Source organism: Pollachius pollachius (genome assembly GCF_949987615.1).
Source record: "Pollachius pollachius genome assembly, chromosome: 3".
Taxonomy (NCBI): domain Eukaryota; kingdom Metazoa; phylum Chordata; class Actinopteri; order Gadiformes; family Gadidae; genus Pollachius; species Pollachius pollachius.
Window position 1 is genome coordinate 26,035,151 of NC_136936.1, and position 135,764 is coordinate 26,170,914.

General features: G+C 45.0%; 6 protein-coding genes and 1 long non-coding RNA gene across 7 annotated transcripts; 5 read left to right on the forward strand and 2 right to left on the reverse strand.

Moving 5' to 3' along the window:
• Positions 1 to 24,056: 24,056 nt before the first annotated feature.
• dhrs13b.2 (dehydrogenase/reductase (SDR family) member 13b.2) lies at positions 24,057 to 30,907 on the reverse strand. Its single transcript, XM_079733079.1, has 8 exons — positions 30,744 to 30,907; positions 30,473 to 30,649; positions 28,957 to 29,232; positions 28,145 to 28,477; positions 25,101 to 25,451; positions 24,700 to 24,792; positions 24,581 to 24,600; positions 24,057 to 24,387 (listed from the first exon to the last, which is right to left on the reverse strand). The coding sequence occupies exons 1-8, from the start codon at positions 30,787 to 30,789 to the stop codon at positions 24,373 to 24,375; spliced, it is 1,311 nt and encodes a 436-aa protein (XP_079589205.1). The 5' UTR covers positions 30,790 to 30,907; the 3' UTR covers positions 24,057 to 24,372.
• Positions 30,908 to 31,048: 141 nt separating this feature from the next.
• Positions 31,049 to 37,873, forward strand: gemin4 (gem (nuclear organelle) associated protein 4). Its single transcript, XM_079733288.1, has 6 exons — positions 31,049 to 31,226; positions 31,665 to 33,731; positions 34,014 to 34,167; positions 35,517 to 35,787; positions 36,665 to 37,399; positions 37,578 to 37,873. Exons 1-6 carry the CDS (start codon positions 31,217 to 31,219, stop codon positions 37,797 to 37,799), a joined length of 3,459 nt encoding a protein of 1,152 aa, XP_079589414.1. The 5' UTR covers positions 31,049 to 31,216; the 3' UTR covers positions 37,800 to 37,873.
• A 295-nt stretch (positions 37,874 to 38,168) lies between these two features.
• On the reverse strand, positions 38,169 to 40,414 carry LOC307073947 (TLC domain-containing protein 3A-like). Its single transcript, XM_079733908.1, has 5 exons — positions 40,190 to 40,414; positions 40,015 to 40,098; positions 38,945 to 39,164; positions 38,712 to 38,807; positions 38,169 to 38,609 (listed from the first exon to the last, which is right to left on the reverse strand). Exons 1-5 carry the CDS (start codon positions 40,309 to 40,311, stop codon positions 38,331 to 38,333), a joined length of 801 nt encoding a protein of 266 aa, XP_079590034.1. The 5' UTR covers positions 40,312 to 40,414; the 3' UTR covers positions 38,169 to 38,330.
• An 11,168-nt stretch (positions 40,415 to 51,582) lies between these two features.
• Positions 51,583 to 55,735, forward strand: LOC307073334 (uncharacterized protein). Its single transcript, XM_079733084.1, has 8 exons — positions 51,583 to 51,700; positions 51,822 to 51,935; positions 52,473 to 52,544; positions 54,576 to 54,688; positions 54,795 to 54,867; positions 55,082 to 55,207; positions 55,299 to 55,467; positions 55,552 to 55,735. Exons 1-8 carry the CDS (start codon positions 51,674 to 51,676, stop codon positions 55,575 to 55,577), a joined length of 720 nt encoding a protein of 239 aa, XP_079589210.1. The 5' UTR covers positions 51,583 to 51,673; the 3' UTR covers positions 55,578 to 55,735.
• A 416-nt stretch (positions 55,736 to 56,151) lies between these two features.
• Positions 56,152 to 58,338, forward strand: LOC307072190. The gene is made up of 4 exons (XR_013811666.1): positions 56,152 to 56,412; positions 56,552 to 56,721; positions 57,009 to 57,181; positions 57,939 to 58,338. It is a non-coding gene; the product is annotated as an uncharacterized lncRNA (long non-coding RNA).
• A 16,990-nt stretch (positions 58,339 to 75,328) lies between these two features.
• Positions 75,329 to 111,993, forward strand: smtnl (smoothelin, like). The gene is made up of 9 exons (XM_079733388.1): positions 75,329 to 76,064; positions 99,859 to 99,940; positions 100,193 to 100,420; positions 100,539 to 100,601; positions 100,727 to 100,787; positions 101,101 to 101,229; positions 101,567 to 101,690; positions 110,535 to 110,686; positions 111,682 to 111,993. The coding sequence occupies exons 1-9, from the start codon at positions 75,336 to 75,338 to the stop codon at positions 111,806 to 111,808; spliced, it is 1,695 nt and encodes a 564-aa protein (XP_079589514.1). The 5' UTR covers positions 75,329 to 75,335; the 3' UTR covers positions 111,809 to 111,993.
• Positions 111,994 to 114,900: 2,907 nt separating this feature from the next.
• On the forward strand, positions 114,901 to 116,231 carry sebox (SEBOX homeobox; the record flags this gene model as incomplete). The annotated part of the gene is made up of 3 exons (XM_079733754.1): positions 114,901 to 115,053; positions 115,431 to 115,718; positions 115,902 to 116,231. The coding sequence occupies exons 1-3, from the start codon at positions 114,904 to 114,906 to the stop codon at positions 116,229 to 116,231; spliced, it is 768 nt and encodes a 255-aa protein (XP_079589880.1). The 5' UTR covers positions 114,901 to 114,903.
• Positions 116,232 to 135,764: the final 19,533 nt, after the last annotated feature.

A 135,764-nucleotide genomic window follows, 5' to 3' on the forward strand; every position in this document is an offset into this window, starting at 1 on the left:
CCAGTGTTAGTGTTTTATGACGTCAACAGACCCACCGCTGTCTCAGCTGATGCAAGCAGCTATGGGCTCGGTGGCGTGCTGTTGCAGCTCCATGGACAAAACTGGAAACCAGTCGCATACTGCTCAAGGAGGCTGACAGACGCAGAGACCAGATACGCGCAGATTGAGAAAGAGTGCCTGGCGAGTGTCTGGGCCTGTGAACGGTTTGAAAAATACCTCTACGGCCTGGAGAGTTTTGAACTTGTGACAGACCACAAGCCCCTGGTCCCACTAATGAACAGTAAAGACTTAGACAACGTTCCATTAAGGTGCCAGAGACTTCTTATGCGGCTCATGCGCTTTAAGCCAGTGGCTGCGTATGCGCCGGGGAAGACCCTTGTTGTGGCAGACACACTGTCACGGAGCCCTCTGAGCAACGCGGAGGACGGGAGAGACACACACTCTGAGGTTGAGTGCTACATTGCAGCAGTCATGGACAGCGTGCCAGCTACCCCACAGAAGATGAACAACATCAGAGCAGCTACTGCAGCTGATGAGAAGCTGCAGACAGTGATCAGGTACATTGGGTCCGGCTGACCAGAACACGCATGCCAAGTACCAAGTAACATACGTGAGTACTTCTCTATGAGAGATGAACTTTCAGAGTATGGCGGGATGGTCGTGAGAGGAAGCCGCATCGTGATACCAGGGACGCTGAGGGCAGACATCCTTGAGAGAATACACGACGGACATCAAGGGCTCTCAAAGTGTCGGGACAGGGCAAACGCCGCTGTCTGGTGGCCCGGCATCTCCTCACAACTGAAACACAAGGTGTTGTCATGTCAGTCCTGCTGTGAGTTGAGAAGAGCACAGCAGAAGGAGCCGTTGATCTCTACCCCGCTCCCCGACAGACCATGGCAGCGCATAGCTCTGGACCTATGTGAACATAATAAACAGAACTACTTAATCATCTCAGACTACTACTCGAGATACATCGAGATATTGCACATGAAAACAACAACAAGTGCTCATGTCTCTCTGAAGCTGAAAGCTATATGCGCCCGCTACGGCATTCCAGATGTGGTCGTCAGCGACAACGGGCCGCAGTTCACAAGCACAGAGTTTCGAGACCTCGCCCGTGAGCTTGACTTTGAACACGTCACCTCAAGCCCACACAACGCACAAGGCAACGGTCATGCAGAGAGGGCGGTGCAGACCGCAAAGCGAATATTGAAACAGAACGACCCTCTCATCGCACTCATGTGCTACAGGTCAACACCATGCAGCACAACTGGAGCCAGCCCAGCTGAACTACTAATGGGCCGGAAGATTCGAACGACACTGCCTACCCTCGAGAGAAACCTGCAGCCCTCATGGCCCGACGGGCAGCGCATCAGGCAGAAGGACGAGGCAGAGAAGAAGAAGCAAGCCTTCTACTACAACAGACGCCATGGGGCCAGACCCCTACCCCCACTTCAGCCTGGTGGTAACGTCCTCACCAAGCTGGACCACCAGATATCCTGGACAGCTCCTGCAGTTGTGACCGCTGAGAGTGTCACGCCACGCTCTTACATCATCCAGACGCAGCAGGGGGCAAGACTCAGGCGCAACCGGCGCCACCTGCAGGGGATGCCTGCTCCACAGCCGCCTGGAGGCAAAGCACCTGTCTTACCTGTTTGCACGGACAATCCGGACATCAATCGACAGCAGGGGGACTCCAGTGTCAGCATGCATGCTGGTGCTGAAAATCTGTCACAGACCAGGTCTGGACGGATCTCTAAGCCAGTCATCAGACTGGACTTGTGAGTTAACATGTCCTCGCACTCATGGCCTTTGGGGGGGAAGAAGGGAAAAGAGTTCCAGGCGTGGTAACCTTTAAACCACATAAAAGAGTTCCAGGTGGTAAAGCCACATAAAAAGAAAAAGAGTTCCATAGAATGTTATAAACTGATGTGTCTTAATATCAAAAGAGTTCAGTAATGCAAACTGTTATCTTATAGTGAAAAGTAATTTAATAATAGTTTGATAATCTAAAGGTTTATTGAATATAAGTACTACAGAAGACAGACGGGGGTTGAATGTCGTTTATTGATATTTAATGAAGAATGACATTGTTTACATTTCACAAGATGTTTAATGTGGTCCTGCTTATTGCTACAGAATAGCATTGTTCTTTACAGAATGTTTATCTGTTTACTTTATTGAGGAAAGTAGAACTAAAAAGGGGAGATGTCAGAGTATTAGTGTTTACGGTACTCTGCTTTACGGCTGTCGTAACGTAGCTGTTGATGTTTACTCTAGTGGGTGTTACGGCAGTGGGGGGGGGGCTTTTCACGTGAGTCTTCACATGTATGCTGTGGACATGAACCCGAGAGCTCCTGGATAAAGTCAGAAGTAACAACTTACCTGTGTCTGGACATTCCGTGTTTTATTACACCCTATATAGTGCACTATATTATGAACACTATATAGGGAATAGTAAGTGAGTGAATAGGGAACGATTTCGAACACAGCACGTATTCGCTGTGAAGACGCACTGTGTCTGTTTTTTCTGTTACTTTTTTCTGGTTTGTTTTTTTCTCACGTCGCGCCCCCCCCCCGAAGAACTCTGGTACCCCCCAGGGCAGGCGCGCCTCAGTTTGAAAACCACTGCATACGCCATTCTAGGGCCGGATTGTGGCCTTCTTGGCTTTCCATACCTCAAATCCCCCGTTCGTCACAGCCAGTGTTGCCAACTTAGCAATTTTGTCGCTATATTTAGCGACTTTTCAGACCCCTTTGGCGACCTTTTTTCAAAACAGCGACAAGCGACAGGTCTAGCTCATTTTTCTGCTGTTATTGGTGACTTTTGACGACTTTCTGAGGAGAAAGCACGTATCGCACTTCACAACGAACAGCGGGTGCCTGCGCGGCCCCTCCCCCGTCTCAAAGCACTTACAGGCAGCCCAGTCCTCGCGCAGCAGTCCCTCCCAGCTGCTCTGTTAGCAGGAGCTAACAGGAGACGTTCACGCCTCGGCATCCGGGCTGCAAATGAATCCGCGTGCCGGGCGGCCAGCAAGCCGCCGCCAACTGATCCCGCCCCCTGACGTACAGTCAGGGCGGGAGAATGTAATATTTTCATAGGACTGGTATACTCTCATTTATAGTACAATTTTGAGTGGGTTAAAGATGATGTTTGTGTAGCTGAATAGGAAAAAATATTAATGAAAAGCCAAAAAGTGTTTGTTCACAGTATTTGTATTTATTCAATACATTGTGGTGTTCAAAAAGTGACCACTGAGATTAATCTTTTAAAGCGCGAGTGCCACAAAGCATAACATCTGTGGACTTAAATGTAAAAAACAATTAACAGGTAACATACATTAAAAAAAAGCTTTTAAAAAAAGCCTCAATATCCTTTTATGTAAACAACAAAATAGATTGTAAAAAAAATACATTCAACTGCTCAAAAAGTATAGCATTTCTAAAGTGCTTCAGTCTTTTGGGGACTTGTCTTCAGTGTCTTTGTGTGTGCAGCAGACCTGTTTAGGCAACTCCACATTCACCCTCTGTAGCAGCTCAGGATCAACTCATTCATTGCCCCTGGGCCTTTTTATATCCTGCAGAGAATGGTAGAAATAACAACATAGCAACAATATAGTTATCAACCTTCCAAAATCTGTATTGTTTTCAACCCAATAAATATTTCATGTAGCCCATCAGTGAAATCACAAGATTAGTGTACTCACCAAAATAGTTGATAGTCTATCTGCAATACTTCTGTTCTTTCCTGGCTGCATCCAAGAGTTTTTTGTTTCCAGTGGACTTCTTGTACATCTCTGTGCAGGGATAAGTGAAATTGACACACACTTGCAGCTCAGCCTTGACACTGTCCACATCCAGACGATTCCTTTAATTTCTCCATGCAGTTGTCATCATTGAAAAGACACGTTCTGTGTGTGCATTGTTGCATGGGATGGAGAAAATATAGGCGCTGACCATCCTGAGATTCACAAGTGGTACATCTGCTTTGGAGAACAGTTTCAAATATCGTTCCTCACTGTGGCAACCTTCCATTTCTGGTGAACTGAAGGAACCTTCCACCATGGCATATTCCTCATACAGTCCATCCATATCAATGTCCAGATTCTAGGGCTGGACAGCAGCACTGTAGTCTTCAAATGGCACAGCAGTTGTGAGGCCAAGCTTGGCCACTTTGCTATGAAAGCTTGTGTCAGAGAAGTCATATCTTTCAATGATGTATTTCTTTGTTCTGTCATAAAAAAGCAGAAAATCGGCCTCACATTTTTTTGACTGGCAAGGGGGCAGCTGTTTCAGTTTGGTGTTGACAGTAAACCCAAAGAACCTGTCCTTCATCCTTCTTTCCAGCTTTCGTTTTAGTTCAGTCATTACCTTAAACACCGATGTAATGCCGAAGGATTTTGCCTCAAGTGCTTTGATCGTGTCGGAGAACACCTTAAGAACATGGCTGAGAAACAGAAAATATGTCTCTGACACCTCATTTCTTTCCTCTCCAAAACATCTCCACACAATTCTGGCACATTCCCCCTCACCCTCACTCTGGAAGTAGCCAGTCAGGGCCTTCCAATATTTCCAGATTCTGTCAATGGATGGCAGCAGGGACAACCACCTGGTGATAACATGCCGCAGCAGGTTGCATTCCTCCACCTCCACAAACTCACAGAATTCCTTAAATTGTGCTGTTCTGCTTCTGATATGCCGAAATGGCTGTAAACCTTCAGCACAGCATTTTCCACATCAACATCAAGACTGTTTGCTGCATATCTGGTTGCATTATGCAGAATATGGGCCAAACAGTTTGCAGGGAGCACATCTTTTTGGCTCAGTTTCAGTTTCTGATACACACTGTTATGTTTGCCATAATTGACACCAGTGTTGCCAACTCTTCAGTAAGGAAAGTAGCTATTGGCTCTCCTAAAAGTCGCTAGAAGTCGCTAGATGACGTCATCGCCTAATTTGCATAACGAGAAGTAAAAAATAAATACAAATTAACTTCTCAGTTGATTTTTTTTTTTTTTTGAATGTCACAATTCCAACCCTCCTCCTTTATCCGGGCTTGGGACCGGCAAAAGTGACCAAAAAAGGACACTGTGGCGGAGTTACTTAGGTGTTTTTTTTTGTTAGTTAGTTAGTTATATTTATATTATTTTTTTCCATTTTTGTTTTAATTAAGTTTGGTTTGGTTTTTAACTTTATGGTCCACTTAGGAGCCTAAAAAGTCACAGTAAAACATTAACATTTTTAAACATATTTTTTTTTGTATACAATATACATTAACAATCTAAATGACCCACTCTTGCAGAGTTAGTCCTTCTAAAGTTTTTTTTAATTGTTTTTATTTTAATATTATGTTTTTATTCTTTTATTTTATTTTAATGCCAGTGTCAATTTGACACTGGCATTAAAGAGTGGGTGCATTTAGATTGTTAATGTATATGCGATGACGTCATCTAGCGACTTCTAGCGACTTTTAGGAGAGCCAATAGCTACTTTCCTTACTGAAGAGTTGGCAACACTGGTCACAGCGCGGGCTTGGTTCACTGGAGAAGGCGGGGCTGCGTGCGGAGTCTAGACCTCTTTAGAATGATTTGCATTAGGCTATTGCATACTCCCGAATGTTTTATTTTTTTTTATTAATGAAGACACCCGCACGCAATAATGAGTTCACGTCTGAGTGTAGACTACAAACGCGATTAACTATGGTCAGGGGTGTTCGTTACTGTCTAGACACGGTCCAATAAATAGTGAACTCCATCACAGCCTCACCGAAGCGACTACAGTGCTTAATGCAAACAATCGCAACAAAAAACGCCTGCAGAAATTCTCCGACACCCGCTGGTCTTGATGATTCATGTCTACAGTAGCCTATGTCTTCTGTCATTGATCAATATGAGGACATTTTAACCACGATGGTTGAATTAAAATCAGATGGAGACAGCAAGTGCTGCTCGAAAGCGACCTCCCACACAAGAGCAATGGAATCATTAGATTTTATTATATGCCTTGTGACGTGGCGTTTGATCGGTACATTTCGGCTGCGCATGTATTTTTGGAATTTTAAATTGCTGCAATAAATTATGCTGTTGTTGACTTCTAAAATGTCTCTATCTTGGCTGTTTAAATCTAACAGTAGTTTATGAGTAATGTATCAGCGGTAACCACTGTTTTTGTTTGCGAAATTGCGCCAGCTGGGCATTCTGTGGTATTGGCCTTATTCGGCCAATTTGGCCCGTGAGGGGTACACAAACCCGGAAGTCGGAGTCCAACGCATAAGATCCATGGAAGATTCGGCAGCACAAGTGATGGAACCTCAAGTGTGGACCACCAGTCTTTCCTGTCTGCGTGAATTAAACATACAAAATGTGGAGCAATGGGCCAGTACCGAGTGCAACATCCCTCGGGCTGTGTTACTCAAGGGATACAGTAACTGGATCGAAGGTTTTATCCACGACATTGTAGCTAAGAATGGACGCTACAGCCTTTTCTCATAGCTTGTTATGCTAGAAGTAGTTAGCTGTGATATGGGGTTGTTGACTGTCTGTACTATGTTCGATTTTATTTAACACTGAACATGTATTTAATCCACAAGTGAATAGGAGCCCAACACAAATATTTGTGAGGGCTAGGTCTTTTCCTTCTGTGCGGAAAAATGAGGCACCTTACATCAAACAGGTATCAGGTGCTAAGTGGACAAACTGCTCAGTTCGCAGAGCGGTGCCACAGTTAAACCAGCTTGCTAAAAGTTCATTATGAGTTCATATCAACAATGTACCTTTCCCTGTCTGACCGAAAATAACATATTGATTGTATCTCATTAATATATTATCTGTAGCTGATGTAATATCACATAAGCCTCATTGATATCTACTCTAATATTATCTTGTTTCAAATGAGCAAAGCAAGACAGGACTAGGTGCATGTTGCTACTGTTGTTGACAATGATAGTATAATGACAGTATAACGATCAGGTAAGTGAGGGTAAGGTAAGCATTAACATTCATGTTAAGATAAGAGTTGCTCTGTTCTTGGAGCAGTGTATCCAGGGTTGAGGAAGGTTCTTCAAAATGTAATTAGCTTACAAATCATTTGTCTGTTTTAAATTGACATAAGATGGAATGTCATAACTTAAAATAACACATATCAACCTCTAAAATCCATACTGGTCAATCTTAATGAGCTTTTCCACAACCCTGACTTTTTTGTACAATGAGTGTCCAAGATATTAGGTCTTTTTCAAGTTGTGTTAGCACGTATCACAGCTGTAAACAACCTACCACTACCAGCAGCTGTAATATTTTCATGGCAGAACATTGAAATGCCAGATGTACCTAATTCACTGCACTCAGTGTATGTTTGTGTGTGTATATATATATATATATGTATATGTGTGTGTGTGTTATTTATTTGTTAATAGCAACTCTGAAGTGTCAAGTGTCTAAAGTTTGATTATCTTTTCAGGTAGAGCTGTCACTTGAGCAGCCATTCATAAGGGAGACGCAGTGCAACTGCAAAGCTGGCTTGGGACAATGCAATCATCTAATCGGGCTGCTCTACACTCTCGCTCACTTCGCCAAGATGGGCTACACATCTGTTCCCCTAACTACTAGCAAGACGTCACTGCCTCAAGCCTGGCGCGTTCCATCAAGGGCCCTGGGTGTCAGTCCAAGAACGGTGAGCTCTTTGAGTGTTTCAAAGCTAAAACCACCGGTGACCAACGCACCCCCGCCAAAGAGGCAACAATCGTCTGAAGGGGTAATATCAAAGCTCTACTGTCCTTTGCCACTCCCGCTTCCATCAAATGCCTTTGCAGAGAGCCTACACCGAGGAGAACAGAAAACAGCCTGCTGCTCTTGACTCTACCGACTTTGGAGACCTTCCAAAGGGATCTGTGCTTACATACCATGCAACACAGTCTTCCAGTGCTGATGATCATCACCTCTTTCCCTTACCATCACAGCCAAGCTCATTTTACACTGTCCTGGATGACACTGAGGCGTGCTACTATGGTGGCCTGGTGGTCACTCAGGCTGTTGCAATACAGCTGGAAATTGAGACAAGGGAACAGAGCCATAGCAAGACCTGGCATAAAGTCCGAGCCAACCGTTTTACCTCCTCTTCCTTCAAGAGGATTTGTTCAAGGGTGGCAAACTTTAATGTATTAGCTGCCAATTTGAAAAAGAAATCAGTGCAGACTAAGGTGATGAAGAGAGGTTTGGAGCTGGAGCCTGTTGCTGCAGCCGAATATCAAGACCTCACTGGCTATGAGATCTTCGCCTGTGGGTTTGTCATCAACCACCGCGCCCCACACCTAGGTGCCTCACCGGACCGAAAACTGATTGACCCCAGTGCCTCACCAACGCACGGCCTCCTGGAGATCAAGTGCCCCAACAAAGGCAGCATGAGAGATTGCAAGTACATGCGTTGCAAGGCTGATGGTAGTCTTAGCCTGAAGACCACACACAAATATTATCAAGTGATGGGGCAGATGGGCATCACTGGGTTGAAGTGGTGTGACTTTTTTGTGAAGTGCAGTGATGACCATCACTTGGCAGGGGCACTTCCAACCAAAGGAGTGGGAGAACATGAAATGTAAATTGGACACATTCTCTTTCTCTCACTTTCTGCCTGCTTTGTGTAACAAAATAATTTAATACATCACTGATAATTTGTTTATGTTTAGTTTTATTAATGTTTTAAAATGTTTTTTTTAAAACATTAATGTTTTTTTTCCTAATGTAAATCCTAATGTTCTGACCTGTACCGGTTCCTTTTCCATACTTCTATGTACAAAGTTACCTTTACAAACCTAGACCAGTGTGCCAATCAATGCTTTTGGAATGTTTTCTGATGTTCTGGTTCCTTTTCCATGCTTACAGTATACAAGCAGGCCATTTTACTCTATTCCGCCGTACCAACTTCTATGTACAAAGTTACCTTTACAAACCTAGACCAGTGTGCCTATCAATGTTTTTGGAATGTTTTCTGATGTTCCGACCTGTTCTGGTTCCTGTTTATTAAGTTATAAAGTTATGAAGGACATCATCCATGTGTAATACAATTGTACTTTATTCTTTAGATAGACATCCAGTAGCTTATACATACACGTAAAAAAAAAACTCACAGGTATATAAAAGTAAAGAGCATGTGAAATGATTACAAAGTCTGACAGGGACTGATCTTGTGATACATTGACGATGATAAGGTGCTGTGGTAACAATACAAGTTCACATTGTATTGATTCGTAAAGATGAACAATAATGATGGTTAAGGATTTGAATAGATTCATAAAGATGAACAATAATGATGGTTAAGGATTTGAATAGATTCATAAAGAACAATAATGATGCCTAAGGTTTTTTACAGATTCGTAAAGATGAACACTTTCTATTCAAGGTTTGAATACATTTGTGGATATTAAGATTACAGTTGTAGAGATGTACATAACATTGGTAGATATTTACATTACAATTTTAAAAGAGAGGACCTTGGAAATTAGTTAAAAGGGCACAGACGGCCCACAGTTGGTTAACAGAGCCCACTAGTGTCATGGGTAAGACTATCAAAAATATGGTACTCTTTAATCTGCCTAATAGCACGTTCTACATGAATTCGCAGTCTTGCTATCGCTCGAGTCTTTCAAACCTCTGCAGTGAAGTGTCCACTTGGGCCTAAAAAGGGAGGGATTAAAAGGGAGACTTGTCTTTCAGAGAGAAGGTCCTTGATGAGAAAGCCTTTATCAGCTATTACCATATCTCCTTCAAGCAAAGAAAGGATACCTGATTTTTTGGTAATTTCTTTGTCAAATATTGAACCTGTATACTGTCACTGACAAAAGTCACTTCACCTGAGGGGGCAATGCCTATTAGGCCCTTAAATGTGGTGTTACCTTTGTAGTGTGAGTAAATTGCTGAATTAAGGACCTTGGAGCTAGGTTTCTGTACATGAATTTCTGTGCAATCCAATATAACTAGTAGCCGGGACCGTGCATTTAAAACAAGCTGGCATAAGTTCATCCACAGTTTTCCTTAAAGGCCACATTTGAAGTGATCCCAACATAAAATACAGAAAGTTGACCCAGGTCACACAGATCCTGCTTACTGTTGACTGATATATGGAATCGGGTTGCAAGGTCCTGCTCAGGAAATCCCTGCCTCAACCTACAAAGGAGAAGAAAAAACTGGTCCATAGTGGACAGGCATTAAAGCCTTGACGAATTACCTCCCCACTAGTATGTTTAAGTCGCTGAGCCTGACTCCATCCCACCATATTTTCTGCACTAGGTTGCAGGGCCATAAACACAGCTTTAAATGTAGCATAATCCGGGAACCCTGTACAAAATGATAACTGTTTATCATCACCTTGAAAATTTGAAACCCCAAAAAGCTGTTGTTGAAGCTCTGCAATTAAAATTTCTTGATCAGCGATGGTCTTGCAGGCTTCCTCAAGTTGACCTTGAAGTGAGGGAGGCAGTGCAGCATATTCGTGGTCTGGGTGCGGAGGGGGCGTCTCTTCACTGGAAGCATAAGAGAAACATATTGATGGACACATTAGGTCTTTTACAAGGATACTCATGCTCAATGCATGTAACCAATTACACATTTTACTGACTCAACACATTCACACCATGATCCGTGGAAACATTGCTGGAAATCATCAGAGAAATACTGTCACTACACAGTCAATAAATGCATTACGAACTAGTAACTTAACTCATCTTAATACTACCTTGCAGTTCTAACAACACTCCTCCTCTCTGGTCTGAAAGAACTCCATGGAAACACAGTTGGCACAGCTCCCTGTTTCAGCTTTATGGGGTCAGAACAGTTTCATTAATAATGAATGCACAGAGAAGGATTCACAAATGTCTTTTGTGATTTATATATAAATGACTCTTCTCACAAATACATTTCAATGCACACAAAAATGGATATCGGTATGTATAAATGTAAAATAAATCCATAAACAAAAATAAGTTTCACAAACACATTTCTGATCCACACACAAATGTGTCTTGTTTTAAATAAATGTAATATAAATCCATAAAAATATTAATAAAAAAAATATTTGCAATTTTCAGAAAAAATGTATTTGGATGTTGTTACATTTATATACAAACTGTTAAACTTGAGATAACAAGACGCTTTTCATTTGTGAACTTGTTTGCATTTGTGTGTGAACTGGTCTGTATTTATATGTGGATTTTTGAGACTCTCCTGACGTGGCTGGATTCACAAATGCATTTTTTTCAACAAGGAACTCTCTGTAGCCAATCAGATGCCTCCCTCGTTTTCAGCTAATCACATGACTGCAGTCCCGACCTCTGAAGAATAAGTCCAGCCTCCGAGCCTCCCGGTTCCCTCGGTCAAATGTCTATGGGAAATAACGGGTTTTTTGAATGATCGTACATAACAATCTCTAGGTGGCGAAGAAGTAAAAGCTGCGTCACGTTTTGAACTACACACTTTTTCCATCGAGTTTCGACTGGGTTTGGGATTGTCGGTGACGTTAAAGTAGTAAACGGCACCGACAATCTAAAATCCCAGTCACTGCAGTCATGTGATTGGCTGAAAACGAGGGAGGCATCTGATTGGCTACAAATAGTTCCTTGTTGGAAAAAATGCATTTGTGAATCCAGCCACGTCAGGAGAGTCTCAAAAATACACAAATAAATACAGACCAGTTCACACACAAATGACAACAAGTTCACAAATGAAAAGTGGCTTGTAAATTCAAGTTTAACAGCTTGTATATAAATGTAACAACATCCAAATACATTTTGATGAAAATTGCAAATAGTTTTTAATTCATATATTTATGGATTTATATTACATTCAATTAAAACAAGACACATTTGTGTGTGGATCAGAAATGTGTTTGTGAAACTTTTTTTTTTTGTTTATGGATTTATTTGACATTTATACATACCGATATCCATGTGTGTGTGCATTGAAATGTATTTGTGAGAAGAGAGTAATTTACATATAAATCACAAAATACATTTGTGAATCCTTCTCAGTGCATTCATTATTAATGAGACTGTTCTGACCCCATACAGCTTGGTGATGCCTGTCTTGGTTTTTACAAGGCAGTCTGGGAGGAAATGCTCCGAGCACACTTGTGTATGTGTTTATCTGCATCAGCAAATAAAACATAATCATATAAACATTATTACATGTTTAATTTTATACATGTACATTTCAACAACTGCGCACTCTGCCTTAATCTATCTACTAAAACGAGCAAGTTCTTGCTAGCCTGGCTAACTGCTAGCGATACCACCCACCCCGGCTACCATCTCTTCAACCTGTTGCCCTCTGGCAGGCGCTTCAGGTCCATATATGCCAAAACAAAGACTCAGGAACAGCTTATTTCCCAAAGCTGTCACCATACTGAACTCAGATCTGCACTGATGTTTGTTGTCTGTTTGTGGTCTTTACTGTGTATTTAAGTTTTACAGTGTATTTAAATTTTTATTATATATTTATTTATTCTTATAATATATTGCTTTTTTACTATGTGTGCACTTTAAAGGAGCTGCTCATTGCATTTAGTTGTACTTTGTATAATGACAATATCTATATTGTCTTTCTATATATTTTTTTCTTTTCTGTACGGTGACCGGCTTACAGCACCAGACATATCATAAAACGTACCTTAACATGACGACCAGGATCTCTTTTGATTTTAATAATTCATTCTCGACGTAGTCCCAGATCTTTGGGGAAACGGTGAAAAGTTTGTCCTCAGTTAGATTTCTTCCTGTGTGATGAAGTGCATTGGGGAACCCAGCAGTGAGGAGCCATTGCATCGCGTCGTGAAAACTCCCGGAAGTGGTAGGTGTACCCCTCAGGCTCCTACTTCCGTTCGAGGTGAATAAGGCGAATTGGGTGTGCTTGAATAAAACACATCCAATACATGGAATGTCCGCTGGTGACGCTACCAATGCTCTTACTTTCCTGAGTACTGTTGGGAAAAACGGTCTGGCTAGTTACTGGACCAGATGAAATGAGACGGAGAGGTAATAAAGTCTATCGGCACGAGGACCTTGGATTTATTAAGTAAAGTGGCAACGGTTATACAGAGTCATAAGCGTGAGAAATCGAATATGTCTAAGTCCCTAATCAGCGCTGATGGTTCGTCCGGAGCTTCGCCTCCGTGGAAGGTCTGCTTCGGAAGAAGGTGAAGAGTCTCAGAGTGATACAGTCTTATGCTGTATCTCCTCGTGATGAGGTGTGTGCGTTTGAGATGTGTGTGGTTCTGTGTGTTTTTACTTGACCTTGGTTCCCAGGCACTAGTGTATGCATGTATATCTTCTTGTGTTCCTCCTTACGGGGGAGAGCTTCAGAGCATCACCCGTTGTGGTCCTCCCGTCCTTGAGGATGACTGGTGCATTGTCTGAGTGTCTACCATCTGCCGGGAGGAGATATGGGGCCCTGGCTCTGGCCCTGACCTGACTATATTCTCATGTATGTGTTATGTGTTAAAAGTTGACTATATTATAAGGTGACTGCCATGTGATGTGCTCATTAAGCTAGGGTAGGAGTTAGCTATATTTATAATGTACATGTGATGTGCTCAGCAGGTTATTTTGCCCCAACATATCCCCCTCAAGTCGTCGCAAGACGACTTTTACTCATTAGGGGTACGAGGGATAGGACTCCAGCGCGGGACTACCATCATAACATTAGTAAACAATAACAATATAAATGCAACAATCACACAAATACACTAACGATCACAGGAAAGAAATGTAACCACGAAACGTGTCCCTAAATAATAGCGAAGATATGAGGCAGATAGCGAATGGCAATCCCCCTCAACCCATCCCCAGAGGACCACACACTAAGGATGTGAGGAGGAGTTGACTGGTCGTGTTACAACAAGCAATCACACGCATGGGGCATCCAGGGTAGGCCCGGGGCACGGGAACAACTGAAACCATGGAATAGTCCTGAGCGTCATCATGGGCAGGTGGTCGCAACGCGCCACCTGAGCATTAGACCCTTTTATTCAACTGCGCTCAGGACCTCGTCTGATAAACGGGCAATCAAGGCCCCTGGAATCTCGCCCGTGTGAATCCCCGAGCTCCATCTAGTGGGACAGCGATATAAACAACAACATTTACGTTCCCGGCGTCGGTTGCGTAGACGCGGGCATAGATATGGGAGCGGCTAAAAACAGTGAAGCGTACAGAAGCGAATACAGCCAGGGGTGCCCTCAAGCCGTAAGGGAGCGGGCCGCAGCCCCTGGTCCCGGAACGCAGATCCCTGGTCCGGGCGTCGTGGGTGCTTCAGGTGGGAGGGGGGTGATGCCGTTGGCGGGGACGGGAATGGGGCAGCCCACCTGGAGAGGTTACTAGCACGTCACAGGCGGGGGGGGGGAAGAGGGAAGGGGTGTTGCGGTGGGGTGTCAGCCGACGGTGATGGAAACAGGACGCCGGGGCCGTGCATCTGGAGAGGCCACTCGCACTCACGGGTAGATGTCCGGCCCGGCGGGGACACAGTCGTCGGCGGGGGCTGGGAGTGTCTCTTCGGAGGCGTAGGTTGGGAGTGTGTAGGGGAGCTCGTCCTCAAAGTCAGAGGCTGCAGGGCGAGGGAGGGTCCCTTGGAGGTCTGGTCGTGCTCGGAGTTCCGACAGGATGCGAGGCGCGCAGTTGTGGGGGGTGCCGTCTGTGTCTGCGGGATACTCTCCGGTCATATTTACTCCTTTTGTTGAGTAGCTCACCGAGGGATCTGTCAGGGCCTCGGTCAACCGGATCTGGGTAATGGCAGCCGACAGGGTGAAGAGTGAGCTCTCCACTGCAGCTTTGACTCCGTGAGTGGTGTGCACTACCGTGGGGTTGTTCATGGTGAGGAACTGTGTCTTCCGTAGGGCGATGGCGATGGCCATGAGATGTCTGGCACAGTGAGGGAGTCCTAGGCCCGGAGTGGGTAGGGCCGAGCTGTGATAGTGGAGGATCCTTCGGGTGCCGGGCTTTGCCTGCCAGAGGGTGGCCGCTACATTTCCGTTCCTCTGTGTGACGTCCAGATGGAAGGGGGCCGTATAGTCGGGGGCTTGGAGGGCGGCGGCTGAGTGGAGGGCCTGTTTCAGCTGATGGAAGGCGGTGTCTTTTCCTGAGTCCCACTCCAGCGGGGCCCGTAGGTTTCGGGCCCCGGCTGTGGTGACCATCTGGCGGAGTTCGGACGTTCGCTCTGTGAATTCCGGGAGGTACTGGCGGCTGTAGTTGCACAGGCCCAGGAAGGCCAACATTTGGCGAACCGTGGCGGGTTTTGGGTAATTCAGGATGGTTTCTCGGGTATCCTGGGTCATGTCTCTGGTATCTTCTCCGATCAGCCTCCCCAGGAATTTCACCCTGGGCCGGACAGCCTGTAGTTTGGGCCGCTTGACCTTGTACCCTGCTTTCCCTAGGGTTTCGAGCAGGGTCTTGGTAGCATCCACACAGGTTTGTCTGGTAGGCGCGGCGAGCAGGATGTCGTCTACATATTGAACCATAACCACTCCGTCGGGAAGTTCAGTGTCCTTGAGGTCCTTCCGCACGCAGTCGTTGAATATGGTGGGGGTCGATCGGTACCCCTGTGGCATTCGGGTGTAGGTGAGTTTTTCTCCCCTCCAGGTAAAAGAGAAGATGTCTTGTGAGTCTTTGTTCAGGGGGATGCAGAAGAAGGCGTTGGCCAGGTCTATTGCAGAGAACCAGAGGTGGTCGGGGTTAACCACGTGGAGCGCCACCTGCGGGTTTGGCACCCTCTCGGGGGGTCCTTCCGTGGCGTCGTTTATTAGGCGGAGATCATGGGCCATCCTCCAAGTGAGTCCGTCCGCCTTCTTCACTGGGAGAATCGGGGTGTTCCAAAGGGACTGAGAGGGCCGGAGCACTCCTACCTCTTTGAGTCCCTGTATGGTGGCAGTGATCCCTGCTTCTGCCTCGGGTCTGACCTTGTATTGGGGCTGATGAATCTGGGTTTGATCGGGTTTGAGAGGTATTTGGATGTTGTGTTGGGGGGTAAACCCCATGTCGTAGGCGCCGGTGGCCCAGAGATTCTGAGGGAGTCCGTCTAGCATGATTTTTACGTCGGGGTCTTCGGCTTCCAGGGGGCTGGGGGTGTCGACCTCCTCAGGGGCGAGCGATCGGTCGCACTCCACTCGTTCTGCCACCCCCCAGGAGGCCGTTTGGGGGAAGGAGACCCGGATCAAGCCTTTGTCAGGGGCTAGGTGAATGTGTGGGTTGTCGGTGGGGGCCCACTCTCGTACTTGAGTCGCTCGGCAGACCATGGGCCCCAGCTTCATAGCCGTGTGGTGCTTGGCTACTGCCAGGGTCACGTGTGGTCGGGACTCGGGTTTGAGGCGGTACCAATATTCTTGATCCGGGGTGAGAAGGGTGAGGGCCGCCACCCCCTCAGGTCCGATGAACATTGTTTCGTAGAGGCACTTCTGGCCGGTTCCCTCCATGGTGCGTCTCCATTGTTCGTCGTAGCTTTCGTCTGGGTCTCGAAGGACATTGAGGGTCGTGTGGAGGGGGTCGTGCGGTGGGTAGAAGTCCCCCTGTTGATGGATCCAGGGGGCCCACTCTCGGTATGTTTCTTCTAGGGGCTTGAGTCCGTCCGGGGTAGTCATGTTCCGGATCCAATATACGTCTGACGGGGGGCTTCGGGGCGGGGGTTCATGCACCAGCATCATCTGGAGCGGTTGGTCGGCTTCTGTCGTCATTGTAGTCCCTTCGGGGGAACAGCTGATGAGGCAGTTGATTTTGCTCAGGATGTCTCTACCCATGAGGTTGGTGGGACACTTGGGGGCATATAGGAGGGAGTGGTTGTACGGAGGTGGGCGGCAAGGGGGTGGTGAAGGGGTTGGTCTTTTCTATTCCCGAGAACCCCATGGTAGTCAGGGTTCGAGTGGAGAGGGGCGGGATTTCATGGTTCAGGTCCCCGATGGTGGATACTGTGGCTCCGGTGTCGACCATGAAACGAATTGGTGTTTGGTTTACGAGTCCGTCCACCATTGGGGCTCCCGTTCCCAGGTTCACCACCTGGGTCCCTCTCGAGGCTCTCGGGTCCCGTCAATATTGACCGTTGTATCCCGGGTCCTCCCAGAGAGGGTACATCGGGGTCCCGGGGTTTGAGGAATGTGTCGGTCCATTTCCAGGGTTACCGTGGGTCGGGCCGGGTTGCTGCTGATGATTCTGTTGGTGGTGTTGCATCGCTGGCCGTCCCGTTTGGGGGCACTCCTTCGCCCAGTGTCCCATGAGCCCACAAATGAAGCAGGGATAGGACCGGGGGTTTGTGTTTGGGGTCCGGCCTCTTCCTCTCCATTTGAATCCGCCTCTTTGTTTGGACTGTTGGTTCTGGTACATCCCGGGTCCCGTCTGTGTTGCTGGGTTCGAGGGTGGGTGTGTGGGGTATGGATACGATGGGTACGGGTACGGGTACGGGTACGGCGGGGGCTGGGGCCCCCATGCTTGAGCGGGAGGGGCTTGCATCTGGGTCGGAGGGGGTCCGCTGGGCTGTACCAAGGGGTTGGGGGCAGGCAGCGGGGCCGGAGGCGTGGCCACTTCGAGGGGCATGATCTCGGAGGCGTGGTCTTTGTTGGACTCCTTCTTGTCCCGGTTGTGTTCCTGGGTTGCTTTCTTCACGTCCATGCGCAAGAGTCGTTTCTTCAGGTCGCGGTCTTCTTTGACGTCCTCGTCCTCCCGTTCTTGCTCCAGGTTCACGTGGTGTGTAATGGCCTCCTCCCAGTCCATGGCGTTCATTCTTCCGAGTCCAATCACTGTTTTGAGGCCTTCGCGGGTCTTGGTGCAGAGACCCGTCTCAACCGCGATCCGGAACATGGCCTAGGTGGCGGCGGAGGCTCCTGGTCGGGTTCCGAATCCGTCTTTCCATCGTTCAGTGGCTCTCGTGAGGTATTCGCCCGCTGATTCACTGGGTTTTCTTTTCAGGCCGGTCATGCATGCTGCTGAGTTCTGAGGGGGGTATAGGCCCCTCAGGGCCTCCCACCATATGGGGCGGAAGGGGTCGAAAGGGGAGTCGTCCGGCTCTCTGGTGGTTCTGGCTGCGGTTTCCACGTCGTTGACTGCCCGGGGTCCTTCTCCTCTCATGAGGACCGCTCGGATGTCCCCCATGGTGAGCCGGTCAGCTGTGGTCAGTCGCTCGAGGTTTCTGATCCACTTGCCCGCCCCCTGTTTGATCGGGGGAAGGTCTTCCACTAGTCCCTTGAGGTCGCGGTGGGTCCAGGGAACGTACATCGCTCGTCCTGCAGGGGTGTCCATTAGCGGGAACATCAGTCCTGGACCCTCATCCAGGTCGCGGTTCGTCCGGCGGTTGAGGGCTTGGCTCCGTTGTGTCGGGGGGCCAGCTTGTGGAGTGCTGGTGATGGGCAGGGTCGCGATCGGGGTTGCGGTACTTCGGGCTTGTGATCTGCCCGGGCCAATTGTCCTGTGGATTGCGCCTCTTCCCCACCTCTGATCTCTGCCTTCGCTCCTTTCCCGCAGCTGTCGAGACAGGAGATGGACTTCTGTCTCGATGCCGAGGGACATTCTTTCCAGCGCTTCTTCTTTCCATCTCGTTCCCACTGGGTCCCACTCCACGGTGTCTGCGTCTTCTTCACCTCTTTGGTCTCTTTCCTCGTGTCTTCCGTGTCTCCCCTGGGGAATCCCGGAGTGTCTTCTCATTTCTGTTGTTGCTACTGTCACTTCCGTTTCTTCTTCTTTAGACGATAGGTTGATCAGGAAGGAGGCCAAGTCCAATGTGTTGGCGCCAGGTACGCCGATCCGCGTACGCATCCTTTCTGCTTCCGGTTGGGCTTCCCCTGGTGTTGGTGGCCTGGTTTCGGGGGCCTGGGCTTGGCTGTAGCTGGAGGAGGGGGGTGTCCAGTTCTCGGTGCTGGATGGTTCTTGCCCCAATGGCCCGGCCCTTCCTGGTATCATCGGGCATGGGGAGGGAGCTGTTGTCAGCTTCGGGCTTTCCTTGCTTTGTGGGTGGTTTGTCCTTGTGAAGTGGACCCCTTCTTTGGCTCGTTCCGGTTCCGGGGGGGGGGGGGTCTTTGCCAGGTCACCGTGACCGGGGACTGAGATGTGGCGTGGGTTATTTCGATAACTGGGCACATGAAATGGGGGGACCCGGGAACCTGGAAGTCGGTCGGGGCATAGGGGAGGGAGTGGTTGTACGGAGGTGGGCGGGCCTGCTCATCGGCCTTCGGTAGGGAGGGATAAGGTGAAGCTGTCAGGCTCGGTTGGGTAGGGGTTACTTGGTCCGTTAGGAAGGGATTCCTGGAGGAGGGGGCTGGTTTTAGGGTGTGGGGCGGGAGGCAAGAGGCCAATGCTTTTAATACTAAGATTCTCTTTTGTCTTTTCCGGTCTTGGGTTTCGAGTGCATCCTTTCGTCCCGTCTTGGCTCCTGCATTGTCGCGACGGACTTTTGCCCGCTCATACTGGCTGCCAATGTACGCGTGTATGGCGGCCCGGCCGGTGTGGTCGAGGGGTCCCATTCGGATCACGCCCTCTTTCTGCCAGGTTTTAATGTAGACATCACATCGGTTCTCCCATTTCTTCCGGTCTTGGCCTTTCAATATTTTTCCCGGTTCAGCGTTGAGGCACAACCAGCCCAGCGCTTTGGTCCGTTGCTCGTCCGACATGGTGGGTGTGTTCGCCGTTCCTTAGCAGCCTGGTGTGGGGGTGGTCGGGGTCGTGGACGCCTTTGCACTGGAGGCCGGGTGCGGGGAGGTTTGTCTTTTTATCTTTATTATTCACCGGGATAATTCTTCTAGCAGGGGGTGATCGAGAGTCGGGGTTGGATTGGTATTGATGTTGTCCAGTGGGGGGCGCTGTAGTTGGGGAAGGGTAGAGTTGGAGTTGTCCAGTGGGGGGCGCTGTGGCTTGGGAAGGGTAAGGTTGGAGTGGTCCAGTAGGGGGCGCGGTAGTTGGGGAAGGGTAGAGTTGGAGTTGTCCAGTGGGGGGGCGCTGTGGCTTGGGAAGGGTAAGGTTGGAGTGTTCCAGTAGGGGGCAGTCTAGTTGGGGAAGGGTAAGGTTTGAGTGGTCCAGCAGGGGGCAGTCTAGTTGGGGAAGGGTAAGGTTGGAGTGGTCCAGCAGGGGGCGCTGTAGTTGGGGAAGGGTAGAGTTGGAGTTGTCCAGTGGGGGGCACGGTGGTTGGGGAAGGGTAAGGTTGGAGTGGTCCGGTAGGGGGGCGCGGTGGTTGGGGAAGGGTAAGGTTGGAGTGTTCCGGCAGGGGGCAGTCTAGTTGGGGAAGGGTAAGGTTTGAGTGGTCCAGCAGGGGGCGGTCTAGTTGGGGAAGGGTAAGGTTTGAGTGGTCCAGCAGGGGGCGGTCTAGTTGGGGAAGGGTAAGGTTGGAGTGGTCCAGTGGGGGGCCAGTGGGGGGCGCGGTGGTTGGGGAAGGGTCAGGTTGGAGTTGTCCAGTGGGGGGCGCTGTGGCTGGGGAAGGGTAAGGTTGGAGTGGTCCGGCAGGGGGCGCTGTAGTTGGGGAAGGGTAAGGTTGGAGTGGTCCAGTAGGGGGCAGTCTAGTTGGGGAAGGGTAAGGTTGGAGTGGTCCGGCAGGGGGCGCTGTAGTTGGGGAAGGGTAAGGTTGGAGTGGTCCGGTGGGGGGCGCTGTGGCTTGGGAAGGGTAAGGTTGGAGTGTTCCGGCAGGGGGCAGTCTAGTTGGGGAAGGGTAAGGTTGGAGTTGTCCAGTGGGGGGCGCTGTGGTTGGGGAAGGGTAAGAGTTGGAGTGGTCCAGCAGGGGGCGCTGTAGTTGGGGAAGGGTAGAGTTGGAGTTGTCCAGTGGGGGGCACGGTGGTTGGGGAAGGGTAAGAGTTGGAGTGGTCCAGTAGGGGGCACGGTGGTTGGGGAAGGGTAAAGTTGGAGTGGTCCAGCAGGGGGCAGTCTAGTTGGGGAAGGGCAAGGTTGGAGTTGTCCAGTGGGGGGCGCTGTGGTTGGGGAAGGGTAAAGTTGGAGTGGTCCAGTGGGGGGCAGTCTAGTTGGGGAAGGGCAAGGTTGGAGTGGTAGGGGGCGCTATGGCTGGGGAAGGGTAAGGTTGGAGTGGCTAAACTTTTGGCGGAGGGGGAGGTGTGGCTTCGGACTGAGCGAGAGAACTCAAAAAATGGCGGCCCTGATGCTATAACTCTGTGTGGCCTGTCTAACACACAAGAGCGGATGAGAGACTAGGGGGTAACTTTTGTCACTCTTGGAGGAGGAGAACGAGAAAAAGGAGGAAAAAACAGGGGGGAGGGAAGCAAAAAACAACAACAGGGCCTATAGACGTTATTCAATACATCCAGATATTCTTTATAGCCAATAATCGTTATCTATCTTTATTGATTAATCTGCGTCAATCAGACTAAACCGTCAACCAACGCGGCAAAGAGATGTTGTTTAGTATTGTGGTTTATCTATGCGACAGGTCCGGCAGTAATTCAAAGAAACACAGTAAAAGAGATATCATTTATCCTTGTCAACTTGTCTAGGTCTAGTTTTAACGGTTCAAACAGTAAATTGAAGCGACACAGTAAAAAAGGTTATTTATCATTGTCAATTTATCTATTTCCGCTGGTTACGCCATAGAGCAACGCAATACGTCAGAGAGACATTTATTCATTATTATCAATCTATCTATTCCTACATTTACCCGTTTTAACGGACAAAGATAGAGCGGATCACGCATACACACCCACTGATTCACTCACAGATTATCACGCATACACACCCACTGATTCACTCACAGATTCCCTCTTTCTCGCAGACGCACCCAGAAACATATCGACAGACTTCTCATTCTGTGTCCCGCACCCACAATCATCAGACACAGCAGAATAGCGTTAAGCATAGCAAAGCAAGCAAGCGTTGCACACATATTTCCATATTTTAGCCGGCCCAAAAATACGCTCGCTCTCTTTCTTTCTCTCTCTCTGGGCCTCTTACACACACACACACACACACAGCCACTCCGTCTCTCTCTCTCTTATTCTCGCGCATACACACACTGCCTCTCGTTCACTCGCGCATACACACGCTGTTTCCTTTGCAAAGGGACTTTAACCCTGATAAAGGACTCTAAACTTCTCACCACATAGAATTATTTAATACACAGATTATTCCATCTGGGTTCCGAACCCGGCCCAAGCATCCCTCTGAGTCCACTCAATGGCTCAGGCATATATTCCATCTGGGTTCCGAACCCGGCCCAGGCATCCCTCTGAGTCCACTCAATGGCTCAGGCATATATTCCATCTGGGTTCCGAACCCGGCCCAGGCATCCCTCTGAGTCCACTCAATGGCTCAGGCATATATTCCATCTGGGTTCCGAACCCGGCCCAGGCATCCCTCTGAGTCCACTCAATGGCTCAGGCATATATTCCATCTGGGTTCCGAACCCGGCCCAGGCATCCCTCTGAGTCCACTCAATGGCTCAGGCATTAATTCCATCTGGGTTCCGAACCCGGCCCAGGCATCCCTCTGAGTCCACTCAATGGCTCAGGCATTAATTCCATCTGGGTTCCGAACCCGGCCCAGGCATCCCTCTGAGTCCACTCAATGGCTCAGGCATGTATTATTTTGGCCATCGGTAGTCTTGTATCACTGACCGATTCTTATAGGCCCTATGGTCTCGAGGGTATTCTTTCACCATGCAACGAGCCGATATTCGATGTGTCACGCATTCGGGGTCAATCGGGTTTTACGGGGAAATGCTGGGGTGCAGTCCTATTAGTCCCCACGAGATATCCCGTAGCGAACCGTTCTCACAGTCTCATCTCCTAATGTGGTTCCTATATAACTATGCAGAGTTTGGATTCTAGGCCCCTCAGGGCCTAACAGGTTCTGCCTACCTTTTGTTGGGCGATCGCGAGGTGAGACTGCAGGAATCGGTCCGGTTCTCCGGGGTCCCGAGGCCGTGCCGCTCTCCGTCTCTCGTTTCCCAGTTGCGGTCCAATTCAGAAAAAATCACGTCGGGGTCACCAATTTGTTGGGAAAAACGGTCTGGCTAGTTACTGGACCAGATGAAATGAGACGGAGAGGTAATAAAGTCTATCGGCACGAGGACCTTGGATTTATTAAGTAAAGTGGCAACGGTTATACAGAGTCATAAGCGTGAGAAATCGAATATGTCTAAGTCCCTAATCAGCGCTGATGGTTCGTCCGGAGCTTCGCCTCCGTGGAAGGTCTGCTTCGGAAGAAGGTGAAGAGTCTCAGAGTGATACAGTCTTATGCTGTATCTCCTCGTGATGAGGTGTGTGCGTTTGAGATGTGTGTGGTTCTGTGTGTTTTTACTTGACCTTGGTTCCCAGGCACTAGTGTATGCATGTATATCTTCTTGTGTTCCTCCTTACGGGGGAGAGCTTCAGAGCATCACCCGTTGTGGTCCTCCCGTCCTTGAGGATGACTGGTGCATTGTCTGAGTGTCTACCATCTGCCGGGAGGAGATATGGGGCCCTGGCTCTGGCCCTGACCTGACTATATTCTCATGTATGTGTTATGTGTTAAAAGTTGACTATATTATAAGGTGACTGCCATGTGATGTGCTCATTAAGCTAGGGTAGGAGTTAGCTATATTTATAATGTACATGTGATGTGCTCAGCAGGTTATTTTGCCCCAACAGTACCCCTGGAGTCCTCGTTAACTACGAGCGTTTTCACGACGTTCGTTACCAACGATGCTTTCGGGAAACGGTGTGAAAACTGTACGATGCTCGTACGACGCACTTCACGATCCACTTAGGCTAACGATGCTTTCGGGAAACGGGGCCCTGGTGTCTCTTGTGTTTTCCCTCTCCCTTGTGTCTCTGCGTATCTCTTGTGTCTCTAACCCTAAAAAATAATATCTAATAATATAGGATAATATTAGACCTTTAAAGAAACTCTGTTGCGTAGGGTTGGTGGATCTATTCTTTGTTGCAGAATAGATCCATTATTAGATGATTGCTCTTGGTTTATCAAGCATGTGATTGAAACACATTTTCAAACATAAATTGTACAAATTATATTCATAACGACAATCCAAAAATATTAAATATAACAAATTCATTGTCATTTTGAGAATAAACATAACATATCACCATCAGGTAAAAGACACCTTTTTGTCAACTTTTTATTGAGAAAACTTCCTACAGTCACACAATTGTCTCTCTCTGACATCTACCAACCCCCAAATAACACACATACACAAAGTAAGCTTATGTGTTCATGGAGAACAAACAATCATCAACCCCCTGAGTAGTATTGATCCAAATAAAGTTGCATTGTACCTGAGAGAGCGTGTTCTCTTATCTACCACCCCTGACCCCATCCCAATCCCAACCCCCCAGCCCAAGAGGACCCCTCTCAGCCAGGGGTCCCCATGCAGGGGGCCTATGTAGACCAGGCACACAGAGAGGGATTCTCTGAGGGGTGCTTTCAAACAGTCAATAGGGTTTGCTCTGCAGAGGAACCACACACACACACACACACACACACACACACACACACACACACACACACACACACACACACACACACACACACACACACACACACACACACAAAACATCAGTGTCGTTACATTGAAGACATGGTTTCTAATCTATAATCAATCTGGGAACCTGTAGCCTGAAATGTTTTGCATAATCGTACCTTCCTCGACTCTTGACGGGCTAAGACAAGATGATGAGAAGAAGAAGATGATGATGATTACTCTCCCGTATCAAAAATATGGTCTGGTACAGAGTTTGTATATCAAGCCTCAGACTGACCTGTGTACAAGTAGCGTAGCATTCTGAATATGAATATCAGAAATATGACCAACGTTGAGCCAACTGCCAGGTAGAACCTCCAACTGGTTGGCTCTGGTAGAGAATATTGGCAACATATTATTGAATATTGTCAATGTTGTCATCATTCAACCTCATTATTTAAGTGTTTCCATAATAATTTCCATCAGTATGTCATAAGTTGCATATCCCTATTACCTCTTTGTGGTAAAAAAACAACATAATACAGTGAGTGATAGTGAAAAGGATGTTCATTTATACTCACTGTGGACCAGCAGGGTGAAGCCCCCCTAATACACCCACCGTGGACCAGCCGGGAGAAGCCCTGACCCCTAATACACTCACCGTGGACCAGCAGGGTGAAGCCCCCCTAACACACTCACCGTGGACCAGCAGGGTGAAGCCTATGCGGACAGGGGTCCTGAGGGAGCGGTGCATCACCCTGCAGGTGAAGCGCCGCCCTGTGTCCAGGAGCGCAGCCCGGTAGTAGAAGAAGGCTGAGAGAGTGAAGGTGCCCTCGCGGTTGTGCCTATGGCTGGAGAGCAGGACGTTGTTGAGCTTGGTGGGCAGTGGGGCCCCAGCCCTGTAGCCTGCCGGTTCCCCGGGGGGCTCCTGGTACCACTCCATCTCCACGTCCAGAGGGTAGTAGCCCTCCGCCTCACACACCACCTTCTGCTCTGCGCCGGCCTGCAGGGCCAGCTCCGGGCCCACGTTTAGAGACACGCTGGGGGGTTCTGGGGAGGAGGGGGGAAGGTCACTGCTCTGCTTGAAGGGTTGTGAGAGACCATCGGGGGAAACCTCCATCAGAGAGCCAGAGGGGACCCACAACCTCGAACCGTTAAAGATATATAATTACATTTTTTATGTGTATTATACTTACCGAAAAAAATATGACGGCAAGGCTTTTTACGAATGAATTCTATTACTTGTTAATCATGTAATAGATAAAATAATGATTACAGGGGAACTAATACTTCCTGAGGAGACAGAGGCATTTCATGTTGGAGACCAAAATATAAAAGAAACACTTGATGGGTAACTGCGTTCACACCAAACGCGACGGGGCGACAAGATCCCATACAAAGTGAACGTAGGGACGCGTATCTGTGACTAGTTTTGATTTGTCGCGCCGTAGCGGATCGTGAGGAAAGATCAGATGAATATGATCATTTATGTTTCGGCCTGGAATTGCTGATAAAACCTTTAAGAAATATATAAAAACACATTGTCGCGCCGTCCATTTCTGCCACCTAGTGGGGGCCATTCTCCATTAATCTCCAGCACTCTACACAACAGCCGTCAATCCTCCAACAGCACATGGTATTTCACCCCGATTCTCCAGACAATCACTAGATCATTGTTTAACACGTAACAGTAAGTACCGCATCCCTGGCCCTTCCTAGTGTCTGGATTGTTAAGTCCTTGTGTTCCGTCACTCACCATAACAATCTCCTCCCTGTGTACAGTGTTGCAAGCCGATCCCTCTCTGTCCGACTACGTCCTGTTACTGAGCCCTCGCCTGTCTGACTACCATCCTGTCTTCAAGCCCCCCTGTTTTTGGTAATCATCTCATCCAATGGAAAGTCAGCAAGATAATGTTATGTTACTACTGTGTTGATAAGGTTTATTGGACTACGTTACCCATGAGGCTTAGCGCCGGTTGGAGGGAAATAGCATACGCGAGCGCTATGAGCGTGTACAGTTGTTGGACTGCTTATGCAATAAAACATGGCTAGGAACTAAATATGCTGCTGCGCCCGGTTTGTCATATATAAGGAACAAACGTAACAACTACTAACGCTAATGACATAACGTGACTTAACGTAACACGGATAAAACTTGAATACATTAAATCGTCGGCAAACATGATTTCTGCCTAACTCACGAGTCACGACAGATCGATTATGACTGGCAATGCTGGAAGAAAACAACTCCCATAATCCCACCTTCATCACTTCATCATCAAACTACGTCTTTTGTTATTGTTTTGATTGAGCGACCCCTAGAAATAAATATTATGGGGCAATTGCTCTGTCGCTAGCTTCGCCACTTTTTAGAGTTTAACACGGTTTTAAACTCAATAAGTCACGTGACCTCTTAAACGCCATTGTTGTGTCATATGTCCTTGTGGTTTAACCTGCAGCTGCGTTTTACCTTAATCTCAGTTGCTGTGTCTTCAGAGAAATTCACATCAGACACTAGCGGGCGTATTTTGTGCGCGTTAGTCTAATCTCGAAACTGACGTGGTTTTAGAGGAGACTAAACCAGTTTGCAGGATGAAACAAGGCTCCATCATAACCGACACTAACACACAGAATTAGTTTTATGAATTATTATTAATAGGTATGATACATTTACACTTATTACAGCAGAAAGGCCTTTTGCACTTTGCACAAGCAGTGATATTTCACGGCTCACGGGGCCCAGGTCTTGGTCGTGCTGCTCAGCAATAGCTTTACGCGCTTCTACTTTCAAGCGCTTCCATAGATTTTTTAAATGTGCAGGGCTGCTCGGTCTTCTGCTGGGAAATCTACAGTTGAATGTGTTTGACAGATTATCCCAAACAACCTTTCTTCGGAGCGTGATGGAGGTGTCTTTCCTTGGATTTTCCACCGTGTCCAAAACACCTCGAATGCAGTGCAGCAAATAGGCCTATATAGTTTTTGCTCCTCGTTGTAGTTCTCTATCCGCGACATGTTCATCGACATGATCCTAACTCTCCTCCGAGAATCGAAAGGCGTGACATTACCCTAATTACTCGCATAGGCCTATTAGTTCGTCTTCAATTAATTAAGTAATCACATTTGCACACACACCAAGAGAAAACAATGACAAGTAATTGATTGACGTAGGTGAGGGCGGATTCCAGACTCAGATTTCCACAAAAAGTAGCCTAGACTATTTCATAATATATGTCAACATTATTAGCGTTTTTATTTATTATAGTTTTATTATATTAAAGTTCACTTTACATTCCCATTAAGTTTTTGTTGGTAATTATAGCACAAAATGCATCCACCATTAAGTTAAGACTGCATCTGCTGGGGTATACTAGAAATCAGAGTACTTCCGGTTTCCAAGCAGTTTAAACCGAGTCAGCTAGGAATCAGCTGATCCTGTACGAGTCGTTACACAGCAATCACGTTCAACCTCGTGCGCAGCTGCGTGTTAAACTCCAAAACCTCCGTTTTAAGGAGTACGGTTTCAAAGCGCAGCAATGCTAACTGACAGAGCAATTGGCCCTCTAGCTTTAACCAGTATTAAATGCATTGTTCGGCTGATTAGACTCTGGAGCTTTCTTCCATCTTCTCATTTATCCAATTCCTAAACAGTTTTATTGTTCAACACCCCTATCCTTAACTCAATGTAGACGTGCAGCACCAGGTCAAGGTTTGCACCACCTCCCCGTCCCTTGTCCTTAACTCACCAAAGACGTGCAGTGCCAGGTCGAGGCTGGCGTCCAGCTGCCCCACGGACACGGAGCAGACGTACTTCCCCTCGCTGGAGATCTTGACGAAGGGGATGGACAGGGTGGCGTCCCCTGTAGACAACAGCCCCTTTTGACTGACCCCCGACCCCCGGGTCACCCCTGAGTGGCTGTCGTGGCTGTACAGCTCCACCCAATCTCCTTTGATCTGCGCGCGCCACCCCACTTTGAACTTGGGCCCCTTGTGGTCCACGGCGAACTGACATTGGAGCTTCTGCTGGGACCGCAGCCCTACCTTCAACGCTACGGAGCCTGTGTGCAGCACCATGGAGGCTGGGTGGATGAAAACACACAGACAGGATAGGACAAGGATAGGCCTAGAGACAAAAAAAAGGCCCATTCATAGGCTCTCAAGACAGGAGGGTTTGCTGCTCCAGCCGACATGTCTGTGCTTCGGTGGCCATATTTTGAGTAGCTATAACAAGAAATCCAGAATCCTAGACATTTCAACCAATATCAACACAGTGTTAAAGTATGCATTACAATCGCCTGCCACTGTAAAGTTTCCAAGGGAGACATATTTACATGAACTTTGTGGTAATTGGGTGAAATGTCCTGAAAACCGGTTACTGAAAACATTGCAACCTTAAGTACATACCTTATTTTATCGTGAAGCCTGCTTAAGAGATGAGCCCATTCATATCTAATATGTTTTTTACGATCTAAGAGTTCTGACCTTACTTGTGGTCGTGTGTTTTTGTATTGATATTTGTCGTACCAAGGAGGTCAACATGGCTGAGGCTGGTGTTTACCTGAGGCTGTGATCAACTCTCTGTCCCCGACAGGAGGAAAGCTGTCATAATCCTCCATTGATGAGGGGGGCTGGCTTGGTGTGTGTCTGAGGTAGCCTGTGAAGGTGAAGGAGTCCTCTGGATGTTTGATGGTGCAGGTGAACCAGAGGTCATAAGGCATGGCCCCCTTGCTGGGCCAGAGCCTCTGGATCCCCCTCATGCTGTACCTGCGGATCTCACACTCCAGGTGGTCTGGGCTGCCCCCCACTATGTAGGAGCGCAGGTCCACCCTGGAGGCTACCGAAGAGAGGACGTTTTAAACTGGTTTAGAGTGGATCAAGGATAGTTGAGCAACCAACTCTTCTAACATTCATAATGACGTTTATGGCTTGAGATCCCTACCCAGGGGCGGACTGGCCATCGGGAGGTTTGGGAGATTTCCCGAGCGGCCGGACGGTTTCAGGCCGAGCCGGCCGGCTGCATTTGTCCTTTTTTTATTATTATTTTTTTAAGAAAATAAAAAAATATGAAAGCGACTTGGGCTGGCCTGCTGGATATTTGCAAACAGTGCGAAACGATAACCTCAATTTAGAAGTGGTATCACTTTTACACATAGTGTATCGGGGCAAAGCGAGCGGCCGAACGGCCCTCCCAAATCAGACTGCTCCGCGTTCTGTCAAATCTGATTGGCTCAGCCTGACACACGGCCCGGGTCACTCACTTCCCGTTAACCTCCCTCTGAAGTCACAGAAAAATACGAAAACGTTGAAAAGGAACAGGACACAGCAGCATGACAGGTGCACTAGTGGGCATGTTTGGCAATATAATAATGGCTTAAACTCCTAAACTCATTAATATTAGCCTTACATTAAATGTATTTTATTTCTTTGTCTTTCATTTAATTATTTTCTTTGTATTTAAAGGGTAACTGTTCCTCCTAAATGATTAAAAAAACATAAATTAAGAGAATATCCACTATTCCCTTTAATGTAGTGGCCTGCTAAATTAGAATTATTTGTTACTTGTCATTTTCATGCAAATGTAGCTCTACCGTCAACACAGGCAGATTCAGGGTCCAGCAAAGGGGAAACTGAGCAAGCAGTACATCGAGATGAGGGATTTCATTGTATTGATTTGTATTTTCTTCCACCCTCAACAACCCCCCAAGAAAGGTATGTGTATCTATGAAACCAATGACGGTATAAACAGAAGGTGGCTCACATGCTGTAAGAAAGACAACTCTCTGTTCTGCTCAGTATGTTTTGCCTGTGCAAAGCCATCTGCACTATCTGGAACCTTTTCACCCTTGCTTTACCGAGGGTTGCTTATTTGCATGTGATACTCACACAATTCTAACCACACGCACATTCCAACATTGACATGTACTTGCAATGCAGAAATCCACGGTTGAGGGCTACTTTCTATTATTTTACACAGTGGCAAAATTCTACACATGCTATTCTCGCGGTCTCAAGAAAGGCCTCTCCATCCGAAAGTCCTGGGACAGATTTTTGTCCCAGTCCACCCCTGTCCCTACCAGTAATCAAGAAGGTGATTGTGTGGGGGTTGACAGGTGGACCGCCTGCTGGACCGAACTGCAGAAGAGCGTCTCTGGGGTGGAGCTCCGTCTCGCGGTGACCCTCCTTGTTAAGGAACACGCGCTCATCGATGAATGTACAAGCGAGCCACGGGACCTGCTCCTCAGAACAGATCACTAAGGAGAAACAAACACACTCAGAAGTTAAGATCAAACGCACATTGTATATCTTAAAAATACAAACAGAAACACAACGAAATGAAACACTTACCTCCGAACAAATACATGCAAATAAATAGTTTTAGAAATACACCCATGTTAGTTCATCGATGTTTTACTCCTATATTCAGGCAAAGCGTCGTAAGCCTCGTAAGACCCTCCAGATATTCAAGTTCAAGTCTGAAGCGTTAGGAGACTTTGACTCCTGAGTTTTCACTTTCGTTTAATCGGAACGCCCATGAGGGCTGTCTCGCGTAGGGTGGCGCTGTAACATCGCGAGAGTACATCAGACAGACACGGCTCGGGACGAACACTCGTTGGCTGTGAGATACGGAAGTACTTATCATATATAAAACGCGTGCTTTCCGAACTCCACCATGGCTCTGAGTTTATCGGAGCCGCACGGTGGTAATATGAATTTAATAAAGTATACATTTTAGACGAACGAAAGCTAGAATAGGTGGTATTACCGTTGTGGACATTTAATATATCCTTAATTCTATCCGTCTAACAATCAGATTAAATATGGACAAAGGTAAGGTGAAAGTTATTAATTAAATGGTTTTAGTTTATGGATGTGATGTTGAAACTGTCTTCGACTGTGTGTGTGTGTTTGTGTGTGTGTGTGTGTGTGTGTGTGTGTTTGCGTGTGTGTGTGTGTGATATTATCTGAGACGGGAGAAAGGGTTTTTATTACCCTTAGCAACAGATGTGTCTTATTTCCTTTGGCCATTACTTATTATTTGTAAAACTCGTACCCCTTGGTCCATTTTTTGAAAATCAACAGATATGGCCATAGCATATAAGCAGCCAATGCAATCGGCTTTTTTATATCGACCAAATGGTCTGTTTCAGACGTTAGACAGCAGTAATATACAGTGGAATGGACGATTCAAAGCCGTGATAGAAAACCTTCAGCCGGGATCTTGAAGCATGCATCAAAATGTAATAGCCACTTTTCCCAACTTTTCAGAGGCGGCGATTCTTCAAGGAGGCTTTGTCTCAGCCAATAAGTTGTGCCATCCCTCGTCGCTTCGTTCCGTTCAAAAGGGAGACTGGAAGCGTGTGAGACAGCCCATCCTAGATGCTGTTGATGAACTCTGCAAACAAGTTGAATGCAATGTTGGTCTGACCTCGAGTGCCATCCACTGCAAGACAAACATAGTGACCGTTCTGTGGTGCAAACTGCTGTGCAATGAAAGGAGAGAGGACGTGGAAACCGCCTGGAGGGAGAACCTATTTTTCGCTTTACAAAGTGGCCTCCCCGAGATTAATCGAGTCGTGCTGTTGGAGCTGGTGAAGGAGAGAGCAGCTGCCGGTATATACGGGCAGCTTCTCCTCCGTCTACCCGACCCTCAGATCTGCTCCGAGCTGAGCTTGCTGGCAGATCATGTGGTCTGCAGCCCAACCTCCGAGGGTGACATCGGCCTCCTCCTGGACGTGTGGTGGGAGCTGTGGAGGGGAGGGGTCCGGGGCGAGGATGGAGGGATGGGTATCCCGGAGGACGTCTTTGCCAATGAGTTTGCACGTCTCACTTCCAAGCCGTCCCTTGAAAACGGTGGCGTGTCACATCAAGCCGCCAAGAGGTTCAAATTGGACCCTTCTTTCCCTTTAGAACCTCTGCCTTCACTACCAGTTTTGCGGTCCTCACCCCCTTTAGACATCCTTTACATGCTACTTCACACGCTTTGGCACGTAAGAGACTGTATAGCCACTGCGGACCTCAGCCAGCAAGCCCTTGTAGTCGCCCTTGATGCCATCTACACCTCGTTTCTACTCGACCGAGTGGTCATTCTCACCACAGAGGAAAAAATGCACTTCCTGACAAAGGTGGTCAGCCTCAAGGAGAAAGAAGATAAAAAGTGGAGCCTGACGCTTCTCAGAGAGGCCCAGCTTGACCTTCGCACTTGCAGCAAGCCGGCCAAGTTTCGACCCAATATCACAACACTGCCCCGTGCTCTTCGGATCATCACTGAGCTGACGCAGTGTTGGCTGCAGAAGGGTCTTCTGAAAGTGTCTGACAGCGCCGATCCCAGTAACTCTGCCTTCAGACTACAACAGAGCCTCCAGAGAGGCCTTCTGGCACTGGAAAATGGCACCCTGTACCAGTCAATGAGCGGAGCAGAAGACCAACAGACGCTGAAAGACTTAGTAACTTTAATTAGAGGTGTACAGGATGAGTTTTCTACCTCTCCTGCCGTTCACTGCAGCCCAGAGGCGTGCGCCAGGCTCACCATGACCATCATTGACCACCGCCTGGAGGAGCACTTGGACTTTGCTGCCCTATTTGCCAGGGAGACCAGTTGGGCTACTAGTGGCAGCGAGTGGACAGACTGCCTGGAAAGGAACCAGGCCGTGTTCTGTAAAAAGGACACTGTGTTTGCACTTGCCACCATGCTGATAAGCATATGCAGCAGGGAAACTGTGGACGTGAGCCATTGTAAAAAAATGTCCAAAATCATTGCCAATATTTTCTTGGAGCTCCCGCTGGGGGACAAGAACCAGGCGCTGGCCTGCATGGTGAGGCTGTCCAGCAGGGGGCTCTTTGGGGGACAGCCGCCTCCAGCCTTGGTGCTAGGCTTCGACCAGGAACTCAACATGGCCTTCAACTGCATCATCCAGGGAGGGGACTCGGCGGGCACCAAAGCTGGCTCTCCTGACAACCTGAGCACGGCCACGTCCCTTGTAGCGCGGGTGGCGTTCCAGAACCCAGAGGCAACGCTGCGGAGCTGCTGCAGTGCAGCCATCTTCAACAAGGGAGCATTCAACCTCATGGCCAAGATCCTGTTGCAGCTGCCCGGTCTGAGGGGAGGGGGTGTCACAGAGGGGAGTCTACTCTGCTGCTGCCTGCGGGAGGCCATTGGGAACAAAGCGTTGCTGGCGAACGAGCAACATCAGTTTGTGAGGTTTCTGGCGCTGCTGATGCAGCCGATCCCAGAGGATGACTGTGGGGTCGAGGGACGCCACGGGGGGGGTTGCTTTCTCTCCCCCGCAGATGTTGTTAAGACCTTCGTCCTGCCCCACATCTTTTCTCATAACAGTAGGATTGCTTTATCGTTATACTAATTTCTCTTACTTTAAATTGTTTTACAAAGCAACATAAAAAGACCAGACCTAAATGGGTGCTTGATACATACATGCATTGTTATTTTACCCTGCACCAATTGGAGGTAATTGAATTAATGTGAATCTCAATGATTAGGCTGTCTTAATCATTGAATAAGATACACTGAGGTTGATTACTCACAGCGTAGCATCCTAGCAAGTGTGAATCAAGTAAGGGTATTTGAACGATGAATAATAACTATCTTCTTTCCTCCAGGCTGCCCCATAAGTGTGGAGCTGGCTGTGCAGATACTCCACAGTGCACTGTGTGTGGAGGTCAAGGAGCCCCCTTCCTCTGCTCACTGGATGCTGCTGTGTTCTCCATTCCCACTACTTTACGTTCTGGCACAGCATCTCAACCAAGCATTCAGGTCTGCTGTTACCATGCTGCTCTATTGAGTAATATTACTATCTGGACCTAGAAATACTACTTATATAGATTTCCTCTTTCCTTTTTACAAAGTGTTTGACTTTATTTATTTATCATGATTCAGCTATTGTAATCCCACTGAGTTTCCTTTCCTGTTTTTTCTTTACTTGACTACCTCAATTAATCTAACGGCGCACTCACACTTAGCAAAGTTTCCTTGTACCGTACTCAAGTACCATCCCCCCCCCCCCCCCCCACTGTGCCGCTGGCCTGTGCTCACACTAGGCAATCTCAACTGGGCCTGAAGGCGCGTTCACCGTCCTGTTGATACGTCATCGCCAAGCGTCCGCTGCTTAGTAGAACAACAATGGAGAACAACACAGAGAACACAATTGGCACTTTACTGACTTTGTTGCTTATTTGGAACCGTTCTATTGTGATATAGGCCTCTCTCGCTGAGTGTTTTTACACTGCCAAATATGGCGTTTTATGCACGGCTTTTTCGCGGCACGGTCCGCGCATTTAGACTGCCCAAGGTAAATTGCCTGCTTGAGCTAGCACCCCAATTTACCCTCCCGGACCCTGCACAAATTGGTGGTTTATTGGGTTTCATTCTGTTGTAAATGCGACGGCTCCGCGGTTCCGGGGGGGGCTTGGTTAGAGGTGTTGCTGCACCATCTCCACAGAGACAACGCAGCAATATGATCACGAGCAGTTCTAACAGGAGAGAAAGTAAAATCCGCGAGCTGCTGATCTTGTGAGAGAAGGTGATGCAGTCATATTAAACAAAGACGTTGAAAGATGGTGCGATCTACAACATAAAGAATATGTTGGCGTTTTTGCACTTGTAAATAGTTAATCGCGTTTGTAGCCTACACTCAGATGTGAACTTATTCTTGCATGCTGGTCTTCATTCATAAAAAAATAAAATAATTCGGAAGTATGCAATTATTCTAAAGAGGTCTAGACTCCGTGCGCAGCCCGCCTTCTCCTGTTAACCAAGAAAGCCTGCGCCGTGACGAACAGGGGATTTTTGATTTAACACTCTCTCTCGCACCAACGTGAACCGCTTGCCGCCATGTTTATTGTTTAATGGGGTTGAAGGGTCACTATTGGACTATTCGTCTATTCGTGTGGACTTGTTGGCTCATTAGCATCTGTACCGTGGCCTGAGCACACCTCTCCAAAGTGTACTCAGGCCACGGAATTGAACTGTACTTGAGTACGGATGGTGAGCTCACACTAGCCAAACAATCTAGACTTTAGGGGGAAAACGTACTTGAGTACGGTACAGATGGCCTAGTGTAAATGCGCCCTAATATAATCTATGTAATGTCATCTTTATGCTAGATGTTGGGAGCCTCCAGCAGGGGGCACCACCTCACCTTTGTCATCAGACACCAAGGAGCTGCTGGTGTGGGTTCTGGGCACTCTGGGACAGGCAGTGGGCCGAGTGGTAGCGTCTGAACCGTCCACCTGGTCCAGGGCCCTGTCTTGGCTGTACAGCAAGGTGGAGGAGTTGGACTGGACCGTACGCTTCCACTTCAAGCCTGTCTGGGGAGAGCACTTCAAAAATGAAGTTCCCTCGTCTCTGCTAGCGGTTTGTGATCTTGCCGACCAGGTAACAATTTTACCTGAATGTCCGTACCGTAAAACTTCAATTAATAGGCCAGGCTTTTATTTGTTTGAATCACTGAACTCAACCGGCTTATATTTGAGACCGGAGTCTATATGAAACAGGCCTTTTATTCCATTTCGGTCCACTGATGGTCCAATTCTTTTTGGTCCACTGATGCCATCTATTGGCGTAAGTTGGTAATGCTCGGAAATACGTCTGTCTGATGTTGTCATGCAACCCTGGCAAGGCGCTGGGGGTAGAGGGCAGAACACTCGCCCTAGAATCTTCTTCTTGTTCTTGATTTACGGCGGTTGCCATCCAGTTTATTGGTATAGAAAAAACAGAATGGGTGTTGTGATGTTGAAGGTTACCATATGAATGAGACGAGCGGACAACTGTTTATCTGTACTGATACTTTATCTCCGGGATAGCAATGCATGTCAGACTCCTTCATGTACATACGTCATGACCAATACCATATACGGCAGTGTCGCAAACACTACAGATGTCTAATGGAGACCAGCGTTTATTTGTCAAACGTGAAGCCACACCCGGCCAGTAAAACAGAATCAGCGTTTAATTGGGACTCTGCTTTTAATTGAAGTTGATTTATTTTTTAGAGTGAAGGATCACGGTTAGCACCATCTCTGAAACACTGCGCCAGTGGTCAGACTGTTGTTTTGCGACTACTGTAACCCAACTAACAACAATGTAAGCCATTTACAAACTATACCATGTTTGGCACTGCTCTACGGCATGTCCCGTTCGAACTTCAACATTCACGTTCACAATCCCTAATTTTTGTATTTTATTTTCTTCAAGTGTCATGTTAATCTCACTGTGCAGTTACATTCATTGTTACCTGTATTATCCTCTCCAGGAGTGGTCGGGTTTGGATCTGCCCAAGTACGGCCAGGGTTCAGGTCTCTTGGCCTGGTTGGAGTGCTGCTGCGTATCTGACTCCCTGCGGTCCACAATGCTCTCCCACCTCTGCGTGGACCGCCGTCAGCCCGACCACGTCAACATGTTTAGCAAGGGCATGCTGGTGGCCCTGGCCCAGACGCTGCCCTGGTGCTCACTTTCTGAGTGGCGGCGTCTGCTAGGGGCCCTGGGGGAGCTGCTGGACTCGGGTCTCCTCCAAACACCATACTCCCTTGAGTATGTAGACTACCTGCCCCTGCTGGACCTGCGCTGCTTCTCCAGCCAGCTGCGCCTCTCTGTTCTGCTGCTGCGTGCCTTGCAGTTCCTCTGTGGCTCCAGCTGTGATGGCTGGCTGCCGGTCCAGGGATGGGCGCACGTGGGGAGGCTGTACGCCTACGCCATCAGGCAAACACTGGAGGTGCTCAGGACCAAGCTGGGTCTCTCGTCTTCATCAGTCAGCTCGGCTGACCCGACCTCCGGCTCACCCAATCCTCCCAAGAACAAGCCTAGGACCCAGTCCGGAGAGGTTCAACAATGGAAAGAGGCGGCTCCTGAGAAGTCCTCTTCCAGCCTCCATCCAAAGTCTACCAAGTCCCCTGCCATGATCGACTCTGCAGAGGGAATAGTGGGAGATCTAAGTGCTGAGGTTCTCTTTGTACTCGGCCAACTCTTTTGTCATGTCCAACATGTCCAGGTATGAAATACTAGGACACCCTAATGTGCTCACGAATTACTCACGAAGAATTGTAGGGCCATAAGCCTAGGTTTGTCTTGGGGGGAAAATGCAACTTGCACAAATAATATACAGATGTATAGCCGAGATTGCAGTGTTTGTGAAGAGATAATCTAATACTTTTGTTTTCCTTCATGAGGTGATGATGCCTGGCGGACAGTGCGAGGCGTTGTTCCTGTGCGCACTAGAGACCCTGAGCATGTATGAGAGCGTCATGGCCTCCTACCCTGAGAGCAGCTCTCACCTGGAGAGCGCCAACACAAGACACTTCTTCACCACCATCACAGACAACCTGGAGAGTCTGGAGATGAAGGCGGTACTGCAGCAGAAAATAGCCAAGCTCTTGTCTTCTATGGCTTGAAAAAAAAGCCATGCTCTGCTCTTCCTTTGTGTCAAATACTGCCCTCAGTGTTTTACTTTCATTGCAAGACTTTTATGAAATATAAATAAAAAGGTTACATCAAAAAATATCTGGCCATGGTTTCATGCTACACTGGGATTGTGTTAAGGATTTACCCACCAGGGTAAAGCTAATATTTCGAAGCATCACTTCACTATCATCTATCCGTAATGTGGTTCTTCAATTTCTTACCACTTGACTGCATTGCCCATTTAGAATAAGGAAAGAGACATCTCATCTCTAAGCTTTGGACTTTGTTTAAGACACAAACATGTTGACAAGCAGAATACAATTATACTTTAATTTATTAGGAAAGATTTAAATTCCCCATAAAACCACATGCATTACAAAACAAACTTAATATAAGGACACAATTTGCTAAGATCCTGTCCGATTTTGAAGTTATAAATTCATATTGTTCCTCATGGCACGTTCACAATGGGTTTAGTGTCTCTGGGGACAAAACCATCAATTGAACTACCATTCAAAGTTTCACTCTTGTTTTGGCCCCTGGGCTTTAACCTTCCTCCGGTAGAGTCTGTGTGCCTTCTTCACCAGCAATATGAACCAGTAGACCTGGGGGGCCATGATAGAAAGGTTGCCCACGTTGCAGTGCAATGGCAGGTGGAAGGGAACACTGTGTAGGGGGATGTCAAACTGTTGACCGTACTTCCAGTACATGTAAGGGAAGAGCAGTATTCGGCAGGTGAAGAAACTGCAGAGAACCATGACCCCATTGACCCAGTGGAGCTTGCTGTTCTCCAAGCCCAACTAGAAATAAGCAAGTGTAAACCATTAGTGAGATTAGGAATTGGTTAGTACATAAGAAAGTAAAAAGTTAACAGTATGTTTTGTTGGACACAACCACTTTACCTGAATGAGAATCTTCCCCAGTGAAACAAAGGGAGTGCTGAACTCTGCCATCCAAAAACAAGCTATAAAGAAGTCTCCAAGGTCTCTTCTGAAGAACTGATAGACACACACAGACGGTTCAGCCAGTTCAAATATTGATCCATCTATCTATCTACGGTTCTATGCATCTAGTACATGAAGCATTTTACAGTTTGAGTTTCAAAATTGAGGGGGTTCAATGAAGTCTTGAATACCAGAACAATGGGCATGAAAACAAGAAGTAGGGCCATGTGATGGAAGACCAGCAGTCGCTCCTTCGAGAGGAACGCCTTCACCGTCTGTAGAGAGTGGTTCTGGTGGGCAGTACTGTTGTTTATCAGTCTCTGCTGGTGGTAGTGGCTCAGGTACATGGCGTAGAGGTCATAGGCCATGTAGGGGGCCCCAAAGAGCACAAAGCTGTTCACCAGCCAGTGTCTGCGATACAATGATACAAAGCCAGTTTGTGTGAGTAGGCAGGCAAATGTGATGGAAAAATCCATATGTTGCTTTTAATCCACTTAAGCTGTTTCTATTTTTTGTTTTGTCTAGCTACCCTACCTTATCTCAGTGTCATAAATATTAACCTTTGACCCTGGGGTAAACCTAGCCTGGCCGCGCCCGCCTAAGTACTTCCGCTCAATTTAAATTTCCCTTCAGTACAACGTCTGGGTCTGCGGTATATTAGTAGGTTTTCTCCGTCCAAATTGTGTGCGTCCAATCAGCAAACAGGAAGTGGCTGAGAACAATGACGTTAAAGTCAGCTCTCGTTGACGGACATCTTCACGCACGGTGTCTGGGTTGTTTACAGCCTGCGCGCAACCTGATTCCCGGCCAAACGTTAGCGATTGGTTATGGCAGATCCAGAGTGGCACTGGGCAGATCCAATAGTTTTAAACTTCAACAGACACCCGCCTTCAAGTGAGTTAACGTTAGTCAATTGAGTGGGTCCAGAGACCGGTCTCAAGGGAGAAGGCATCCCCTTATGCATTCTTCTGCTTGATGAGAACACAGGCCACACTGTCTTGGGTAAACATAACCTGATTTGATTATTTACATCTACATTGTGGGGAGGATGTGAAACAGTTTAAATAGCTCTGCCTAACTGTATTCTCGACATGATGGATACAAACATTAAAATAATTGTAACTATTGAGTGCTTGTCCTAGATCTGTCCTAGACGAAATATCTCTTAAAGAAATTGCCACGACACATATTATATTGCATTGGGGATCCACATTGTGCTTCGATTTGTGCAGTACGCAGTTTCATTAGTGTAAACTCCTACCGGTCAGTCATTACATCCCTGCAGGTGTTTACCACCAGGATTCCAGACACAGTGGCCAACGACGCATGGACGGAGGAGACCAATCTGGAGCCAAAATGGGACGTTAACATACGATTCACCTTACTTTCATGTTAACTCAATTTAACATTTTAGAAGGTCACTTTTTAACCATTACCTTTCGCTAACAACCACCACATCCGCATCACTCCAGTGTGTAAAGGTGGACTTCAGCACTTTCCTAAAGCCGTAGAACAGACCTGGGAAGAACACCATCCCACACGCTAAAATAGAAAGCATTTTCTGAATGTGCGGACACACTTGGCAGAACAAAATAAAACCAAATATATGTACAGTCGAGTTGAGTATTATCAGGGTATTAGTTATAGGAGCAACCGCGAGAAGTCTCGTGAGACTAGCGTGATCTCGCGTGTGTGGGCGGCAGTAGCTCAGGAGCAGAGTGGCGACCCTAGATATATATCATGGACATATTATAGAATGGACACCGGATTCCAAAATGGCGCCCATTCATTCCTATGTAAACTGCTCAATGGCGCAGGGCAGAGTGATAGATATAACATAGTGGCGACACTTCCATTGGACTCCGTTGTAGCTGTTTTTGCCACCTACTTCGGGGTATGGAGCCTCGCATAGTTCCAAAACATCCTTTTATGGCGTCGGAGATCATTCATTTCCAATGCTGGCCGTCGAGTAACTTCTGAGGTAAGTGCATTAAATAGCAACTTCTTTTGAATTCTCAACTGTCTATATTGAATCAGAGGCCCTTTATGATGCATATACTGTTTGTATATGCACAGCGTAATTATATATATTTGTATCTTTGTAGACGACAGATTGCCTGCTAGTTTGTTAGCTCGGCTTCGCCATCTGTGAAGGTATCTCCAGGGGTAAATTGATTAAATTGCTACCTCTTTTGAATTGTCAACTTTATATTATATCAGAGGGCCTTTATGATGCATATACTGATCTTTATTTGTATGTGCACAGCGTAATTATATATATTTTCATCTTGGTAGACGACCGATTTTCAGTCATTGCCTGCTAGTCAGCTCGATTTCGCCAGCTGTGAAGGTATCACTGCACCAGAAGTTAAGTAGTGAATCTCTGAAAACTTTTATTTAGTTAGTAATTGATGTAGGATTGCTAGGATCAATAAGGTTGATTAACGACGGGCTTAATCTGCTGAACCTGATGGTGTTAGCTACGGTGTTGGAGTACTGTGTGTCTGATGCTATAGCTAGTAGAAATAAGCTTGCATACCCTTGAATAGGCTGTTGGATTACATATATGAATACAAATTATTCCACAGAAAAAAAATAAGCCATAATGACGAGCTTTCAAATGTTATTACACAGACAATAGTGTCATTCCATTCTATTTTTTTTTAATAATGTAAGCTTCTGTCCACCCCTTCCCCAACTTGGCAGCAATTTGGCCATGTGTGGGGAAACTCATTGACCTACAGGCTATTCAAGGTCTTGTCTGATTATTTTCACTCTCCTGCAGGTGGTGGCTGCTGGTGCCTGCTGCTGGTGCTTGTGGCGGCGGCTGCGGTGGATGCTGCTGATGGTGGATGCTGATGGCGGTGGCTGCTGCTGCTGGTGGCTTGAGCTGGCTGGTGCCGGCAAACACTGCTGATGCAGGTCGCTGCTGCTTGAGGAGATGGCTGCTTGAGCTGGCTGCAGGTGGCGAAGGATGGTGGTGTCGACTTCTGCTGCTAGTGGTGGCGGCTTGTGCTGGCGACGGCTGTTGGTGTTGGCGACTGCTGGTGGCTGGTGGTTGCAGGGCGGCGACGGCTGCAATTGTTGTCCTTTTCGACCTGATGCCCTTTGCTATCCTCAACCTCAGCCTGATGTATGTGAAGTATTTTCTTTGTTTATGAATAACTTATAATATTCCTCCGTTCCTTCACCTTGTTCTTGTTTTACAAGTAAGATATACACGCACACCTGTTTACACATTTGTTGTTCTTGTTCTACACATGACTCCCTGGCTCTACTTTGCTGTTCTTGTTCACACTTACTGTATGTTTGCTTCGTTGTTCTTAGTCATACTTGTTCCCACTTGTTCTTGGTTCCAAAAAACTCTGATATATGATATATGTGGAGAGGATTTCTAAACTCAGCATCTCAAACACTGGGTCCAGCTTTACATGGTGCATTCTCCTTTGCAGCGTGCAGATGTTAGGCAGTGGAATCTGCATTTGCTGGAGGGTTTTATAACCAGTGGTCCATTTTACTTGTATTGCTTTTTTAATTGTCTCCTTTCCTCATGGTATTCCTCTCTTGTTAACACTTATATATACATACACAATATTCATCCCTGTTCCTTCACTTTGTTCTTGTTTTTCAAGTTGGATACACACATTCTTGTCTCACCCATTGTTTAATTAAAAAAATTCTATTTCATTCTTCCAAGTGTAATGATTTGTTATTCTTTAATATATTTGATACTTTGTGTATGGCTTAGTCTTAAAAGTATGGTTGTGTGGTCAGCTCCTGCCTCATCAGAAGTTGCATGGAAACTAGATGCTAAATGGACTGTTGCTACTCTGCTTTCTCAATCACACTCTGACCACGGGTAAGTGAATCGGAATTAGGCTACAAGGAAATACAATAGTCCAGTTGTGCAAAAATGAACATCTTGAATCGTCTTTAATTTAAGAGATGTAAGGTAAATTAAGGTTAAGCCACTAAAGTCAGTAGCCTAGTGCTACCAATGCCAACACGAAAGTGAAGCTTTCCCTCAAACTTAAAAACGTATCTAAGTAGCTTTAAGTTGTCACCCTACCACTCCAAATGTAAAACTGACATTTACAAATATGCAACAATAGTCAGAAAAGTACTTGGGTATGTGTTTTTTTAATTTATATTTACCATTCAATATTGTAATCGCGGCTGTCAGTCCCATAGAAGAACATGGGAGCGCGGCGTGTTTTGGAACTATACAGGCTTACATGAACCACGTGACCAACCTGCCGGCGAGATCAGAGTGTCGCAACTCTTCTCTTTTTATGACCCTGGCGCAGAGCAACATCGAGGAGAGATATGCTTCCGCATCACGTGAGCCTAGCCACGCCCTAGTTCATGACGTACCGGATGCAGGAATATTCTTGTTTTTTAGCATTGTAGCATCATAAGCGAGAGGTCTGAGCGATCGCAGTCGCATTGTTTACCGACCATGGAAGTATAAGTTAACTTCATAAATATGAAAGATTGCTCCATATAACATAATACCAACAACATAGTAAATGTATGTTGGCCTAGAACACTATACAGTTCAATGTTATTGCTTACTATTACTACTATTGCCAACTATTTACGAAAAATGCAAACAATAATTTATATACAAATAAATGGTTACATATCGATCAGCAACGAGGTTGGAGTAGCCTACCCACATAAATATTTGTAATAGGCCTACACTAACATTGTTAACTGTCATACATAGCTAAACAAGCAAATGAAAAATTAAATACTAACACAACTGAAATGTTTATTAGGCTATTAATATTATAAAAAAGACACCGTAATGCACCCGTTCTTTGTCTTTGGATGTTTTGAATAAATGGATCAATACATGTTGAATCGCAAGCAGAGGAACGTGAGTCATTGAGCAGCAGCTGAACCAGTCTAAAAATCCCTTTATCACTAAAACACTTTTGGTGAAAAGTCACCACAGCGCCTAAAAACCATCAACGTCATTCATGTTAAGTAAAAGGAAAAACCTCGGACACGAGAAGTTAACGGAGCCGTGCACTAGGCCCTCTCGAATGCCGGGCCGAAACAACATTTGTTTCACTACGACTTTCAGCTGCCCATCCCTCCTTCTCCAGCAAAAAATAATAACATAAATCGGCTAATAAAAGGTGGCTGCAGTTCACTGCAGAACTGCAGGTGGCTTGAGGTGGCGTTTTGAAAAGAGAAAACTTACATTTTTTTAGTACATGGCATGAAGATAATTATGAGCTTTTGATTGATATCCAGTTCTTTTTTGCGGAGACACATTCCTGTTCCCCACTTGTATTAGAATGAATGGAGATATCTACCGTATTTCCCGCACTATAACGCGCACCGGATTATAAGGCGCACCTTCAATGAATGACCTATTTTAGAACTTTTTTCATAAATAGGGCGCACCGGATTATAAGGCGCATAGCATTGAAGATACTGCAGTCAAACGTTTGACTGGGGATGCGTTATGCATCCACTAGATGGAGCTGTGCTAATTGTATAGCTCGTCACGCGCAACGCAACTGTGAGGACGAGTTGCTGCATTTAGCAGATATAAAACTGGAACCTTTATGACAAAAAAGTAAAACACAATTACGCAGTTCCAAACCTTAGATTTTTTAAATATCTTGCAAACGTGAATGATACAAAGTAGAGCATCGCACCCTCGAATCTTGTAGTGTGGCCAGTCTTCCGCCTGATTTCCTGGCTCTGTGATCGTATAGTGTGACCTTCCGTGAGTAAGCGCAGTAAAATGCTGTGTGCACTTATTACGATAGCCGTAATGCTGCAAGCGGTGTGGCTTTATCGTAGTCGTAGTGAAACATTTTATTATTATTATTAAATTGTTTTTATTGGTTTTTCATACTGAAACATTTTGACAGAGCGCCGTTTACAACCAGTATGGATCAACCAATTAACCAATTGATCCATATATAAGGCGCTCCGGATTATAAGGCGCACTGTCGTTTTTTGAGAAAATTACCGGCTTTTAAGTGCGCCTTATAGTGCGGAAAATACAGTACTTCTGGGTCCCTTGAATCGAGGGACCCGTCCACAGCCCGCTTAAACAGCTGCAATACCAGGCTTGGCCGCTGAGCACTGGTGGATTGAGGAAGTATGCACGGTTCCTGGGGAACACTAGATATGCCACGCCCCTCTCAGCCGCGGCACACGGAGCTGCCATCTTGTGTGGGTCTTGAGTAGATACTCTCAGACTGTCAGACAGCCATAGATATGTGTTCATAGCTCTCATTTCTCAACAAAAAAAACAATGCCAGTTCATTGTGCTGCTTTCGGGTGTGTACACCGTCGTTCAGTACACACCAGACCAGAGGGAATAACTTTCCACAGGTGAGATACATTTTTTAAGTAAATGTTTTAGTCATCATTAGCTAGCTTACATTGTGGAGAACTACGGTGAAAGTGAATCGTTCGCGCTAGTTGTTATATCCTTACTTCTTCACATAAACACGGACAACGACGTTGCGTTAACTGTTTATTAAGCCACCATGGCACGTGAACAATGGTAACAACCGAGAGGGACTTCCCGCCAGAATATTACCCAGAATACCCCGGTGCTTCATAACTACGGAATCATAGTGAGCCCAAAATACACAACATCTCCTCCCCTCTTACAAAAAACATACTTTTGTGAAACAACCATAAATTATATAACATTGCAGATGTCTAACACATCAACCATTAAACAGTTATGAAGAACGTAAAATTTACAATACAGGTCAGCATTTTCTTCATAGCTACCTAGGGGCGAGGGTGAACTACCTCAGTCCCCTGACCGTACCCACGGGGATTATTCTGCCCCAGCAACTTGGGTCAGTCACTAACTAAATCTCCATGCGAGCAGGAGGCCGTCGCTCTCTGGTAGGGTATCTATTCTCCGAAGACACATTAATCTCTTGGTCTTCCAAAGGTGAGCTTGATGCAGGTGCTAATGTAAAGGGCGGTCTCTCAGCGTGTGCTGAGAGACCGCGGGGGGTGATGAACCGGTGTTGTGACAGGTGCATCTGGAAAATTCCCCAGTATCGGCACCGCCGGCACTGACGGAGTCTGCAGGACTTGATCAACGTGTCTTCTCCAAACACTATCAGCTGTCTGGACCGTGTAAGACACCGGACCAGTTTGTGCAATAACAGTGGCGGGAATCCATTTAGGTTTGCCACGGTAGTTCCTTACCAGCACAGATTCTCCTGCGGTGAAAACTCTTTCTTTGCCCTTCTGTTCTCTGTACCCAACCTGTTTCTCTTGTTGACTTTGGACAACGTCCTTCACCGATGAGGGTTTTAAGAGGTCAAAGGTGGTGCGCAGGTCTCTCTTTAGCATTAGGCTAGCAGGAGATGTCTTGGTGGTTGCATGTGCACTGTTAGGTCAGCAGGAAGATATGCAGTCTCTGATGTAGTGTTCCTTGTCCCTGTGATGATTTCAAAGCATGCTTCATGGTCTGAACGAACCTTTCAGCGAGACCATTCGTTGCGGGGTGGTAAGGAGCTGACTTAATGTGTTGAACTCCATTAGCTTGTAGGAACCCGGCCATTTCCTGTGAGACAAATTGGGGTCCATTGTCAGAGACGAGCTGTGCAGGAGATCCAAATCGACTAAACATTTCCCCCAACTTCTCAATAGTCTTCTCTGCTGTGGTTGATCTCATGATAGCCACCTCCGGCCATTTACTTTGTGCATCAACAGCGATAAGAAACATTCTGTCCTCAAATGGTCCCGCAAAATCAATATGCACACGCTACCATGGTCCTTGTGGAAACTCCCAGGGGTGAAGAGGTGCGGGGGGAGGGTTGTTTATGACTTTTTGGCATGATGAACAGCTTTTGCCAAGCTCCTCAATTTGGCTATCCATCTTAGGCCACCAAAAGTAGCTTATTGCTATTTCTTTCATACGTGCTATTCCACTGTGTCCCGAATGTAGCTGTTGCAGCACTTTTGTGCGAAGGAATGACGACCCTCCTCCCCCACATCAAACACCCAGACTGGACTGACAGCTCCAACCTCCTTCCGAGGAAAGGTTTCAAGTTTGCGTCATCACCAGCAGGACGACCCTTGACAATGATGTCCATCACAGCAGACAACTCCGGGTCATTTCGTGTCTCCTTCTTAACCTGTACAGCTGAAACATGTGCTTTTTCTACCTCCCTAAAGTAGAATATGTCCACTGTGTTAGACTCCGGCTTCGTGACAGGCAGTGGCAGCCTAGATAAACCATCCGCATTGCAGTGGGAGTCTGCCTTCCGATATTTGATGTCATATGTATGTGCTGACAACAACAAAGCCCACCGCTGCAGTTGGGAAGCGGCGAGCGATGGTATACCTGTGTGTGGACCAAGGATGGTTGTGAGGGGTCTGTGGTCAGTTAGGAGTGCAAACCGTCTCCCATATAGGTACTGATGAAACTTCCGAACTCCGAACACAATGCTCAGTGCCTCCCGTTCTAGCTGAGCATAATTAGACTCTGCCTTGTTTAATGTCCTTGATGCAAAAGCAATTGGCTTTTCCTCACCACTTGGTAAAACATGAGAAAGGAGAGCCCCTACTCCGTATGGGGAGGCGTCACAGGCGAGCTGAAGCTGAAGTGATGGGTTAAAGTGAGTCAGGACCTTGGACGACGTCAGCACCATTTTAGCCTTTTCAAAAGCCTCCTGACAGCCAGCCGTCCACTTCCAATTTTTATCTTGGCGTAGCAGTTCGTGCAGCGGTCGTAGCAGTGAAGATAAATTGGGGATGAAGCGCCCGTAGTAGTTCAACAGTCCTAAGAAGGATCGTAGCTGGCTGACGTTCTGGGGCGGAGGTGCATCCACGACTGCTGCTACCTTGGATGGTGCAGTGTGTAGCCCATCTGCATTAATTACATGCCCCAGATATTCCACTGATGGTCGGAAGAAGTCACATTTCTCCTTACGGACTCTCAAGCCGTAGTCCTTCAGTCTTTGGAGGGTAGCGTCCAAGTTGCGCAGATGTTCATCATCACTAGTTCCGGTGCACAAGATATCGTCGAGGTAGCACTGTACCCCTGGCAATCCACTGAGGATCTGATCCATCGCCCGTTGAAAGAGTGCTGGGGCTGAGGAGATGCCAAAAGGCAGTCTGCAGTATCTAAAAAGTCCCTTATGTGTGTTGATGGTCAACATTTCACGTGACTGTTCTTCCACATGCATTTGTAGGTAAGCCTGACTGAGATCTATCTTGCTGAATTTTTTACCCCCACTCAGCCCAGAAAACAAGTCATCAATTAGGGGAAGGGGATATTGTTCTGCTAGTAAAACAGGATTAAGCGTTACTTTAAAGTCTCCACAGGTCCGAATTCCCCCGTCTTTTTTGGTACTGGAACGATGGGCGTGGCCCATTCACTGATCGTCACAGGCTCCAAAACGCCATTCTTGACTAGGGCATCCAGGTCCGCTTCCACCTTGGTTCGGATTGCATATGGCACTGGTCTAGCTTTCATGAACACAGGCTTAGAATCAGCTTTGACATGTAACTTCAAAGTTATATCCTTCATGCTGCCTAATTCGTGACGGAAAACCTCTGCGTTTTTCTCCAGTATCTCCTGTAGGGGAGTGAGACTGTGTGACAGCTTCCTTACCACCTGCCAGTCAAGACGAATTTCACGTAGCCACGCACGTCCCATTATAGCAGGATGATTCCCCTTGGTCACATAGACTGGGAGCTTTTGTGTTTGTCCATTGTGGATTACAGTCACATCTGTCATCCCTTCCATGTGCACTCGGTGTCCGGTATATGCTTTATACCGGACAGTGTCTGATAGCCGCAGTGGAAGGTGCCTTATGTATTTCTTGTACAGTTTGTGCGACAGTAATGATGCTTTAGAACCTGTGTCTATCTGCATTTTTACTGAGTGCCCTTCCAACTGTGGCTCAGCCCAGTAGCCATCTGAGCTCCTATCCACACTCATTATCCGCACAGTATTTACTTCTTCTGAAGAGGAATCACTCCTCTCATTTTTATGCTGGACTGTGCGCACATGTCTTTTCTGTTTGTATTTGACATTATCTCTTTTGTTCTCTATCTTTGAGCTTGTGCCTGTGCTTGTATTACTTCTGCATGCCTGTTCTACGTGGCCCTTTTTTCCACATTTATGACAGTCCAACTCTTTAGCCCAGCATGTCGCTGAAAGGTGTCCAGATTTACCACAGCGAAAACATGGCCCTTGTATGTATGTTTTATCACTGACGAGTTGGTGTACTCTTCCTGTAGCATTTAGTTGTTGGGCTTCCTTTGATGCCATTTCCATTGTCACACTAACATTTATGGCTCTTTCCAGCGTCAATGTTCTTTCTGTGAGCAATCTCTTCTGTGCTGCTTCATTTCTCAGTCCACATACCAGCCTGTCCCTTAGTGTGTCATTTAACACATCCCCAAACTCACAGTGTTCAGCCAACTTGCGTAGGGCTGCCATAAACATAGTGACAGACTCACCCTCTTCCTGGCCACGTTTTTGAAATCTGACTCTTTCTGCAATTACCAGGGGTTTGGGTGAAAGGTGGTTTGTCAGTATATCCACTATTTCCTCGTATGTTTTACTGCCTGGCTTTACTGGTTGTAGCAAATCTCGCAGCAGGTTAAACGTTTTTGGTCCCATTATACTCATAAAAGTGGCCACCAGTTTCTCATCTGTTATTCCATTAGCCACGGCAAAGTAGCCAAAACGCTCTGTATATGAGCTCCATTGCTCAATGCTCTCATCAAAGGTGCCGATTGAGCCAATAATTGCAGCCATTTTAAGCCCCTTGCTATAAGTGCTGCTTCCCCCTCAAATAAAACTCACGATGTCATCGATTGTCCGTTCTTCCCTCCAGCTGACTTGTCCGGAGCACACCCCGCACGCTGAAGTCGGCAGTCATGCGAATCAGCGGGAAACAGAAAACTCAGAAAACTCCACTTCTAGTAGACAACACGCGCCGGTTCAGACATCCTCATCGCCAGTTTTGTTATATCCTTACTTCTTCACATAAACACGGACAACGACGTTGCGTTAACTGTTTATTAAGCCACCACGGCACGTGAACAGTGGTAACAACCGAGAGGGACTTCCCTCCAGAATATTACCCAGAATACCCCGGTGCTTCGTAACTACGGAATCATAGTGAGCCCAAAATACACAACACTAGTAACACTGTATCGCTGGTTAAACGTCTGCTTACTTTATTATTTACACAATTCAGTAACTTAGTAACTTAAGTTTGGTAACCTTTATTCCAATTTAACTATGTATGGTTTAGGGGTGTGAACGTTACAATGTGAATTGATTTGCTCCCCCTTAACTCTAGCTTGAGTTTAAATTTAAATTGGTTTTGGTAAATGCCATCACCTAAATGGTAACTTCTCTTGCCTTTTTTCTTATTCCTTAAGGTTTCCCAAAGCTGGTGACCAGCGAAGAAAATGGGAAGTCACTCTTAAAAGAGAGGGCTTTGCTGCCAGTGACGATACCATGCTCTGCAGTAAACATTTTAAGCCAGAGTATTTTGACCGGACTGGTCAAACTGTCAGGATCAGACTTGGTGTTGTCCCATCCATCTTTGCCTTCCCCGCTCATCTTCTAAAAGTAGGTATACTATTTAGGCTTTCTTGTATGTCAGTGAAACCTTTGCAGACACACATAGCACCACACTACAAACAACCACACACCACAGTTTAATACACTCCATTTATTTACAACATGCTAGATAATTCACACATACATTTGTTTGTCAACTACCCTTCTTCCTGTCCGTCCGGCAAACTGGTCCATGGGGAACGCGTGCTGCATGGGAACCAGGGCTTTATTTTCTGTTCCGGGACAGTTCATTTGGTTTGCTAATGGCGGGGGTAGTGAGGTAGCGGTTGTACTTCTGAGTGTCGTTATGGTTGGTGTGATTTATTTATCAAAGACTCTGTGTCTTTGACTGTGTGTGTGTGTGTGTGTGTGTGTGTGTGTGTGTTTGTGTGTGTGTGTGTGTGTGTGTGTGAGTATATTTGTATGCAGCGTTTGATGAACATATAGTGTTGGGGCTATTATTCTTTGGTGTTTGATTGACCATGTTATATTGATGTGTCACCTATCCCAGTGGTTTCTCCCAATCGGCCCTGATTGGTAGGCCTATTTAATGGAGAGACATGGTGAGGGAAAGGGTCGGGCATTTGATATGCAACAGCTTGCCGAGAGGCTGTATTCTTTTGTGTGACTTTTTGTACTTTTTGGCACTGTAAATAAACCGGCACCATTTTTTGCAACCTTCAACTCTCTGAGCCGACTCCTGCTTTTGACCAACTGACTCCTTTGTTGCGTCCCGTCCCACATGTGAGTTGGGGGTTCAATACCTCTGTTTCACAGTGACATTATTAATTGTTCATAAAATAATCAAAACTTGATAAAGCTCTACTTACAAATAAATCTGTTCAAATGTAAGGTTTTTTTAATTGTATTTTGCTTTGATGTCTGCCTATGACAAGATTGTTCACATTTCAGGGTTAAACATTTCCCAGTTGAATTCAACTCCAAAAGTATTATTTTAACATGTGTTGGGGTAATTTAATAGAGTAGTAATAAATACTTTTACATACAATGGGGAGTTTTCGAGCTAACAGAAGTAACACTTGGAGTTAGATAAGACAGCAGGTGTTTTTTCCTCCCTTTTACTAGGACCACACCTATGCTCTGTCCAGTTGCCCTTTTGCCCTAAAGGAGGGGTACATTAAGGCAAGGGACAATGTAATCAGACTGCAGAGGGAAAAGAGGAAAACAAGGAAGCGTGAACTGAGGGCAAAGAGTTTTTCGCAGCCTGTCCTGTGATGTGTGCCGTGCCAGCCTGGTGACAGATGCTGTAGCTGTCTCATTTGACCAGAGCTACCATCTACTGGAACTTCGGAATAACGGTGGGCTGATGATTCCTTCAAAAGGAACTGTGAAGGTCAGTAAAAACATCCATCAGCTCCTCTGTATACAGCATGCTGCCCAACCATGACCAACAGCCCAACCCATCCTCTCATACACGGTCTCAGCTTTAACATTTTCTAATTCTCTTTTTGAAGGTGGAGAGGAACATTCAGAGCTTTATGGGGATGCACAACTCATGTGTTAGTGTTGGCAGTTGTGGCTTGCACATCCTCCTCAATGCCATGAAGGCAGGATTCACAACATGGCAGGTAGACAAGCTGTTGCGAGCTATGCACTACATCTTCCACAATGTTCCTGCCCATAGAGAAGATTACAACAGCACCACAGGATCTTCTACCTTTCCCCGACCTTTCTGTGGCCATAGATGGGTGGAAAATGTCCCTGTGGCTGAGAGAGCTGTCGACATTTGGCCCATGCTTTTAACATACATTGATGCAGTTCAGAAGAAAAAGTTGACAAACCCCAACACAGCCTCATATGATAACATCTTGGCAGCGTGGGATGATGAGTTAATAATTCCAAAACTCCAGTTCTTCTTGTCAGTGGCACGAAGCTTCCACCCATTCCTGACCAAATATCAGACCGATGAGCCTGTGCTGCCTTTTTTGGTTAAAGATCTGAAAGAAGAGTTACTGTCTTCATTTAAATGTGATTGAACTGTATCAGTTGACAGGTGTGGCTGGATAACTAACAGTTTTTCTTGTACTTTTAAATGTTTACTGCGACGGTTTGTGAAAAGGGAACTTTTACAGGGCCAAAGCTCACTGCAAATTGTCACAATTCAGGTGTCTGAGGCGAAGAACTGGGTCTGTCTTAAAAATGTGGACATCGGCCTGGGTGCTGAATCTGCCATCAAGGTAATTACTGTGCAAATTTTTTCAATATCATGCCGGCACAAATAAAGAGTTACCTCTAACTGTTAGGGTAGAAAGTTTATGAGTAACAATGGGCATTAATTAACCGCCTCTGTGGTAAGCAATATAGCTGTCGTAATTGTGTGGTTGGTAATGGTTACCTTCCAAACTTTAGTTGTCTTCACCACCAGGCCTTGGTACTGTGGCTTAAACTGAACCACAGCCATGAGGATATACCAAACCTCTTACTCTGGTTAAATTGTTATAATTGTTTTAAAGGGGACATATTATGAAAACAGCACTTTTCCTGGGATTTTGGGTGTTGTTGTGGGTATATGGTGCTCCCACACGCATACAAACTTTGAAAAAAGTCTGTACATGATTTTTTGAGTGAGATACAGCTAGGCTCCGGGAGTACAATCCCTTTCTCTGGCGCCTAGCTAACCCCGCCGGAGCTGTCGCCGATGCTTCGGCGGAAGTCGGGAGGAGGAGACATGGAGTAGAAAGGGTTTGTTACTCCCGGAGCTGAGCTGCCGGACTGCCGCCGAGTTTCCCCAGCCGGAGCTGCTCGTCCGCCGGAGCTGCTCGTCCGCCAGAGCTGCCACCTAGCTTCGGCGCCAGTTCAGCTCCTGGAGTACACCGCCGGACTGCGGCCGGACCGCTTCGACGGCGGCCGGACTGCAGTCCGTCAGCTCCGGCGCGGGTAGCTCGGAGGCAGTCCGGCAGCTCAGCTCCCGGAGTACAACACCTTTCTTCTCCGTGTCGCGATTCATGGACTTATGAGAGTTAATGCCAAAGGTCCTTCCCCCCCAATTCTTCTCAACCATAGCCGAGATATCCCCCACTACGAGTCTTTACTTGTGGAAGTACCAGAGACGTCAGATACAGTCTTTATTATTCATCATCCGAGGCGCACATAGCATTTGGCCGTGATATTAGATATATTATATAAATACCTGAAGGGCCTAACAAAAAGGGCCTTACAAAAAGAGAGTATATAATATTATATACTCTCTTAACAAAAAGAGTATATAATATTATTAGTATATTATATTATATAGATATAGAGCTCCAGGAGTCAGCAAACAGCAACAATCCCTTCTCCTCCATGCTGTGGTTCAGTCTGACAGCTAATTGGTCAATGGGCAGCAGCTTATTTGCATCAACGCTACAGACACCAGAAACAGCGCATTCTAAAGGGCCTGAAACAGAGGGGAATAGCGGTAGACAATATGTTTTTTCCTAAAAGCTATTTCCAGCAAACAGCTTCAAAAACATGTTTTCTGGAACTCAAATACTATGTTTATGTTTAAAACACCATAATATGTCTCCTTCAAATGTGGAACTTCTCAATTTCATTTGCATTATGCATCCTGAACTCATCCTGAACTTATACTCGCATATCCCATCAATCCCCCTGCCAACAGGGCTATGCGAGATGAAATGGGCAATGTCGGAAAGGTGTTAAATTAACTTTTAAATCGTATTTAATTACTACACTTTGATAACATATTTAATGCTGGTCTCTCGACTTTATCCTTGCACTGTTGGACTTATTTGCACTACCACCATGGCATAGCTTGGCTAATTGCTAGACCAAGCTCAACTGTAGCATGTGCAAAAGCTGCAGGGCGAAATCGAATCGCCGGAAGATTGGGCCGGGGGTTACACGAAGGGAAAACGCAGATATTTCCACGGAGTTTGGCCTCTAATTTACACGAAAACGCCTTTTTTCTTAATCACAAAACTATTCTTTCGACACGTTACTCACAGGTGGCTAAAGAAAATGTGGTTTCAGATCAGTTCCATATTAAAATGATTGCACACCGAAGTTCACTATGCACTTTGTAGTGATGAGGGGCAAATATAAAGTTGTTTTTGTCTTTTTCTAATATGAATTATACTGTGTGATGTCTGAGCAGTTACATTCCCTAGGCGAATAGTTTTTGTACTGGTGTATTTTTTCTAATGTATTTTGTTTCCACTAAGAGTGTTTTGTTGAAGAAATCATTTGGATTTTCTGTGTACTACCAGGTGGCATCCACATCCTCTGCCATATCTATGGATCCATTCCCACCACTCTCAATTGCTCCAGTACAAGATGAGACCGCCCCTTTGGCTGAGAGTACCCAAGCTCAAAGTGTCGGGTAACAAATTTTGACATTATAGAATCTATTTTAAGTATTTGTTCAATGTGTATTGTGTACTATTTGATGGTGATTTGTGAGAAATGACAATTTTGATCTTTTAAAGGCTCTTCAAGAATGGCGAGCAATACGTACCCAGCAAGACCAGGAATGAAAATGTGTTGGTGGATCAGGAGAAGGTAATGTTTCGAAGTTATTATTTTGTATGTTTTACATGATCTTACAGAATGCATAAATACTTTTAACGTGGTTCTAATGGGAGAGGAAGAAACTAGCCTATCAGGCCTGTGAGGAAAGGTGTCAAAAGGTTTGTATTTGTAATATTAGTTTGATGAATGAACTAGCCAAAGATTAATTTGAATTTTCTTTTTAATGAGAGCAATAACATTTCAGGCTATTGAAGCAAGACGTCGGCGTCTATCTGCATGTGAGGTACCCTCTGATGGGGTGTTGATCAAATTTAAATATCCAGATGGACACAGCAACATGAGGAAATTCAGCTTGTCTGAGCCACTTCAGGTGATGTGTGTTTCAGCTTGAGAAAATATCAAGTGTCTTCGCAGTGGGTTGTAAAACGTCACTGGTGTAACACTGTTTCACATCTTTTTAGACCTTGTTTGACTTTGTGGGACAAGGTGATGGTGCCAGTGAAATCTTTGTGGTACAAGAAGCCACATCATCAAGATCAATTGAGAGCAGTTCCGCCGGGTCAATAATCGATCATGGCATAAAACCATCCTCAACTCTACGTACTTTGGTTTTCAAATCAGCATGTACAGGTAAATATATATTGTATTTCCTGTCTCAAACGAAAAAAGATTGTGTTTTGTGCAAGCTCATGTATTGTGCATGTTTGTCTTCAGGAAATTCTCTCAGGTCAACAAAATGATGGAGCTCATGCCCTAAACCATACATCTCCTGGTCAGTCGTCACTGTCTGAGCCCTTCACCCAGCAAAGTCTCTGTGCCCTCTCTCAAGTCTCCCTGTGCCCTCCACCCACTCACTGCTGTCTGAGCCCTCTCTCCAGCCTCTGCCATCCGAGAACTCTATCCAGCCGTCGCTCCCTCTGATCTCACCACCGCAAGAAATCCTGACTGACATCACTCCCTCCTTCACCTGCCCAGGAACCAATCATTCATCCTGATGAACAAGAGGAGAGTTTCACAAAATCAGTCTCCTGTATCAACACATCACCTTGGAAGACCTGTGGATGAGTATGTTTTTCTCATTAACTTGACTTTGTTTTTGGTGTATGCAAATATTACATTTTCTATAGCATATAAAGGACTAGCACTAAACCAAATTCAGTGTGATGCTTATATCCTGTAACATTTAATCAGGTGGTTAAAACTGTTGGTACATAAATATGGTACATATTTGGCATATGAATAAAATGTATGAACTTCTTTGGTTGCAGGATTGATCTACAGACCATATTGAAAAAACCGGTCAGCAAAGTAGATGACCGCCTCCAACAAGCAACCAAATAAATGTGTGCTGGGACAATGTTTTACAATGTAGCCTGCGGGCGTTTAAACGGAAGTCCTTCGACCCTGAAGCAAAACTGGATGTTGTCTTTGTGGATGAAGATGACAATGGTGAAGGGGCAGTTGATGAAGGCGGCCCGACCAGAGAGCACCTAAGGCTGTTGATGAGGGCCGTCCACCAATCAAACATCTTTGATGGACATGAGAAAGACCGGCAGTTGCGTCTTGATACTCAAGGTAAGGAAGCCCAAATTCTTAGGGCTGTCTTCATTCAACTGGCAGAATTCTAGAAATGTATACACGGAAACCCATTTAAAAATTATTGCACTCCCTTATTTCTCCTGTCTTGATTTATTGTGTTTTGTTTTCATTTTAGCTTTACAGAGTAAACTGTACACCTGGGTGGGGAAAATGATAGCTGTGTGCTCATTCATGGAGAAGTTGGTCCACATTTCTTCTCAAAGGCTTTTCCGGCAAATCTGTGGAATGGAAACGGTCACGGTCGATGAAGTTGGCGACCATACTTTTAGGGAGCAGTTGATGAAAGTAAGCAGGAGAAAGGTGTTATACATTGAATGTACAGTCTACTGTGACACAGCCCTCCAGTTGCTTTCTATTAACTTTCTATTTATGAAGCGCTTCCTTTCATACTCTACAACTATTGACACCTAATTTATATGGGGAACTCTTTCTCAGTCCTTATAAGCCAATTTTGGATTGCAGACTCCTGCACATTTTAATTATCCTTGTCTTTATGTGCCACTCACTATCTTTCATTCTGTCTTTTTTTTATTGTCTTTCTTTCTATTCGTCTTTCTGTCTTTTCTTTTTAGATACAGGATGCAACAACAGTCAGAGAGGCAAACGACGCAATTACAGAGGCAGCAGATAGTCTCAGCATTATAGGTGCCTTGAGACATTTGTCAGGCCTGGAAGGGAAGGACTCCCATGTCTAGTCAGCTGCTGACTTCTTTGTCAACGGCAGATTGGCAACTGCCCTGGACCAGTAAGTAATTGCCTCACTTATCTGTATGAAAAATTAAACTGTCAATAGCCCAGGACAACTCACACTAGTCACATGTTTTCATTGGTTTGCTGATGGGTTAAAAACCCTTGGATAACTCAAAGAGATGAGGGCGAATCCGGCAGTGTTCTTCCATTTCTTTGTCAATGAGGAAATTCCCCTTCAGGCGAAGGACCTGCACAAGTTATTTGTTCCTGACTTCTCAGTGCAGGGCAGCAACCGGCGAAACCGAGAAAATACAACAATCTGCTTCTGGCGTGACTGGTTGATTGACATAGAAGGTATACTCACCTGTTCAGAGTTCATCTCGACTCTGCATAGAAACCAATGCACAGCCACCATTGAATGTTGTACCTCCTGGCACTTGTACATTGCACTTATTCAAGCTACTTAATTGTGTAGCATCTACAGTAGCTGCTATCGCTGCTTTACACGGGGAATGGGTTAGCCTAGCGATTGTAATACTTGCACTTGGTTCTATGAACGTCTTTACTGTACCGACAGCGATATATTGTTTCACTTCTTATGACAAATGTACTTATTGTAACAAATGCACTTAATGTAAGTCGTTTTGGATAAAAGCGTCTGCTAAATGTAAATGTAAATACTAGTTATTCTACCAGTTACAATGTTGTATGTGAAAACATTTTATTTATTTTAAATGAACTTTTCTCCAATTCCATCAAGGTGTGAAAGGCATCACTTAATCACTGTTTCTCACCACTTTCTTGTGTTACAGAAGGAGAATGCAGTCCAGTCACCCTTGAGAGGGTTTTGGAATTTTCGTTTGGAGCCTCTAAAGTCCTTCCACTGGGATTTCCACACCCTCCTCAAACACAGTTCATTCATGAAGAGAACCGAATCTTCCCTGAAGCAAACACGTGTATTGTTATACTACGCCTGCCGCTGCACTCTTCTTATGAATGTTTTAAACATATGATGGCAGGAATATTGCAAGCGCCGACTTTTGGTCTTGCATAATGTTACCATGTTTTTTGAATTTAACTGCTGTCTTAGAGTAGTCTTTAAGATTTGCATGCTCTCTCACACTCATACGCTCTCACACACTCATACACTCTTACTCATACACTCACTCATGCATACTCTCACATAGGGAAACGTTGGTTGATTCTGAATTGCAGGCTATCTTGTTTGATGTTTAATGCTACTGCATGACCTGCCTTCAATTGCACGTCTAGTTCAAAGTTTCAGTTAACTTAAATTCATTTTGTCGTTTTTTGCTTTTATGTTTAATTGCATTTATTTAAAATGTGTTTCATTTTGAAAATATATTTTATTCAGGTTTTACATTTTTTTTATTTAGCTCTAGTGTTGCTTTGAATACTTTCAATATTTTGGCAAGACGAGTTACTGAATAAAACACTTTTTTTTCCGAATAGTGTTGAATCTCATACTCCCCTCCACTAGTTGGCGGACACCAACAAGAGTCTGACTGCAGACCTCCACTGTCGGGCACCTCCACCCATGGACTTATAAACCTCCACCCCGGATCCATGCTCCCCCATTCGTTTCATATGCTCGAAAAATGTGAATATTGTGCAAAACTTAATTTATAGTAATTCAGCTTAAAAGGTGAAACTAATAGACTCATTACATGCAAAGTGAGATATTTCAAGCCTTTGTTATAATTTTGATTACGGTTTACAGCTTGTGAAAACCCATTACATGAAATCAAAGATTTTCAATACAGAAATGTCGGCCCTCTAGAAAGTATCATACATATGTACTTGCTGTGGGCCCCTTTTGCATTAATTCCTGCTTCAATGCGGCGTGGCAGGAATGCTATCAAAATTATTTCATCACTGACTGAAACTTGACATGGTCTTCAAGCAACTTGGATGGTGTGCCTCTCCACTCGTCCTCTAGACTGAGACCTTGAACATTTCCTTTGGATCAGTGATGATTTGAGGTAGGTCATCTACTACTGTTGATCCACTGTTATCGAGTCCAAAGTCACCACACAGCCGTCTACCAGAAGATTTTAGAGCACGTCATGCTTCTGTCTGCTGACAAGCTTTATGGAGATGACAATTTCCTTTTCCAGCAAGACTTGGCACCTGGCCACAGTGCCAGAAACCACGAGTAAGGCAATAGTATAGCTTACCTCTACTGGCCTACTCAAACGTACCGCAGGGAAATGGCCTCCTGCCGCTGCGCACGGCAGGAGGCCACGAGCACAAGACAGCTGGCCGCCCCACTGGCTTTTTTTCCAATGGGAAATTATAAATTATAGGCTATAGCATGACCATGGTTTTTTTTTTAAATATTGCTAGCAAGAAATATGAACAATATCCGGCACCTCTCACGTTGGGACCGCAACCTATTTCATTGGATCAGGCCAATTCGGCACCTCATGTGTCACTATGAAAATATTAATCAAATGTGTCTAATATTTAATACCTGTGTATTTAATCTTAATACCCCATTGAAATTTGCCTATTTAAGATGCATTTAAAATTGGATTTCGGAGGAGTGAGAAAGAGAGACACAGCGGAGTGTAGGAATTTTGCGTACGTCATTTGTGCTGCTGTGTTTTCATATGCGGTTTGAATCATGAGCGGCAAGGAGTAAACTGATAAAATGTCAAAAAGACGATCAAATTTGTTCAAACCAGCCGGTCAGTTCGATCACATTAGAGCAGCCTTTTATACAGTCTGCGCGTCGGCTGCAACGCAACACTATTAAGCTCACCAGTCTCGTCTTTTTCTTTTATTCGCCAGACGCGCCCGTCTCTGCTAAAATAGAGAAATAATCTGTTGACCCTTATTTTACATAGATAAGCCTACGAGCGGTAGCCCGTAGGGCGAGAGAGAGAGAGAGAGAGAGCAAGCCAGGGTCAGTATGGAGCATTCACAGTGGATATTTGAATCCGGCACCCCGACAACCCATATGTTGAAGTCTTTTACATTCTGAAGTATGACAGTATCATAGCGTGACTAGAGCTATGCTTAAAATCATTCTGGTATACTGCTGTATTGACCACCACAGACGCGGTTCGCGTTCGCGGCCTGTGCGCTATGACGCACGGGACCCCTGGGGCACTCTCCTAATCAGACGAGCACAAGTCGATCTGGTGGCGGTCGCTGAATGGGATGGTTTGCCTTTAGTAGTGGCAGAGATGATGCAGAGTCCCGGCTTTATCTGACCGTTTTCTGTATTATATTAGGCATTGGGATTGGGATTTAGTAACGGCCTTATTCGGGCCTGTTGATACAGTCAAGTTAAAATATCTATCCCTGAAAATGGCATTATAAAGAGCCCTATAAAGGCTCCTCCATCTGACGCATTCTACCTGCTAGGCAGAATGCGTCAGATGGACCTGCTGATGGACCTCCAAATCGTGTGATGCGTCCGATCAGCTGCGTTTTTGGGGATAAAATAAGAGCGAAGACTATTTTATCCCAAAAAATATATAATAATAATAAATTAATAGTAATAATAAAAATTATTATTATTATCACACCGTTGGTCTCCCACCATATGCTCTGTCATCAGCACAAATGAGCACCTAAAAGTTAAAATCCACCATCCCCCCCGGCTTTTTTTTTACAACTCGACCACTGGATTTGGGATATGTTTTATATGGTAACGAGTCAATAGGTAGATTGACGAACACAGAGATTGTGACATCCGTCAGCAACACGCAAGCTCTGTGTTCGTCAATCTACTTGTGTAGATTTACGAGTCTTAAAATCAAAATGGCGTCGACGGGTGATCTACTGATGGTATTGTGTGTATAAAATGTCATTTTTAATAAACAATCTGTACACTTACAAAGTTCTCAATGCCTCGTTTTATATGTTAAGACTTATACTACCAAAGAAATGTTGGGCTACTTTTAGCCTTTTAAGTGGTTTAAAAAAAAAAGAAGCTATAAATGTGGTTTAAGACTTATACTACCAAAGAAATGTTGGGCTACTTTTAAAATAGTTTAAAATAGCGATTTAGTTTTTACCATAACCAGTGCCCCCATCGTTCCAAGTTTATAGCTTTTTGATAGAATCGGCTAAAAACAGCCAACTGAAGAAAGCATCTATATGCGGTTTTTGTGCTCCAAAACGAACGTTTCAACTCGTTATCATACAAAACATATCCCAAATCCATTTTACACCGGAATTACCCTTTAATACGCTATGTCCAATTTCATGCACTTTTAAATATTTTCTATGTTGAAGTCTTACAAGTGCTCATTGCCTCTGTAAAGTATTTGGTTACTTATAATAAAAGACGTCCACACATGAGTCCAAGTTAAATCAACGTCTTTACTTTCGGTCCGCCCGCGCATGCCCCCCGTTCCGTCACGACGTATCCGGGTACGTCATTTACATATGATCATACAATTCTATTACATCTTCCCCTTGAGATTCTTACGATCTTAACACTGAAATTATCAACATTGGCTAGGAACATCACTTAAGGCTTATTAAAGTACTATTCTGTTAATTCTATTATCAAACCAGGAAAATGTGTACGGCCTTCTGGAACTCAATGTAAAACCAACCAATACATTCCGACACGGTATGATAGACATTTCTGGAACTCTTTTCAAATTAAAGATGAAACACTTTTCATTGTTTGAACTCAATGCAATATTACCAATCTCGTGTATCACAGTGCACAGTATGATAGACATTACTGGAACTCTTTTCCTTTTTCCAAGTGTCCAGATGACACGACCGCTCACAGGTCCAGTCTCTGAACTGGTCTACTGACCCTGCCTGACCTGGTCTGAGTCAGGCCATCAGCAACTGCGCCCGTGCTGGTGTCAACCATTGTAGTGCTTCTCCCTGGGTCACTGGACGGCTGCTCTGGTTGAGGCCCCAGTGTACCTGATGGTGTAGATCTCACGCTGGGCACCACCTGAAGATGGCGACGGTTGCGGCGAAGTCTGGCTCCCTGCTCCGTCTCCACAAGGTAGGATCTCGGTGTGACGCTCTCGCCAGTCACCACAGCTGGAGTGACCCAGGACTTTTGATGGTCCAGTCTGGTGAGGACGTGGTCCCCTGCCCTTAGTGTTGGAAGGTTCTTCACTCCGTGGCGTTGGTTGTAGTAGTAGGTTTGTTTCCTCTTCTCTGATGCGTCCTTGGCTGCAATACTCTGCTTGTTAGGCCGTCTGGGTTGTAGGTTGCGGTCAAGGGTAGGCAGAGTGGTTCGAATCTTGCGGCCCATTAAGAGTTCTGCTGGGCTTACCCCAGTGCTGCTGCACGGAGTAGATCTGTAGCACATAAGTGCCAGGAGAGGGTCCTTTTGTCTCAGGATCCCTTTTGCTATTTGCACCGCTCTTTCGGCGTGCCCGTTGCCTTGAGGATGGTGTGGGCTCGATGTGATGTGTGTGAAGTCTAATTCACGGGCCAGTTGCTTGAACTCCTCACTAGAAAACTGTGGGCCATTGTCACTGACCACTTCGTCTGCCACCCCATAGCGGGCAAAAGTAGCTTTCAGTTTTGTGACTACTTGGACGGTAGTGGTGGTGGGTATATGGAGAATCTCAATAAACCGTGAATAGTAGTCAGAGATAACTAAATAGTTCTGTTTGTTGTACTCACATAAGTCCATGCCGATTCTTTTCCATGGCCTGTCCGGGAGCGGTGTGGAAATCAAAGGCTCTTTGGACTGAGCTCTTCTTTGTTCCTGACAAGGCTGGCAGGCTAGAACTTTCTGCTTGATGTGAGCTGATATACCCGGCCACCAGACGGCAGAGTTAGCTCTGTCTCGGCATTTAGTCAGTCCCTGATGACCATCATGGATACGTTCTAACACATCTGCTCTCAATGTCTCTGGGATTACTATCCTATTGCCTCTAATCACCAGGCCCTGGTGAACTGACAGCTCGTTTCTCATGGGGAAGAACTCTCTAACCGTTGGGTGTGTCTTACCTACGTGATCAGGCCACCCGGACTGTATGTATCTGGCCACAGCTTGTAGTGTGTCATCAACAACTGTGGCAGCTCTGATACTGTCCATTCTCCCCTCTGTAGCCGGCATGTTGTTGATGATGGATGCTACGTAGCACTCCACATCAACATTGGTGTCGCCTCCATCCTGCACATCTCCTACTGGGCTCCTGGACAACGCGTCTGCCGTGACGAGGGTTTTCCCTGGTACATATTCCGCTGTAGGGTTGAACCTCATCAGCCGCATCAGGAGCCTCTGGCAGCGGATGGGGACAGTATCTAGGTCTTTGGAGTTCATTAGCGGGACTAACGGTTTGTGATCTGTGATCAGCCTGAACCCCTCTAGGCCATGTAAGTATTTCCCAAACCGCTCACAGGTCCAGACGCTCGCCAGGCACTCTTTTTCTATCTGAGCGTACCTGGTTTCCGCCCCACTCAGACGCCGTGAACAATAGGCTACAGGTTTCCAGCCCTCACTGTGCAGTTGCATCAGCACGCCCCCTATTCCATAGCTGCTGGCATCTGCAGAGACAGCAGTGGGTTTGTTGACATCATAAAACGCCAGAGTGGGTGGGGTTGTAAGAAGTTCTTTGATGGATTGGAATGCTGACTGCTGTACTGGGCCCCATGTCCACGCGGATTTGGACTTCAGTAATTCGTACATGGGCTGCCCCACAGCAGCTAGGTTCGGGATGTATTTACCTAAATAATTCACCATCCCGAGGACTCTCTTCAGCTCGTGGACATTAGTGGGTGGAGTCAGGTCGTTTATAGCGGAGACCTTGGCTGGGTCAGGACGTGTGCCATCTGCGTCTATCACGTGACCCAAAAAATTTAGTCTTCGCTGTCTCAAGGCACACTTTTCTTCATTTAGCTTCAGCCCAGCTGTCTCCAGGCGCTCCATGACCTGCCGTAGACGTTCGTCGTGCTGGGCCATATCTTTTCCATGCACTATGATGTCGTCCATGTAAACAGCGTTCCCTGGTAGGCCTTCCAGCGTTTCCTCCATCTTTCTCTGAAAATTTTCGGGTGCGCTAGATATCCCAAATGGGAGTCGTTTGAAACAGTACCTGGCAAATGGTGTGATAAAGGTTGTCAGTCTCTGACTAGCCTTGTTTAGCGGTATCTGCCAGAACCCTGCTGCCGCGTCTAATGAGGAGAACACCGTGGACCCACTCAGCTCAGTGATCTCATCTGTTGTCGGCAAAACAAACCTCTCTCTCTTAACGGCCTTGTTTAATTTTCGTAGGTCAACGCAGATCCGCACCTGTCCTGATTTCTTGGGAGCGGGCACCATGGGAGCACACCACTCCGTGGGCTCCGTCACCTTTTCTATGACGCCTTTGGTCTCCATTCTGTCCAGCTCCAGCTTGACAGACTTCATGAGGGGAATGGGGACTCTGCGGGCAGTGTGGACAGCATAGGGTTGGGCATCCTCCTGGAGCACTATTTGCACCGGCTGTGTTTTTAGCAGGCCGAACTCTCCTCCGGCGCCACGGACCTCACAAATTCTCTTCACGAGCCCCATTGTCTGTGCCACTTCTCTGCTAAGCAGGTTGCTCACACTCTCTCCTCCAACAACGTAGACTCTGAATGAGTACTTTTTGTCCTTGTGCCACACGTTTGCTGTGAATTGGCCAATACAGTTCAATCGCCCACCTGGACTACACAGCATGGCTTTTGCTGGGTGTAGTTTAGTCGCTTGGCTGAGACTCTTGAAAGTCTCTTCACTCATAATGCACACATCCGCTCCAGTGGCTATTTTGAAACTAACTGGCGTGTGGCAGATATTCAACTTTACTGTCCATTGCCCGCCACTGCTAGAGGATGTGCATTTTACTGAGCCTAGAAAGTAAGCTGCATTTTCTTCATGCTCGCTGACTTCATCCACTGCCATTTTACTTTTGCACATTCTTCCCCAGTGCCCAATCTTCTTGCACTTGTTGCATGCGGACTTAATTGCAGGACAATGTTCTTGAATCTTGTGCGTCATTTTCCCACATCTGTTACATGTCTTTCCCCGTTCGCTGCGTCTGTTTTGTTGGTCCGTTTCGTTATACCTCCGTTCGTCCATTTTGAATTTGCTAAAGCCCCGCGCGACCTCCTCTACAGCACATGCAGCGGCCTCGCCTTGCTGGCTAACCTGAGCTCCCACTTCCTCCTGTTGACGAGCCTCCTGAACTGTCATCTCTAACGTGAGATTTGAGATAAGCTGCAGTTTTCGGGAGAGTTCTTTGTCCCTGATACCCACCACAATTCGGTCCCTAATGTTCTCTTCACGAGTAACTCCGAATTCGCAATGCTCAGAAAGTTCATAAAGGGCGCGAATAAAAATCTCCACCCTCTCCCCTGCACGCTGCACACGTTGGTAAAAGCAAGCCCTCTCTTGGATGACATTCCGTTTCGGTATAAAGTAAGCATCAAATTTGCCCATTACTACATCAAAATCCTCTCCGTCATCTTCCTCAACAAAACGGAATGACCCGAATATATTCTCTGCTTCCCCGCCTAAGGCGTAGATAAGGGTGCTGACCTGTACCCCTCCGTCCTCTTGATCCAGCTTCGTAGCCGTTCTGTACCGCATGAAGCGTTTCTTCCAATCGCTCCATTCTGCAGGCCTCTCGAAGCAGAAACTGTCCGGCGGATTAAACTTCGGCATCGTCGGCTCGGACCACTTCTGACACCATGTAAAGTATTTGGTTACTTATAATAAAAGACGTCCACACATGAGTCCAAGTTAAATCAACGTCTTTACTTTCGGTCCGCCCGCGCATGCCCCCCGTTCCGTCACGACGTATCCGGGTACGTCATTTACATATGATCATACAATTCTATTACAGCCTCTGTGGCACTTTTTGTTCTCTTCACTGTGGTCATCCCCACTTGCTGCACTCTAAATAAAGTGGTCAGTGCTACAGTGCGGGCCTATAATTGAACAAATCCTTTAAATCAGCCTCCCAATAGCAGAAAGCCTAATAGAGACATAAGAACCATAAGAATAAATGGCTTCTAGGCAGAATAGATACATTCTCACACAAAAATTGACTTTTGATCAAAACTCAGATTAACAAAAGAAGACTTTATCACTTTAGATCAGGGGTTTTCAAAGTATGAGAGAGTGAGCCCCCCCTCAGAGAACAAATTTCAGCTGAGCCCCCCCGCCAATTTTTTTTTCTAAATCCCTGTGTTTTGAAGATCTTTTAATTATTTTACACATTTTAAACATTTGATCACATTTTAAACATCTCTGATCATATTTTTTTGAAACATTTTAAACATTTTTGAAACATTCTAAACATCTTTGTGCGTTTTTAAACACATTTTAACATCTTTATCTAAGCATGTTTTTGCTTAACGTTTTTGAAATACATTTGAACATCTTAATCTGTAAACTGCCAGTTAAGCCTCCTTTTTAGCTCACCTCAACTTTAGTGGGAGCAATGAATTTCCGGAGCTGTGTTCGAAATCGTTCCCCATCACGGATATAGTGCACTATATAGGGTGCTCACCATTTTGTAGTGGTGTTCGAATTCTCAGTGGTAAATTTCACAGGCTATAAAGTAGACTTAAAATACCCAAAATTTGAGTGAACATACAATGTTCCCTACGTGTTACTCCCGTATACCACAGTGCAATGCAGTCTGTGTTTTTCCGGAGGAGAAGAAGCTGAATAATAACGAAAACGTGTACATTTAATGATGGAGTCTCCGGCTTTCGTTTAGAAATGTCAACAATTTATTTGGGATTCAACATAGAAAATATAATCAAGGAATGATCAAGGAAATGTAACATTCAACATCAATACAACCTCCAGCTATCCTCGTGGGTGCCCGGTTTGTTTACATGATGTGGGCGCATCTGTCTGCGTCACACAAATACCCGGCGCATTTACTGACGCAAAAGACGTTTAGAAATGTTCAGCGTAGTGTCCGAATTCTCGTTTGTTCGTTCCCTATATAGTGCACTATATCATAAACACTATATAGGGAATAGTGAGTGAGTGAATAGGGAACGATTTCGAACACAGCGCGTCTTCGCTGTGAAGACGCACTGTGTTTTTTCTGTTACTTTTTCTGTTTTTTTTTTCTCACGTCGCGCCCCCCCTGAAGAACTCTGGCGCCCCCCAGGGGAGGCGCGTCTCACAGTTTGAAAACCACTGCTTTAGATCAAGCGTGTGCAATAATATACATGTGTTCCGTTTGTTTTGATGACGATGCATGACCATGCATGATGCCAGCCTCTTGGGCACCTGTGGGCAGGACATGCAAATTGGTTTGACATCAAATATATATTGTTCAATATATATTGTACAATGTTGACCAATCACAATGGGAGGAGTAAAACAACTATACAGCCCATCCCCCTACACAGAGTAGCCTAAATACAGACAAGGTAAACAAAGAGTCAGGCTGGTTGTGTCGGAGCTTGTCAACCAACAATAGGCCTACAATATGGCAAATATGACAAAACAACAGAAGAACACTTGTTGCTACAGCCAATGTCTTGACTGGCACCCACAAATCTATCGCACCCGGCATTAGCTACGTCCTGGATAATATATGCAACCAATAAAATGTTGTCTCTGGGCTTGGAATTGGACTATACCTGATCAGTTTGCAAAATACTGACAATTGCGGTACAGCAAGCCTGATATTTTATCTTCAGATCAGAAATGTGTTGGATTGCATTGTGCACAGATGTCTGTTGTTGCTGAGTGAGGATGAGTTGAGGTGGCTCTACCCTTACAGCTCGGAACTCTTCCTCATCAAGTGTAGGCAGTGTTTGAATTCCGTACTGCGCTAGGATGGCCTCAATGTTTTGGTCGCTGTAGGGATTTTCCCCAAACACATTGTTGACAGCTGTGCTGTCTGTGGCAATATTTCTGAGCATGCCCTCTTTCCAGAGTTGAGTTGGTGTGCGATTATTTTCTGTTCTTAACGGATGGAGGTTCCAGGCCAGTCTAAACTGCTCCAGTCTTTTTTGAATCTCCGGAAGATAAACAATATGCAGTGATAGTCTGTGGACATCATTATCTGGGTTTAGAACCTCTGAATCCTCTAAGGAGTAGAACATAAGGTAAAAGCGCTGCAACACATGCAAAAATAAATCACGCCAAAGGCTTTCAATTCTCTGATTGTGAACTGATCGTCCGGTTATGAAACCTCTGTGTTCAAGCCCTTGAACTAGATGCTTCAATGAAGCCACAAGGATGTTTTCACCACCATGGTCAGATCTTACTCTTGATGGTAGGGTGTAGAGTGTGATGGAAAATCCACATGTTGTATTGTTTTCTTTTGTCTATCTATGAACTTAAGTTTTGTTACTATTTTGTGTGATATATACTGTGGGGCAAAAAAGTATTTAGTCAGCCACCAATTGTGCAAGTTCTCCCACTTAAAAAGACGAGAGAGGCCTGTAATTTTCATCATAGGTAAACCTCAGCTATGAGAGACAAAATGAAAAAAAAATCCAGAAAATCACATTGTCTGAATTTTTAAGAATGTATTTGAAAATTATGGTGGAAAATAAGTATTTGGTCACCTACAAAACCAGCAAGATTTCTGGCTGTCACAGACCTGTAACTTCTTCTTTAAGAGGCTCCTCTGTCCTCCACTCGTTTCCTGTATTAATGGAACCTGTTTGAACTCCTTATCAGTATAAAAGACACCTGTCCACAACCTCAAACAGTCACACTCCAAACTCCACTATGGCCAAGACCAAAGAGCTGTCAAAGGACACCAGAAACACAATTGTAGACCTGCACCAGGCTGGGAAGTCTGAATCTGCAATAGGTTAGCAGCTTGGTGTGAAGAAATCAACTGTGGGAGCAATTATTAGGAAATGGAATACATACATGACCACTGATAATCTCCCTCGATCTGGGGCTCCAAGCAAGATCTCACCCTGTGGGGTCAAAATGATCACAAGAACGGTGAACAAAAATCCCAGAACCACACGGGGGGACCTAGTGAATGACCTCCAGAGAGCTGGGACCAAAGTAACAAAGGCTACCATCACTAACACACTATGCCGCCAGGGACTCAAATCCTGCAGTGCCAGACGTGTCCCCCTGCTAAAGCCAGTGCATGTCCGGGCCCGTTTGAAGTTTGCTAGAGAGCATTTGGATGATCCAGAACAGGATTGGGAGAATGTCATATGGTCAGATGAAACCAAAATAGAACTTTTTGGTAAAAACTCAACTCGTCGTGTTTGGAGGAGAAATAATGCTGAGTTGCATCCAAAGAACACCCTACCTACAGTGAAGCATGGGGGTGGAAACATCATGCTTTGGGGCTGTTTTTCTGCCAAGGGACCAGGACGTCTGATCCGTGTGACGGAAAGAATGAATGGGGCCATGTATCGTGAGATTTTGAGTGAAAACCTCCTTCCATCAGCAAGGGCACTGAAGATGAAACATGGCTGGGTCTTTCAGCATGACACTGACCCCAAACACACCGCCCGGGCAACGAAGGAGTGGCTTCGTAAGAAGCATTTCAAGGTCCTGGAGTGGCCTAGACAGTCTCCAGATCTCAGCCCCATAGAAAATCTTTGGAGGGAGTTGAAAGTCTGTGTTGCCCAGCGAAGGCCCAAAAACATCACTGCTCTAGAGGAGATCTGCATGGAGGAATGGGCCAAAATACCAGCAGCAGTGTGTGAAGACCTTGTAAAGACTTACAGAAAACGTTTGACCTCTGTCATTGCCAACAAAGGGCATGTAACAAAGTATTGAGATGACCTTTTTGTCATTGACCAAATACTTATTTTCCACCATAATTTGCAAATAAATTCTTTAAAAATCAGACAATGTGATTTTCTAGATTTTTTTTTTCATTTTGTCTCTCATAGCTGAGGTATACCTATGATGAAAATTACAGGCCTCTCATCTTTTTAAGTGGGAGAACTTGCACAATTGGTGGCTGACTAAATACTTTTTTGCCCCACTGTATGTGTATGTGTGTGACTAATTTTCAGTAAATAGTTCAAACGTATTTCTCTTGGATATTGTGTATGTCATTGGGTATTTTGATACTGATGTGTTGATAGAAAGTATTGGTTTACAAGTTTACAGTAGTCTCATTTAAAGGATACTGATTTATATAATATTTAATTTGTTGTTTATTACACTGGTAATGTGACTAGCTATTTAACAAGGTTAAAATAGTGAGGTTCATGTAAAAGTTTAATTTAATTTAAGAAATTTTAATATATTTAGTGAATTACTATTAGTGCATTAACTAACCTTAGAGAGAGATATTTCTCGCCATCAGAAGAATTCGGGAGCGCACTCCACACTAAAAGCTAGACACGCTTGGGGGCGCCACACGCATTAATTGGGGTCCTTGTCAATGCCGCCAGCTTGCTTATGGCTTCTGTATGGAAACGAGATTTTTCATGCTCCTGAAACTTTTCACCTGCCACCCGCCAATTGCCAAACCCTCCTTTAATGAAGTGGCCAGCATTAATTATCCCGTCTGCCCTGACAAGCTTTTTCTCTATTGCAGTGCAGCACACGAAGCATAACGCGGTGTCGGTTTCCCTCACGTAGTGTAGCCACGTCCACTGGCCAAACCAACCAACCTTAAATGACCGGCTAAAGTCCTCACTTGCCGATCGCCTGGCTGGGAAGTGAAACTCCTTTGGCTGGCAGGGCTCTTCACCAACAGAATAACTAGTTGTTGCGACTGCCGGCAGTTGCACGTTAGCCAAAGCCAAGATATAAGGATCGACCGGAGGGGGGTTAGCATCATTGTTGCCGGCGCAGTCGATATTAGGCTCGACCGGAGGGCGGGGGCTAGCAATAGCACCATTGTTGCCGGCGCCAAATAAAATGAAATGATAATATGATAAATATCATAAAAAGGGTGGATGACAATAAATTAATGAAAAATCATGTTGTATGATAAAATTATACTCTGAAAAAAAAAAAGTATTGATTTGTTCAGAAAACTTTCTCACTTGCAGTTACAGCCAGGGGCTGGGGGGGGGGGGGGGGGGTGCTGCAGCACCCTAAGCACCCCCACTTCCCGCGTCCCTGCCGTCTGAAAATGCTGTCGCGGATGAAAAGCAGCCTACCAGCGCGGCCGTCGCTCATGGCCATTACCGAGCGCCGGCCCTGGCGTTTCCCAACCCGCCGAAACTGCATGGCAGACGGCATTTAAGAGCCTTCGGTCCAATCTTTGCATGGTAAAAACACATGCCTGAAGACTGCTAGGGGTCAGAAGACTGCTGCCGACGAGAAGTGGTGGCAGTGATAAGCATGGAGTCGTCCAGTGTCACAGGAGCGATGTGCGCGGGAAAAAACGCGGGCACATGGGCTCTCACTTGGGAAGGCAGCTGACGAAGGAAAAGCTGAACGAAAAGACAATCGGGTTCATGTTCAACCATGAGATCCAGCATATGGTCCATGAGCTCAGACGGTTTGCTGTCACAGAGTCCTTGAAGTGAGAAAAGCCTGCTGGCTCTCTCAGCGTCCGACAGTTCAAACGTCTTCAACAGGTGGGCTTTGAGTGCCGTAAACTTCTCCCTTGCCGGACGATTTTTAAGGAGGCTCACCACTCTGGATGCTGTTGAATTTCCGAGAGCTGACACAACGTAATAGTACTTTGTTGTATCAGTGGTGATCTCCCGCAACGCAAACTGCGCTTCGGTCTGGGCGAACCATGCCAACGCCGATGATTCCCAGAATTCGGGGAGTTTGAGAGTTACAGCGTTCGCGGTCATGGTCGTGTCGCGTCTCTGGATACGTCCAGCAGACTTACGTCAGAATCACCAGTGTGGAAATTGCATTAAATGGAAATAGACAATTTCTCACGTTCAGCACACAAATGCGTGACTCGTTTATTTCATAACAGGAAGTCAAAACGCGCTGCAAGTAAAACGAATCTCGCATGGGGCTTTATGTCATGAGACGTTCCTAACATTTAAAGGGACAGCGATCCCTGAACAACCAAGACAGTAAACGATATGCCTACAACAGTGTATAGAACAACACTTAACAACATAGGATAATTCACTACAGGATAATGTGTATGTCTGGTCTGTCTGGGCCAAGTTGTTTGATTTCTAACTTCTCTTCCCATTTTAACCTCTCAAATGTTTTTTTTAACAGAAACTCAATACTGTTAATCACAGGTGCAACACCACTCGCCATGTCTGCATCTGACATAGAAACGACAAAAGATAGACTAAAGTTGTACTTGATGACATCGTGACCGAAATACACTTCTTCTATCTGAAATATATTCTAAATAAACTTCAAAAAAGATCAGTGAAGTACACTTTCAAGAAATATACTGAAATCATACTCCAAATGTTACAGGGGTTGTGTACTTATTTTCAGTATATCAAAGTTGAGCTTGATGACATCCTCACTGAAATACACTACCTGAAATATATTCTAAATAAACTTTGAAAAATATCAGTTTAGTATACTTTTAAGATGTATACTGAAACCACACTTTAAGTACATTAGTGTTGGTATATTTATTTCAAGCACACTTAAATTGAACTTAAATAGATCTCAGAAGAAGTATACTTTTCCAAAAGTCTGCCTAAAATATACTTGACATGAGGTATATTTCTGAAAAATGTACTTGGAATGAATTGTGTACTTTGGAAATATATTTTTAATACACCTCAGTGCACTTCATTTTCACCAATGCTCACTCGCGGTGAAACAATGTTTTCACACGATCAAATACTCATCAATCCTAAAAGTTATGGGCTTGTACACGATGTCTGTGTCAAGAAAATATGTGTTTGCTGTACGGTGTTTGCAGATGCATTGATTGAAGTACAACTTATTACCGCTGTATCAGCTGTTCTTTCCCAAACAATTTAACCAATGTTATCATTTATCCTAAAACAAGATGGGATATAGCCTACTTTGCTCAAGTTTATTATTGTTTATACACAATCCATATCATCATCATAATATCTATATTCATAATATTATATACATCATAAAACTAACCTCAGGCAAATCGTTTCCATGTTTGTGCGGGTTTGTATCGGGTGAAAACTAGCAACAATACATACGTTGATGTAGAAAGTCAATTGCACTCGGTGCAAGATAGGCCCCAGTGTGTCCTTATCACCGGTCGAGATACCCCTGAGGGCCTCACGCTCTCTCAACCACAATAAGATAGAGCTTAAGCTGTGGAGAATGGAAAGAGAGAGAGGCAGGGGGAGAGAGAGGGAGAGAGAGAGATAGCAGTGTTGGGGGCGGATTGAAGGAAAGTAAAGGGGGAAAATGAATGTTTTCTTGTGCTGAGACAACATGGCTGAAAAAACAAAGACAAGAGAGAGAGAGAGAGAGAGAGAGAGAGAGAGAGAGAGAGAGAGAGAGAGAGAGAGAGAGAGAGAAGAGAGTCTCAGTTACTGAGTGGCCAGCTGTAGTACAGATTGGTGTGTCCATCTGTGTCTGTACATTGCAAAAATAATTAACTGAGTGAGGAAAAACAAATAGATGTATAGGTTACAGATAAAACAGAGTGGGCAAAAACATTTTGTCCTGATATATTATTGATAACCTGGGCAATTCATTGGTCTGATGAAATGAAAGTAAGCGAGAGAGACACAGAGAGAGAGAGAGCAAGCAAGAGCGAGAGTCACCCTGCTTTAACAGAGCTTGGATAGCAAGAGCGAGTGTCACCCTGCTGTAACAGAGCTTGGGGTGGGCGTGGCTGACTGACATACCTACAGTTTAGTCGTAGTAAAAGAGAGAGAACAGCTGGGGGAGGTGAAGAGAATGGCTGCATAAACAACTCCTCCTTACAACACTTTGGAGAGCCCCCACCCCCTCCAGCTCCAGGCCTCTTCTTCTTCCTCTCTCTCTCTCCTCCTCCTCCTCCTCCTCATGTTGCTCCTCCCGCTCCTCATCTGTCTCCTCCCCCTCTCCCTCTCTCCGCCTGTCCAGAAAGAGGAGGAGGAGATATTGACTTCAGAGTGGAAGGAAAAGTTCAAACCAGATAGCTGGCTGTACAGAATAGAGCAGAGCTCATACACACACACACACACGCACGCACGCACGCACGCACGCACGCACGCACGCACGCACGCACGCACACACACACACACACACACACACACACACACACACACACTCTCTCTCTCACACACAACCTCTCACACACACTTGCGAGAAGGAAACCTGGGGAGTTCTACAGAGCCGGGTAGGAATTATTGCATGGGTGCGTGTGTAAAAACACACACACACACACACACACACACACACACACACACGCACACAGGCATCCATGCACGCATGCATGCTCACATAAACACATACACTTAAACAAACAAATTCACTCTTTCCCACATATTTAGACAAACATAGACATGCATGGACAAACACAGGCACACACACACACACACACACAAACACACACACACACAAAATCTAACACAGACAAACACACACGCACACACATACAAACCCACACCGACAAACACACAGACAAGCACACACACACACACACACACATATGTATCATCACAAATTTGGCCCATACATTCATAGACAGTGAGGCATGGGAGTGTGCATTTGGCAGCTGTGTGACGCAGTTCAGATGACCTCACCTCCCATTTGTTTTATGGCACCTCAAAGCCAAGCTGGCCTCAAACACATATTCTGTCTTTCCTCTCTCCCACTCGCTCCTTGGATTCACTTCCCTCAGCAATGCTGTTGTTAAATGTTGCTCAGCTTCGATGCCTTCAATCTGCTTGTGTGTTTTGTAAATGCAGTTTTTAGCGGTTTGTTGAATCCATTTCTGAACGATTATCAGGATGTTTGTTTTAGATCCCGCTATCTGGAGAAAAGCACAAACTAATCAAGTATTTTCTAACTGATTTTCCTGATCATTTTTTGGTTTGTTTATCCTTGGTAACAGGACTCTACCGAGGACTCTACTTGGACTATGTGTTGAGATATGTCAAGACTGATTGGTATTTGCAAGCCACAAGCCACATACTTCCACCTGAGGGGAGAGCTAGATAAAGAGGGAGATAGAGAGAGAGTGAGAGAGAGAGATAAAGGAGCTGTGCCTAGAAAGCGAAGACTTGCCTCTTTCCTGTCCCTCTGAATCATCGCGGAGCCGACAGCTGCCTTAAAAGGAAAGGAGAACGAGAGAAACCTCTGACCCCCCCCCCCCCCCCCCTGCTGCTCCTCTACCACAAGGGCCCCGGACCTCTCACCTGTACAAGGAGCCCCAGCAGGGCCCATGCCTAGGGTCCTGGTCTCTGTCGTTGCTGCGCCACCAGCAGCCATGGAGGACGTGGGAACAGCCCTCCACCTCTCCACGCCTCCTCCTCCCCCTGCCCCGGAGGCCGGGGAGACAGTGTGCGCCGCGCTGGCCCGCTACGAGGACACCCTGCGGGGCGCCATCCGTGAGATCCACGGGGACGTGAGGGCCTTCAAGCTTGACGTAGAGCAGCGTCTTGAGGAGGCGGCGGGCGCCCCGCTGGGCCGGGCAGTGGCCCAGCTCCAGCAGGAGAACCAGCAGCTGCGGGCCCAGCTGGACGCCCTCGCACGACAGGTGGAGCTGCTGTCTGGGATGACGTATGAGCATCAAGGTGTCTCCAACACCACCTCCGCCTGGTCCGACATCTACACCAACATCAGCCATTACAGCAACAACACTGGTAACCCCAGCCTGAACCACCACAACCATAGGAGTCATCACGGTGACATTGGGCTGGACCCCCACCAGGAGGTAACAGAGGCGGTCCACAGGAAGGGTCAGGTCCAGTTCCCATTCCAGGGCAGCATGTGTCCCCGGGGCCCGACCGGCTCCCTGCCACCTGGCTCCTCGTCATACCCAGAGCCCGTCTGCCCCCCACCGGGCCCCAGAGTGACCTCCATGGGGACCAGTGCTCCGGGCATCGGCGACTGCCCTGGTACGGCTCGCTTCTCCAGCAGGGCCACCTTCGCCCTGTCCAGCAAGGCCAATGTAAGTGTTGTCCATCATCTGTTGACAGGTTTGAGCCTGTGCACTAGAACTGTGGATGTATCTGAGCAGAAAATGTTCACGGAACTAGAGTAATCACATTTTGATCACATCTGTTTGTCGATTCATAAAAAACACATGAAGTGTTACATAATAAATATATATAATGCACACAAACAGGTTCCACGGAGGGGGCAAAATGTAGCTGATAGTGCTTTCTTTATTTGTGGTGTGGCCGGGTCTTTGTGTTGTGATGTGCTCGGTTGTGTTTTGCTGTGGTGTGGTGTGGAATGTGTGGTTAAAAAGCCCAAGTCAGCCTTTTGGAACACTTCTTTGTCACACACATGAAATAGATCCAATCAGCTTTGTGTTCCTGGTGTCTGTATAGATAAGTGGTTGGGTGTTGTTTTCTGGTATATTCCTTATTTTAGGTAGCATGTAGGTAGCAGCCATACATGTGTAGCACTCCAGGAGATTGTGTTGCCTGTAAGGCTCAGGAGACTTTATCCTCGTGTGTTCAGGCCATGGTGAGGAAAGCACAAGATCTTCAGTCCACTCTTATTCTTTAAAAAAATGTTACATCACACATAAACACACAGCCAGGGCTAGAGGGATCAGATGATGATGATGATCTACATCATTCAGCTTTTCTGACCAACTCGTCTGTGATGTCAAAAGATGAAATTCTTCATCTTTTTGATGAAGTTTTTTTTTTTAAAGTACAATGGTAAATATTTACACGTTGAAGAGAATTGGAATCAGCTGAGCACAATCTGAATAAATGTCTTGAATTTCTATATTTTTCGGGTGTTTGTGTGTGGGTCTTTGTGTGAGTATGTTCTGTGTGTACGAGTAAGGCCCTGTCCACACCTACGAAAACAATCTTTTCCCCCGTTTTCCTTGGCAGCGTGGCAGGAATTTCTCCTTAATGTTGGAGTTATTGCAAAGACGCATCTAGCTGTAGAAACACTGTAGTACATATTCTAGGCCTATATGTGGCGCTGTTTCTGCAACAGAACTCCACCAAAAAGAAAAGCAGAGGAGGCAGAGCATGATCATCAAGCCTGCGTGCTGTATGCAAAGATACGGTCGATGATGAAGAAACCGAAGAACAACAACAGCAGTTGTTAAACATTGCAGAAAATACTTTTTAGCGTACAGTTAGTAATTATATTTACCAAAGGGCTGTATTTAAAGCTACAAAAATAATACAAATAGAATCAAACAAAACAAATTAGACGGAAATCTAACGTTGCCCACCTGGTGGGTGGGGCGATGACGTCATTGTTTGTGTAGCTGGGGTTCTCATGAATCTAAAACGAAAACGCAGGGGGCGGGGGCATTTTTCACTTTTTCACCCTGGAACCTGGGTGAGAAGGGTGCGTTTCTATGCACTGAAAACTCTGTGTCCTTCTGGTCATGCTCTGACTCTGTTGCCCTCAGTCTACTTCTCTCAAACCTGCAAGACTTCCGCGTTTTTACACAAAGATCTTAGCTGTGTGAACAGGGTCTCTGTGTGTGCATCTAAGTGTGTGTGTGTGTGTGTGTGTGTTTGTGTGTGTGTATGTGTGTGTGTGTGTGTGTTTGTGTGTGTGTGTTTTTGTGTGTGCGGGCATGTCTCTGCCTGTGCATGTTAGCGTGTGTGTGTATTTGTGTGTATGTGTGTGTGTTTGTGTAAGTTTGTGTGCGTGTGTGTGTGTGTGTCGTTGTTTGTGTGTGTGTGTCAGTGCATGTGTGTGTGTGTGTGTGTGTGTTTGTGTGTGTGTGTGTGTGTTTGTGTGCATGCAGCCAGAGTCTATCCTTAAACCGGCTTCAGCTTCTGCTCCTGATGAAAGGAGAGAAGAGACAGTGGTTTGACTGGCATCAGCTAAGCTGAGTAGATAGGAGAAGCTATAAACATGACAGATTCCTTCTTTCTTTCTGATGTGTAATTGTTGCACCTCAAGGCTTTGTCGTCCTCAGACTCACATGTTTTTACTTGATGCCTCATCCTGCCGTCCCCATCGTCCCCACTGTCTGTTTGTGTGCAGCAGCAAATGTCCATCAACGCCTTTCAATGTAGGAGAAGAAGATGACGTTGAGCTTGCCGTAATTGTCTATAGTGTGTTTGTGTGTGTGTGTGTGTGTGTGTGTATGTCTGTTTATATACATGCTTGTGTGTGGGTGGAAATGTAGATTTGCGTGCTTCTGTATGACTAGTCTGCATGTAAGAGAGCCAGCTGTGTTACCGCTGAGCAACCTCTCAGCAAAGAGAGTTAAATAAGATTAGGAGTTGAACAACATCAACAAGGTCCCTAAACAATTCCTCCTCTTCTTATTTCTTAACCTCATTATTCATGAACACTGGAAGCACACATACACACACACACTGAAACACCCATCCTGGTCTCACAGGAATCCGTGAAATGACCACGGACGCTTAACTCAAAATCTGTGGAATCCTCACGGAAACACGCCAATTTCCGTGATATGGCCACGGATTTTGCTCCAATGCAAGTCTCTCAATTTAGCAATTCATGCCGTTTTTTTTTTCACGTTTAGTTGTAGCCCTGGATCCGTTAATCCCTCAACACTGTGTTAGTTAGGAGACAGAGCAGTGGGTTGATTTATCCTCTCATGCAGCGCAAGCTTCACATGTTGCATCACTCAAGATAATTTTTGTCTTGAGGAAATCGTTCTGTCCTTCTTTCTCTCTGACCCTCTTCAAACCAATACTCCACTGTGTCATAGTTGATCAAAACATCTCAATGTCAATGCTCGATCCATACATGTTGACTTATTGTTGTTGTTGGTTCATGGGGTTATTACTCCAAGGGTTTGTTGAGGCAAAATGTCCTGTTTTTCTAAGAATCGATTCTCTCAGAGAAAATGTATTATGATTCCTGTTGAATTCATTAAAGTATTTGAGTTGTTTTAACCACAGCGAGCTACAATAGTGATAGATATTGATAGTGGTGCATTGTTTGTGATTGTGATATTTTGTGATATCGCTCTTGTTGGGTATTTGCAACACAGCGTTACATTATGATGACTAGATATTGTATATATCCTGCAGATATACACACATAGAGTTCACTCATTCATATTCAGTTTCATAGTCTTTTGTGTGAAATTGGGAATTGATAATGAGATCAAGGTGGACTACAAAAGGTGAAACCATAGCCCTTTGCTCTCATTACCACAATGTGTGTCTTTTATTCCATATTATATGTTATACAGGCCAGTACTGCATAACATAATCTCTGTTTGCCCTTTCAATATGTCTTCATTGTGAACTCATAGTGGGGTTTCCTGTATGCTATAGATTTGACCTTGCTGACCAGAATATAAAATGTTATATGTTGACTGCATAGCTAGAGTTGAATCTAACAGAACAAACAAAAAACAGTCATGTCTATGTTGTCATGATGCATCATTATCTGCTCTGCAAAAAGGAAGGGAACAGGGGAGTCTGCAGTCATCCTCCATATAACTCTGGGAGCTCTGCCTCTGACATTTAACTCACTGTTTCCATGACTCGCTCTACTGAGGTCATTCACCTGTTTTGAGGAGAAAAAAAATGAAGGGAAGAGTGTGCAACATCTGGCCCTGTTGGGCCCTAGTAAAGATATTGTGTGTGTGTGTGTGTGTGTGTGTGTGTGTGTGTGTGTGTGTGTGTATGTTTGTGTGTATGTGCGTGCGTTTCTGTATTTTTGTGTGTGTGTGGAGGTATGCAGCCACTCCCTGTGCTACCCCTGGTTGGCTCTCCTAATAACTTCCAGACAATAGGCTGGGTTCCGGTCATCATCTCCCTGGAAACAGGTTAATAACTCAGGCGGGCTCACAGGGTGAGCTCATCCCTGCTGGAGGGACTTTTATTCTAACAGGGTAGCCCGACCACTACTATCCTGTCAGAATAAAAGTCTCTCCAGCAGGGGTAAAAACCGGAGTCCCATTCTGAGCCAAGTCAGGCTTTTGGAACATGCCTACCTTGATCTGATTCAGGTCTTTGGAAGTAAAACTAACTCCTCCACAATAACACTCACTCCTCCACAGAGTGTGACCACCAGGCCCCTGCTGAGAATGGGTTAGAGCAGAAATATGTAGTGTCTCAAGTTATTAACTTAAGGAACAAAAGCTCCCTCTCTGGTCCCAGTGGGGAATCGTGGGCCTAAACGCCCAGCGGTCAAACACGCTGTCTGGGAGGCAGCGCGTAAGACAAGCTCTCCCCAACAGTTCGTACTCTTGTTCTTATCGGGGGGAGAGATGAACCGATCGTGGTAACCCTTTCTTTTACAGTCCCCTAATTACTAGGTATTTACCCGGTAAATATATGGTAAATCATTGTGTATTACTGGGTAATTAACACTGGTAAAAATAAGGTAAATACAGAGTAATTACCCCGTAAATATATGGTAAATCATAGTGTATTACTAGGTAATTACCACTGGTAATAAGAAGGTATACAGAGGAATTACAGCTGACGTACTAAATAAAACCTCCACTATTACCCATCAACTCAACTAAGTACCGTGTAGTTGTAACTGTTTTAGGTTGGTAATAACTCAGATATTATTGTTTACTTCCTAGGAATTTAGGCCACCAATTCTTAGAAACACCTATCGATTCAAGTTACACTTGTAGTTATTCAAGGTTTATGTTGGTAACAGCACAGGTTTAATGATGTACTATCTAGAAATTAGCATAGCACTTTAAATTACTTTTTCTTACATAGTTATTATTAATAGCTACACCCATTTAGAAAGGGTTTATTAGATTTACCTTAGAAACTATGGAATTACTTACCTGGTAACAACCTCCGCAGGAACAGTTTTCCTCTAGTGTCATGGTACATCTTCTTAAATACTGGGTACGAAGTTTGTTTCCATGGTGTTACCACGTTATTACCATATAATTTGTGATAGATACATTCCAGTCCATGCAGTAAACTGGAACTTATACCATATACGTTCTTTCACGTTACTAAGTAAAACATGACAATTTACCAAGTAAGCTGAAACTGTACCGTAAAAGGAACCCTCGTTTGTTTCCATGGTATTACCAGGTTCTTACCATATAATTTGCAATCGATTATTTCCTTTTCCATGCAATCGACACAAACTTGTACCATGTATGTTCTGCAACGTTACTAAGTAAAACATGACAATTTACCCAGTAGGTAAGCTGAAACTGTACTGTAAAAGGAAGCCTTGTTTGTTTCCATGGTATTACCAGGTTCTTACCATATAATTTGCAATAGATTATTCCATTTTCCATGCAATCAACACAAACTTGTACCATGTTCTACAACGTTACTTAGTAAAACATGACAATTTACCAAGTGTGCAAGCTGAAACTGTACTGTAAAAGGAAGCCTTGTTTGTTTCCATGGTATTACCAGGTTCTTTCCATATAATTTGCAATAGATTATTCCCTTTTCCGTGCAATTAACACAAACTTGTACCATGTATGTTCTGCAACGTTAATAAGTAAAACATGACAATTTACCAAGTTAGTAAGCTGAAACTGTACTGGAAAAGGAAGCCTCAATTGTTTCCATGGTATTACCAGGTTCTTACCATATAATTTGGAATAGATTATTCCCTTTTCCATTCAGTAAACTGGAACTTGTACCATGTACGTTCTGCAACATTACTAAGTAAAACATGACAATTTACCCAGTAAGTAAGCCGAAACTGTACTGTAAAAGGAAGCCTTGTTTGATTCCATGGTATTACCAGGTTCTTCCCATATAATTTGTAATAGATTATTCCCTTTTTCATGCAATCAACCAAAACTTGTACCATGTTCTGCAACATTACCAAGTAAAACATGACAATTTACCCACTAATGAGCTGAAACTGTACTGTAGAAGGAAGCCTTGTTTGTTTCCATGGTATTACTAGGCTCTAACCATATAAGTTGTAACTGGTTATTCCCTTTTCCATGGAATCAATACAAACTCGTACCATATATGTTCTGCAAAATCGTTCACTAGTAGTTAAGCACTTTAATTTTAGTTATAAAACCCCAAACCACTGTTGAAATCAAAGGCTTATCTTTCAAACAATGCATATCTCACAAACAGGCGAACAACAAAATCGGACAAAAAACTGAAAAAAATCGGACAAAAAAAAAGAGACTTCCACATCAACTCAATTTAAATGTTACTGATGGTGTTTTGAGAAACACATGACAGTGTTATGGCAAGTGACCAAAATGCAGACTGCTTCAACCTCTACAATTTGAATAAGTGGCGAATGCCATGCAGCAATCTGCCAACGGTTAGCACTTTAGCATCGAGCTAGCGGAGCTTCTGTCATTCAAACAAATCGGACATGTTGTTTAAAACCTATAACACCCAACTTATTAAAATATCCGGATTTAATCGGGCTCTCTCCCATAAATACAGTTAATAGGACAGTAAGGACATGCTCTGTTAGCCCCGGTTAGCGCGATGCTAAAGAGCAGCTCTACGAGACGCATCTCGCATTCGAGACGCCGAGATTGTTTATTGGTCTTTGGCATGTGCCACCGCGACCACATTCAGGAACGGTAACTACCGTTCCCAACAATGGTATATGACACCAGCAAGCCCCGCCTCCTCCCTATAATTTCACGACAAGTATTGCCGTAAATGTAAAGCTATATATATTTGGTCTTTATTGACACTATATCACAACATAACGCCTTAAATAAAGAGATTTATACGTTTCTCTTGTCCGTTCTGTTGTTAGGATATGTGCGATCTGTTTGTTGTTACTTTTGAAATTAGATGGTTTTGAAAACAGCCGGACTTGCTCCGGTGACGATAGTTAGCCTAGCCACCTAATCATTCGCATAACTGCATATAACGCTCACAGAGCAACAGGCGACCTTCATTATACTCGTCTGAAACAGAGGAAGCATGTCTCTGAAATAGAATGCTCTTAGTCTAGCCACAGTCTTTACACGGAAAGCTTCATCATATGACACCTGAGGCCACCGCCGTATGTCATCCACCCACTCGGTGGAGTTCATTAAAGGGTAATTCCGGTGTAAAATGGATTTGGGATATGTTTTGCATGATAACGAGTTGAAAAGTTCGTTTTGGAGCACAAAAACCGCGTATAGACGCATTCTTCAGTTGGCTGTTTTTAGCAGATTCTATCAAAACGCTTTAAACTTGGAACGATGGGGGCACTGGTTATGGTAAAAACTAAATCGCTATTTTAAACCACTTAAAGACTAAAAGTAGCTTGACACTTCTTTGGTAGTATAATAAGGGTCTTAACAAATAAAACGAGGCATTGAGAACTTTGTTAGTGTACAGATTGTCTATTAAAAAATACATTTTATACACACAATACCATCAGTAGGTCACCCGTCTACGCCATTTTGTTTTTCTGACTTGATAGGTAGATTGATGAACACAGAGATTATGACATCCGTTAGCAACACGCAAGCTCTGTGTTCGTCAATCTACTTATCGAGTCTGAAAAACAAAATGGCGTCGACGGGTGACCATAACCAGTGCGCCCATCGTTACTGGGCGCACTGGTTCAAGTTTATAGCGTTTTGATAGAATCGGCTAAAAACAGCCAACTGAAGAATGCGTCTATATGCGTTTTTTGTGCTCCAAAACAAACGTTTCAACTCGTTATTATACAAAACATATCCCAAATCCATTTTACACCGGAATTACCCTTTAACCTCGGGTGGCGAAGTACAATCCCTCCATCCGAACTTTTGACATGTTTTTTGTCTACCCACGTTAGCCTCTCCATCTTAATTCGCCGGGTATTTCAATGTAGCTATCTAGCCGTAGCTAGCCGACCGGAAGTTTCAACACAAAGCGGAAGGCATAACATTTAAAAAGGGGCGTGGCGGAATGAGGTGAATAGGCCAACCGTTTTTCCGCTGGCATGCCACGCATGTAAAATGGCAATTACCAGTTTATACTGGCACCCACCGTTTTTCCACTGGCATGCCGCTCATATAAAATGGTAAGAACGAGTTCATACTGGCACCTACCGTTTTTCCACTGGCATGCCACTCATGTAAAATGGTAATTACCAGTTTATACTGGCATTTACCGTTTTTCCACTGGCATGCCACTCATATACAATGGTATTTACCAGTTCATACTGGCACCTACCGTTTTTCCACTGGCATGCCACTCATGTCCTGTGGTATTTGCCAGTTCATACTGGCACCTACCGTTTTACACTGGCATGCCACTCATGTAAAATGATAAGTACTAGGGATGTGCATTTCTGGCAAAAATACTATTCAATATTCGCTGAGAAGTATTAATAGAAGTAATAATATTCGAAAATCGTTCAATCAAGAACCCCCCACGCGCGCACGCACCTCGGATACACGCACACACAATTCCACAGGGAGAGGCTTTTATGATTTGTATGAAATCAATCTGTTTATTTCAACAACTGCGCCATCAACATCAAAATTATTTCAACATGGGCTTAGGCAGATAGGTCTACATGCGACAGACAACAGATATCTATTTATTTATTTATTTTACTGAACACAGCCTGCATGACGGTGAATTAGACACGTCTTTAGCATATGGAAACTATGGCCAAAAAAATAACTTCACACGGTGTGTCTTTTTACAATGTATTTGTTACCAGCATTCGTAGGGTTGATCAGCAGAGAAATAGTCCGCCAAAGCATGGACAAAGACGTTGACGTCGCTTAGCAACCGAGGACGCTGAGGGATTATCAGTCTACTTCACTCCCCGCTCTATGCGCATGTCATGTGCAGAAAGAGGCGAGAGCGACAAGTGCCGCAATCACGTCTTGTGCGGTTGGTTGCACAAACCGTTTTAATAAGACTAACAAAACGCGGAAGTTTTACAGGATACCATCAACTCGCATCCCATTTAAGGCAAACAGGAGACGTTTTCGTTTACAATCTATCAGATTAAGCGATTGGAACGAGCAGATGATTAAAAATGCAAAAATCTGCAGCGATCACTTCATATCAGGTAAGCCTTAGCTAACAAGCTAATCAGTACCGTTGGTTTTATAATAAAGACAATTATTGAGTCCTACACATACAGTATATAACAATGTTAATAATGAACGATTGTAAGCAATAGAGTAATCGTTCAAATTGGAGTAGAACTAGCTTGAAAGCAAATGTAACTTGGTTCAGTGTTGCTGAGTTGCGTTGCTAACCTTTTGTAACTGCTGTAACTGTTTCTAAATGATGTAGGCTTCCACATACTAGGCCAGTGACATCTAGCCAACCATGGGGTTTTATCATTTCCGTAAGTCACTGGAATATACTTTTTTTTTAATTGATCCATTTATTCAACAGATCCAAAGACAAAGAACGGGTGCATTACGGTATCATGGTCAAAAACTGTTTGCTCATCCAGCCTCACAATCACCTCCACCTGTGCTGATGAGCTCTAATAACATATTGTGGGGTCCATATGGCATTTGCGCTACCCAGTGTGGAAACCACAAAACACACATACCATTGAAATAGCTGTAACAGGCACGGACGTATTGATTACCTGAATGTTGTTTACTACGTCATTTTTATAATATTATTAATAGTCTAATATAGACGTTTCAGTTGTGTTAGTATTGCGTAGGCCTACATACGTTTACTGTTGGTGGTGTTGTATGTGGAGCAATCTTGCATATTTATGAAGTTCCAAGATCAATAAAGTTCTATCTCTTTTTATTTGAACTACCTGTATGTCCTCTTGATTATTATATTATGGTGTGTACCTTGGTTATCAGCTATCATAAAATGGTGTCCAAATGGCTGCATGTGTAAGAAATAGGATTTGAACCAAAAGTTACAGTAAAAAAGCTACTGAAAAAAAAAAAAAAAGAAGCTCTCTCAGACCATTAGACCTATTGCTTATGATGCTAAACATGCTAGAAAACCTTCTTTAATATGTCCATGTAGAAACCCAGCAGAAAACGAGAATATTTCTACATCCGGCGGCACGTCATGCACTCTTCTTTAATAGGTCCATGCATGCACTAGGGCGTGGTTTCAGACCTCCGTGATGCGGAAGCAAATCTCTCGACGTTACCCTGCGCCATTGAGTTTTCATAGGAATGAATGGGATGCCATTTTTTAGTCCCTGTCCTTTCTTTAACATGTCCATGGTTTCTTTGGCTGACTATTTCTCTGCTGATCAACACTACGAATGGTGGTAACAAATACATTGTAAAAAGACACACCGTGTTATTTTTTTGGCCATAGTTTCCATATGCTAAAGACGTGTCTAGTTCGCCGTCATGCAGGCTGTGTTCAGTAAAATAAATAAATAAATAGCAATCTTTTCGGCGCATGTAGACCTATCTGCCTAAGCCCACGTTGAATTAATTTTGATGTTGTAGCGCAGTTGTTGAAATAAACAGATTGATTTCATACAAATCATAACAGCCTCTCCCTGTGTCATTGTCTGCGTGTATCCGAGGTGCGTGCGTGCGTGGGGGGTTCTTGATTTTCGAATATTATTCGAATACTTCTCAGCGAATATTGAATAGTATTTTTGCCAGAAATGCACATCCCTAGTACTTACCATTTTACATGAGTGGCATGCCAGTGGAAAACGGTAGGTGCCAGTATGAACTGGCAAATACCACAGGACATGAGTGGCATGCCAGTGGAAAAACGGTAGGTGCCAGTATGAACTGGTAATTACCATTTTACATGAGTGGCATGCCAGTGGAAAACGGTAGGTGCCAGTATGAACTGGTAATTACCATTTTACATGAGTGGCATGCCAGTGGAAAACGGTAGGTGCCAGTATGAACTGGTAATTACCATTTTACATGAGTGGCATGCAGTGTTGCCAACTCTTCAGTAAGGAAAGTAGCTATTGGCTATCCTAAAAGTCGCTAGATGACGTCATCGCCTAATTTGCATAACCAGAAGTAAAAAACAAATACAAATTAACTTCTCTGTTGATTTTTTTTTTTTGAATGTCACAATTCCAACCCTCCTCCTTTATCCGGGCTTGGGACCGGCAAAAGTGACCAAAAAGGGACACTGGCGGAGTTACTTAGGTTGTTCTTTTTTGTTCGTTTTATATATTTATATTATTTTTTTCCATTTTTGTTTTAATTAAGTTTGGTTTGGTTTTTAACATTATGGTCCACTTAGGAGCCTAACAAGTCACAGTAAAACATTAACATTTTTAAACATATTTTTTTTTTATACAATATACATTAACAATCTAAATGGACCCACTCTTGCAGAGTTAGTCCTTCTAAAGTTTTTTTTTAATTGTTTTTATTTAAATATTATGTTTTTATTATTTTATTTTATTTTAATGCCAGTGTCAATTATGGCAAACATAACAGTGTGTATCAGAAGCTGAATCTGAGCCAAAAAGATGTGCTCCCTGCAAACTGTTTGGCCCATATTCTGCATAATGCAATCAGATATGCAGCAAGCAGCCTTGATGTTGATGTGGAAAATGCTGTGCTGAAGGTTTACAGCCATTTCAGCATATCAGCAAGCAGAACAGAACAATTTAAGGAATTCTGTGAGTTTGTGGAGATGGAGGAATGCAACCTGCTGCGCCATGTTGTCACTAGGTGGTTGTCCCTGCTGCCATCCATTGACAGAGTCCTGAAATATTGGAAGGCCCTGACCAGCTACTTCCAGAGTGAGGCTGAGGGGGGATGTGTCAGAATTGTGTGGAGATGTTTTGGAGAGGAAAGAAATGAGGTGTCAAGAGACATATTTTCTGTTTCTCAGCCATGTTCTTAAGGTGTTCTCCTACACGATCGAAGCACTTGAGGCAAAATCCTTCAGCATTACATCAGTGTTTAAGGTAATGACTGAACTAAAACAAAAGCTGGAAAGAAGGATGAAGGACAGGTTCTTTGGGTTTACTGTCAACACCAAACTGAAGCAGCTGCCCCCTTGCCAGTCAAAAAAATGTGAGGCCGATTTTCTGCTTTTTTATGAAAGAACAAAGAAATACATCAGTGAAAGATATGACTTCTCTGACACAACTGCACAACTGCTATGCCATTTGAAGACTACAGTGCTGCTGTCCAGGCCTAGAATCTGGACATTGATATGGATGTACTGTATGTGGAATATGCCATGGTGGAAGGTTCCTTCAGTTCTCCAGAAATGGAAGGTTGCCACAGTGAGGAACGATATTTGAAACTGTTCTCCAAAGCAGATGTACTACTTGTGAATCTCAGGAAGGTCAGCGCCTATATTTTCTCCATCCCATGCAACAATGCACACACAGAACGTGTCTTTTCAATGATGACAACTGCATAGAGAAATGAGAGGAATCGTCTGAATGTGGACAGTGTCAAGGCTGAGCTGCAAGTGTGTGTCAATTTCACTTATCCCTGCACAGAGATGTACAAGAAGTTCACTGGAAACAAAAAAATCTTGGATGCAGCCAGGAAAGAACAGAAGAATTGCAGATAGACAATCAACTATTTTGGTGAGTACACTAACCTTATGATTTCACTGATGGGCTACATGAAATATTTATATTTATTGGGTTGAAAACAATTCAGATTTTGGAAGGTTGATAACTATATTGCTACTATGTTGTTATTTGTACCAGTCTCTGCAGGATATAAAAAAGCCCAGGGGCAATGGAGGCTTGGAAGCCATGATGCCAGCCATGTTGATCCTGAGCTGCTACAGAGGGTGAATGTGGAGTTGCCTAAAGACAGGTCTGCTGCACACACACAGACACTGAAGACAAGTCCCCAAAAGACTGAAGCACTTTAGAAATGCTATACTTTTTGAGCAGTTGAATGTATTTTTTTTTACAGTCTCTTTTGTTGTTTACATAAAAGGTTATCGAGGCTTTTTTAAAAAGCATTTTTTTATTATGTATGTTACCTATTAATTGTATTTTACATTTAAGTCCACAGATGCTATGCTTTGTGGCACTCTGCGCTATAAAAGTTTAATCTCAGTGGTCACTTTTTGAACACCACACTGTATTAAATAAATACAAATACTGTGAATAAACACTTTTTGGCTTTTCATTAATAATTTTTCCTATTCAGCTACACAAACATCATCTTTAAACCACTCCAAATTGTACTATAAATGAGAGTATACCAGAGTCCTATGAAAATATTACATTCTCCCGCCCTGACTGTACGTCAGGGGGCGGCATCAGTCGGCGGCGGCTTGCTGGCCGGGACGCGGATTCATGCAGCCCGGATGCCGAGGCGTGAAAGTCTCCTGTTAGCTCCTGCTAATAGAGCATCTGGGAGGGACTGCTGCGCGAGGACTGGGCTTTGAGACGGGGGAGGGGCCGCGCAGGCACCCGCTGCTCGTTGTGAAGAGGTAATAGCGATGCGTGCTTTCTCCTCAAAAAGTCGCCAAAAGTCACCAATAACAGCAGAAAAAGGAGCTAGATCTACCGCTTGTCGCTGTTTTGAAAAAAGGTCGCCAAAGGGGTCTGAAAAGTCGCTAAATATAGCGACTTAGCGACTCAGGTATTAAATATAGCGACTCAGATATTTGCCGGATATTCGGTTTTGGTTTACCACGCAATCGGATTCATCAACACAAGTGCACTACATTACGGGCTTAGTATGTTAGGGACAGTTTAGGACACCGTATCGTGAAAAATCACAAAGACATGTTGCTATCAATGTCTGTGCAACAATGTAATTTATGTTCTGGCTGCTACCTGTTTTAGGGACCGTCTACAAATTACACTCACAGACTGGTGGCAGAGACGTTACCATGGAATGGTTTCAGGAAATAAATCATATAAAATAAAAATACATTTTGTCATTCTGATAGTTGTAGTAGTTGCCAATGGTGGGCTGCTACTTACTACAGGTAACACTTTGCTGATATATTGCATTACATTTACATTTACATTTAGGGCATTTAGCAGACACTTTTATCCAAAGCGACTTACAATAAGTGCATTTGTTACAATAAGTACATTTTTTCATAAGAAGTGAAACAATATATCGCTGTCGGTACAGTAAAGATGGTCATAGAATCAAGTGCAAGTATTACAATCACTAGGCTAACCCATTCCCTGTGTAAAGCAAAGATAGCAGCTACTGTAGATGCTACACAATTAAGTACCTTGAATAAGTGCAATGTACAAGTGCCAGGACGTACAACATTCAATGGTGGCTGTGCATTGGTTTCTATGCAGAGTCGAGGTGAACTCTGAACAGGTGAGTTTTGAGTCTTTTGCGGAAGCTGGTGAGCGACTCTGCGATCCTGACATCGGTAGGGAGCTCGTTCCACCACTGAGGTCCCAAAACAGAGAAAAGTTGTGACTTCGCTGATCGACCTTTGCTTGCTCTTAGCGATGGCGGTACCAGACGTCCAGCTGAGGTAGTTGAGCGGAGGGATCGAGCTGGGGTGTGTGGCTTTACTAATGCTTGGAGGTAGGCAGGGGCAGTTCCATCGACTGCCTTGTATGCCAGTACCATCATATTGAATCTGATGCGAGCTATTACAGGGAGCCAGTGGAGGTCTCGGAAGAGGGGGGTTACATGTGAGAACTTTGGTAGGTTGAACATGAGGCGCGCTGCCGCATTCTGGATGCGCTGCAAGGGTTTAATCGCAGAGGCAGGGAGTCCAGCCAGGAGCGAGTTGCAGTAGTCGAGGCGGGAGATGACCAGTGATTGGAATAGAAGCTGAGGCGCTTCCCTTGTGAGGAAGGGCCGGATCCTGCGGATGTTGTAAAGTGCAAATCTGGAGGATCGGGCCACCGCAGTGATGTTTGTGGTGCAGCATTATTGTTAAACAGGATGCAATTTGTAGTGATATGCGTAGGAACCTGTAAGGAGGTTGGGGAAGGTTTAGGGGTGAACACCGGAAATGAAAACAAGCTTGTAATAAAGTACCCAAGGCTACACCGGCAGCACGAGTGTCTCCGTCTATTAAACCTGCACAGTATATCATAGATCCTGTTACATGGTGTCAGAAGTGCTGAATCCCAAATTGGCAAATAAAAACGGACTTCTGTGCAGTGTAAATGCTGTCGGGGATAAGCTAGGCTAAGCTAACAGTTAGAAACTAGCAGAGCGGAGAGCCAGCGAGACGGTGGAGACGGTGTCGTGCGAGCCTGCAAACGGAGAAATGGAGTCCCTGTTCTCAATAAGCCCACCGGATAACTTTGACTTCTCAGACTTCCGTAATTGGCCCAACTGGATTCGCCATTTTGAACGGTTCCGGATCGCAGCAGGACTGAATGAAAAGGACGAAGAATATCAAGTGAATTCTCTGGTTTACACCATGAGTGAGAAAGCAGATGACATTTTGTGCACACTGGGTTTAAGTGGAGCAGACCAGAAGAAATACATCGTGGTAAGAAATGCTTTTGAAAAATACTTCATTTGCAAACACAATGTAATATACGAACGGGCTCGGTTTAACAAACGATGCCAAGAGCCGGGGGAAACGGCTGAATCTTTCATCTCTGCAGTTTATAAACTAGCAGAACACTGTCAATATGGCACACTACAGGAAGAAATGATTCGGGACAGATTAGTGGTAGGCTTAAGACACAATGGACTGTCAGAGAAGCTGCAGATGGACAGTGAACTAACACTGGCAAAAACTGTCCTAAAAATCAAACAACATGAAGAAATAAAAAAACAGCAACCAACTGTACGTGACACAACTAACAATGACCAGAGAGAAGCAAACGTTGACATGGTGAAATTCAAATCAAACTTTCACAGACAAAGTCAGACAGGAAAAAACACATACAGCAAGACTCAAAAGGAGTTTAGAAAAGGAGAGAAGAGCTGTGGCCGGTGTGGAAAAACACCTGCACATTCCCTAAATAACTGTGCTGCTCGGGAGGCAGAGTGCAGAAAATGCCATAAGAAAGGCCATTATGCAGTTGTATGCAGATCAGGCAGAGTGGAGGCAATTCATGAGCCAGAAGTGGAAGCTGTTTTCCTGGGAGAAGTGTCGGCAGGTGAGAAGCAATCATGGAAAAAAACGCTGATGTTAAATGGGCAACAAACCACCTTTAAGCTGGACACTGGTGCGGAGGTGACAGCCATTTCACCTACAGTCTACTCAGAAAAACAGCATGGCATACTAACAAGAGCGACGATGCCACTATGTGGACCTAGCAACAACCCACTTAAAGTGAGAGGTCAGTTTAATGGCACAATAACATTCAAAGACCGGACCACAACTCAACCTGTTTATGTAATTGACAGGTTGGCCACACCGCTGCTTGGCCTTCCAGCAATCAAAGTACTGCAGTTACTGCGACCAGTTGACTGCGTTCAGGAGTTGTCAGCAGACTTCAAGAGCCAGTACCCCAACGTTTTTACAGGCTTGGGACGCTTGCAAGGGGAGTACAAAATTAAGCTGAAGAAGGACGCCAAGCCTTATGCTTTGTCACTGCCACGTCAGGTACCACTACCATTGGTGGCCAAAGTTAAAGAGGAACTCCAAAGAATGGAGAAAATGGGAGTAATTGCACCTATCGACGAGCCCACAGATTGTTGCGCAGGAATGGTGGTGGCACCAAAGCCCAACGAAAAAATCAGAATCTGTGTTGATGTAACCCACCTAAATGAGTACATCTGCCGTGAGAGACTCATCCTGCCTGCTGTTGATGAAACCTTGGCGAAGCTTTCAGGTGCAACAGTGTTCACAAAACTCGATGCTACTGCAGGATTCTGGCAGGTGCCCCTGCACCCAGACTCAGCTCTGCTGACCACATTCATCACACCTTTTGGAAGGTACTGTTTCCACAGATTGCCATTTGGAATCTCATCGGCACCGGAGCACTTCCAAAAGCGGCTGACACAGATGCTGGCAGGACTGGAAGGGACCGTCTGTCATGCAGATGACATTTTTGTCTTTGGGACGGCTCGTGAACAACACAACCACAGGCTGCACCAAGTGTTGAGGCGACTCCAAAAGGAGGGGTTGACGCTCAACAACGATAAATGCAAGTTTGCTGTGGAGCGGGTCACTTTCCTGGGTCACGTCATCAGCGCACAGAGCATCGAAGCAGACCCAGGTAAAATCAAGGCAATCACAGAAATGCCCACACCTAAAGATGTTGCTGATGTCAGGAGATTTTTGGGCATGGTTAACTATGTGGGGAAGTTTTCACCACGTATCGCTGAGCTCACACAGCCAATAAGAGAACTGCTGAAAGCAGACAATGACTGGGCCTGGGGGAGCGTGCAGCAGCGGGCATTCGAGGAGCTGCGTCGAGAACTGAGCTCACCCGCTGTCCTAGCACAGTACTGCCCGAACAGAGACACAAAAGTTGCAGCAGATGCTTCCTCATTTGGGCTCGGAGGGGTTCTGTCTCAGAAGCAACCGTCAGGGGACTGGCGTCCAGTTGCCTTCATCTCACGCAGCATGACAGAGGCAGAGCGTAGATACGCCCAGATTGAAAAAGAGGCGCTGGCGTTGACATGGGCGTGTGAGCGCTTTCAGTCTTATCTAGTGGGGATGGACTTTCTCATACAGACAGATTACAAACCCCTCATCTCCCTACTGAGCAGCAGAGGCCTTGATGATTTGCCCCCACGCGTTCTGAAATTCAGACTGCGACTACTCCGCTTCACATACAGAATTGAACACGTGCCGGGGAAAAATCTTGTCACAGCAGACGCACTTTCCAGGACTCTAATCCAAGCCGCGCCTACAGAGGAGGAAAAGCAGCTGGAGACAGATGTCAGGTTGTACATCAACAACATAGTGGAACACTTACCTGCATCAGAGGGGAGACTGGTTCAGATCAGAGCCGCACAGGACACAGATGATGTCTGCAAAAGACTCAAAAACATGGTGCAGACAGGATGGCCAAACAGAAAGGCTCTCCCACCAGAACTTCAACAGTACTGGCAGTATCGCCAGGATCTGCTAGTAGCAGACGGACTGCTAATGAAGGGCGAAAGACTCGTCATCCCAGTTGCTATGCAAGAGGAGATGCTCGACAAAATTCATGAAGGTCACCAGGGCATGACAAAATGCATCGCCAGAGCACGGCAGTCTGTATGGTGGCCAGGTCTGACCAAAAACATAAAGCAAAAAGTGGAAAACTGTGTAATCTGTGCAAAAGAAGTTCACAATGCACCAGAACCCCTGCTGACGACGCCATTACCTACTAGACCATGGCAGCGCGTTGCAGCAGATCTTTTTCAGTGGAAGAGCGCAATGTACCTTGTGGTAATCGACTACTTCTCACGCTACATTGAAGTAGCCAACCTCACTTCCACCACCACAGGCCATGTAAAGGAGAAGTTGAAGGCCATATTCGCACGCCATGGAGTCCCGGAGACTGTCGTCACAGACAACGGCCCCCAATTCTCAGCAACTGAGTTCACGGACTTCGCCAAAGAATATGACTTCAGCCATGTGACCAGCAGCCCCCGTTATCCGCAGAGCAACGGGGAAGCTGAAAGAGCTGTGCGGACAGTGAAGTCTCTCCTGGGGAAGGGAGAGGATCCACACAAGGCCCTCATGGCTTACAGGGCTACCCCATTGTCACATGGATCATCCCCAGCACAGCTGTTGATGGGTCGGCATATCAGAACACCTGTGCCCATTAGCCAGGACAAACTACAGCCTAAGTGGCCTGACCTCCAGGCTTTCAAAAAGAAGGATCAAGACATGAAGGAGAAGCAAACCTTCTGGTTCAATAAAAGACACTATGCAAAAGAAAGACAAGACCTCAGACCAGGACAAAGACTCTGGGTGAGAAACACAAGCCAGTCTGGAACTGTCAGTGGCCCAGCTCCAACACCAAGATCTTACAACGTTGACCTACCCTCTGGAAGTCTACGAAGAAACAGACTCCACATCAGGGTCATTCCAGAGACTCCTACCGTGACAAGATCAGGGCGGGTCATAAGAAACCCAACTAGGATGGACTTGTAATCACCAGTCTTATACAGTTAGGGAGCGTGGTTACACAGGGTAGAATAATCCCTGCACGGCTCCGGGGTATCAGGTAGTCCACCCTGGCCCCTAGACAGAATGATGGTAATAATAATTATATGTTCTGTGTTCTTGGTTTTGGTTAAAGGAGATACCACTTCACACAAGTGGGTTTGTCTCAGGTTTATAGTGTCGAAGATAAATGTTATACTGGAGAGTAGGTTTATTGTTAATTAAGAGTATGTTTATTAATTGTTAATACTCAAAGAAAGCAAAAGAAATACTGGTACTTCACTAAAAGGGGGAGATGTAGTGATATGCGTAGGAACCTGTAAGGAGGTTGGGGAAGGTTTAGGGGTGAACACCGGAAATGAAAACAAGCTTGTAATAAAGTACCCAAGGCTACACCGGCAGCACGAGTGTCTCCGTCTATTAAACCTGCACAGTATATCATAGATCCTGTTACACAATTAATCTTTTCAAATATAGTTGAGTAGATTTTTGTCGAATAATATACTATTAACTGCATTCTGATTAAATATAATGCAATATATTTGTGTGATTTATTTCCTGAAACAATTCCATGGTAACGTCATTGCCACCAGTCTGTGAGCGTAATTTGCAGATGGCCCTAAACCAGGTAGCAGCCAGAACGCATGGAGCCAGTATCCTGCCATAGTTCAACCCTGAAAAAAAAGTTTCAAAGGCTTGTAAGTCTGGGTTTGAAAACTCAACACCTTGTAAAAAAGGTTGTAAAAAAAAAAAAAAACTTGTAAATGTGTAAATTTACACCATTGCAATGTATTTTTTCAGAACTGACTTTTCAGCACTGACTTTTCAGAGATTTGACCACACAGGCGCAAGCTTTGAGTCACGTGATTATTGGCAGTGTTCTGTCGCGCATTCGTTTTGAAACTCCTGACAGTCAAAGGTCTGAAATCGTTGATCTGCAAAAAGGATCAACGATTTCAGACGTTTGAAGATATATATATCAAACCGGATGCTCCGGTAGAGCTGCTCTTTAGCATCGCGCTAACCGGGGCGAACAGAGCCTGTCCCTTTCCGTTCTATTAACTGTATTTATGGGACAGAGCTCGATTAAATCCAGATATTTTAATAAGTTGGGTGTTACAGGTTTTAAACAACATGTCTGAGTTGTTTGAATGACAGAAGCTCCGCTAGCTCAATGCTAAAGTGCTAACTGGAGCTAACAGCCCATCTCCTCCCGTCCTATTAACTGTATTTATGGCTATGCCCTTTTTTCTTTTTAATATGACCAAACACAATGAGGACAGAGGACCAGTATCCTTTCTTAACTGGCAAAGAAAATAATCTTTGAGTTTTACATGTTCTAGAAATGTTCATTAATTGACAGTCCTAATATTTATTTTCTTGTGTTCTGATACTTTATTACAGTATGGATGGGGGGATTTGGAGGTACCTGGTCAGGGCTTGGTCAGCCTACGAATCCCAGGTGTGGAGACTGCAGGGAAACCGCACAGAGAGGACACTAAAGAGCCATCTCTCATTCATCGAGTGGACTCATTGGTTTGCGAATGACCACAAAGATGCTCCCATAGGCAGATTGCTGCATGGCATTCGCCACTTATTCAAATTGTAGAGGTTGAAGCAGTCTTCATTTTGGTCACTTGCCATAACACTGTCATGTGTTTTATCAAAACACCATCAGTAACATTTAAATTGAGTAGATGTGGACGGCTCCTTTTTTTGTCCGATTTTTTCAGTGTTCAGTGCCTGAGATTATGCATTGTTTGAAAGATAAGCCTTTGATTTTGTTTAATTTTAATATGCCTTTCATCAACAGTGGTTTGGGGTTTCATGACTAAAATTAAAGTGCTTAACTACTGGTGAACGACGTTGCAGAACATATATGGTACAAGTTTGTGTTGATTGCATTGAAAAGGGAATAACCAGTTACAACTTATATAGTAAGAGCCTGGTAATACCATGGAAACAAACAAGGCTTCCTTTTACAGTACAGTTTCAGTTTACTTATTGGGTAAATTGTCGTGTTTTACTTATTAACGTTGCAGAACATACATGGTACAAGTTTGTGTTGATTGCATGGAAAAGGGAATAACCGGTTACATCTTATATGGTAAGAGCCTGGTAATACCATGGAAACAAACAAGGCTTCCTTTTACAGTACAGTTTAAGCTTACTTACTTGGTAAATTGTTGTGTTTTACTTATTAACGTTGCAGAACATACATGGTAAAGTTTGTGTTGATTGAATGGAAAAGGGACTACTCTATTACAAATTATATGGTAAGAACCTGGTAATACCATGGAAACAAACCTTTTACAGTACAGTTTCAGTTTAGTTACGGGGTAAATTGTCATGTTTTACTTGGTAACGTTGCAGAACATATATGGTACAAGTTTGTGTTGATTGCATGGAAAAGGGAATAACCAGTTACATCTTATATGGTAAGAACCTGGTAATACCATGGAAACAAACGAGGCTTCCTTTTACAGTACAGTTTCAGCTTACTTACTTGGTAAATTGTCATGTTCTACTTAGTAACGGTGCAGAAAATACATGGTACAAGTTTGTGTTGATTGCATGGAAAAGGAGTTTTCATATATGTGTTTGCAAATGACATCTCACTTGACATCACTGGTGAGAAGAGGAGAGCAATCATTGCAGAAGTTGAACAACTGTTTACAGATGAATGCATTTACTTCTATCTATTGCAAATTATATGGTAAGAACCTGGTTATACCATGACAACAAACGAGGCTTCCTTTTACAGCACAGTTTCAGCTTACTTACTGGGTAAATTGTCATGTTTTACTTAGTAACGTTGCGGAACCTACATGGTACAAGTTTGTGTTGATTGCATGGAAAAGGGAATAATCTTTTGCAAATTATATATACAGTTTCAGCTTACTTACTGGGTAAATTATCATGTTTTGATTTTCTACTTCACTGTGAGGGCTTCATGTCAAACATTGTTGTCTTGCTCAATGTAACTTTACAGTGTTTGCAAATGACATCTCACTTGACATCACTGGTGAGAAGAGGAGAGCAATCATTGCAGAAGTTGAACAACTGTTTACAGATGAATGCATTTACTTCTATTTAATCAAAACCACATTTTAAAATGTAACTCTCCATTAGAGACAACTTTCAAAGAAGTAAACTACGGTGACGTTTATTGAGGTTGCGACCGTATTGGTTAAACGTCTTTGATCCTGAGATAAAGTATTCATTCATTTCTTTTTATGACAAAACCATGTTGGTGAAGTCCAGATAACAAGTTATTCTCTCATTATCACATTAAATACACAAACATATAGCACCACTCATGGCAGCCCTCGGCTTCCATAAATGACATTATTTACATTATGGCTGTTTAGTAGACGCTTTTATCCAAAACATCTTACAATAAGTATATTTATCAGAAGAAAGAGAAACAACAAAATATCGCTGTCTGTACAGTAAGGATTTCGTAGAACCAAGGGCCAAGCATCAATCGCCAGTACAATCGCTAGGTTAACCTATTCCCTGTATACTACAGAGACAGCTAGGGTAAGATGCTACACAATGCTTAATTATTATTTTTAAATGTCAGGACCTACAACATACAAAAAGTGAGTAAGAGGGGTCTATTTAGAAGAGTAAGGGAGGATGAGGGCGGTGGGAGGTAGGGAGGAGCCTATGCAGGGTCCAGGTAAACTCTCGTCAAGGGAGTTTGGAGCGATTGCAGCCAATGGGTCTGATGCAATGAGGACGGTCTTTCAAACCTTCAACTTTCTTCATGTTGTACGGCTGTGTCCAGGCCTGAGCAGCACCTTCATGACTGTCTCACCACCCTGGTCCAGGCAACCATTAGGCTATTGTTCTGATGTCCCATTCCACCACTACCACCCCGGCAATGCAGGCTAAGCTCACAGCCTGACAGAGAGACAATAGAGGAAATAGAGAGAGAGATTGACCTAGAGAGATAGAGACAGATAAGGATCTCAGGCCGCTCCACCATGAGGTTTTTCCAGGTAAAGACGCCTCATTGTGGTGTGTCTGTGTGTGTGTGTGTGTATGTGTGTGTGTGTGTGTGTGTGTGTGTGTGTGTGTGTGTGTGTGTGTGTGTGTGTGTGTGTGTGTGAGTCTGTTTGTCCATCAGAATGCATCATAGTTTTTTTGGTGCCGATACTACATCCACGTACATATCTTGACCTCGGCTCATGAAGACTTTGTTTGCCACGTATGGCATGAAAAATGCTGTGGCAGTTTCAAACACAACACAATTAAGTACTGAGCAATGAACAAAATAACATCATTGTCAAACAATAACTAACACTGCAATGCACCTATTCTTCAAAAATGGAGGCGTGGATTGCGATGTGACGTTGCAATGTACACACCCTGGATGAATGGGAAGGCTGTCTCCATGATGAGCTGCTCAAGTCCTCAGTGTTCTCCCTATATCATCTCAACCTGGGTCCCCCACCGTTGTCTTAAATGACGACTACATTCCACCTTGTCATCTGTTGTCACTTGAATCCCGCCCCCCCTTCTAGAACACCATTGTGTTGGCCGTTGCTGAACCAGGTCACCGGTCTGCTGGGTGGACATGACACGAATGGGGGTGTTTATGAAACCTCAGGAGTCCACAGAAGTTACTCTTGGTGGTCCTAATTAATCACACCCCCCCCCCCCCTTCTAGGTTTGTGCTGGAAGATCATCTGAGGACAAATATGTAAAGTTTGTCAACAGTGACTCAGCAAAGAGACGTCTATATTACTTATTGTGGTAAAAACCAGCAGATCACCAAAGGGCCAGAATGCTTTGTGCAAGACACAATAAATAGTTTTATGAGAATTACTTACTTTTAAAAGGTATGTTAAACATTTTAGAGGATGAGTGGTAATGCAGTCTGGTGTTGACCACAGGAACGTTGTCTATATGTGTGGGTTGCAGAGCGTTGACCACGAGGAGCCAATCGAAGTGGACCCCGCTCTGAAACATTCTGGGCCGGAAAATGGACACACGGCCCATGCAGGTCAGGAGTCGCGTCCCAGGGGTCCAAGTGGTCCCAGTGTTCCAAGATAGTAGCAGCAGGCTGAGCCAATCACATATGATCGTCATCGCTAACGCACCACGTCAAGGCGCTGCTTACACTTTTCTATGTTTTCTATTTTATGTTCCCGTCTTCATGCACTTATTTTGCCATTTTTGAAAATGGCAAAATAATTTGCCATTTTGATGCCATTGAGATATTAAAGATGTACAGTATGTCTAACCCACTTATCAGAAAGCCCAATGTTGGTGCATGGACAGAGCTCCCCACCCAACAACCTGCCCCACGAGCACACAGCCGCAGTGTCCTCCCGGATGCTCCACCTCCCCATGACAGCCATGACCAAAGTGGCCGAGGTGAGGGGCCCAGACTCTCCTCGCAGCCCCATTGGCTGCCAGTCCTCATGTGTCACAGAGGCTTTGCTTCCCGCCAGCCAATCAACAGAGTCACACCGTCAGCCAGGTGGGCATCTCATTGAAGCTGTCCTCCTATCCCATACCTTTGGCTCCTAACCTATTGTATCATTCGTTTTGAGGAGCGTGAGCAGGTATCTTTACATGTCGCTCTGTCTTTGCCTTAGTGTCTACAGCCAAAGCCTGGACCCCTGCATCAATCAGAAATTTGGGATTTCCCACACTTCCTGGTGAGGCAGGCTGCCAGACCACATGAAATGATATTGGTCATCTTATGACAGATCTTAATAATAACAATATGCACTTTGTTGATATTGAGATACTGAGGTATAAAGTATTGTTTTTCTTTTGGCAGACAAGACCAACTCAGCTCCAGCTAAGTCTGTGACGTACTCTGGCCTGGCTCTGTGTAAGGGGTGAGTTGGAGACCAGCGGTAGACAGTTCTTCATTCATATCGCTTCCTCGTGCAAGAAAAATATATGGACTATTTAGCACAAGGGTTGATGAAAAAATATAGTGGGTTCTCTCAAATGGGGCAAGAGGTTGTTAATGATAGCAACATCTGTAACTAGACTAGAAGATTGAAATGCCTACAGACCATTTTAATCCTGAAATAATGCCTTTAACCGTGTTAGCCAACACAACAGCGGAAGTAATTGGGGGGAAAAAATCTATTGGTACCAGTGAAACGATGGAAGCTCACTAACATCTACGTTGGTTGTTTGCAGCAGAGAGCCTTCCGTTGGACAGGTAGTGGAGAAGAGGCGGGAGCTAGTGAGGTCACAGAAACAGTCACGTAACATTGGTGCTCAGGCCCGTCAATCAATCTTTGAAAGACTTGAGGCTGAGACAAACAGGTAGTCACTCTGCTCTCATCCCACCATTCTCCACTCTCTGTATGTTTAAATGCAGCTCTTAATCCGATTACAGCCACTTAGCCCAAGCCTTTCCTGCACTCCCTCTATAAGTACCTGCTTTCAATCTTCATTAATAACATACTTTGTTTTACCTCATTCGTTTCCCATTTGGGGTTCATAAAGTTCTTCTCTCATTTGTTTCTTTATTTTGTTTGTATTTCCTCATTCTGAAATTCATCCCCTTCTGTTTTTTGGATTCTTCTATTCAATATTATCTCTACTCAATCCCCACCATGTGAGAGAACACCCCCATAATAGTCCTTCCCCCTGTCTCAAGCCATCCTCAGCCACCCGACAATAAACCTAAACTCCAGCGCTCCCAGAGCTTCGGTGTGTCCAGCGCCAGCAGCATCAAACAGATCCTCCTGGACTGGTGCCGCTCCAAGACCCTGGGATACCAGGTGACCATATGCTGGGTCTGTGTGGAGATGAATGGCCACTAGAATGTTTACACCATAGACTGCAGGTTTTACCAGTGCTGTATACAGTTCAACCATTATCCCAGCAGGAGGTTGGTTCCCTAGTAACAGATACTGCCCTCACAGGAGTAATGATCTGCCTGACTCCTGTCTGCCCACGCCTTTCTGGAGCTTTAATTCACTTCATTGCAGTGCATTATTGGGCTAATTAACTACACATGGCCCTTGCAGAATGGCTTGTACATTTGACACACACATTGTGTGTGTGTGTGTGTGTGTGTGTGCGCGTGTGTGTGTGTGTGTGTGTGTGTGTGTGTGTGTGTGTGTGTGTGTGTGTGTGTGTGTGTGTGTGTGTGTGTGTGTGTGTGTGTGTGACTTTATCTGTTTTTTTTGTCTGTGAGCATTACCATCAGCTTGGTAAGGGGTCCTTGAAGTTTGGATTCTGCCCTGTTCACCTTTCACAGCTGCCCACACCAGTGAGCTCATGCCTTCATGGCTAGGGCCCTTATATGGGCACCCCCTTTTGTTACAGAGTTGTCTGGTAGACCACTACCAGAGTTTGTATTTGAGTGAAAGAGGAGACTCTAGGAAAGCATACAGGAGGAGGAGAGAGAACAGAATGAGGGATCGTATGGTTCATAGGGGGAGTGGAGAATCTCGTACAAAGTGAGAAGAAGTGACACAGAATGGGGTTTGGAAATAAAAGTGAGATTGATATATTCAGAAATTGCATCTGCTGGATCCATTACAGCGACGAGATGGGAAATGAAGGGAGCAATAGCGTCATAAAGTTCAAGCAGAGTCTGTGCTATTGCAGTCTGTTACTTGTGTCTGGCCACCCCACTCCTCTTCATGGAAACACACAGTGACACACTAGTTCATTCAGAGGGAATGATGTCTGAATTACAACTCTTTGACGACGGGCACACTTGAAAATACTTACATCTTACTGTTATGCCAATTACTATAGTGGTTGGTCAGTCAACTGATAATATTCTACTATGGTAGCTTTAGATATGTCTGCTATATCCTGAATGTCTGCTATACAGCAGTACTAAAACTCCTGCTTGAAATACCCATAGATCTCATGGAAACTGACATTGCTAACATCACAATTCTTAACACACTTTGTAGTTAAATCAAAAACCAAGGATGGAGGTTAAAGGTTGGATTGGACAATCAGTGGATTATGGTGTGATTTATTTTATATTGTTTAATCTGATTTATGTTCTCTTGGCCTGCACACGCATACACAGTCTCTCTCTCTCTCTCTCTCTCTCTCTCTCTCTCTCTCTCTCTCTCTCTCTCTCTCTCTCTCTCTCTCTTTCTCACTCACTCACTCACTCACTCACTCACTCAGGGCGCACTCACACTAGGCCATCTGTACCGTGCCCAAGTCCGTTTCACACCTAACCGTGTTCAAGTACGATTCAAGTACAATATGTTGGCGTTTTTGCACTTGTAAATAGTTAGTCGCGTTTGTAGCCTACACTCAGACGTGAACTTATTCTTCATGCGGGTGTCACTCATAAAAAAATAAAAACATTTGGGAGCGTGCAAATTAGAGGTCTTGTAGTGTTAATGGATTTATAGGACACAGGATGTGATGTCTCTCCCTAGTGGTTAGGCGGGGGAGGTTGTAAACAGGCACTTGAATAAAGTCGTGCTTCAAGAGTACACGCGGGAAGCCTCTCTCTCCACTTATTTCCGAGTTACAACTACCTAACCCTACATGGTGTCAGAAGACTTCAGTTACTCAATTCGGGTGAACATGAGATTTGGTTTGGCCAAACTAACTGGAGAGAACTCACGTCCGTTTTGGTCAGTTTTGAGTTTTTAAGTTTTCAGCATAGCTACCGGTTGCGGCGGTTGGGAAGCTAAGATGGAGCGATTCCAGATCCTCCCGCCACCCAAGTTCGACTTCGCAAAGCCAGAAGAGTGGCCCAAGTGGATTCGGAGGTTTGAGAGGTTTCGGATTCCATCAGGTCTGGAGCTACAGTCGGATGAGAACCAGGTGAACACTTTAATCTATACTATGGGGGATGACGCGTAAGACATTGTCACTTCACTTCGTATGACGGGGAAAGAAGCAAGCGAGTACATCACTGTGAAGCAGAAGCTAGAGGGACATTTCGTGGTGAGGAGAAATGTTATTTTTGAGCGTGCCAAATTCAACCAGAGACAGCAGGAACAGGGGGAGACGGTGGACAGTTTTATCACTTCACTCCACTGCTTGTCAGAGCTCTGCGGCTATGGGCAGCTGCATGAAGAAATGATTCGGGACAGACTGGTTGTGGGCTTGCGCGATAAAAATCTGTCTGAGAAACTTCAGTTGGACTCGGAGCTGACGCTGGAGAGGGCGGTGACGCGCGCGCGTCAGAGCAACAGAGGGAAAAAGCAACAGGACCTGTTGAAGAGTAACTTCAAGGCAGAGACCACGGACGTGGACAGTGTTCAAACAAAAAACAAGTTTGACATAGGCAGAGGGAGACAGCAGAAAATGCAAGTTAGAACAAATGACAGAAGCAGTTATCACACACAGCCAGGTAACCAGACGCGGTGCATGTGGTGTGGTAGAACGCCAGCACACAGCAAAAATCAGTGCCCAGCTAGAGATGTAGCATGTAAACAGTGCCAGAAAAAAGGTCACTATGCAAAGGTGTGCAGATCAGGGGTTCTCAACGAAGTAAACACAGCTGAGTCAGATGAGGAGGGAATCGCTTTCCTAGGCACAGTCAGCTCAGTGGGTGAACCCTGGCTGATCAACCTTAATGTGAATGATCACACAGCAGTATTCAAGATAGATATGGGGGCTGATGTGACAGTGTTATCTGAAGATGATTTTAAGAAGGGGCAGTTTCCAGAGCTAGAGAGCGCAAAGAAAGTGCTGCAAGGTCCAGGTCAGACGCCAATCACGGTGAGGGGAAAATTCACGGCTACCATAGGGATGGACAGTAAAAACACTACACAGGAAGTATATGTAGTCCCAGGTCTGAAGTTTAACCTGCTGGGACGTCCAGCTATTCAGGCACTTGGGCTAGTGGCTAGAGTAGACACAGTGGCACTGGATTCAGTCGAGAGAGTCAAGGAGCAGTTCCCCAAACTGTTCAAAGGGCTAGGCAAGATGAGGGGGAATACAAGATAGAGCTTAAAACAGACGCCAAACCATTCTCCATATCAACCCCACGTCGAATCCCGCTGCCTCTCATGTCTAAGGTGAAGATGGAACTCTCACGTATGGAAGCGATAGGTGTGATATCAAGGGTTGAACAACCCACAGACTGGTGCGCTAGAATGGTCACTGTACCGAAGCCAGGCAAGGATGAGGTGCGCATCTGCGTTGATCTGACGAAATTGAATGAGTCCGTCAAGAGAGAGAGACACATGCTCCCGTCAGTCGAACACACACTTGGACAGTTAGAGGGCGCCAAAGTATTTTCAAAAATCGACGCTAACTCAGGGTTTTGGCAAATTCCCCTTGCCAAGAAGTCCGCCCTCCTCACAACATTCCTCACTCCCTTCGGGAGGTTTTGCTTTAATCGCCTCTGCTTTGGCATATCCTCTGCACCTGAACATTATCAGAAAAGAATGTCCCAGATACTGGAGGGACTTGACGGCGTCCTGTGCCAGATGGACGACGTGCTTGTGTACGGAGACACACAGGCCCAGCACGACACACGACTGTTGGCGGTGTTGGGGAGGCTGCAGGAGGCAGGCGTCACACTGAGAGGTGAGAAATGTGAATTCTCAAAGAGCCAACTTAAATTTCTCGGACAGATCATAGATGCAGTCGGCGTGAGAGCAGATCCTAACAAAGTGAGAGCAGTGACAGACATGGAGGAGCCGGACGATGTGAGCGGAGTGAGACGATTCCTCGGAATGGTGAATCACCTGGGGAAGTACTTACCCCATCTAGCAGAGAAGACACAGCCACTCCGGGACCTGTTGAAGAAGCAAAACATGTTTCAGTGGGGGCATGATCAACAAAGAGCATTCAATAACATCAAAGAGGAGCTGAGCTCACCACCAGGGCTGGCACTCTACAACGCAAAGGTAGAGACGGTCGTCTCAGCTGACACGTCATCGTTTGGCCTAGGAGCTGTGCTACTCCAGAGACAGGAGGAGGGCCACCTCAAGCCAGTCGCATATAGCTCAAGATCACTCACGGACAATGAGAAAAGGTACGCCCAGATTGAGAAAGAGGCCTTAGCGATCACATGGGCGTGCGAGCGTTTCTCAGACTTTCTGGTGGGCATCAGGTTCCATGTGGAAACAGACCACAAGCCTCTGGTTCCGTTACTGGGTTCAAAGAGCCTGGATGAGCTCCCCCCACGCATTCAAAGACTCAGAATGCGGCTGATGGCTTTCTGCTACTCCATCTCCCATGTGGCCGGCAAGAAGTTGGCCACGGCAGATGTGCTGTCAAGGGCGCCGTTGAGGGACAGAGGGCAGCCGGAGCAGGAGAAAGAAGTCAACCTGTATGTCAACATGGTCATGTCAACCCTCCCGGCTACGGAAAAGAGGCTACAAGAAACAAAGGAACACCAAGAACGTGATGAAATACTGAGCCAAGTGAAAGCGTACTGTAATGAGGGCTGGCCAGACAAATCCACAATAGACAAAGCTTACCTTCCATACACTCAGGTCCAGGAAGAACTATCAGTGGAGAACGGCTTACTACTAAAAGGAGGTAGGCTAGTTATTCCCAAGCCACTACAGACAGACATACTTCAGAAACTGCACGCAGGACACCAAGGCATAGTAAAGTGTCGTGAAAGAGCCAAACAATCTGTCTGGTGGCCGGGACTGTGTACACAGCTTCAGAAAGTGGTCGAGGGCTGTGACACATGTGCAAAGGAAAGAGTCAACCCCAGAGAGCCACTGCTTCCTACAAAGTTTCCTGACAGACCATGGGCAAAGGTGGGTGCTGACTTGTTTCAGTGGAATGATAACCAGTACCTATTGGTGATAGATTATTTTTCCCGTTTCATTGACACTCCCAGAGGGGTCCTGCGCCGCAATCGAAATCACCTCGTCACTACTCCAGTGGCGCCAGCAGCGCAGACCATCCTACCAGAGCCGGAGCAACCCACTGGTCAGTCAGTGACTCCAGATCAAACAGGGCGGGGCCCAGTTCAGCCAGGCAGTCCTGAGCATCCCGTACGCTACCCTGCAAGAGAGAGACAAACCCCAGGGTACCTGAAGGACTTTGTGGTTAAATAGCAGGTACCCCGGGTAAGACTGGGTGGTTTCTACGGGGCAGAATAAATCCCCACATTCAGTAGGTGGTTTGGGCAGTCAACCCCACCTTCTTAGTTCAGTTTTGCCAATAAATGTTCATATGCTTATTGTTCATGAAACATAGTCTGTTTAATAACTTTTCAGGAATGTTCGAGACTGGGAACAGTTAACCTTTTCAATATAGTCTGTTACAGTATAGTGTTGTTAGTCAGATATCAGTACAACTGATCTTAGAAAGGGGGATGTAGTGTTAATGGATTTATAGGACACGGGATGTGGTGTCTCCCCCTAGTGGTTAGGCGGGGGAGGTTGTAAACAGGCACTTGAATAAAGTCGTGCTTCAAGAGTACACGCGGGAAGCCTCTCTCTCCACTTATTTCCGAGTTACAACTTCCTAACTCTACAGTCTAGACTCCGTGCGCACCCCAAGCCCCCAGGAACAGTGCATACTTCCTCAATCCACCACTGCTCAGCGGCCAAGCCTGGTATTGCAGCTGTTTAAGCGGGCTGCGGACTGGTCCCTCGATTCAAGGGGCCCAGAAGTAGATATCTCTGTTCACTCCAATACAAGTGGGGAACAGGATTGTGTCTCCGCAAAAAATGTCTGGATATCAATCAAAGGCTCATAATTATCTTTATGCCATCTACTAAAAAAATGTTTTCTCTTTTCAAAACGCCACCTCAAGCGTTTTATTAGCCATTTTATGTTATTATTTTTTGCTAGAGAAGGAGGGGTGGGCAGCTGAAAGGAGTCATAGTGAAACAAATGTTGTTTCGGCCCGGCATTCGAGAGGGCCTAGTGCACGGCTCCGTTAACTTCTCGTGTCCGAGGTTTTCCCTTTTACTTAACATGAATGACGTTGATGGTTTTTAGTCACTGTGGTGACTTTTTATCACTAAAAGTGTTTTAGTGATAAAGGGATTTTTAGACTGGTTCAGCTGCTGCTCAATGACTCTCACGTTCCTCTGCTTGCAATCATTGCGATTCACCATGTATTGATCCATTTATTCAAAAGATCCAAAGACAAAGAACGGGTGCATTACGGTATCATTTTCATAATATTGTGAATAGCCTAATAAACATTTCAGTTGCGTTTGTATTTAATTTTTAATTTGCTTGTTTAGCCGTGTGACAGTTAACAATGTTGGTGTATTACAATTATTTACAGTGGGGCAAAAAAGTATTTAGTCAGCCACCAATTGTGCAAGTTCTCCCACTTAAAAAGACGAGAGAGGCCTGTAATTTTCATCATAGGTAAACCTCAGCTATGGGAGACAAAATGAAAAAAAAAATCCAGAAAATCACACTGTCTGATTTTTTAAGAATTTATTTGCAAATTATGGTGGAAAATAAGTATTTGGTCACCTACAAACAAGCAAGATTTCTGGCTGTCACAGACCTGTAACTTCTTCTTTAAGAGGCTCCTCTGTCCTCCACTCGTTGCCTGTATTAATGGCACCTGTTTGAACTCCTTATCAGTATAAACGACACCTGTCCACAACCTCAAACAGTCACACTCCAAACTCCACTATGGCCAAGACCAAAGAGCTGTCAAAGGACACCAGAAACACAATTGTAGACCTGCACCAGGCTGGGAAGTTTGAATCTGCAATAGGTAAGCAGCTTGGTGTGAAGAAATCAACTGTGGGAGCAATTATTAGGAAATGGAATACATACAAGACCACTGATAATCTCCCTCGATCTGGGGCTCCACGCAAGATCTCACCCTGTGGGGTCAAAATGATCACAAGAACGGTGAACAAAAATCCCAGAACCACACGGGGGGACATAGTGAATGACCTCCAGAGAGCTGGGACCAAAGTAACAAAGGCTACCATCACTAACACACTACGCCGCCAGGGACTCAAATCCTGCAGTGCCAGACGTGTCCCCCTGCTAAAGCCAGTGCTTGTCCGGGCCCGTTTGAAGTTTGCTAGAGAGCATTTGGATGATCCAGAACAGGATTGGGAGAATGTCATATGGTCAGATGAAACCAAATTAGAACTTTTTGGTAAAAACTCAACTCGTCGTGTTTGGAGGAGAAAGAATGCTGAGTTGCATCCAAAGAACACCATACCTACAGTGAAGCATGGAAGTGGAAACATCATGCTTTGGGGCTGTTTTTCTGCCATGGGACCAGGACGTCTGATCCGTGTGACGGAAAGAATGAATGGGGCCATGTATCGTGAGATTTTGAGTGAAAACCTCCTTCCATCAGCAAGGGCACTGAAGATGAAACGTGGCTGGGTCTTTCAGCATGACAATGACCCCAAACACACCGCCCGGGCAACGAAGGAGTGGCTTCGTAAGAAGCATTTCAAGGTCCTGGAGTGGCCTAGACAGTCTCCAGATCTCAACCCTATAGAAAATCTTTGGAGGGAGTTGAAACTCCGTGTTGCCCAGCGAAGGCCCAAAAACATTACTGCTCTAGAGGAGATCTGCATGGAGGAATGGGCCAAAATACCAGCAGCAGTGTGTGAAAACCTTGTAAAGACTTACAGAAAACGTTTGACCTCTGTCATTGCCAACAAAGGGCATGTAACAAAGTATTGAGATGACCTTTTGTTATTGACCAAATACTTATTTTCCACCATAATTTGCAAATAAATTCTTTAAAAATCAGACAGTGATTTTCTAGATTTTTTTTTTTCATTTTGTCTCTCATAGATGAGGTATACTATGATGAAAATTACAGGCCTCTCTCATCTTTTTAAGTGGGAAATCTTGCACAATTGGTGGCTGACAAAATACATTTTTGCCCCAATGTATATGGGTAGGGGGTTTCTTAAGCGATAACATTGAACTGTATTTTTATCTAGGCGTACATACATTTACTATGTTGTTGGTGTTCCATGAAACAGTCTTTCATATTTATGAAGTAAACTTATACTTCCATGGTCGGTAAACAATGTGCCTGCGATCGCTCAGACCTCTCGCTTATGATGCTACAATGCTAACAATGCTAGAAAACAATGAATATTTCTGCATCCGATACGTGATGAACTAGGGCGTGGCTAGGCTCCCATGATGCGGAAGCAAATCTCTCCTTGACGTTGCCCTGCGACATTGAGCGGTTTTCATTGGAAGGAATGGGCGCCATTTTGGAATCCGCTGTCCATTCTATAATATGTCCATAGTTCACCCCCGCCTTCTCCAGTGAAACAAGAAAGCCTGCGCCGTGACGAACGGGGTATTTTTGATCAAAAACTCAACTTCACTATCACACCAACGCGAACCGCTAGCCGTCATGTTTATTGTTTAATGGGAAAGAAGGGTCGCATGGACTATACGTCATCCAGCTCAGGTTGCGTAGCCGTGCGTGCGCACGTGTCGGCTCATTAGCATCTGCACCGTGGCCTGAGCACACCTCTCCCAAGTGTGCTCAGGCCACGGAATGGAAGTGGACTTGAGTACGGTTGGCGCACTCACACTAGCCAAACAATCTAGACTTGAGCACGGTACAGGTGTGAAACGGACTTAGGCACGGTAAAGATGGCCTAGTGTGAGTGCGCCCTCACACTCACAAACACACAAACAAACATGAGTGTGTGGTGTCTCATCATCTCCTCCCTCCTTTGTTGCAGAGTGTAGAGCTGCAGAACTTCTCGTCCAGTTGGAGCGACGGCTTGGCCTTTTGCGCGCTGGTCCACTCCTTCTTCCCCTCCGAGTTCGACTACACCTCCCTGTCCCCGGCCGCCCGCAAACAGAACTTTGAGCTGGCCTTCGGAACGGCAGAGTAAGAGCAACCAACGGATTTAGGTTAATGACTGAAAAGCCTAACGAACTCTAGCATAAGATCATTTCACATCTGATATAATATATATCTGATATAAAGAGCTAATAATAATGAATCGTTTAAAGCAAAATAAAATCATAATGAGTAAGTGGTTAATACAATAGCACAATAATATCCATATGTTTGATCTTATGACTCAGGGGTATAGTATTTTCCATTTGCTTAGCTTCTCAGCTCTCGATGATGCAAAGGTCAAAGGGGATTCAAATCATCTGACCTGCTCAACAAACACTGATTGTGTGTGCATCATGCGGACGCATATGACCACATGATAACTCAACATGTGGACAACTTTCAGGAATCTATAGGAGATCTTTTACCATAAAGTCTCTCTACACACTCACTACGATACTCTCACACTCACACACACACACACACACACACACACACACACAGATAACTCAACAATCCTGCAATAACAACCTACAGTGGCCTACCAGGAGGATCTACCATTCATCTTGTTGAACTGGGAATTGGAGAGGGAAGAGTTCTCTGCATGCATGTGTGCCTGTTTGCCTCAATGTATGTACACTGTCATCCACACGTCATGTTCAATAATGTATCTCTTGGATGGACTCCAGTGCTCTTGCCCTGAACACCCAGCTGTTTCCTCCCCTCCCTCCTCGCTCTTCCCCACTCTATTCCATACCATTTATATTCAGAAAGTAGGTTTTCTCCATATTTGAAATGCGTACATTAATTTCCTTTAACAACATGAAGCCCTGCTTAATCTCTCCCCAGAGACAAACATGCCACACACACACACACACACACACACACACACACACACACACACACACACACACACACACACACAGGTATAGACCTATCTAACCCAGTCTATAACACAGACATAATCAATAACCAGAACCAAACCAATCTTATATGATGGTCATTCATTTACCAATAATTGGTCTATCATTGTGTGTACTCAGGGCAAAGGCGGGCTGTGACCGTCTGATCGAAGTGGAAGACATGATGATCATGGGGCAAAAACCAGACCCCATGTGTGTGTTTACCTACGTCCAGTCCCTCTACAACCACCTGCGGAAGTTTGAGTGAAGGGCCGCAAAAGAGCGATTCAATTCCCTGCTTAAAGGGTAATTCCGGTGTAAAATGGATTTTGGATATGTTTTGTATGATAATGAGTTGAAAAGTTCGTTTTGGAGCACAAAAATTGTATATAGACGCTTTCTTCAGTTGGCTGTTTTTAGCCGATTCTATCAAAACGCTATAAACTTGGAACGATTGGGGCATTTGTTATGGTAAAAACTTAATCGCTATTTTAAACCACTTAAAAGGCTAAAAGTAGCCCGACACTTCTTTGGTAGTATAATAAGGGTCTTAACATATAAAACAAGGCATTGAAAACTTTGTAAGTGTACAGATTGTTTATTAAAAATGACATTTTATACACACAATACCGTCAGTAGATCACCCGTCTACGCCATTTTGTTTTTAAGACTCGATAAGTAGATTGGCGAACACAGAGCTTGCGTGTTGCTGACGGATGTCACAATCTCTGTGTTCGTCAATCTACCTATCGAGTCTTAAAAACAAAATGGCGTTGAAAAAATAAATAATAATAAACAATCTGTACACTTACAAAGTTCTCAATGCCTCGTTTTATATGTTAAGACCCTTATTATACTACCAAAGACGTGTCGGGCTACTTTTAGCCTTTTAAGTGGTTTAAAATAAAGATTTAGTTTTTACCTTAACCAGTGCCCCCATCGTTTTAAGTTTATAGCGTTTTGATAGAATCGGCTATAAACAGCCAACTGAAGAAAGCGTCTATATACGTTTTTTGTGCTCCAAAACGAACGTTTCAACTCGTTATCATACAAAACATCCCAAATCCATTTTACACTGGAATTACCCTTCAACATAGAAGAGAGCGCCGCCTGGTGGCAGAATGAGTACATTACCGAAGGCTGCGGTGATGTGCGTGTGTCTCAGAACGCTACATTAGGGGATTGTGTAGGTTGACTTGCTGTTTACGTGTATGAATTGATAATACAAAACATAGGTCCTCAAGCTAATTCGTTTTATGAAAGTATACAGCATTTCCTTTGGTTGACAATTTGTTATTTTGTTATGGCCTGAAATGGCCCTTTGTATTGCAAACAGGGATAAATTAAAAGTTGTTTTTTGCGATAGGCCTTGTATTCATTTATCATCAATAGATTGAATGAGCATAGGAGTGTGGGGTGTGTAGCCCATAGGTTACAATCAGGAAATTAGGAAAGGTTAGTTAAATTACAGATAGTACAATTATTATTGGAATAATTTCAACAAAATATGTATGCATATATATCCAATGTTTAGGCTATATAGCCCATCTTTTTCTTTATTTGAGACACTTGCAATCAACAGCGTTAATGGGACAGGGCCTGTTGTGTTTCCCGGAGCTCATCTCATAGTAGGTTAAGATCATAACTGTGTTAGTCTAATAAAACTAAATCTGTCAATTGTTTAAAAAATGCCTCTGTGATTTTAATCTGCACTTCGCTGTGTTCTTCACTGTTTAGGTCATAAGCCTTGTCGATTTTGACAGGCATACAAATGAAAACCACATTTATTACAAAGCATTTTTGAATCGCATCAAAGGTATTTAAATTCTGCATGAACGAGTCAATATAACTGTCAATTATCCAAGGCATAAGTATGTAAAACCATTTAATGATGTGTGTTTTCTTGGAACCCGATTTGGACTTCATGTGTGCGCTGTTTGTGTCATTAACACGTGTGTTCAGGAAGACCTCTATAATAATAATAATAATAATAATAATCAATAATAACAATCTATAGCGACCAGCATAAAGTCAATCCACTGCAGGGAGAAGAGGTGTGAGGCCTGCATTCACTGCTCACAAACCTCTTTCCTAAACAAAATTCCACATTGAAGCTACATTGTCAATATTTTTGGTCCAATGCAATTATGTAAAACCATTGATTTCATGATTATTTCATTAGGCTTACATACATTTAATTTAGGCCTATAAACCTATTTCATCTGAAAGGGAATTAGGGAAAGTCTGTACCAGAAATAATCTGTAGGCGACAATAGAATGGAATGGCAATATCTCTCAATAAGCGTATCGGAACATCATCTGATCATTGATGAAATCTGCGTTCTATGCAGAGAGATCTGCGTTCTATGCAGAGATTCATGTTTCCTATATGCCTTTTCCCCGACACGCGGACACACTGACTTCCGGCCATATCCTCCTCCTCTTATACTATCCTCTTACCCCCTTATCCTCTTCTAGAACCGCCCCCCCCCTATACTCTTCTACTAGCCTCTTCTAGATACCCCGTTATCCTCTTCTAGAACCCCCCCCTATACTCTTCTACTAGCCTCTTCTAGATACCCCGTTATCCTCTTCTAGAGATCCTCTTATCCTGAGGGAGAGGGTAGTCCTCCACACAGACCACAGGACAACACAGCGATGCGCAATTCTACCGCTGCGCACGTCATTTATCTGGGCCAAGACTCAAAGCACCCTCATCAATGTGATGCAGGGTTAGGGGATTAGAGACTCGAAGGGCCTATAGGGGGGTTGGGCCGCACCAGCCAACAACAACACCTGGACGGGATGGGGGCGTGAGTAGCAGCCCCGCTATAAGTGACACACTTCCAGTCGAGCCCTCGTATCACTCTCAGCAGGACCGGAGAAGAGACACTGGGTGGATATTTAAACTGTGATGGCTCTCTTCATGGAATCCAACTCCTCATTACTCAACTGCAAGCACAAAGAATTGGAGTTGAATGGGTTATTTGGAGAAAATAAAGGTATGTCAGAGAGGTTTTTAGTCCTATTGATAAATAATAATACATCCTTGTAACATACTTGGATTTTATTATTAATAATAATAATAATAACAATAATAGTAATTATTCTAATTATTATTATTATTATTATTATCATTGTTATTATTACTACTATAAGTACTAATATAATACATAACATTTCATGGACACCAGTCTTCCTTTCCCGAATCCACGATAGTTTTTCAATCCTATATTTTTATTTCACAAACCAAGCGTGCAGAATAGGCGGTATTACTCTTGTTATTACGAAACGTAACAAACAAAATGTAGGTTTTCCCCCCATATTGTGTTGATTATTGCAGAGCCACAACACGCGGGCTGCATGGAGGGCCAGAGGAAGCGCAAAAGGACAATCTTCAGCCGCGTGCAGCTGTCCGAGCTCGAGCAGGCGTTCGCTGTGACACCGTACCCAGACATCACCCTGCGCGAGCGCCTGGCCGAGCACACACACCTGCCTGAGAGCAAGATACAGGTGGGTGTGGCAACTAATTAACGAACCAATTAACGGCGGGTTGCAGGAGCGTGATGGCCGCCTTTACAATTGAAATATAAATCAGGCTGCCAAATACCTATTCAGGCCTTTAGCAATCTCCTTCGTTGATTCTTGCCTCCAATACGTATGAGTGTCCCAGAATGTGTTGTCTATAGGCTACAGCATAGTTTGTCTAAATAAGAACCAAATCACAACACCACTGGGTGTAGAACCCTTCTCTTGGCTGATATGTTTGTATTAAGCGTTGATAAAAGTTATTTACAGGGGAGCCGGATGAAACCAACCTGAAACCCTTTTTAAAGGCGGGGTCAGGTGGTATATGAAGGTAGAATGTGTAACAGTATTCCATTCCATAGGTGTGGTTCCAGAACCGAAGAGCCAGAAGTATCAAGACTGTCAGGCTCCCAAGGTCGTCCAAAACCATCCTGGGTGCTAGGGGAGATCCAGAGACCAATCAGCACAGAATCCAATTGCCCTCCCCTGGACAGACCACCTCCTCCACCTCCACCTTTCACACCGCCAACACCATCGGTGGCCTATTCCGTTCCGAGCAGAATCAGTCCTTGGATGAAGGTCAGCAGATTTTCTCTGACTGGCTCCAGCTCTGCAGCAACCCTGGCTTCTGCTCCTCGTCTTCGCCAGCCGTCCATCCCCACCACCACCCTCCCCATCACCATCCAAACCATCACCCCCCACCCCATCACCACCCCCACCCCCCCCAGTCTCCATATAAACTCTCTGAGACGCTTTTCTGGGAGGAGGACCCTCAGAGTAAATTGAACCACATGGGCAACTTCCCCATATCCCTCTCTGGTCTCATCCCACAGCACCAAAGCAGGCCACCCCACCATCACCACACCTCAACCTCCCAGAACCACAGGCCTGAGGACTCTGGCGTCAAACCCCCACCTGTGCTTCAAGGGCAGGCCGGAGATCAGTCCATCTATGGAGGACTCACCAGAGGCTGCAGGGGCCATAGGTCAGTGGACCAAGTGGTACCCTCCCACCCTCAGCAGGTGTACTGGGACGGATCCCAGGGACTTTGCCACCACCACCACCATCACTACCACCCACAGACAGGGCCTCAGACGTCTATGGGCTATATCTCAGACCTCATTTACAACGCGGCTATTGTCACCAACTTCCTGGAGTTTTGAGTAGAACTTAATATCCAAATAGATAAAATCATGTAGATAACTATGTTGGACTTAATGGCTTTAGCAACAGAAAGAGAAGAAGAGCTGAACCATGCCGTAAGATTATTATTCAAGTGATTTTTGTGTGAATTTCCCACAACCATTTCTTATATGATTAAAATGTTGTCTAATTCCATCAATACTTTGTTGACTGTTGTGTTATGTACTCATTTCTAAGGAATAAATGTATTTTATGTTTTGGACCATACTATTAAGTCTGTGTCAATCTTTAAGTATGCGTTTTGGTGGATACAGATGCAAGCTTACAGTATGAATAACCTAAACACTTGTTCCTACACAGGATTCAGGCTGGCACATGATATAGATTTGTCTGTTTTGTTCTCTGTGACAACAGGTCCACTGTGCATTTATGCTGTGACCTCGAAAAGTATTATATTTCCAAACACTGATTAAAAATATTATTCCATGATACAATGACAAAGAAATGTTATTATTGTACGAGAAATTATTTTTATTTTTCTATCAATGGCATCATAAGTCCTTTGGGGGGTGGGGGTTGGATGGGAAAGAGTGGGATGATAAGAACTGAATTCAATCTGCAGCTCAGGGTCTATCAGCTTACAGCCTCTGCAATTGCTGCCTGGATTTAAGTTCTTCAAGTATTACATGAGAGGTAATAATATACAGGCAGATATGACAGAGGAACTCAATGTTGGGGCCTCGGTGTCTACTGTTGGCCAGTGAGCTCAGCATATCATAATCACTTTTAATACCAAATAATCTTCAAATAAATCCTTAATCTGAGTGTCGAATCTCAGATCTTTAGTAGATACTTTCATATTTTTGTATTCCAGATGTAATAATGCAAATTTAATCCAACTGATACAACCAGATGTGTGCTTATTCACAAGACAAGGATTAGATTCTTATGAAAATATTATCCAAGCTATATCTGAGGCCATATCTGTTGGGCGGGTTCAGTGTTGAGTGGATAAAAACATTTGGGGCAGGTATTTGGCTGTATTAAATTATGTTGTTTTGACACAGACTACTTGGTGTTATTGTTTTCCATGCTGTAGCTTGAATCATGTGTGTCCTTGAGGGCAATCCTTATTCACCCATGCATCGACATGCACGGTTTATGATGCTTTAGCTCGTCCAATTCACAAAACAGATAAACACAGATCAGTAAGCAAATCAGTAAACATGACAAACCAATGGATTTATACATTTGACAGTTAAAGATAGTTCCACCAGAATGTGGTTGAGCGGTCTCTCTTCATGGCAGATGTGGCTGGAGCAGCAGCACAATCAAAGCTGTGGATTCCAACATCAACCAACGCAGACGAGGATGGCGACCAAACTGCGGGCCATCATGAACACATCTCATCCTTACCATGACACTGGACAGGCAGAGGAGTTTAGCAAGAGACTCATTCTGTCTCAGTGACCCAAAAAGTGTCAGTCTGCTACTTACGCATAGCGCCACTGGACCTTGTTTTTATTGCCTACACCCAATATCTACCCATCTACCCATTTATACTATTTTAACTATTTTAGTTGCGCACTAAATGTATATGCACACTAGGTTTCTGTTGTCTAATTGGAGTTGATGATTTTATTCTGTCTTATCTTGTTGTGTTGAAACAAAGTTATTTCCCAATCAGATGAATACAAGTAGGCTATGTAAACTATCGCTATGTAGTTGTATTCACTATTGTAGTTATTATCGCTAGACCACGTTATTCCTGGTTCCATATTATTGTTATTCCAGAAAATACTGTTTTTGACAGACGTGTCTGTGCCTCACTGAGCGCTGCGGATGTTAAATACACTACCTGCTCTCCTCTCCATTAGGCAAAGCCTAGACTGCTACACCTACTATCTTAGAACTAGAGTTATAACATAACTATCGTTCTGGTTTGATCCGGTTTCTAAGGCTTGTTTACACCGTTAAAGTTACGTCAACTATTTCTTAATGTTTAAAGCATAGATATATATAGAACACTAGATACGTCACGGCAATGTTGAGCTCCGGTCGGCTGACGGTACACCGCGGCGGCCATCTTGAATGGGTCAACCCGCTGCCTAGTGCATTACACCATATGGAAAATTCATACAAACATGAAGCAAATTTGAGCCGGGATGGCTCAGTGGATGACACTAAAAACATCAAAGTTGATATTCCATGTTTGATTCTAAGTGGTAGGAAGATTTGTTTCCTCTATGTTACACAAAAAACACTTTTTAACACATGACATTTAACTTGCCACTGATTATATCTACTATCAGAAATGTTTCTGCTGGACTCAGATGAACATTTTATTTCTCAAAAAGTATATATCTTCTTATCCATTTAGCTTTTTGGCTTATAACTCTCAAACCACTCTAACACTGCATCCCACTGGACTAGAACCAGCAACCCTCCAGACTGAGATACAACTGGAACTATTGAATGAATTTATTTCAGACATATCAAATACAAATTAAACATGAAAAATACACAACAAAAAAAAGCACAATAATAAATATTTAATAAATTAACTTCCTGTCTTCCTCATATTTTTATATAACTATCTATATACAATTTGCTTTATTTATACTATAATTGATATTTTCAATCCATACATATACAACTTAAAATACTATATATTTTATAATTTACATTTTTATACAATCCATATATATATACACACACATACATACATATTCACTTATATATACTGTATATATATATATAACTATATCTACTGTCGGTTTCCAAATCCTTGAAACAGGATGGTTTTTCCTCTGCCAGTAAAGCAAGGTTAATTTGGCTATATGATGCAGCCGTATTCGCATAAAGACAGACACAACCAGCGACAGGAGGAGGGACAGGTGATTGTCGATGCCAAACTGGCTTTCTTGGACATGGCTCCCCAGTGCAAAGACGTCCTCTGTCCCGATTTCCTCTCTGACAAAGTGGGCTACAACAACCCCATCAGGGGCTTTCCCTGGAGAGTGTTGACGTATTGCCATCTCCGCAGCTCTCCCCACCTTCAAAAAGAGAATTAGAAAATGTTAAAGCTGTGACTGTTAAAGAGGATGGGTTGGGCTGTTGGTCATTGTTGGGCAGCAAGCTAGCTGTGTATACAGAGGAGCTGATGGAGGATGTTTTGACTGACCTTTACAGTTCCTTTTGAAGGAATCTTCAGCCCACCGTTATTCCGAAGATCCAGTAGATAGTAGCTCTGGTCAAATGGGACAGCTACAGCATCTGTCACCAGGCTGGCATGGCACACATCACAGGACAGGCTGCGAAAAACTCTTTGCCCTCAGTTCATGCTTCCTTGTATTCCTCTTTTCCCTCTGCAGTCTGATTACATTGTCCCTTGCCTTAATGTACCCCTCCTTTAGGGCAAAAGGGAAACTGGACAGAGCAGGTGTGGTCCTAGTAAAAGGGAGGAAAAAACACCTGCTGTCTTATCTAACTCCAAGTGTTATTTCTGTTGGCTCGAAAACTCCCCATTGTATGTGAAAGTATTTATTACTACTCTATGAAATAACCCCAACACATGTTAAAATAATACTTTTGGAGTTGAATTCAACTGGGAAATGTTTAACCCTGAAATTTGAACAATCTTGTCATAGGCAGACATCAAAGCAAAATAATACAATTTAAAAAACCTTACATTTGAACAGATTTATTTGTAAGTAGAGCTTTATCAAGTTTTGATTATTTTATGAACAATTAATAATGTCACTGAACAACAAAAAGATGAATGTAGAGGACAGTATTACTCATCTGTCCGATCCCATCTATTCAAATAAAATGTCACACCCCCACCCCCATGTGATGGAGGAATGCACAGTGCATGTAGGGGGCGTAAATAATTTTTTAACCCTACTCACAACAAGCTGAGACTGAGGCAGAGCTGCAGGTTCAACAGGGCATCTCGCCTTGAATTCGAGGTGGTCCGGTCAGTGCTGGCTGATGGCTTTAGTGAAATAACATAATAAATCAATAAGTTTCACTGACATACAAGAAAGCCTAAATAGCATATCTACTTTTAGAAGATGAGCGAGGAAGGCAAAGATGGATGGGTCAACACCAAGTCTGGTCCTTACAGTTTGACCAGTCCGGTCAAAATGCTCTGGCTTGAAATGATTGCTGCAGAGCATGGTATCGTCACTGGCAGCAAAACCCTCTCTTTTAAGAGCGACTTCCCATTTTCTTCGCTGGTCACCAGCTTTGGGAAACCTTAAGGAATAAGAAAAAAGGCAAGAGAAGTTACCATTTAGGAGATAGCATTTACCAAAAACAATTTACATTTAAACTCAAGCTAGGGTTAAAGGGGAGCAAATCATTTCACATTGTAACGTTCACACCCCTAAACCATACATAGTTATATTGGAATAAAGGTTACCAAACTTAAGTTACAGGGGAAATTGAATTGTGTAATTAATAAAGTAAGCAGATGTTTAACCAGCGATACAGTGTTACTAGCGCAAACGATTCACTTTCACCGTAGTTCTCCACAATGTAAGCTAGCTAATGATGACTAAAACATTTACTTAAAAAATGTATCTCACCTGTGGAAAGGGATTCTCTCTGGTCTGCTGTGTACTGAACAACGGTGTACACACCCAAAAGCAGCACAATGAACTGGCATTGTTTTGTTTTTTTGAGAAATGAGAGCTGTGAACACATATATCTATGGCTGTCTGACAGTCTGAGAGTACCTACTCAAGACCCACACAAGATGGCGGCTCCGTGTGCTGCGGCTGAGAGGGGGGTGGCGTATCTAGTGTTCTATATATATATCTATGGTTTAAAGGCCCACTATGCAGGATCAGCCATCTTTTCGCTGTTTTCTCGGTTTACGCTCACACTTTTTTCTACACCAGGGGTCAGCAACCTTTTCAACATGCAGTGCCAGTTTGACATTTTCTCGTTAATGAGTGTGCCGTAAGCAACAATATATTAAAAATTAAGCTGCATTATGACACAGCGACCAAAAACATTTCCAGAAGACCTGGAATTGTACTATTTCCATATAGTCCACAATCATGCATCAACATTTTGAATGTTTTTTTGGTTGTTAAATTTGCAACATGGGCTTACAAATTATAATTACACATGTCCCATCTTAAAACTACATTTTCAGAAACTCATTCAAAAACATATTTGCACTGTGAGAAATAGAAAAAACGAGAATATATGAGAATGTTGGAACCATCCACATCAATATCTTTAAGACCTGTACAGCTTTGCAAAACCATGTGAAGGCGATGCATACAGGCCACTTGCAACAATATTTAAAATATCTTCTTCTCTATTACTCACAACATAGGTTTAAAAACTATTAATTGATCCCATTTCAGAACACTGCTTTCTGTAACTAATTTAAACATATTTGCACTGGGAGGAAATGCCCAAAACAGAATAAAGTAAAAAAAAAAAAAAAAATCGGTAGTAATGATTATGCTGCCGCATTGTGCTGTGACATTTTTTAATAATAATAATAATAATAAAATAAAAATAAAAAATAAGGTTTTTTTCTCAAGTGTGCCAATGATTATGCTGCCCCGTGCCAGTGGTGGCACGCGTGCCTAGGGTTGCCGACCCCTGCTCTACACAGTAGATATTTTACAACACTGTCGTTACAACTCGTTGACGACCCTTCCTAATCCACTTCTACGCTAGCCATGTGCATTTGTTTTCAAAGAAGCCGGCAAATGCGTGGAGCCATGTCCGAGGTAGGTGTTCATAAAGAGTAGACAACGTTATACATTTTGAAATGGTGTTTTTCTGTGTTAGAAGATGAGGTTTGCCCCACTGTCCTGGCGTGTATACCCAGTGCTAGGCCGAACTAATATATAGAGGAAAATACCACACAGTGAGGAAACAGTACTGTTTGACTGAAACTAAGTCATTTATTGAACACCAGCGTATATGAACACTCCTCCAGGTCACATGCTCATCCAGGGACACCCCATTGGCTGCCATCGAACACAACACCCGTGGTGACAATTTAGGGCACACTCATACATCTCAACATTCTGTTACAATAAACCCATCCTTTTTTATAGATATTGGCCAACATAATACATAACGATAGCATGAACAATTTGCGTAGCAATCGTACATTTATGTATCTGGTCAAGTACGTCACTTGTGTACGGAATTACAGGGAGATGGATTCAGACATCGAGAGGGTATACTGTCGCCAGTCCCCGCAGGAGAGTTGTCATAGCCACATGCTGTGTCTGGAAGGGACACATTTATGTTTACGTGTAAATGTTTGCAAATAAACATTGTAAATAAATATTATTGTATATGGTTTTAAAATGTTTCAATTTTTTTATATAACAGATGTTTGCAGCACCTTTCTTTCATTTGTTCAATAATACACACTTTTTGGTTATAAAAATATTTATTTTGGATATTGAAAAAAATGCAAGTGACAGTTCATCATGGTTTGTTTTTTGCCTTACGGCTATTGTGTAGCATCTTCTTGAGGGTTCTCTGGATTTCCTTGTCACACTTGTAACAGCACAAGTTCGGATGTGGGTGGTGTTATGTTGGGTGTGTAGTAATAACCAACACGAACGCGTTTCTTTCCAGCAAACTTCATCTCCGTTCTTGTATCCACATACATTACCTTCTTCTTCCGCTCTTCTAGCGTCTATATCATCAGTCTGCATTACTACGCCACCTAGAGGCTATACAATTCAACTGAACATAACTGTATGAGTAACTCAATGCAGTAGTGAACACAACATCTACCCCTTTCAATAAAGGCGAATTCCTTCATAACAAAACTTAAAATTACTTTTGTAATGGGATTCAAGTAACACCATGCCTATAACATTTTAAAATAATAAAATGACAACCAATCAACCATTACAACAGCATTTAACAGTATGTAATGCATACCAAACATTTTCATGCATGCATTCTTTTCTTTTCTTTATCAACCATCAAAGGGCATATTTATGCAGCTTCTTTATTACAGGACATAGTCCGGTAGGTGGTTGCCTGAACCTCTCAGGTCAACTGTCCACATTTGTCTCTCGTTGAGGTTCGGTTTGTTCAGTGTCATTGTCCATAGTGTTCATTTCTGGTAGTACAGAAAGATGTGATGCGTTCCAGATTCTACCATCATCAACAGGTAGGTGTATGGGCTTTTCTTCCGCACCACAGTTCTTGGCTTTGTGAACTTTTGTTCCCCTTTGTTAAGTATTAATATATGTCAAGTGTTGATATCTGATTACGCCCTTACTTTGAAGGGACAACCTGATGACGTCACTACATTCTTGTGAAGCGACGCGCAGGTCAACTGTCCCGTGGTTCTTTTGTTGTTGGAACTGACTGGACACTGGACAGTAGTCAGTCATGTATTCTAGAGAATAAATACGCCAAAGGCTAAAGACAACTTATCGATCTGCTTATTCTTCACGATGCCAGAAAAGAGGAGTCACCGCTCCATCCAAGCTTAACACCCTTTCTTAACCTTCCATGGCGAATCCTAACCTGATCCCCGGGCTTGAAGGATGTCTTCCTTGCAATCCTCTTCCTGTCTGTGTACTGTTTTGAGTTTTCCTGTATCTTTCTAACTCACGCACCACATTCTCGTTTATGTGGACAGGAGTCATATCCATGATATGAGTACCATTGTCACTCACTAACTCTTTTGGATTACCTCCCCGTGAAAAAGTTTCTATGAGGAACTGAATGATTGTTGCAGTATCAATCTGTGCCACAAAAGCTACTTCTGGCCATTTGCTGAAGTAGTCCACAAGCGTTATGGCATATCTGCAGTCTCTTGATGCAGATTCAAAAGGACCAACTATGTTGATTGACACTTTTCCCTTAGCGGCGTTGGGCAAAGGCACAGGTTGGAGTGGGGCATTGTAGGTAGTAACTGACTTGTCATTTTGTCTGCATGTAATACAGTCTTTGATGAGTGATTCAACTTGTGCGTCCATTTTAGGCCACCAGTAAAGCTCTCTGAGGCGTTGTTTTGTTCTGACGATGCCCTGATGAGTCATGTGCAATGTCTATGAGCCTTTTCTGCAGTGACCCTGGAACCACGAGACGGTGAGTGCCTCTGAGTACATAGTCATCCAAAATTGCCAGTTCATCACGTATCAGGTAATATGGCTGTAAGTCATGGTCAAGCATTTTTTTTTGTTTTGGCCAAGGCTTTTGTAGCTGTGCGCGAAGTTTGGTCAGCACGGGCCGGAGTTACTCTCCGCTTTGAAGTCCGCCTGAGTGACCGCTTGAATGTTGTCCAGTATTGTTGCGACTGACTCCACGGTCTCAGTATAATCCATGTCTGTCGCAGGAGGTGGTAGTCTGGATAAACAGTCGGCAATGTTTTTCAGTGTTCCAGCTCTGTACTGACCCTCATAATCAAACTCCATTAGGCGAGCAGACCACCGGGCTACCCGAAGTCCAGCTCGATTATTTCTCTTGGTAGTCAGACTGTGAAAGCATGGCACAGTCCACTGGAAAGTTGGTTCCACCAACTTTTCCTCCTTTAATCTCTATGTTGTGGTCTTCACATAGATCCAGCCCAATGAGAGGTGTACCAGACTTCACAATGTTGAAAAGTCCTCTGTTGGTATGTTACGGCCGCTTTTAGACGTCCAAATACTTTTAGGTTCTGTCTTGAGTATGTCAACAGTTTTATTGTAGGTGGGCTTAATTTACTTGTGCTTTAAGTTTTCTCTGTACAGTTTTTCAGGTAGTATTGAAACACCAGATCCTGTGTCAACTAACATGTCCCTTGTATATGTACTTGTAGGTGATGTAGCCAGACTGAATGTATCTACCCTGGTTAAAAACAATGTACGCCTCTTACTGATGTCCACAACCACTTTATTCTCTCCAAAGTTACGGAACACTGTGAAAACTGCATCAAAATAAAACACATTTCACATACATCATTTTCACAGATTGGTTTCTAATACATGGGTACATACATCTCAATATTGAGAATAATTACTGTGTACGCCTGCTTAGTAGGCAGTCCAGTAGTAGGCAGTCCTCTCTCATCTCCCTCTCTCGCTCTCTCTCGCCCTCTCTCTCTCCCTCTCCCTCTCCCTCTCTCTCTCTCTCTCTCTCCCTCCTTCTCTCTCCTCACTGACTATTTCCAGTTTACTGTCTGACTTTGACCAGGAAGTGACCTCTCCATCCATTTTGCTTTAGACATTTCAATTTTGACAGCAGAACTATGAACTAGACTGCATTTAGTTTTCATCATTAACTTATATAACGTAATAAAATAAAAATAAAATAACAGTTAGAAATCAAATGACAATTCCACTCTTACTTCCAGTGTTGCCACAGTAACACATTGCCGTATTTCGAGCAAACACAAATGGAGATGTGAAATACATTTACACTCTTCATTAATGGTAATTTCCAAGCTCTGGTCTGTTATTTCCCATAACATTCTGACATTTGAAAATTAACCATGTGACCATAATCACCATTTTCCACAACAAACAATTCAACAACACAGTTAATCAATATAATTCACCTCCCAACACTTAAGAATACTCATTTGAAAATGAACCACAGTCTAATGAATACCTTTAACTTAGAAAGGATACATTTAATCTATCTGACCTTTCTCCTCTCATTCGCTACTCTTAACTAGAACCACTAACTTCTGAATGGGTCTTTGAACAATGATTGTTCTCCAACTTACACTATCACTTTCCGTACCAGTCCATCATCGTCCTCATGTGCTTTGACAACCCCAGTTTTTAGCACCTGAGTAATCCTTACCTCTGGATCTCCCACCAGTAGATCTGATGTAACCTGGCTTGTGGCTATCTCTCTTTCCCATAAAAACTTAGGACAGAGAGCCAATTTGAATTGATGAGGTCGGCCACCTTGAGGCCTCTAGAGGCGTGGTCAGCGGGATTCTCTCCTGTGTCGACGTAGTGCCATTGTCTTGCGTCAGTGGTTTCTCGAATTCTGTGGATGCATTTTGCAACAAAGACATGAAACCTTCGCGCTTCATTGTTGATGTAGCCGAGAACTACTTGAGAATCAGTCCAATAATATTCTTCATCGATCTTGAGCTCTAGCTCCTTCCTCAACATGTTGCTCACTGCTGCTGAGGTTACTGCAGCAGTTAGCTCCAACCTCGGTATGGTGACTATTTTGGTTGGCGCGACTCTCGCTTTGCCCATGACCAAGGAGCAATGCACTTTATCTTTGCTCAACAACCTGATGTAAGAGCACTGGACATACCCTTGACGGCTCGCATCAGAAAAATGATGCAGTTCAGCTCTCTGGACCTCACCAAAGCCGTCAGGTGTGAAGCATCTTGGTATCTCGATCCTCTCAAGGTTTTCCAAATCCGTCATCCAAGTCTCCCACCTTACTTTCAAATCCCTGGGCAGTGATTCGTCCCACCCCGTACCTCTCTGACACATCTCCTGCAGCACTCTTTTACCCTCAAGGATGAATGGCACTAAAAACCCTAAAGGGTCGTATAGAGAGGCCACGATTGAAATAATCCCTCAACGTGTTGCTGGCTTCTCATCGAGTGTCACCTTAAAGGAGAAGCTGTCGCTTTCAATGTTCCATCCAACACCAAGCACGCTTTGCACTGTCGATCTCATGGTTGAGATCGACATTTTTCACCTCTACAGAGCGTTATTCAATGTTGATGGAGCCCAGTACCTCTCGGTTATTGGAAAGGAATTTGTAAAGGTGCAACCCTCCCTTGGCACACAGAGCTTGAGCTTCCTTTACTTACTCAATTGCCTCACCAACTGATTTCACGCTTATGAGGCCATCATCAACGTAGAAATGCTTCCTGATGAAGCTAGCTGCAGAGGGGCATTCTTTCTTATTTTGACTGGCGAGGTGTTTCAAGCCATAATTGGCGCAGCCAGGGGAAGAAGATGCTCCAAACAGTTGCACCTTCATGCGGTGCTCTGAGGGTTCTGAGTTTGTGTCCCCATTTTCCCATCAGATAAATCGCAAATAGTCTGTCTTCTTTGCTGACATGAAACCTGTGGAATTTTTCCACATCGCACATGACTGCAATGGGATGTTTACGGAAGCGACACAGTACAGCTGTGAGACCATTTGTACGGTCGGGTCCTGTTAACAGATGATCATTTAATGAGGTGCCTTCGTACTTTGCAGAGCAGTCGAAAACCACCCGAATCTTGTCTGGTTTCCTGGGGTGGTAAACTCCTTGATGTGGGATGTACCAGACTTTCCCAGGCTCTGGTTGGATGTCTACTGCATCCAACTGCATCGCCATCCTTGAAAACACCTTCCATAAACCTCACATAGTCATTTTTGAACTTGGAGTCTCTGTCCAGCTTCCTTTTGAGGTGCTTCAACCGAGCCAATGCCAGCTTCTTGTGATCTTGTAGGTGAGGACGTACTTTAAAGGGAAGAGGCATCTCCGGGTGGCCAAGCTCGTTTTGCTGGATTCCTCCCTTTAAGATCTGCAGGAAGCAAACTTCTTCTTGAGATATGCTTTTGTCGCCTGATTTGGTGTCTGCAAAGTTGGACTCAAGAGCCTTAATGATAGACGACGAGCTACCACCTGCGTTACAGGTGGTAGCTCTCTTACAGATACCCGAGGACAAAGTCCAGCCACATCTTTAGCATTCACACACTGTGGCACGCTTCCCGCAATGCTCCAACCGAGGTCGGTTTTGATGGCGTAGGGCTCGTAGTCACCAACAGTGATGACGCTTCTTGGTATTAGCGCTCTGGAGCAGTCATAGCCAAATGAATAATCCCTCACCACAGTCCATTAATGGGGGTATCTCCTCTGCCATGTTGACAAGGTGTTTCCATTTTTGGACTGTTTGACAAGTGGGGATATGTGTGCGTTCAAGAGTAATGAAGTCTCTCGTGTAGGCTGGAGGTAAGCTGATGAAAATGTTTGAGGAGAGACCTCTGACTTTGAGATCACATAATCTTTGACTCTTCACAACTGAATCTTTCCCCATCATGGTGGAGAGCTTCAGCTTCACAGGTTCCATTGCTGCCTGAAGCTATTCACACACCTCTTGATCCACAAATGTGTGACTGCTTTGAGTGTCCAGTAGGGCATATGCTAGGGTTTCATTATTAGGACGGTTAGGTGCTTCTTTTCTTCTATAGACATTTTGGTTAGCTTTCTGTATCTATGTATGGAGTGGTTTTCTCCACAACAAATACACTTGGTCATGTTTGAGTTTTGTAGTGGTGTGCTCCATTTCTTTGATTTCTCCGTGTCTCTCAACTGGAGTTCACCAAGGTCTGGTTTGGATTTGAAGCTTGATAGAACTGGAGCTTTCATATTTGTGGCAAACGTGTTTGCTTTTGCTCTCTTACTGGTGTCTCTGTGGAGTGCCTTAAAGCATTGGTAACCCATATGGAATATAGGGCTACTAAACTCTTTATTATTTAAAGATGCAAATGCATGTGTTCTCCAGTAGGGAGCGCTCGACATAATTCCAGTAGCAGGAAAATACACGTGAGCACCCCGTTTCCAGGGGGTCACCTTGAGCCACAACAGTGGACAGACGGCAGGTATTAAGCACAACAGAGAATCTCCCGGTATAAAAAGCCATAAATTAATATTACAACCTTGATTAATTCAGTCATAAATATTTCCATGGTATTAATAAGGTGTTGTTTTATTAGGACCTGAACATTGAAAATACAAGATAACTACCGTGAATTATATTGTTCACTTGAATCTCCGGTGAGTGTTGCACATGCCAATGCTAATGTATTGTTGCTTAGTACTAAAGAGAACAAAATACTGTGACGTCCACCTCACGTGGTGCAGCGTTGAATAAACAGTCGATGTCCGGCTTACAATCCTGCTCTTTATTTGGTAAATCCACAGTTTATCTCCGATCACTGTTGGCCGACCACTCGTACATTAAGCCGTAACACAGGTCTCACTACCACCACCCCCCGCTTCCGGACCCTCCTTCACGTTGTCCCCCCCCCCTTCTCGCGTGACAATCCCTTATTAACCCCCACATTATAACATTAGTGCATAACCCAACACATGAGAACATTTGCATTGCTGCTGAACGCATAATAACCAAACCACATTAACCCAGCTCGTTACACAGCTCCTTCCCAACAAAGTCCCTCGTCCCGAGGGACTACACAAAGTCTCTGAAACGGGCCGGCCGACGTCCCTGTCTCCGCGGCCGCGTGGGGGACGCAGTCGCTTCTGCCGGGTGGTTGGGGCAACGCCCCTGTGCAGTGAAAGATAACTGTGGTGGGAAGGGGGAAGGAGGGATGTGAACAGGGGGTTTAGTCACTGTCTCTGGGGAGGTATGTGCAGGGGAAATGGGACTTCGATAGGGCTCGTGTGCCCCTGTGTAGCCGCGTGCAGCGGCTGCGCCCCCCCTCCAGGCGGACACCTGGGACTCCGAGCTTGGGGAAGGGAGAGAATCCCCTCTGTACGGGGCCAACCTGTCTCTGTGGAGCGCAACCTTCTTTCTCCTTCCTTGCAGCTGGACCCGGTACACTACTTCACCCAGCCGCTCCACCACCTGACAAGGCCCCTCCCAATGACAGTCCAACTTGGGGCACCGTCCCTTCTTCCTGTGGGGGCGATACACCCACACCAGCTCTCCAGCTTGGAAATGTCTTCCCTTCGACCTTATGTCGTAGTTCCTTTTTTGTTTCATGCCCGCTTTCTCCAGCTGGTCTCGGGCAAAGACATGGGCGGGCAGAGGTCGCAGCGGAGGCAAAAGTCCTCTACGTCCCTTCTGACCCGCCCCCAGTAAAACCCCTGACGAAGCCGGCGGAGTGTTTTTGCTACTCCGAAGTGCCCCGCTCCTGCAGTCCCATGGGATGCTCTCAGCACAGCGTCTCTCAGTGAACTGGGGACTATCACCTGCCACCTTTCTTCTCCCGTAGCAGGTTCCTTCCAGGCTCTCTGCAGCACTCCATCCCTCACTCTCAGCTCCTCAAACATAGTCCACATGCCTTTCGATGCAGTGGAGCTCCCAGTCACCTCCTCCCAGGGTGGTCTCTTTCCAGCCTCAACCCACTGTCGCACCGGTTGTATGTCCATGTCCTGCTCCTGTTGTGTCTGCCACTCGGCCGCGTCAACCATCTGCATTCCGCGGCAGACTGGTCCGGCCCCCTCGTGCATGGGGCATGTCTCCTCCTCGATACGGAGCTCTCTCTCACGTGCTTCTCTCCGCTCACAGTACTGGCACCCTCCCAGTGCGCAGGGGCGGCGGGGCAAGGCATCGGCGTTGGCGTGGCTGGCTCCGGCCCTGTGTACCACCGTGAAGACATAGGACTGCAGCGTTTCAATCCAGCGTGCAACTTGGCCTTCTGGTTCTCTGAAGGACATCAGCCACTGCAGTGCCGAATGATCTGTCCTGACAGTGAAGGGCCGGCCACCGAGGTAGTACTTGAAGTGCTTAATCGCCGCCACCATGGCGAGGAGCTCTCGGCGTGTGACGCAGTAGCGGCGCTCAGCCTTGTTGAAGGTTTTGCTGAAATACGCCACCACTCTCTCCCCCTCTGGCCCCGCCTGAGCCAGCACTGCACCCATTCCCAAGTCGCTGGCATCCGTGTCCAGAGTAAACAAGCAACCCAGGGTCCGGGGGGGTGAGGACAGGGTCCTCAGTCAGTGCCTTCTGGAGGGAGTTGAAGGCTTGTTGGCACTGTGGCGTCCAGGTGAAGTCCCTGTCCTTCTGCAGCAGGTGGTGCAGTGGGGCAGCTATGCAGGAGAAACCTCGCACAAACTTTCTGTAGTATGAGGCCAGGCCGAGGATGGGGAGCCATGGGGAGACGCCGGGGACGCGTCTTGATCGGCTGTGCATCCCCAGTGTCTATTTCGTGCTGAACCAGGTGTGTCAGGCCCACCTCATTGTCTGTTAGTGCAAAAATGTCCATAAAGTCAGATAACACCTTCCACAGCTCCTCCTGCTGCCATTGCTCCAATTGGCCACAGTTCTGTCTCCATATCCCTCTCACCGCCGACAACCTGTCCGTTTCCCCCACCGTAGTTGACTGGGCTGGGGAAGATGATTCGGCATGTGCAGAGGGGGGCTGACTGTTGCTGGGGGCATGGGGCACTAGTGGCAGGAAGCTGCTAACAGGGGGGGTATTTCTCTCTACTGGGGTTTTTGTGTCATGGCAGTGTGTCTCCATGGCTGTCCTGACCAGGGGGTGTGGCTTTGGGGACTGGGTGGGCGGTATCAGCTTAACACTGGGGCCCCCGGGAAATGTCAATGTGTTCTTCCCCAGGTCCAGCAGACAGCGCGCAGCCCTCAAAAAGTCCAGCCCCAGTATGCAGGGGTCCTGCACCTGCGCCACCCAAACAGTGAAATCCACTGACAGACCTCCCACATTCAACGTCACCCTCCCCTTACCAAGCATAGGGGCCAACTCACCAGTCACTGTCCTCAGCTGCACTGTAGTCTGCTCCAACTGTGTCCCTGCCGGAACTACGTCTGGCCTCATCAGTGTTGCTGTGGAGCCTGTGTCCACAAGGGCTGTATGTGGGGCCCCGTGCATGGTGACGGGAACATGGCAGAAATTCCCCGAATGAGTCCAACCCACCACCATCGTGGATTCTGTGTTATCGTCTGCTTCAGGGGGGAGTGGAGCCCCTCTCCGTCTGTGCTGTTGGGCCCCTCCATCCTTTGCGGCAACAGCACGGGACACCGTGCCCGGGGTCCGTACTGTCCCATCTATACGGGCCCCGGGCCGTTTCCCTGGTCTTTGGAATGCTTGGAGCACTGTCTGAGGAGATGGCCAGGTTGTCCGCATCCCCAGCAGACCAGGGGGCGTTGGCGAGGTTGTGTGGCACTTTACGGCGAATGCATGGAGACAGCCCATATTAATTCGGTAATTTCAGCCACCCATGCAGGCTTTACTTCGGCTGCATCAGTGCATGCAGCGGTTCTCACTGTAGGACCACTCTCCTCAGGGCTGCCTCCCATGGTCCCGCCCCCCACAATCTCCCTCTCCAGAGCCAGTTCCAGAGCCTCTTGTATGGAGCAGGGATGGGCGAGCTGGGTCTGAATGCGCAGCTCCCTGGGGGTTATGGCTTGGACGAACTGGTCCCTGGCAAGCTCCGTCTGTATTTCCGGGGGCATGTGGGCATAAGCCCTCCTGGCTAGAGTTTCAATGTCATTAGCTAGCACACGGAGGGGCTCCCCAGGCCGCCGGCGCCTGATGGAAAGTTCAGAGCGTAGGAGACCGGGCTGTTCGCAATGTCCAAAACGCCTCTGCAGGGCCCCAACAAGAGCCTCATAATTATTTAATTCCTCTGGGCTGAGCAGTAACAGGCATGCCAGTGCGTCGTCCGTAAGGCATAACGCTAGCTGTAGCGCTTTATCATCCTCCGACCAGCCTGCAGCTTGTGACAACAGTTCGAATTGGGCATGAAACGCCTGCCAGTCTGCCTTACCGGAGTACTTTGGTGTTTTACATGGGGCCCGGGAAGTATAGGCACCGCCCCTCTGACACGCAGGCTGTGCACTCCCTCCACTGTCATGCTCTGGAGGAGCCGACGTGCCTGCGACGGAGCCTCCGCCATATCCTCTGCTCCGTCGGGGGTCGGTGGAGCCCATTCCCGCGTGCCATGCGCCTCGCCGTCTCCCTCAAGCGGGCCCTGGTCTCCGCAGCGCGCTCAAACTCCGCCGCCAGACCCCCCGCAAGGGCATAACTGTAGCTCCCCTCCTCCTCCTTAACTTTCGGCCGCGCTCCGCTCCCGTGCGCCATGTCCGTTGGCAGTACAAACAGCAGCACCCCGGTGGGTCCGCAAGACGCTAGGATAACGACGAACACCGGAGAAGAACCAGTCCGTAGTTTTACTTCTGACACCAGTGTAACGTCCACCTCACGTGGTGCAGCGTTGAATAAACAGTCGATGTCCGGCTTACAATCATGCTCTTTATTTGGTAAATCCACAGTTTATCTCCGATCACTGTTGGCCGACCACTCGTACATTAAGCCGTAACACAGGTCTCACTACCACCACCCCCCGCTTCCGGACCCTCCCTCACGTTGTTGTCCCCCCCTTCTCGCGAGACAATCCCTTATTAACCCCCACATTATAACATTAGTGCATAACCGAACCACATTAACCCAGCTCGTTACAATACTATAAATGCTGTTTGAGTTCAGATACCTTTTTATTTATACTTTTGTGTTGATGGTGTCATTTTTAAATGTAATAAGTGCTAGCTGCTAATCGTTCATATCAGGCTAATTGTGCTATTGCTAATGCTAGCGAAGGTCAATCACTATGCTAAGGACGCATCTTAGTTAGTAGAGCAGCATAGACATGATGATGAAACCTTAAAGGAGCAATGCGCTTATTTTGTTACTGATTGACATTGTTTTGCATACTTAACCCACTTTAAGGGTGATTGAATTCATTTCGTTGCCTACAGTGCACTTGTTAAATAAAGTTTAAGAATAATTTCATTCATTTTAATGGTTTAAACATAAATATGTATAAAAGTACATTAAATTACAAATGTTAAGTTAGAAACATGGTTTAAAAAGATAAATAATTAATTGTTTGATTAAATACTGTGACATATTGTAATTCAAGATTTGTATTTCATTCTTTGTGGTTTAAATACTAATTTTTCTGATAGGTGACAATTCATTTCATTATATTTATAAATATAACCTTGTTTTTTGGTTATACATTGTAATATAGATGAGTAAAATTCCATGTTTGATGCAGAATAGTACCAGTAACTTACAATTCTGCACTATTCGTGCAGGTTGGTTTTTTTGTTTGATCCCAGGAAGATTGAATCTACGATGGCGAGCTATGCCCAATAGAACTGTGGATGTGTTGGATACGGCGTGGCCAGCCTTGAACACTGCCACAGACGATTGTGAAGATTCATTCATTACAGATAAGACACAACAGATAGATACACACTATATATATCCCCCCCTGAACTAGACATTCCTTGACCGAACAACTCCTTTCCCAAGGAGTACTGTAGCTGGGGAATCCAGCTACAAAGGACTTATTCTTTTGGTTTTGTTTATTTTCAAAAGCTTTATTTTGTATCAATGTCATCGTTTTATGATAAAAGGCATTAAAATTGCTCATCTATTCAACAGACAACAACTCCCTTCGTGAGTCATTAGTGTTTAACTTCTTAAGGACCTGGACTGATGCTAGCATCCTATCTGCCCATTCCGGCTAAGACAACGGGTGCTACACATGTAAGGATGACACTGAATTACATGCAATACGTGCCTCTTTAGCGATGTATGAAGCAAACTCATGAAAGCTTGGATAGTCCTGGCCTCGATCCAGCTGCTCCGTGACGTAGCGGTTCCACCTGGACGTTACCCAAGGAAGCTTGGCCAGCATTTTCTGGTTCTCCTCGCAGTCATTCAGAACTTGTAGGCCCTTTATATGAGACATGGTGCTACTACATGTTTGCAGGAAATCAGTGAATTCTCTCAGTTTGACAAACTCTTTTCCACCAATCCTTGGCCATGTATTTAGTTTCTCTCTGAAAGCTCGTTGCACTACAAAAGAATGACCATATCTTGCGATCAACCTATCACATGCTTGTTGATAGGCTTCCTCATCTTTTCTGTAGAAGCTGCCTTCTAGAAAGGATTTAGCCTCCCCTGCTATGTACCTTTGCAGGTAGAACAGCCTGTCTGCAGGGTTGGAGCATCATCTCTATATAAGAGCCTCAAAGCTTGTGCTCCATTCTATGAACTTCAGAGGATCACCTGAGAATACGGTAGGTTCTGTCTAATTTTTTACAGCTTGCTGTTCTTGACTTGAGATGCAGTGAGTGAATGAGTTTGCATCATCAACTTTGCTGCATACAGGACTGCATGATCCATCCTTTCCTTTTGTTTCTTCTTCAGTGTAAACATTTAGCTTTGCTTGAATAACATCAATGTCTCTCTGATTTTCAAGTTTTTTCAACTGCCGACATTGAGCTTCAATAGCAGCTTCCATGTCAATTTCAGCTCTCTTTGCAGCCAGCTGAGCTGCTGTTTCTGCCCTCTTAGCCGAAATGCTAGGTGATTCTGAGAGATGCTCTGAATGGTCGCAGCTGTGGGCAGTAACTCTGGAGGCTTCGGATCCATATATGGACCTAGCATATTCATTATCAAGTAGCATGTGTAACCTTGATCTCTCTACCTCAGCATCAAACCCACCTCCTCTTTCAGTGAGGCGCACTCATCAATTGCAGTAAGTCTAATGTCACAGTTGCGCATGCATCAACTTTTCTCCAAATTTCTTGACTTGGTGCGACTTGGAGTCGGATGTCATCATACAGCTCCTTTAACTCTGAGTCCAGCTTCTCAGCTTCATCCATCATGTCATACATGTCGTTTTCAGAGCATGCTTGCTTCAACCCTGTACGAATTTCTCTTACATTATTACTCCAATTCTCATATGTTGCTTCAAATTTCTTCTGCTTTTAAATTAACTCTTATTCTTTCAGTTCTTGCATTTTAGGTGTTAATCATCTTTCACAAGAAGATTTTCTTATATTTCCCTCATCTAGCTCCCCTGCATC

What these genes read in the sequence shown, in the direction of transcription:
- dhrs13b.2 (XM_079733079.1), bottom strand. Translation starts at nt 30,789, where the DNA reads ATGGGTGTATTTCTAAAACTATTTATTTGCATGTATTTGTTCGGAG. An exon ending in TTGCATGTATTTGTTCGGAG is followed by an intron (nt 30,650 to 30,743) that starts GTAAGTGTTTCA and finishes GTTTCTCCTTAG; the next exon opens with TGATCTGTTCTGAGGAGCAG. An exon ending in AATCACCTTCTTGATTACTG is followed by an intron (nt 29,233 to 30,472) that starts GTAGGGACAGGG and finishes TCTCTTCGGTAG; the next exon opens with CCTCCAGGGTGGACCTGCGC.
- gemin4 (XM_079733288.1), top strand. An exon ending in CCACATCTTTTCTCATAACA is followed by an intron (nt 33,732 to 34,013) that starts GTAGGATTGCTT and finishes TCTTTCCTCCAG; the next exon opens with GCTGCCCCATAAGTGTGGAG. An exon ending in TTTGTGATCTTGCCGACCAG is followed by an intron (nt 35,788 to 36,664) that starts GTAACAATTTTA and finishes TATCCTCTCCAG; the next exon opens with GAGTGGTCGGGTTTGGATCT.
- LOC307073947 (XM_079733908.1), bottom strand. Translation starts at nt 40,311, where the DNA reads ATGCTTTCTATTTTAGCGTGTGGGATGGTGTTCTTCCCAGGTCTGTTC. An exon ending in AGGGATGTAATGACTGACCG is followed by an intron (nt 39,165 to 40,014) that starts GTAGGAGTTTAC and finishes ATTGTATCGCAG; the next exon opens with ACACTGGCTGGTGAACAGCT. An exon ending in TTTTCATGCCCATTGTTCTG is followed by an intron (nt 38,808 to 38,944) that starts GTATTCAAGACT and finishes TGTGTCTATCAG; the next exon opens with TTCTTCAGAAGAGACCTTGG.
- LOC307073334 (XM_079733084.1), top strand. Translation starts at nt 51,674, where the DNA reads ATGATTCCTTCAAAAGGAACTGTGAAG. An exon ending in TGTTGGTGGATCAGGAGAAG is followed by an intron (nt 54,868 to 55,081) that starts GTAATGTTTCGA and finishes ATAACATTTCAG; the next exon opens with GCTATTGAAGCAAGACGTCG. An exon ending in GCTTGTCTGAGCCACTTCAG is followed by an intron (nt 55,208 to 55,298) that starts GTGATGTGTGTT and finishes ACATCTTTTTAG; the next exon opens with ACCTTGTTTGACTTTGTGGG.
- smtnl (XM_079733388.1), top strand. Translation starts at nt 75,336, where the DNA reads ATGCCTAGGGTCCTGGTCTCTGTCGTTGCTGCGCCACCAGCAGCCATG. An exon ending in TGGACACACGGCCCATGCAG is followed by an intron (nt 99,941 to 100,192) that starts GTCAGGAGTCGC and finishes CCCACTTATCAG; the next exon opens with AAAGCCCAATGTTGGTGCAT. An exon ending in GGGATTTCCCACACTTCCTG is followed by an intron (nt 100,602 to 100,726) that starts GTGAGGCAGGCT and finishes TTCTTTTGGCAG; the next exon opens with ACAAGACCAACTCAGCTCCA.